We start from the raw sequence: 132416 nt of genomic DNA on the forward strand, positions 1-132416 counted from the left end.
GTTTCAAAAGATTTGCATTGTAATCAAATTGTATATTCGTTAATTCTATTTGTACTATTTTTGTTTTTAATATTCCATATTATGGTTTAGCCTTGTTGTTTAATTTTTTTTTTTTTTTTATTTACTTTTTTCATTATCATTCATAAAGGGTGTCAAAGGATTGATTGATTTAATGAAACAAGATATATTTATTTACATATTTAAGAATTCAAAAAGAAAAAAAAAACGAAAGAGTATATCGTATCCGTGTCTCTCGGTTTTCAAGATACACGTGTAGCATGCAAAACAAACCGAATCGAATAAAAAAAGAGAGAGGAAAAAAAAAACAACATGCACTTCTGGTAGAGCCAAGCCAACACACATACTTGAATATTCCCAGTTTTTGTGTTTTTTTTTTGTATTTTTTTTTTATCATTCTTCTCCTTTAAAGAGTGTGTGGTGTTTGTTTTCAATTTTTTTTTTTGCCGGCCGGCGAATTCATTATTATTGTTATTTATTTTTATTTTTTTTTTGATTTTATTAAAATGTGTAGTGTTGCACGCGAGGCATAGTAAGTAATATAATATAAGTAGAATAAGAAACAAAAAAAAAAGAGAATATAAGAAGAAAAAAGGTATAGTATGCTGCTTGGAAGATTGTTGGAAATATGAATCATTGACCTTTTCATTTTTTTTTGCCGGCATTGTCTCGCATGTCAAGCTTCTGCAGTTAAAATAGCTACACGTTGCCATTATTATTAATTTTTATTATTGTTATTTTACACAAAAGTAAATCGTCGAGTTGTTAGAGGCTATTAAACAATTTATACCTTATCCGGAACAAACCGAATCATTCGATTAATCTTTTGTGATTTATTTGTTCTGGTCTTTTTGTTGTATTCGTTTTTAATTTACAATTCAAATTTGGAGCAAATCGAATGGTTTGAATCTTTGATATACCAGATTAATGCTCGATTTCGACTGGTTTAATGACTTACTGATGAAAGCCGGCATTAGACAGAAAAACGGTTAGCCGCTAGTCCAGAGATGTAAGGATGGCAGTCATTAGAGTATGTTTTGACTGTGTTTGGCATTTAAGTCAGTTGACAGTCACATTGGCCAGCTTACTTGATAAACGAGCTGTCACATTTGGTCGAACCGACAGCGATTTTGATAATGGCCAAGTTCAACGGACACCTTTAGAACATAAGTTCCGAGTTCTTAGACACGAATCAGAGCCTCTATAAGATTCAGAACTTAGTTTGAGTGGCCTACGTTGAATTGGACTAATTTGCGCGCTCAGACGATGGTCTCTCCGGGAAGCTAGATAGTTTTCAAAACAATTTGTTATTTCCATTTCTGACAGCCTTTTATTTGGTCTGTTCAGTAAAACCTAGTCGGCTCAGAAAACCTAGCAAAAAAAAAAAACTGAAGACACTGAGACACTAAAAATGGCGAAGTAGAATTGAAGCGAAGAGGATAGAGAGATATGAAAAGCAGGTATGTGTATAGTTTTGTTTTGTATTTTATTCTTTTTAAAAGAAGATTTTTGATTAAGTAATTTTTTTTTTTTATAAAAATTTATGTTTTCAACAATTATTGTCCAAAGAAAAAAAAATAAATTCAATTTCCTCTTATCTAATAATTTTCTTGTTAAGCTAAAGTGTGTCAAATATATAGGTTTAAATCAATCGCTTGACACAATTTATTTATTAATTTTTGTTTTGTTGTTGTAATTAGAAATGCATTGACAGTATGTAGTAATTAGTGTATATTAATTTATGTAGTTAAGCTCTTTTTAGCAATTCATTGTAATAATTTTGTATATATATATATATATATATATATAAATGTCATTATATAAGTGTTTTGTATACATATATATATATAATTTATATATATATAAAAGATAATGCATATACAATCATTTTTTGAAACCTATTCTATAGCGAATTTAATTATTAAAAAAAAAAATAAATGAAGATTTAATAAAAAAAAAAAAACACACAAAATATAAAATTATATTATATTTTGTTTTTGTCTACTTTCTAGTATATAGATAGATATATATATCAATTTTTTGTTTTTATATTTAATAATTAAATATAAAAAAATGTGTTAAGACATAATTAATAAAAAAAAAATAATATATAAAAAAAAAATTCTTAATAAAAATCGACAGTTATCGGCCTAAAGGAGATTTATCACCTGACCATAGTGTGTGTGTTAAATATTCTAAATTTTTTTTATACATATTCACATATGTACAGATATTATTCATGTATATAATAATAGATAATAGTTTTTTTTTTTTTATTCATATATATAATAATAATTAATAAAGAAGCAATTTTTTGATGAAAACAATATCCCTAAATATCATATTATTTCAATTTGTTATTAATTTTTATCTCTTCTGTTCTTTCCTATCTCATACCCTTTGGTCACAGAATATTTTACCCTTATTTTTTTTTCTTTTTTGTGATATAGAAAAAGAAAAAAAAAACATTTATATTTATAAATATTTACAATTTTTTTTTTGTTAGTATTTTTTTGTTTAAATAAAAATTAAAAATTATCAACATCTTTGTTTCGATCTAAGTTGATTTAAAATTTCCTGACGTTTTCTCAACTGTTCTTTAAGCATTTCTTTCTGATCACTTAAATGTTGTTCCTCACGTGTTAAATTCTCGCATAATTTTGCCGCTTCTCTAAGGATATTTACCTTGGGTGCACGTTCCTTGTCCTTTATACTGGGTATTTGTTTTTTCAAAGCTTCAAAGAGGTTCTTCAATCCGATGCGTCGTTGACGTTCCATATCATTGTGTAAATTACGCTTCTCGATGGTATCGACTTCGTCAACACTGTAATGACGTTTAAGTGATGACGATGATGATGATGATGATACATTTGAGGGTGTAGTACTGTTGTTGTTGTTGTTCTTTTGTTTTTTACCACGATTACGTTTACTTGGTGGCATAAACTCATCAGAATTTGAACCATTTATAATGACACTACCACCACCTCCGGTTCGTATACTACTGCAATTAGCTGCAGCAATACGTTTTCTTGACGACGATGAACTATGATGATGATGATGGTATTTGGATGATGATGACGATGATGATGAAGAATATAAACTACTACTGCTGTAGGGCGTACTTGTTGGTGATGGATTACGAGATGCAGCTAAAGATGAACCAGATTTGATTGGACTTACACTACTATTTGGTGTGTAGGGTAAATCGTAAGAGACACGTCTTCGTGGTGGTATTGTTCTTATGCCACCGGGTGTTTTGACTATACGAGCTGCAGAGAATTTATGAGCGACTTTTGTTTGTAGGGCTCTGCGATCTTTGTCTGATGGATTTGTTGGAAGTTTTTTATCACCAATTGATACAACATCGATTTCTTCATCTGAAATTGAAATAAATAAAAAAAAATAAAATTAATTTAATGCAAATTTCTTGATTGTTTTTGAATAAAATAAAATAAAAAAGTTCCAAATATTAGCATTGTTCAATAAAATTGAATTTTATGAAGCGAAATCTCTGCTGACGCAATATTTCTAGGTATTTCAGAAGCAAACCGATTTTTTTTTTTTCATTTCCAAAAAAAAACTATATTTTAATCTAATCAAGCAAAATATTGAGTAGAACGAGGTCACAGACACAAGTAGTGTGGATTGTTAGGATTACGAAAAGATTAGACGAAACTACATGTAAATGTTCATGTTTAACGATATTTGAACATGGTTTCATATCGAACTTTTTGCTTTATCACAATCAAAGTTCGTGTTTCTTGAGATAAATTATAAATGCAATAAATAAAAGAAGGTACAGGTTTTAACGACTATAGTGTCTAGTTTAATAAGTGGATTTGAAGTTTTTGATATTATTTGGAGCTAGAGACGATTTCTTATCACTGAAATGGATAATTTATGGGTACAGTTCTAGGTTTGAAGGTAGCTCACAACCGATTTCCAAAATAATTCAGGTGGAAGTCTGGAGGAACTTGAAACATTGAACTTATAAAAAAATTCAAGTTTGCAACCGATTGGAAATTGGTTTCCAATTAATTTGAAACTATTTTTTTATTTTTAAGGATTGAACTTTGAAATCGAGTTTAAAGTAATTTTGCCATAAATTGAAACATCAAACATTTATTACAAAATATACAACCGCCTAGAAACTAGTTTGCAACTGTTTTGTAAACTAATTTGCAACAGTTTTCAAACTAGTTTGCAACCATATTGTAACGTATTTCTAATTTTTCACTAGTTTACAACAGCTTTAAAACTAGTTTACAACAGTTTGAAATCTAGTTTGACAGTTTTCAAATTGTTTTTTTTTTTTTTTTTTGCAATTTGATCGGGTTGAATTTCGGGGTAACCGATTTGAAGTTTTAAAATTCATAAGAAACCTGTTTGCAACTATTTCACGTCGTAAGAGGATGAAAATAAAAAAATTTACAGCAATCAATTTGCAATCGATTTAAAACTAATTTGAAACTTCATCGAGTACTGCCCGAATATCGACTAGGAGAAATATTGGAGAAAATATTAAGTAAGAATTTCCCTTAGAATGCTTCCCTTCCTTAATGTTACAGGAAAAGTGAAAAAAGTTTAAAAGTTTCCCTCAAAACTTATATATTATGGGTAATAAATTTTGAAGATTTCCATGGACGAAAAAAAACTTAATTACATAATTTACTGATACAATTCATCTTTTTTAAATTACTTTCTGCATTGCAGATAACAATAATAATCCTCCTCATTGTAATCCAACCCTCTAAATCATCAACATCATCATATTCTCTAAATTGTACTTGAAAGAAAAGTTCAAAAAAAATATTACAATATAGTCTGTGGCTCTGTTTCCTATTCCAATAATCTATCTCCCACATAATAAATTTTCAAGTTTTACTGCAGCTCATCTGCAAAAATAAATAATATCAAAATCATCAAAACAAAACAACCAACGAGCAAAAAAAAAAAAAGAGCAAACATTTTTAATGACAATAATATTGTATAAAAATGTATAACCAAAAAAAAAATAATACAAAATTTCCAACTTCAACTGCTTACAACTACTACCTACTTATTATTGACGGGCGCCAGTTATGGTTGGATATTTGATTTAATAGAAAAAGAAAGAAAAAAAATATTCAAAAAGAAGAATTTTTCTCACTCAGACCCTTGTCGCCAAAAAAAAAAACCCAAAACGAGATTCTGGCTATTATTACTGTTTTTTTGCCCACTTCTTCCAAAAACCACCCACTCTCAACATTTACAATGAATCACTCACCACTTAGGGCAAAACTCAGCACACAAAAATCCATCCCCTTTTTTTGTACTGGGGTTTAAAATCGAGATTGTAGAAATGGAAGTAGTCGTAGTAGTAGTATAATAAGTGCACATAAAAGAAGCTTTCAAGATGCCAAGCCTATTTATCATACCCTAACGAAAGACTACAAGAGACGGAAGTTTCTCATTTTCCATGACAAAATAAAATAAAAATACGTACAAGAATACAAAAACCCCATAAACTCAACTTCTCCAACGACTTTTTTTTTATATACATATATTTATGTAGGTTTATGGCTTGCTATATGTCGCGCCATGCCATTGCCAATAAATATAACAAACTTGGAAGAAGAAGAAAAAATAATAATAAACCTACTACAACAACAATCGACAAACGACAAAGTATTTGCCCAGCAGTTACGTAAAAAAAAATCATTACATGGCGGCGCGGCACACACTATACAAAAACTTGGTGTCGCCTCTTCCATACCACACAGCTTACCGGCCTATAGACTCTTTCTCTATAGACGGCAAACAGCGATTTCTTAAATTGATTTCCGCATAGAAACAGCAGAAAAGTAAAACCCACCAACAGAAGAAACCAAGCAAAAGCGCTATGGTAGTGGCTGTTTGCTGCTGACTGCTGCTTGCTGAGCCTATAAAGAGAACTCGAGCAATGTACACAACATTTTTTTAAGACGTATAACATACAACAGAAACATGTATGAACAGGAATAGTATATTCTATACACCACCGCCGCTGCCGACATTATGGCAGCAGCTATAGAGAGCTGCAAAAGACGCACGACATAGTACGAATTATAGCCCCCAGAGTCAAGAAATAAACTAGCAAGCAAGACAGCCAAAACAGCCATGTGGTGCGCAAAAGTCGCATTGCCGAAAAAGCGCCAAATCATCGGGATACTATAATATAACAATTCAATCCGACCGACCCAACCCCACCAGCCTACCCCTCCTCCTCCTTAAAAAAATCTAATTTTAATCAAAGTTGATATCGTATTCACGCACGTATACTACTTTCTGAGAAGCGCAAACATGAATTTTATTTTGTGAATTGGGCGGCGAACGGAAATTTTTCGTCGTACCACAAAAATATACTCTACAAAATTCTCGAGCGAAGCGAAATAAAATTGAGCGCGTTTTTTGATTCCTCCTAAATTTAGTAAATTTACATTTTTTTCTTCTACTTCGAATATAAAGGCAGCAAAGCCAACAAATATTATATAGCTAGCTAACATTCACCACCCGGTAGTAATGTAGTAGCGCGCTGCAAAATATAAGTTTATACGACGACAAGGAAGCTTATAAATAGACACAACTTGTGTGACGAAAAAAAAAAAAAAGAATAGAGGAGTGTAGCTTTTTTTTTTTTTGAGAAAGTCTATCTCCGGATGTATTTTAAGGGGTGTGGGGTGGTGGAGAGATGTTTAGGGTCTTGACAGTAAGAACCAAAAAAAAAAAAAAAAAATACTACATAACACGTAATGTCAACGTTGATCTGTTCACGCTGCCATGCCGCCGCTTATCAATTCTCAAGAGTGATAGTAAAGCATTTTATTTGTTGTTGTTTTCTCATTCTGTTGCCAACCAATAAAAATTAACCTACTTTCCTGACGCAGATATCTGGCATTCCGTCAAAAAAAAAAAACAAAAAGTTTATTTTTTGTCATCAGCTTCTCTCTAATGACAAATATTGCCTAGCAGCAAATTAATAAAGCTATGACTGAAAAGCCACACATATACATTATGTATGAAAGTTATTGGTTTCTTCTCGTAGAGCTTTGTTTTAATGAATTGATAGTTTTACCCAAAACATAAAGAGGAGTTTTGTCAGAATAGAAAATATTCTCTCATAGCTAAAGAAGCCAATTAAGTTAAGCCTATTAAGTTTTGTGATGGAATAGAAGTGAAGGAATGACATTTTCCACTTCGCTTGACGTTGAAACTTCTTTTGGAACGTCTCAACTTGATTTTTTATTTAAAATCAAAAATGTTTAATGCACATTTTCAGTGGACCCTATGAGGATTTCAGAAAGGTATAAATGATTAGAATGGAGTTAGTACTTTAGCAGAAACGACCTGGCACAATTTCCATGTTTTGATTTTGTCACCAAAATGATGAAAAAATTCTGAAAGAAGATTTACTTTTGGCTCGTCTCGACTTGACTTTTTGTTTAAAATACAAATTTTTTGATGCACGTTGTAAAAGCATTCGCTTAAGAATCAAGAAAAGTATAAATTTTTAAAATCGACCAACTAGTTCAGAAGGGACGTGACAAATTGAGTTCAATTTTTCAACAAAACACCTGAAATCGAAGATTCTTTTGGCTAGTCTCGATACGACAGGTAACCAAAGGGTTCTCTCTCTATTCACCTTAACCACCATCATCCACACGCTTATAGAAGGTACCCATTGGAATTTGACACAATCGGTCAGTCAAAAAAAAAAAAAATTATTTAGCATATTAAGTTTTTTTTTATTAATGAATTCAAAATACCAGTTTTTTTTTTTTTGAACCATTAAAAAAAAAATACCTGTCAATTTTGTTTTAATCATTATAAAATTCAGAGCGTGAATGATAATTATTGAATTTTTGTTGTCAAAGAAGAAAAAAAAAAGGTAAAAAAAAAACTCGATTATAGATCGTGTTGCATGAGCAAGGTGTACAAATACTCGCAGCGCAATCTACTGAAGATCATCGTATAGTATAGTTTAATTGCTATACTTTTTTTTTCAAAAAAAAAAAAAATTGTTTCTTTTTTAAAAAGTTGTTGAATGGGACGACATCGTTTCATGGTCTAATGAAGCACGCTGTGCCACAACATTGTTAGACTAAGTTAACACGATAAAATTTAGTGTATGTGCTATGTGATGATGATGAGAGAGAGACTCTTGAACAACGTGACCATTTTTTTTTTTTTGTTGATATTTATATTTTTTTTTGTTTGATATAAAGGTGGAAAGATATTGAAGAGAACAACGAATGTTAGAAAAAGAAAATATAGAAAAAAAAAAGGAAAGGGGGAAAGCGAAAGTGGTGCATAAAGTTGATGACCTTATAGTTTGTTGTGGCTGAATGTTTTCCGTGTGGGTACCTTATAGTAGAATGTTATTTTTTTTTTTTTTTGTTTCTATGTTCTATCGGCATAGAGATAACATTCTTGAAGAAAAGAATGTGACACTCCTGAGAAAAGAATTTTAGATAAATTATATAAAGACAATATTGATAAATAATTAAAGATAGTTACTAATTGAAAAAATGATAACTATGAAGAAAAAAAAAAGAAACTAAATGAACAACTTATAGTTTTTGTTGAACAGCAAAGTTTTTTACCGCAAAAACCCCCTCGCATCATCAAGATTGAAGTATCAACATTTAGCAGAGATATTAGAATACATTTGAATGTTAAGAAACTTTAAGATGGTACCAAAATTGGTAAACAGAAATAAAGTACAAACAAAGATTCCTTCGTAACGGGTGGGAAACGTGTTCAATTAATATATTGTCTTCCTACTAAATTCTACAATTGTGTAATTTACATACTCTTTCATAATAACAACATTAAAATTTGTTCATTTTTTAAACTGAGCCAAAAAAAAGTGTCAATTTGATTATTTTTGAAGATAGACAGGGTATTTTTACGATAACGGGTGGGACAAAAAAGAAGCAATTTTCAGGCATTTGTTGCAGAATCTCTGTGAACGTTCAATGTTTTCTTCTAATCTTTTTACGAATTAATAAAAAAAGATACTCTTTATAAAAAAAATTAAATCAAATGATTTTCCTCACTGGGAGTTGAAAAACCTGCAGCTGGTGGCATTTGACTGGACTGTGGTCTATCAAATCTTGATATCATAAGAGGAACCATTAATATTGCTTAACATAAATCACATGAACAAATAATAATGCGTTGGTCAAACATTAAATAATAATCTTTAAACAAAAAGAAAAAAGGTCAGATGATATTTCTATAAATACAAAAAAAAAAAAAAAAAAACACTATGATTTTTTTACTGTTATCATAAAACATTATTACGAAACTGAAAAAAAAAATCTAATCTAATCGTTTCCAGCATTATACATATACCTACATTTGTGTATGTCCACACATAAATGCCGATAATTGAAAGAAACTATAAAAAAAAATGATCAGCAGTTCTAAAGAAGAGATTGGTGTATTGGTCAATTGATAAAGACGCTAAAAATTTTTACAATGTTTAATAAGAGACATCAAAGATCTGTGAGTTTGAACCTAAGAAATTATGTACTTTAACTCGTCTCGCCAATTAGATGTGAATGCTTTGGAACAATTTGCTAAGTCAAGGAAGTATATAACTTTGCTCGTTACAATGTCAATTTCCGCTCTGAAGAAATGGCAATATTTCCAAGCAGGCGAAAAGCAATAGGGTTTCAAAATGACATATTTTACTGAAAAAAGCGTTTTGATGGAAATCAGTTTTGTTTTTATAGAAATCATGTATAGCAAAGCAAAATGTGATTTCACCAAATTGTTCATCGGAACTTATTTCTGACTGAATATGAAAGAAAAAAAACATGTAATTTCAATTTCTTATTTTTCCTACGTTTTAAAAATTTTACTGACTACTTTCTGAAGCAAAATAACTTGCCGCCAACAGCAAACACACAAACTATAGGTAAGTTTTTAAGTTATTTTCAATTATAAATAAAAAAAAAACCTCGTGCTAGATAGTTGTTCAAAAGATAAGTACAAAAAACCGATAAGAATTTGTATTGCGTGTAAAATACAAAAATATACACCAAATATTTGCTAAAAAAAGAAAAATCGATTTTAATTTTATTACACTCAGGAAAAAGATTGAACAATTGTTGAAGCTTTAACATAGATTTGTTATAGCGCAAAACAATAATAAAAAAACAAGAAAGAGTGCTTAAAATAATTATACACCTCTTTTAAACAAGTCTGACAGGAATTAAAGAAGAAAAGTGAAACAATAATAAGAAAGAAAAAAAAAAAAATACGCAAAAGAAAACATCTGCGTCGCAGCCAGCCGCCACCGTTACCACAGTAACCGCTGCTGTTGGCTGGGAATTTAAATCGCAATTCGAAATAACCATCAGCAACAGCAGCAGCCAGCAGTACAAAACTGCACCTTTAGTATATAGGTATGATAGCGTTAACGTTACTTTTTTTTGCTATAACAACCTATACCTATGATTATCTCTCGAAAAGACTCAGTCCCGCAGCATGCCTATCTCTACTAGAGACCTAGGCCACATGTACACAAAATAGTGTGTCAAACTAGAGTATTGTCCTTGGTTTGTGTACAACCCACGGTAACAAAACTCAATTCATTCATAAAACACACTGTATACTTCGTGGCACAATGTGATCCAAGTCGGAGAGTAAAGCTAGTATATACTCAAAGACCCACGCCCAAAAGACAAAACCACTGATTTGTCTTTCTTTTTTTTTTTTTTTTTCATTTTTTTGGTCTGTCTATAAACTTGTCTAGAGTTAGGTATGGTATATATGTACATTCTCTTCCTTGCGACTCAGATATAGGTATTTCTGCAAACCTGATATTACTTTTTTCTGTTGTATCTTTTTTTTCTGTAACCAACCAGAGCAACCACGAGAATGGGCTTCTCTCTTGACCGGTTGGGATGCTGGTTTTAGGCTCATGCTTGACGATGATGATGATAAAGGAATGCAACAGAGTCTCACAACGTGTATTTTCAAATTAAAAGATCATTGGTATGTATGGTTTTTTTTTTTTACTAACTTAGTATAAAGAGTATATAAAGTCGCGGTGCGATTCTGGATTATTTTGTGTTGCTATAAAAATGACGTAATATGATTATTCATTGAGTATGTCTACTCTATTCGTGATCGGAATTATTTATGGCCCTTTTATTATAATAGTTTGTGTTGTCTACACCACTTCAGGGGGATTTTTCGTTTTATTTTTTATAGTCTTGATCTTCAATTCATAGAAGTGTTAAAACCAGTTAAGCTACGTTCTTCAGTTCAAAAGAGAAAGAGAGACTTAAAGACGACGACGACGACATCGATGATGAGATATTATGTAGATATACTACAATGTAGGTATAAGGTATAAATTGTTTTTTGTGGAATCTTGAAATGTAAAAACGCGATCGAAAAGTAAAAAAAAAAAAAAAAGTTGTTGCCGAGCGGCATTATTTGTGTGGACTTAATGTGGAAGAAGCAGAAATCCTTAACCGGTTCAAAACTTAAGAGCCACTCACTAGAACAATATTGCGTGGCGGTAAGATAAAAAAAATGTAACAACATTACAAAAAATAAAAGAAAAAGGGGAGAAAAGATTAATTTTATTTTAGCAAGTTGGATTAATAAGCTTACAGTGCAATTTTTTTTTTTTTCTGTACAAGTTCATTTTGGTAGACGACTCCATTCCGACTCTATTCCAGTAACTTTGATGCAAAAAATAAAATTTCAAATTTATTTTGGCAGGTCCTTGTAGAACTAGAGGATCAATTTATAAGGATTTCAACTTTTCTAGATCCCTATTGCCTTTAAATTTAAAATTGAAGCAAGAAGTCTGCTCGAGACGAGCTAGAGCGTTTTTGATTTTGGAAGTTTTTACTTTCCTACTAAGAAAAGTCAGCGTCGCTTATTGGTTAACTGTTGAAAGTTGATTGGAAAGTTGGCAAGATAAATCACCCTAAAGTTCCGTTCCAAAAATGACGTTGACTCAACGTCTAGTCTTCTATATTCTTTCAGGTTTATAGAACTTAAGTTCTAAATTTTTAGATTGTTCAGAACCAAATGTCATTAAACTTTCAGAACTTATGTTCAGGTGGTCTGAGTTGAACCTGGCCAATGTGCATATTGGCATAGATCTTCCAATCGTGTCAACTAGGCTTTAGAATCATCATGTGTCTGGATCTCAAATTAGTAAACATTTAAAGTCATTACTTACTTCAAAAAACTAGCCTTGGCAGTTATTTGCCAGAAAAAAAGCAAATTTCAAAGAGACTCAAGAATGTAATTTTTTTAAATGTGACAACTTAACTACTAAATTATTATAAGTGAAAACACGTTTTCGACCCTTGGCAACAAAAAAATTATCAATTTGGTTATGGTTTGGTTGTCAGTAAAAAAAAAAATATAATATTTTAAATAATTTTTTTATTATATTCAATTGGCAACGCCGCATTACTCATGCTTAATCAGCAGAATGCATTTTTCACACGATATTCTTTGCGGCTTTAGAGTGTCACGGTAGAGCGAAGCTTTCTGCTGGAAGCAAACAGAAAAAAAAAAGATTCTTATGCACTTCCATGTATATACATAAGCATGTGTACAATGTGGAGACATGACTTGGAAGTGCTTGGCATATTTCGCGTATTGCTTCAAGATATTAGCTGACGAAGGCTATAAAAGGGTTAACGAGCGCTCAAATGTATTTCCTCCATGGTCGCGCCGTCGCTACCGCCGCTATACCATTTCTCAAGTCTCAACACTCCTTTCAACCTTGTTTGTTGCTCTCTCAATAATAATATCTAGGGTCACGGAATGGCGCGATCGCATGTGTTTATTTTTTTGAACGAGCTCATCTTTCACGTATTTTTTTTTTTTGCTTGATACGGAAAGTTGAGGAGCCAGTATAGATCATAAAAAAAATGTTTGCAAAGAAGCCAGCCATGAAAATGAGTAAGAAAAAAAATTAAATAAAATACATAAACATACTAAATGAGGTGCCGGTGATGCGGTATGAAAACTTGCAATGTGCATGCAATTTCTCGCGCGCAAATGCAACAATTGTCAATATAGTAAAACGAAAATAAAATACAAAAAAAAAAAATTATAACAAATACAAATAAAAACAAAAACACGAGAGCATGTTTACCCGGCGAAAAATTATTGTGAGCTCAACAATAAATACAAAAAAAAAAAACAAAAAAATGTGACTATACCTACATCTCTTTTTGATTTTTTGTATGATTTATTTTTTTTTATTTTTATCATGTTCTCTCTTGGTTTTTGCTTTTTCAGTTTGATTTTCTCTCAATTTATCATGAATTTTTCGGTTCTGTATGAATTTTTTTTCACACGATTCATAGGTCGCTGCGCTTTTTTTAGACTCTTTTTTTTATTTTTGCACACAGACGACGACGACGACAAGCGCAAAAGACGTTAGACGCCTCTAAAAAGAGCTTGACTTGACGACGATGATGATGCCGACGACGACAACGACTATACGAATACGATACGATATACGATGAAGACACTCTAGAAGATAGCCGCGTAAAAGAATTGCACTCAACCATGTGCACATGCATGCATGCCATGCAGGAGGAGCAACCACCACCAGACAGACAGACATTGCCTCATCCGACGGAAATCGCATGATGGAATATAAATGAGCGGGCCACAAAAGGCCAAGAAGGAAACCGGTCGCATCGAATGTGTTTGCTTTTGCGCTTGCCTGTGTATTATATACGTTATACACCACGCTGCTATGCCGGCCGCTAAAACATTCAACAAGAGGAAGGACCCATTGACAAAAAAAAAAAACACGAAAGAATACAAAAATAAAATATTTCATTACTCATTTTTTTTTTTGGGTTTTTTAATTGCATTAATTATTTGACGATTTGAATTGTCTCTCTTTTGCGTATGTGTAAATTCTGCGAATGCTAACCAATTGAGCCCGAAAAAGTTTAAAAAAAAATGTCATGACCAGGCCATCATCATGTGAACATATTGAAGAAAAAAGAGGAATTTCTTTTTTATGCAGATGCAATGACTTGGTACACTTGGGTACGTAAATTATATATTATTGAACATGTTTTAATTTTATTTGCCAATGCTCTTAATTTAAGTGACAGTTGTGTGAAAGTACAGTCCCAATGCTTCAAGTGGGTATGTGAAAAAAAAACTGATCTGACAAGATGTTAAAAAAAAGGGAAAAAAGAAAGTTTGTGGTTTGAGAAGAAGAAGGGCATCAAGACGACATATTATTGCTTTTAAGCGGCTTTAGACCTTTTCAAAATACTTATATTATTTGATTAAAAATGGAATTTATCCTTCTTCTAAGAAATTTCTCAAAAAGTACTTTGACCCTTGTTTTACATACAAATCAACAAAAAAAAAAAAAAGGCTCTTGAAAAACACATTTTATTTGTTTACATCATTTTTGCAAATGACAACTTGTAATCAAAAAATTCCTTTTTAACGTTTTTATACCTACTATACCAACCAACACCATCATCGTCATCATCGTTGCAAACAGCATTTTGGCTAAATGCCAACTTCAGAGTCCTGTAACATCCCTAATCACAACCCCTCCTTTTTATTCAAAACAACAACAAAATATATATGCTTTTTCTGTTAGTCTTTTCCTGAGATTCCTATCGTCTCATTTGTTTCTCATTCCAAAAGCAAAAAAAAAAAAATATTTGCTATATAGAAAGTAGTAGTAGAGATGGGAAAAGGCGTTGTCAGTGTTGTTTTGTTGTTGTTGTTTTTCTTCTTCTACTTTCAACATACAACACAAAACGACCGACAACACGGTTTTTATGTAAACAGGAAGCTTTAAGCCATTCATATATATTGTACAAAAAAGGCCTGTGCTCATATAAATTCTCATTTAATATAAAAATAATTCCACCTTAATTGATAGTAATCAGCTTGAAATTCCACTTTCAGCTGAGCTGGAACATTATTATATTTATCTTACACAAAAAAATTGCTTTGCCAAAGCAAAAAAAAAAAAAAAAAACAACATCATCATCTTGACAGTCTCCAAACAAGATTTCTAAGTACTCAGACAGTTTATTAGTCATACTCTTACTCAAAAAAAAAGAACGTAAAAAAAGTATTTTGATTTCCCCTCTTTCAAGAATTAAAGAGCTCCATATAGAAATAAAAAAATACTACGTTAGAAAGAACTGTATCTCACATCTTGTCTATTCCAATGAGACACTATGCCTCATCCTGTTGTAGTATCCAGAACCAGATTCCAGCAGAACCTTGGGCGTGGTGTGGTCTGTGGGCCTTTTTTTTGCGTGTTTACCAAAAAAAAAACATAGCAAAACAAAAAAATAAACGAGACGAAGGGGAAAAAAAAACAAACGAAAAAATCAGCGAAAAAAAGCTTTTTAACTCTCCCACTATTATACTGAATTTCAAATGACAACAACGAGAACGACAATGTTGTCGTCGGCTACGACTATACTACCATCATCGTGGCGACCTTGAGAGTAAACATGATTGCTACACGTGTGCTAATAAAAATTCATTGAAACAGGCGTCGGCGGCGCACACAGGTAAATTTTCCCAAATTCATGGCCAAAACTACAAAAAAAAAATTTGCGATTTGTTGTTTTTTTTTAATGCCAAGTTGTTTACAAATAACATAAGCTTAGAACCTGATTGATCGTGCGATGCAAATTGTAACTGTTTAATCAGTAGATGCTTTCAAAGTAGAACATTTTAATTAACGAGTGCAGTAGCAAGGTTGGTTTCTTATAAGAAGTAGTTTGATTTATTTTTTATTTAATTTTTTTTGGCGATTTTAAAAATAATTAACATGGATTCTGTTGCTAGTGGTATGTTAAAAAAAGATAATGACAAAGATAATGCAAAATTTTAAGTCTAAAGTAAATTTTAAAGCTTCTTAAGATAATGTGTTTGAGCAGTAAAAACAAACAAATTTTTTTTCTTTGATAATGAAAAAGTTAAGTTGATTTGCGTTTTTCTGTACTGAAAATAGTGTTGAAAAATAGTTAAATGTTTCCTTTATGGGAAACAATCCTAAAACATTGCGGTTTTTTGCGACTTTTTATAATATTGGCTTCAAAAGGTGTTGGGGACGGTGATTTTTTTTTTTTTTTTTTAATTAGATTTTTCTTTTTTGACACAGGATCGTAATTAACTTTCATTTTTCTTTCAAGAAATAAGCTTTCTGAATTTTTTAAAAGCTGTTCGTCACGTGACATTACAGAAAAAATTAATTTTTTTGGTACCAAAGGTTGAAATATTGAAATTTCGGAGCAAATAGAGAAAAATTTAACGGATTTTGATTTTGCATATATGAACATAGAAGAAGATGGCTGAGTGCCTCCAGAAATAACAACACCTTCTTAAAACAAAATATAAATTGGTTGCAATATGAAATATCGTTTCCATGCTGAGCCCATGGCTTTGTTGGACGGCCTCAAATGGATTTTTCAGACCTAAGCGAACGGTCAAAGAGACGTTAAACAGAAGATTTACGTTCTAACTATAATGCCGAAGAATTAAGCTATGCTGCGCCATGCAACTGCGAGAAAAAGGGAAACTTGTTCATCAAATGTAATGAAAAATATAATATTTTCAACTCCTTCACGTGCTGAAAAATATCAAAAGCTTTGAAAAAATTGACCAGAAAATTATTCCATATACAGCAGAAGAAACACTTTCAATAGTTGTTGAAGGAAAATTAACTTAGTTTCATAATAACCATAAAATTTATTCATTCATTGGACAGCTCGGCGAAGAAGCCCAAGAATCACGAAACAAAGATATAAAGCGTTTCGAGAAAGTTTCCCAAGAAAATTTTCGAGGCAGCAAAATATGGAAGATGTGTTTTATAATCTCTTGGTGTCTTCTGACCCATTAATAAGTGGTTTGAGAAAACTAAATCACAACAAAAACATACTGTTAAAAAAAGAGCCAAGTTCTCCTATGTTGAAATTATGCTGGCACAAAAAGTACTGAGATGTAAAAGTGTGCCAAGTTCTAAAGTTTGGGTTCAAATTCGTATCAATAAAATTTTGATTGTTCTCTTGACAATTTTTCTTTTAATTATCGATTTTTAAAGTTATTTCAAAAATTGCCAAGTAAACAATCAAAATTTTATTGATACGAATTTGAACCCAAACTTTAGAACTTGGCACACTTTTACATCTCAGTACTTTTTGTGCCAGCATAATTTCAACATAGGAGAACTTGGCTCTTTTTTTAACAGTATGTTTTTGTTGTGATTTCATTACTTTTTGCAAGGTATGGCTGTAGAATTGAAAATCTCTAGGTATATTTGATGAAAATTCAGTGAAAATGGGGGCGGTTGCCACGCCCCCTGGCTGAAGTTCTCAAATTTAAAATTTTTTCCTTTGTATAAACTACCAGCTCTACCGTTCTACCAAATTTCAAGATTCTACGATAATCAGAAGTGCTCTATAATATTTGATGAAAATTCAGCGGAAATGGGCGGTTGCCACGCCCCCTGGCTGAAATTCTCAAATTTTAAATTTTTTCCTTTGTATAAACTACCAGTTCTACCGTTCTACCAAATTTTAAGATTCTACGATAATCAGAAGTGCTCTATAATATTTGATGAAAATTCCGCGGAAATGGGCGGATGCCACGCCCCCTGAATTGAAAATCTCAAATTTTCGATTTTTTCCTTTGTATACACCACAAGTCCTATCACCGTGTAAAATTTCAAGTTTCTACGATATCGGGAAGTTCTCCATAATTTTGATGATCTGTCAGTGAGTCAGTGAATCAGTGAGTCAGTGAGTCAGTGAGTCAGTTACGCTTTTTGCTATTTTTGAAGCCCTATATCTCAGAAACTACTCATCGTAGGAGGCTGAAATTTTGTGAGGTGTTTGGTTTTGACCAGCTCAACAAATGTAGCGAGTTTGAAATTTCTAGCATATTTGGTGTGGAAGTTAGAGGGGGGTCGAAAATGGCCTGAGTTGTTTCCTGTAAATAAGGGTGTAGTGCCAAAGTTGCTAGAGAACTTGGCTGGGCACTACCGTGCCCCTTGATCCTAAAACAAAAAATGCGTTTCCCTCTGAAATACTTCAGTTTCTAATAGAACCAGAGATCGAGCAAGCAGACTTATAGTTACAGTTTCACAACTCACAAGTCATTGAATGATGTACACACATACAAACTCACACTCATGTTTATTTATGTATATAGTTGTTATCTATGCCTGCATTATTTATTTATGTATAATAACGACTGTTCAACTGTTTTTTTCAATCTATTGAATGTATAAATATTGTATTATTAAATGTCAAATGAAAGAAACCCTATGGCGTAAAGTAAAAAAAACGACTTTTTTTTTATTTTTTGCTTCTTTTTTGTGAATTTTCGTGTAAATTTACTTAAAAATTTTGAATTTTATGGAAATTATCCTATTTTGATATAATCATGCAATAATAAATTGAATAAAAACAAAAAATAATTTTGGCCATGTTTTTGGGAAAATTTACCTGTGTGCGGCGGCGTCGTCGTCATCATTGTTGTTTGGTAGGATTATTACATTTTTTTTGATATGACAAGTTTTATTCTAAAGCCCGGATAGCAAACACGACTTTGAGAGCAAAAAGGGATAAAAAAACGTATCTCGAAAACCCTAAAACATGGGTTTGCATGGGGAGGGAAAAAAAAAAACTTTCATTTTGAGTGAAAACCAAAAAAGCTACATTTTGTTGGGGAAGATATGAAATATCTCTCTCCTCCTTTTATATATTATTTACTTCAGGATATACCACGTGGATTCAATGCCTCAAAAATGTACGTAGGTAGATAGGTATGTTGGCCTTCAAGCCGTTCGTTGCCATTGATTGAATCTTCTTTTAGCGAAAAAGCTAAAGTGAGTGAAGTTCTTCAACAAAAAAGAACAAAAATAAACAAAAAATAAATACACAGCATGTGGTTAATTAAGCAACAAAAACTTTTTCCAAAGAATTTTGTTTAATGTTTCAATATTTTTTTTTTTTTCTACGAAATTTATATTGAATTGATGGGAAGACACAACTGAAAATACAAAAATTATTAAGAAAATAAACAAAAATAACGAAACAAAGTTGCCATTTTTAAAGGTCTGTTACAAGATACAAAAATAAAGCTCTAAAACACTTGTGTTACTATGATATTTATTTTTCCCACAAACTAAACGTTTGTTATTCTAGTCAGAACAGAAAATTTGACGCCCGGTATTAGGAATCTAAAAATGCAACATTTAATCAAGTCAAGCAAGATGTTTAGCAGATGCAAGTCCAAATATTAAACATTTGTTGTTACTTGTTCACAAACATGATAATGATCTAAAAAAAATTTAAACTTTTTTAGAACAGGGCGGAAATAGTCAAATTTCAAGACAACATTTGGCTTTTTCGACTCCTGTCCTAAAAAATCGGAAAAGTCCAAGCGCTACGCTACCGGATATAATTTTGTTTGTAACAATCTTATCGTTACTTCGAATAAAGTTCAGTAACGTTATCTCTGATTCAGAGGAAGTTGACAAAACAAAACAAAATTTGGCGCCGCACAGTGGTTCACAATGGAACTTTCGCGATTTGTTCTTCAGAAAGGAAATTTCAATAAATACATATCTAGTAGCCCAGATCCAATGTTTAACTCAACAATAATTGTGCTTAGCTCATGGTTCAATGGATATCGTTGATTGTATTTCGAGCGAAGTAAATCTTAATGATATTATCATTACGACAATCGACGTTCTATCTTGAAAAGTACACAAATTTTGAATGCGATTTCTGTACTAGTGGAGTCTTCGGAACATACTTTTTTTTTTCAAAATCCATATTTCAAAGGTACGAATGATGAATTTTTCGTTCCCTTATCAACTGCCATGATTGTGGAAAGTTTAAATGCCCTTTTAGTAAAATAACATTCCAACTATAATTTTAATTAACAAAAAAGAGGACGTTTCCCCCAAAAAAAAACCTATTAAATCATTCTATAACGATGCAAAAAAAAAAAACTTTCGCAAGTTACATAATCCTATTTGCTTAAATTGGGAACTCTGTGAAAAGGATCCACCTTGCTATACCTACACATCTATACAAATTTAAGGAAGAGCTTTTTTTTGGCGCCAATAAAAAATTAAAAAAAAAAACACATTTCTTCCGATTTTGACTTGGCAACAGAGAGTAGAAAAAGGAAAAATTTTTCATTTCCTATACTTTTCCTACTTTTACAACCAAACACTATGTGTGACATCAGACATCGAGAGAGACGTGACATCAGACAATAAATTTCAGTCTATTTCCTTGCCTATTTCTATATTCGTATTTCTTTATGACTTTGGGAAGGTAGGTTTTTTCTGTAGTAAAAATAACAAAAAGTCTCAAATAAAAATAAATTTAAAAAAAATAAAGAAAAACTTGAATGTTAAGCTATCACATTTCACGTTCGTTGCGTGTTAGCTATGTCCTTCTCTAGGGGTAGGTTCAAGCCTCAACAACAAAAAATATATTATAAAATAATACAAAGGGTCTAGTCCAAAGAGATATACTATATAGTTTGCAAAGTGACCAACAATTCTAGGCTTATTGTTTCCAACAGATAACAGAGAGAGAGACAAAATTCAAAAGAAGCCATATAAAAAGCACACCATTACCATTGATGACAACTGTTGGTACCTTGAACCTAGAGCATAGGGAACCATAAATAAAAAAATTAGCCTCTTGCGGTGAAACAACCAAAGCAGGTATTTTCTTCACAACCGCAAAAAGAGATTGCTTTTGTATATATATACACATAATAATAATTCCAGACATCCTTGCATCTAGATTTTTCTTGGGCGCGATACAACCTACTACTCAAAATGTGTTATGTACTCGGTATAATTATGAGAAAATATCTTTGCGCAAGACCCAATCCTGGCGACAGAGAAAAAAAATATTTCATAGCTGTTTGTAGAGAAACGCAACGCACACACCCAGAAAAAAAGAAAAGGTGTTAATTCTTTTGCGGAGAGAATCATCAGTTTCGTCTTCCAGCCAGCCAGCTAGCGGCGTAAGGATTTGTACACTTGTCGTGCCACAAACACACGTGGTACTATTGATTTTTTTGTTTTTATAGTAGTAGTAGTAGTTGTAGATGGAGTAGTCTGGTTTGTACTACACAATATGCGCATAAATGGGATAGGTTCAAGGCCCACTTGTACATTTAGGCGGGAATAGTATGTATATATACACTATTTTGCACTTTTACGATTTTTGTTAGAGAGGACATTGACGTTTTCTAATTGGATAAACACACTAAGCCTTATTAAAAGTATGTATTAAAAAAAAAAAACCTTACCCGAATCAGATGGTGTTTCCAGATTTGGACTTATGTCATCGATTCCATCTTTACTTCTTGTATAGCTATGATCACTATGCTTGATTGGATAAGCTGTATTACTACCAATCACATTCGACGAAGAAAACGACATAGACGAAGAGCAACCACTTCTTTTCGATAACAATGAAGTTGCATCTCCATCAAACGATGATGCATCATCCGATGAATCCCAATCACCCGCCGAACTATTATTTTGTTGTGACGACGATGAATATTGCCGATCAAAGAAACCCTCATCTTCTTCTTTAATACGACAATTCTTATCATATATGCTATCTTTAACAATGACACTTAGTACATCCGCCAGTGAGCCATCTTCAACATGATTGGGTTCGATTTTTGTTGTAATTGTTGTTGTATCTTCCAACTGTTCGCGCAATCTATTAATGGCCATCATTTTGTCAGGATCATTTGAATCCAATAGTGAGATATTATTTGATCCCATGACACATGCAGTCAAATCATATGAATGTTTGAACTCAGTGGCATCGTCGTCGTCTTCTTCTAAACTGTGCGGTGTATCGGGCCGGCCGAATGTGGTGGGCGATGTATATGATGAAGCCATTAAATCGCGATCACGTAAGAATTCCGTTGTCTGTATCACTGGATTTTGTATACTGTTGCTTATTTTAGATTTCTTGTGAATCTGTTGCTGTTGCTGTGTCGTTAGCTGCTGGTTTGTCATCATTGTTGTCGTCGTTGTCGTCGTTGTCGTTTTTCTTGAATTCAATAATAGTGACGTGCCAGGCGGTATTTTTTGCATGCTCTGTTGATTTGTATTTTGTTGTTGTTGTTGTTGAGTCTGTATTTGATGTTGTTGACTTTGACGTGTTATAAGTCTTAAATGATTTTCTGTTTCATCAATGGGTTCTGTTTTAATAACTGTTGCAATCATTTTATGATTATTATTTATAATTGCTGCCATTGGTACTGAATCTGATACATTGCTATCACTTGATGTTGAATTTGATGATCTATTTTCCGGGGAACATTTGCCCGACCACATACAATTATAATTGCGAATTTCTGGTAGTGTTGTATCATCAAAATCTGAATTTTCACTACCGGGAAATTCAATGGGACCACCCGATTCGAGGAGTCTTATATCGTCGCATATCGAGCGCGGTATCGAGCATAAACCTTCGAAGAGTTCTTCTGGATCAGCGCTAATGATACCATAACCCTGACCGAAGGCATCGCTATCGGTCCAATCGGGTTCTAAGAGCGAATTTGATGAGCTAAAAGCGCTTGGATAAAACTGCGTCATTTTGTTTTAGTATTTCTTTTACTTCTGTATCAAAGTTTTTTAATACAATGTTATTTTCTTAGCACTATGGGGCTCTTAAGAAAATTCCAAATTACCGTCTGAAATGAAATGAAGAAAAAAAAAATACAAATTTAGAAGGTCTTTATGGTAAGTAAAATATATAGAGAAGTGTATTTTTATTTAACAACTCTCCCTAGTTACCCATTTGCAGCCCATTTTTGTTACTAACAGAGAAACTCTTAAACATAAATAATTCCAAAGTGAATCATCATACAAAATTTTAATCTAGTTTGCCAAATTATTCGATATGATTTGAATTTGTCGTTATTATTACTTCCAGCTCCGGAAGTAGTAACAACCACCACCATTACCACCAAACCATTGAAAGGGTTCTTTTGTATGTTTTTTTTTTTATTCATAGACCTATAATCCAGAGAACATTAAATTTATCTAATATTTCTGTATACTTTTTTTTATAATTTTTATTATATACCATCTGGCGACAAACCGAATATACGAATATGTAGGTAGTATACGTCATCAAGTCATGCAAATAAACTTTTGCCATAAACTGTTTATATATTGATAAGGTATTTTTTTTTTTTAGGCATTTACTACTTTTTTATTAGCAACATAAACCTTGTCAAGTATGGAAATATTATTTATAATAAAAACGATTGTTATTATGTAAGTCAAGTTTGAAGACAAGACAGTAGCATAGAAATCATAAAAAAAAAAAAGTATGAACTAGATAGGTCATGTAACTTTTTGGTAGGAAAAACCGAGGAACATAATTTTAGTTGCTAAGTGCGTGATTACTTTCAAATAGTTTTCAAATTTTCGTCAAGTTTGCTACACCCAATTTTAAAATATTTACTAAATCAATCAAAGTTTCAAGAAATTGGGACCCAGTCGTAAAAATTATGCCCAAATAGTTAGAACCGTTTTCCTTAAGATCATTTGACTGGTTTCTAGAGTTAAAGAAGGCGTGACAATGGGCGGATATAAGAATATTTTCTATTTTCTTTGGAAGTTTCATCCAGATTGTTTAAGGCTTATCCGGAATGCAGCCAGAAAAGTGGTCGAGAGAGTATTTTTGTAAGTATTTTTTTCGAAATTAAGTTTACTTAATAGCTGTCTGCTGCAAAAAGTTGACGAAAAAAATATTATTTATTTCGTCAACTTGTAGCTGCTAACTTAGTCGCCTCTGAGGGCATTAGAAGTGAATTTTTGTAGTCACGACAAGCTGATAGCAGATTCTACTTGGGTTTGCGGCTAACAACCAACTAAATGAGACTCGTACGGTGTTGAAAAACGTTCAAACTACAAATATGTAGTTCCGACTGCTGTAAATGTGATGACAATTGCCTGCAAATAATTATGCGCCAGATTTTCCAAGACATAGCGTAGTAAGTCAAGCTGTTTCACCTATATTTTGCATTTCTTAAGTAATTTAAGAAGTTATTGCCCTTTATGACTCCAATGGGAATTTTAACTCTTTCCGCCAGTGACTTATAAAGGTCCGATTCTTGCCTGGCAAGTTCATCCGCCTTCTCGATGCCTTTAAAACCACCGACCAGATCGTGAGGCTTCTGCTCAACATTGAGAGCTCATCTGAATCAATTAAGAGAATGTCGTGGCTGAAGGTATGATTGCAAAATCTCTTGCCTCTTAGTTACGGCATGCTTCCTAAATTGCTAACAGTTTTGCTTGCAACACGATAGCAAAAATAGGAAGCCCATTTCGAAATTTTAAGGGATTTCTGAGATACCCTTACCTACTTAACTGGTTTTCCAATTGTTGCAAATTATTCGACAACTGCAGAACGGAAGCAATAGATTCTAGGGGTTACCTAAACAAGCCATTGTTAATCAATATCACATAACAAAACATCTGTTCTCTAAAGAACAGTGTCCATCAGCCTATCCTAAAAATTTTGGTACACCTCCACTTTATCTGATGAGAGATTTAAGAAACATCTGGCAAGGTATGATTGCAAAATCTCTTGTCATTTTCATTCATCATCTAATCCCGCCTAAATGTTTAACTCTGTTTCGAGTATCCAAAATAGAAAACACAAAAAAAAAACCAAATAAGCCGGGTAGTGAAATTCTGTGTTGTGTGCGGTTAAGTTGTTACAAACCATATATAGAAAATGTCATCTATAGGTTTGTTTTTTTTTTTCTAAATGTTAAATCCTATACATGATGAGTCATTTTAAAGAAAACTGTATAATTCTAAGAAACAAATCTTAGTCGTGGATTACTAATAAAAACAGTTTTCAAATGCAATTTTGCACTATTGGCCGAGAGTAGGTATAGGTAATATGATTAAGCAACACTACAATTCGCACGACAGCGTCAAAAAGGCGCCATCTAAAAACCGGCCATATATAAAAATTTCCCATATCTATAAACTACACTATAAGGCAGACTAATAGTATTTTTTTTTTGTTGTATTTTTACTATGCACCAAGCAATACGTCAACTTGTTTTTATTATTATTTTTCTTTCTTATTATTCTCTCTACCTACAACAAAGTAGTAAAAAAAAATCATTGTATTGTAGGTATAGTATCTGTATCTCTATATCTACTTAGAGTAATTAAATTATTATTATTATTTGTATTTCCTTCGTGTTTTTGCCATTTTGTGTGTGCTTTCTTGCTGCTGCATTCCGTCGGTCGTCCGTATTTTGAATGTGTGTGGTTTAATTCACCGGTTGGCTGTTGTTGCCAATCATGGCGCAGCAGCGGCAGCAGCTAGCACATGTCATAGCAAAAAAAAAAAAAAAGTCTGATAATAAAAATTATTAGACACACAGTCAGAGATAACCTAGTTCTAGAGTGCATGTGGAATATACGATAGAATCTCAAAAAAGACTGTAAACGTTGTTGCTTAGCAATAATTTGAGGGGCAAAGTTGCAAAAAAGCAAATCAATATAAGGTAGATAGTCAATATTTCTCAAATGTATCAAATGAGTTATTTGAAAAATGCAACTTAATATTTTTGACTATACAAAAAAATCTAATGCATTCGGTTGTAAACCTAATGCCTGCACACGTAGGTGGTAAAAAGTTGTACAGAGAGAAAGAGAGAGTAAAGTGTTATTTACAAATGAATTTTAATATTATATTTGTTAAATGTGGCGCTTTAATGATTGTTTATTTTAAAAATAGAACTTTGCAATATCTCTAATTCATGTGAAATTTTTAATTAATAAATTTCAAATTGGTTAATGTGTAGAGAAAAATAGTTGTAGTAGACGACTTATAAAAATGCAACGATACCCAAGACCTAAACAACACACCACATCACAGCACAACACACATTTACGAATCACGAGTGTTTTGTTTTTGAATTAGCAGACATGTGTTGTTGTTGAGTGTTTATAAAAAGGCGGAATTCAATGCAATTGCAATATTAGAAATGCAACGTGTAAGGGTTATATCATGTTTATGACGATGATGACGTTGATATTTTTTTGCTGGCGTGTAGGTGATTTTTTTTTGTTTGTATCAAGATGCAAGATGCTGATTATTTAAAATAAATTCAAAAGCAATACAAATTGATAGATATCTTTTGGCTTAAGATATGAATAAGGTACCTCTACAATGTTTTGAAGATTTAGGCGGTTAAATTTTGAATTTCGTCATTTTTATTTTGTGATAAAGGAGTGTTTGACTTTAGGCTTTAAGTGCAACTTAGAAATCAAATTGAGTAGGTAGGTAAGATAGGTAGGTAGAATGGGTTTCAAAGTTTAATGGATGTCTTTTTGGGTAAGTAGGTACATTAAGTACTTGATTATTATGGTACAGCTATTTTTTGAATAAATTAAGATTTAAAGTTGATAGATTTAGAAATAAATATTAAAGCTTTAGTAATATTTTTGTCCCTTTTTACCATATTTAACAATGAATATTGTAAAAGTGCCTTAAATATTCTTATTTAAAATACCTATAATATATTTTAACTCCACACTCACTCTACAAGTTCCTACCAGAAAATGATTTTATTTTTGAGGCGAAAAGTTGTCGTGTTTTATGGATGCATTCAGCAATTTTGCAAATTACTTTACATTTTAGCTATGTTAATTTAAATGAGGATTTAAATATATTCATTTACATGTGCATTAATACATACATCACCAATTCCATTAATGAAAATTTAAAATTCCATTTTTCAAAATTTCAAAGAAAAATTGTATATCTGAAAATTTGTTCAACGCCTTCCTTTTTCCCATTAAACTTTTGAACATAATTCACGTTCACAATTTCCGAAGCAGGAAAACATCCGTAACAAGTCTAATTATAAATGCTTCACTTGCTAAATCGATTAAGGTTGTTTCCTGGCTTATCGATTCTCGACACATAATTAAGTAAAACCGTTTAATTTGAATTTTTTTACTTCATTTCTCTATTTCGAAAATTGTAAAGGGATTTCGTGTAATTTTGAAATGACAAATGATTTTCAGGGGAAATGAAATATTTTCGATTCATTTACCGTGAAATGTTCTTGAGCCTCTCTGGAACTTTTCCGTTTGAAATTAAAGTTCATTTTCACGTTGTTTTAAAAAAGACTTTCGTTTTTGTTAATGATGCGAGTCTAGCAAAGAAAAATGTAAAAAAATGTTAAATATAAGTCAACATAAGTTAACTTTTTTTTAATGGTTCGTCAATGGAATGTAGGAAAGAAAACAGTGGACCGTAGCCCTTCAAGGGTCGTAAAAATGGACATCACGTAAGCATTGAACAAAATCGTTGATTATCGTAAATCATAATAATCACAATTCAAGACTAAAAATGGATATAATTGTTGAATTTTCAAAAATATTTCAAAAATGTTTCCAATACGATTTTTTTCAAAGAAAATTTTTTGGAATGCTTCTAATATAATTTTTTTTTTTTCAATTCCATCTATTTTTGTCTTCGGAACAATTCAACACCCACACGCAATATTTTATTCCTATCTTTGAGTACCAAAATGTCTCCCACTGTGAATAGGAAACACAATGATTTCATAATTCTTCTGAAATAAGTCTTAACTCTTCAAATCATTTCCTGAAACTTTAATTCCCAAAATAAAACAAAATACAAGTTTTTTTTCGCTAGTTTAATCAAGCAAATCTAAATTATAATTTATTCAATTTCTAACAATCTAACCATTCATACTGATCTTCATATCGTATCTGCAGGTCTGCAAAAACACATAAAAAACCTAACTGAAGAGCACCCTTAAACAAAAATAAGAAGACAACTAATTTTGTCCCCTATCCTTTTTTTTTCGAATGAAGTAGGGTACCTAATAAATTCTTAACTGGAAACCACTTCACTCTTGAATCTGATCTTCCATTGAATTCTACCGCGAAAACAGCCAAAGAAAATATAAAAATATACAAAAATTCTTCTTCATTGAAACCTGTCATTTCACATTGGAATATAATTTTAATTTGGAACATGTTCAGACATGTTTAAATTCATTTTTTTTTTTTTTTAATTTTATCGGCCTATTGAATGTATGAAGTATGTATATTTGTTTAAAGTATCTATGGTGTGTATGTCGTCGTTGTCGGGTAGGTATTTATTTAGTTCCACAAATTTTTCAATCTCATTATAATTCAGCAGCAGCTTATATGAAGAATGACGCAAGTGCGTGCCTATCTAACTAAACGGGCTATGCTATTAGATTAGTATGTAGGTATTTCTCATATTAACTTTTTTACATTGATACCTAGAATTTTAACCATTGTATTTATTCTGATTAGGTTCAGACAAATCCATTAAGATTGAGAAAGTGAAATTTTCCAACTTCCACTATAAAATCAGTCAATATATGTAGAATTGATAGAATTATCTGGCAAAAATTCCGAGTTCGACTTTAACTTGCTAAACACTTTAAAAAGTGCATTTTGTTATGAAAAAAAGACTTTTGGGAGCCAAATATCGCATATTCAATGAATTCTTAGGGCAATTCTATGGTAACTCACGTTTCATTCACAAAAATTTCCAACACATAAATAATTTTTTTTTTTTTTCAATTTTAATGTAAATTGATACGAAATTACTATCCATGAATGGAGCATAACTATTATTTTCATAATTAACTAAAAAAATTGTCTTTATTTTTAACATTTGCTTGGGAAAAATAAAAGTTTGATGGTAACTCACGTTACAAAAATCGGACACGAATTTTAAGAGTCCGACAGTATGAAGTTTTTATGTGAAATTAAGAATCTTAATTTGTTTTCAATGAAGATTCCATACATACAAAATTACAAGCTTTTAATATGAGTGACAAAACCAAACACTTTTTCAATATTTCGAGGAAAAATTTTAAAATATTTAGGTAACTCACGTTACATTATTTTGGTAACTCATGTTACCTGCGATTTGTGGTTCCAAAAGTAAAGAAAAGATGCATTTTCACTCAAGTTTTCTTTTAATAGAATAGTGTGTAACGAAGCTTGCTTAAATGTTAACTTATTTTAGCACTCACAATGGGATATTGTCATCGTCACTATTAGACTCATCATATTTTCAGTTTGCTTGTTTTTCCGTCATTTTCATGTGAAATTCTTCTGTTGTTGGCAAGCTTGTGCTATAAAAATGCTTTAAGATTATAAAACTACCTGAATTTTATGTCTATCCATAAGGGAATACAACAAAGAATCTTTTCTTGCAACTTGCATAAAGAGTTGCCGTTTGTAAAAAGTAATTTGCTAATAAAAAAAAAAGTAAAAAAGGCTGCATAATTTGTTCAAAATTCGTGTCCACTTTTTCATGGAATTACCCCTTAGTAAAATTCTAAACAATTCTCAAGAACTTCATTAACATATTTCTGATTAATTAACAAAAAGCCCCAAAACTGCAAATAGAGTGCAGGTATCAGAAGTCTTAGTAATTAAATTATGCATTCTCAGAATAAAAAACAGGAAATTTAGAACTTCTAGCTTCCTAGGCGGAAAAGGTGGTAGCTATTGTGATTCCTTGGAAATAGAAATCTTATCAAGTATAAAAACCAAAACCTATCAACTCAAATAGTATCTTCAATTCCTTAAAGTGTAGATAATTTAAATTTATCTGCATTCTTTCAATTGAAAATGACAAAAAACAAAAACCTTTAAGAAAAAAACAAGGCCCACAATTAAATTGGCAGCGCCCATGAGCCATGACACAAGAGTAGTAGTAGATGGCGTAAGAGGAAAAACATCCCATTAGTACTTTTTTTTTTTCTTCTCTTCTTCAAATCTCACCCCGTCGTCGACCGACTGAAAGACGACGACGCCCGACGCTAGAAGCTCGAGCCATCATTGTTTTATTATTATCCGCCCACTTTATATCGATTCATAGAAAAATTGTGCTGAGTAACTGAATATTTATACCATACCAATGTAGTAGGTATAAGGTACATACAAATATCTTGTATATCTACATTCTGTCTAAAAAAAAAAGGCCTAACACAATAAATTCAAAAAAAAATTATTCTCATTTTTCCCAACTTTCTGGCCTAACATAAGCTTTAGATAGGTTAGGTAGGCGCATAGGTACTTTCTTTCTCATCCCACACGTACTCTCAAAAAGTCTCCTCATAAGAGAACTGAAAATTAAAAAAAAAAAAGTCCGTATATGTACGTAGGTAGGTTAGTTATTGTAAGGTAGGTGAGGTCGAGGTTTTTTATTACTCTTTTTTTTTTTACCGGCAAAATAAAACTACTACGTTTATGTTTAGCGTCAATGCAGCTGCAGTGGTTCTGCGCATAAACCTTTTTCTCTCTCTCTCTCATCGTAGTCATATCATCGTCATAGTCGTCGTATAGTTGTTTTGTTGGGTCGTCGTTTGTATCGTGAAAGTTGTGAAATTTTCTTTCATTGAATCGCGAAATTATAGTAGAATGATGATGAGGCCATTTTTATATATCATCTCTATACTCTACTTTACTCTATACAACAACCCTCTCTGTGAAAAATGGGTGTAGTAGAGAGAATAGAGAAATAGGTATAAGAAAAAGTTGTATAACACGATACAAAGTCTTGACAGACGATAGCCTTTTTGTCATACTTATCAACCGCTTAAAATTTGTTTTTTGTATATGTAGTAAGTACCTAAGAAAGTATAATTCAATTGTCAAGTAGGTACCTACTAGGAGGTACTTGTTAACAATGAAAATATGACATTTTAAGAATTTTTTATTGGTTTAATCATCAATCTTGTGATTTTATCAGAGAATTTAGTGATATTGGAATTCCGTCATAAAAATATAAAAAACCTTGTTTACAGTTTAGTTCTTCGTAATTTGTTTAAAGGATTTTTTTTTTCTCAGGATAATAAAATGATGACATCCTTTATCCCAGTCGTGGAAAGTTACATACACATAATCCACCTGATTACGACTTAGATATAAATGTTATTTTTATTACGCATTTGTAGATAAGTTCGTTCAATGAATTTCAGAAAACAAAGCCCATCTGGAAAAGGTATGGGGCGTTTTACTATGAAAGAAAAGACGTACATTGATGAATGTAGAACACTTTTAGATTTTTTCTCAGGACTAAATACATAATACCTGTGTAACCTTTAGAATATAAAAGCTTTAGATTGTTATGGGTAGATAGGTACATAATATTCATATTGCGTTGTTTCAAACAATTGTTTAGATTTTATTGAATTTTTAAAAATGGGTAGTCCAGTAAATTAAGTTATATTTTGCTGACCTCTTGTTGTTGCGGGCAAGTTTTGACCTCAATTACCAAACTTCTGAAGACCTCAATTATCAAACTTCGGAAAAAAAACCGAAATTTTGGGTTGGCGCAAAATAATTGGGGCTCTGAGTTCAAATCCATCCTATTTTTCACTGCCTCCTGCTAGAAAAAGTACATCTCTGATTTGCATTTCGGACTCTACAACAAAAATTTTTTAAAAGTTTTCAGTCACCAGTGTCCCAGAAATGTTTTTTTTTTTTTTTTTAATTTTTAGACCTGAAGGACTAGCTTCTTAGAAGGTTGCCTACCCTAAAATCTTCAAGTCAATTAGATTTTCTTCAATTTGAACTAATGACCGTTTTTGTAAACCCATCAGTTCTCAAAAGCCTTCTATTCAAATATTATCTTTTTTCGAAATCAAATATTAAGGCTCTTAAAACTTTTGTCGTGAAATTGTGAGAATGCTTATTTTTAGAGCTTGTTCCTTAGACGAGCTTTCTTAGAAGGTCCTTAAATTTCTCGGATTTTTTCCCTGCTAAAACTAGAGCAAAACTAATTTTCAAAAAAAAAAAAATTAAGATCTCAAGAAATTGGCTAAATATTTTGGAAACTATTGAACTTAATCTTTGAGATCTTAGGAACTGGTATTTTAAAAATTATTAAGCTCAATTCTTTAGATCTTAGAAACTGGCGCAATATTTTGGAAACTTTTGAGTTTCTAAGGAAACTGGTTAAATGTTTTGGAAACTATAAAGCTCAATTTTTGAGATCTTAAGAAGCTGGATAAATATTTTGAAAACTATTGAACTAAATCTTTGAGATCTTAAGAAAATTTGTTAAAATTTTGGAAACTATTGAGCTCAATCTTTAAGACCTCAAGAAACTGGTTAAATGTTTTGGAAACTTTTGAGTTAAATCTTTGCGATCTCAAGACTTAATATTTTGGAAACTCAATTTCTCAGATCTCAAGAAACTGTCTTAAAATTTTGAAAAGTTTGAACTCAATGTTTGGGATTTCAAGAAATTAGAAATTTTAAATCTTAAGAAACTGTTTTAAAATTTTGATAACTCACAATTCTTGAGATCTTAAGAAACTGGTGAAATATTTTGGAAACTTTGGAGCTCAATCTTTGAGAACTCTAGAAATTCCCTTTAAAATTTTGAAAACTTTGAGCACAATTTTTGAGATCTTAGAAATTGGTTAAATATTTTTAAAGCTTTTGAGCCCAATTTTCGACATCTCAAGAAACTGTTTTAAATTTTCCAAAACTCAATCTTTGAGATCCCAAAAAACTGACTAAATATTTCGTAAAATTTTGATCGCACAGAGATCAATTCCTCCCTAAAATCACAGCTACCTAATATCAGGATAGACGCCTAAAGTTGCGTACTACTAAATGGCATCGTCATCTTCTTTCAAGTAAATTCATGGAAAAATTGAAATTTTAAAGATTTAATATCCTTGTCTTTAAAAAAATTGTTAGAAAATTAAAAGCTCTTAAGGTTTAAAAAAGATGACTTGCACCCTCCAATCAATCTAAGCTTAGAAATCGATTTTTCAAAAAAATCACAAATTTTCAAAATTGGTCCAATTAGTCAGCCCACTTTATTTAAAATAGAAACAAAAAAGCCATATGGCAACACGCAACCAAAAAAAAAAAACTAAAAACTCTCCTGTCATGTTTTTTTTTTCGTCTGTCTGTCTGTCTGTCTAGTGCCTCACCCAATTTTGTGCAATACTTTATTTTTTTTTTATTTCTTCTATTTTTATTGTCTATCTCTTTCTATCAGTTTACAAACTTGTATTATTATTTCACAAAATTCTGCAACGCGATTATTGTTAGGTCTCGTAGTCGTCGAACGAGGGAGAGCCGGTAAAATTGTAGTGCATTGCACATTGCAGCACGCCTACATGCTCTAAGGAAACGGGCGTAAAAAATACCGCAATTCTAGATCGTGTGTACTAGAGAGCTAGCTGCTAGCTTAGCTTACATACCTACAAACAAAAATTTATTATAAAGAGATTCAAGTCAGTGACACTATTATACTCGTGCACTCACTCGCTAAACACCCAACAGAAAAAAAAATAATACACTAACTTTAACTACATCACACAGAAGAGAAGTGTAGTGGAGAAAAAAACGAAAAAAAGTTGCATTCCAATTCCGCACTTCGGACTTTTGCGCTAACTTTGTTGGTTGTGTGAACGAGAATATAAACGAACAGTGTTTTGCATCATGAGAGCGCGATGATTCACACACAGCAGCATAGATTAAGAGTACCAGCACAGAGCCAGTTTAACGAACAAAAAAAAAAAATAATTATGATTAATTTGTTGCAAAAAAAAAAAAAAAAAGAGAAAAAATTTACGAAAAGCCGGTCGAAAAAAGACAACAAAATTAAACAAAAAAAAAAATGATTTTAGGTACTTACCCAACGGTAATTGATTTAATCCAAGGAAAAATATTTATCACACTTTTTTTTTTAGTATTTATTTTGTTTGTTTAAATTTTTTTTGTTAAAATGTCCTTTATTTTTTTAACAAAATTCAAAAAAAAAATTCTCTCTCTTTCTTTCTCACCAACACAGTTTTTGACACTTTTGCAGTAAAATTCGCGAACTTCTTATAAAAAATATTCTCTTCAAGGGAACAATGATGTTTTTTGTTGCTTCGATTAATCTTTGACTAGCGGCAAAATTTTGTTTTTTATTAGAGCTCGTTTTTAATGTTGTAGTTGTTGTTGTTATTATTTGCTGGTAGTAGTTGTTGTTAAAAGGATGCTGCTGACAATGGTGGTGTTTACAGATTGTTGATGGTATATGCATGACACCACGGATGGACACTTTCTTTTGTTTTATTTTTTTTTTTTCTCTTCTCTGTATTCAACAATATGGAGATGTAATAGAAATAATTGCGGGAGTTTTTTTTTTTTTTTAATTTGTATGTTTGTTTGTTTTACTGTTATAATTTGCGGTTTTTTTTTAAACTTGTGATTTTTTCTCTCTCTTAAATTGCCTTTGAGGGAATTTATTATAAGTTTTCACGTCAGGAAAAATTCAAAAAAAAAAAAAAGGTTTTGGTTATTTTTTTTTGCAAACTGTTATAATTTTTTATAGCGGTTTTGTTGTTGTTTTAAATATATTTTATTTGAAAATATATTTTTATTATTATTTATTTTCCCACAAATATTTTTTTATCTGTCCGAAGAAGTTTTTTTTTTTAAAGAACACATTCAACGGATTTGAATATGGAGAGGAAGAAAAGTCAGAGCGCTTTGAGAAAAAGACGCCTTTACAACCAGCGCGCTAAAGACGAACTATTCGCAGGTTTTCTGTCTGCCCGACCGTTTGGTTGTGAATTTTGTGAATTTTTAGTGCGGTAACTTGGCGGCCGGCACGGCAGCAGCAAACGGCAATATTGTCGTCTAGCACTCAGAGTTTTCACACATACATATAGCTATTGTTTAATCAAACACACACACAGTGTAACAAAACAAATGATGATGGTGGATATGAAACGTGGAAAATTAAATTCCTAAACACAAACACACACATGCATACACACATAAAAGGGGAGATTATTACATTTTGATTCTGGTTTTTCGCTCCTTTTTAACTTTGAGTGAGTTTTTTTTTTCTACTTACTATTCCCTTTTCATCCCTCTGGCATTTTTATGAGACTGTGTGTAGTAGGAAATTTTGTATGCCTGCAGCATACAAATAAAATATATAGGAGAATAGAGGTACAAGATATGTATAAACATAGAAATACCGTGTTTTCATTGAATAGTTTTTTATTTACTTTTGCTTTTTACAAAGTTAAAAAAAAAACAAAAATAATAATATTATTATTATTTGTGTACAACTAGTAACTACGACGACGTACGACAGGGTACACACATGGGGATGATATTTTTTTTTATTGTTATTATTTTTTTTTTATTGCTAAAACAAAAAAATGGGAAATAGCATAGAATTGAGGTATTTTATGTTGGGTGCTATAGTAGCGGCAATTATTATAAAGGTGGTAGATAGATAGAGGTACCTAACCACTATGCTAGTGATAGAATGTCAAACATAGAGCGATGGAGGTAAAGTAAAAAAATCTAACTATCTAATGAGCTAATGACCATTAATGCAATTTAATGCAAATCCTTGGAATTAATTGCGATTTTGTATATGCAATTTGTAGATAAGTATGTATTTGTTAGTTGGTATGCACTTATACTATCTGTTTTTTGTTAATGATTATGAAGGTAATAATGCGAAATTGTAAATTTTTTTTAAAGAAGTGGGGTAAGTTGGTAGGTATTGCCGATTATTATGAAATACCGACTAATTTTTTAATAATCAAGATGGTATAGGTATGTTAACATTTAACAATACCCAGAGAGGTTCTTGATATTTTTGTGATGAAATTTATAACAAATAGGGTAAGTTCGCATTAAGCCGGCTATTTCCAGTGACCAACATTGTTAAAGAAAAAAGCTTAAAAATGAGCAAATTTTTGCCCGAGTTTTTTGATTCAAATAACATTTGAAGATAATAATTTGGCATTAAGTGCAGTTTTAGGTCTTCTATTTTTTTCGAGACGAGATACATTATGGAGAGCTCAAAGCTATACAAGACCAAGTCACCAAACGTGAACTTGTAAATATAAAGAGCTTAAGTTGATACTACATTACTTTTAATTACAACAGCAATCTAATAACTTTATATTTGTATAGTTATCTTAGAAACTTAGGCAGACTTTTTGGCATAGTTCTATACGTTCCTAATAAAGCCTTACGAAGAGTTTGGCGCCAGAATTTGAAAAAAAAAACATTTTTTTTACTTGATCTAGCTCAGCTTATTGCTTTTGATGTATTCTTTTAAGTATGTTACTGTTTCTTTGTGCGAAAACATTTTTTTTTACTCAATAAATATACTAAAATGAATCAAAAACTGCTAAAAAGCAGAGTTAGCAAAAAATAGGTACAATAAGTCTCATTTTGACCAGTTGGTGAATCTACTGTCGGATCACTAGTGTAAAGCAGATAAGTGGGAGAGTTAGGATCCTCTAAAGTCGTATCAATTTTTTTAACATGTTGCTTAGATATTGACTTGAAACTGAAATCTGAGGGTTCAATCTATTATTTTGAATTAAAGATGCACAAAAACGCTTTTCACCAAATAACTTGGTACAAGAAATTAATTTATTGTAGCAAAGTTGTTATAGAACAAAATACTTTTGAGGTCTTCTTTAACTTAACTTTTTTAAGGTTTTTTAGTTTTTTAATGAATGCATAAATGAATGATGAATGGAAGGATGTGGAGAGGTTGCCTTGCAACTTATAAGGCCTATTGTGTTCCAAATTAAAAATTAACTTTTATAGCACTGTTTCCGAATCGAACCCTTTGAGAAATTCGATTGGAGTATTATAAGAGGAGGTGTTTTTTTTTTTTTTAACTACAGAGTGATGTTGTCCAGGTATTTAAAGTACCGATAATTTACAAAAAAAAAAATAATAAATAATTGCTGTTATAAAAAAATGTCATTACTTTTTTGTGTACTTTTTTATATACCAATCTATAAATCTTTTAGATAGATTAATTATAGCGTTTGAAAGTTATATGCGAAGAATTTGATATTTTCGACTCATGACGCGTTCATGATTCGGTTATGTACTTTCGGAAATGTATTCCTTATGAAATATAAAGATCTAATTACACTAGTTTACAAGTTTTTGGTTCTGGGAAAAAGTGTCAATAATTTATGAGAGCTTTTTTACTTTTTTTTCAATATCAAATCATAAGTTACAAACAACAACTCTTTATGCAAGTTGTAAGAAAAGATTTCTTTTTATACACCCTGAAGTCTAGAAATTTAGAGACAAATCAGCTTATATTATAAAAATTAGTATAAGCTGGTAACTACAGAAGAATTCCACATGAACGTGGAGGAAAAACAAACCTACAATAAACAAGATGGATCTAAGAGCGTGTATGACAATATCTTCATGATTACTAATATAATTAACCTTTAAGCTGATTCGTTACACAAAATTCTATTCTAAGATAACTGTGGTAAAAATGCACATATTCTCTTTTACTGTAACATTTATTTTAACAAAATAAATCACAGGTAATATGAGTTACTAAATTAATGGGAGTTACCTGAATATTTCCCATTTTTTTTCTAGAAAGATATTCGTATCTGTCAGAAAGGAAAATTTGAATCATGCTTCGAGGTTTACTGACAGGTAAAACTCTCCGATTCGTATGAAATCGGACATCTTTACTCCACAATAGGGCCGAATCGTAAATATTTAAAAATTAATAAAAAAAAAAAAACGTTATTTAAAGTATGCGAGTATCAGAAAAAAGATCCAGGAAATGATACTTTTGCAAATTTTTATTTATTTTCTTTCCGAATGATTTAGCTTCGATGTTGAACAATTTAAAATAAATGAATGGCTGTAGTTTTAAAAGGTAACACATAAATAAAGTTCTTCTTTTTTCTTTTCTGAGGAAATTCCTTGCACGACAAACCTTGAAATGTTTAACTTTTGATTGATTTTTCTAAAAATACGTTTGCAACAAAGCAATTTGAATAAACAAGTTTTATAAATATTTGTTTACCAACCTGTATTACCAAAATGAGCCCGTTACTATTTTTTGCTGAAAAAAAAAATATGTATTTTTACTGGTTACACACCGTCTCCGTCATCTAAAACATCCAATTTACTACTTTCAAATAATAATTACATATGCTAAAAATGTTAAAAAATCTTCAATGTTCTTATAAGCAAACAATAATTAACCATCTACCTATGTATCTCTAAAACGAAATTTTAATGAATGAACATCCATCAGAAGTGCATGTAAAATAACCTGTAATATTTCAGTGTAGTTTCATTCTATCTAAAAGGCCTAACGTTCCTTCTCGAAATTTTATTTACGATATAAATTCTTACTTTTCACCCTGTTTTGTAGGTTTTTACGTATTCAATTTTTGTTTTTAATTTTGGTATGAAGAGGTTCATACTGACCTAACGCAATAAAGAAAAAGTGTGCAGTTTAAGGTCATGCTTTCGATCAACTTATCCAATAAGAATTCTTTTCATCAATAATTGTTTGTTACCAACTATAGATTTTCTTGTCACTCATTTACAAGATAAACTTCAATGGCAACACTATTCAACATTTCAATAACACTCAAAATTTATCTCACTTCTCACTCAAGAAAAACCCGGCAAGTTTACATTTACAACACAGATCTAAAGATAAATCATAAACAGACACACACACACAATCTCATTCATCTCTTTCTCCTCCAGATTCCTGTATAACAAAAAAATACAAATTTTGTTCTGCTTTAAACCGGAGCATGTCACAGTTGTCTTTTTTGTCATCAATTTTGTATTACATTTCCATCTAATCTTTCTCTTGTAATTGTACAATGTATCGTGTGTTTGCTGTGCTGGCGACATATTTATTTACTTCTCCACCCTCACCTCATACGATACAAATATGATGAGAAAAGCTTTTGAAAAAGAAAAGATAACAAAACAATACAAACCACATTCTCACATTGCCAAAACTACTCTACTCCCAAACACAGATGCAAAAACAAAAATATTCTCATGAGATTTTTATAATAATATATCCACTCACAACAATTCTTTTGCATCTCTCTCTCGCATCAAACAAGGCGTAACTGGCTTGTTGTAAAAACTATTAGGAAAACTTTAGTTGTAAAGGTTGAAACCGCTTTTTAACGAAAGGAAATGATAATTACACTGATTTGAATTGTTTTTCAATTAATTTCAATTAAATCAACAATTGCGACTTTGTGCAATTTAGGTACTACTTTCTACAAATTGCTATTACTATCTCTTTTTTTTTTGTTGCTTTGCATTGTCGATGTCGACTTTTTGAGTAGAAGTTTTTTGTTTGCTTTGCTTTGCGGCTCTTTTGGCTCTCGATCTCTGACAGTGTTAATAGATCAATAAATTTTGCAACTATTCAGGGAATTTTTATTTCGCAAAATGGGACTTTTTTCATAAGTCCGTTAATTTAAAGTTAATCCTTGATGATCCTCCATGAAATTGAATTTGATAAAAGATCAACTGATAATGATAAAAGGAAAAGAATTGCGATTTAAAAGCCGGTGTTTTTTCCTTAATTTTGGGGGATTTTTTTAAAGATTCAAATCTAATGAGCACTACTTGCTCTCATGAAGAAGGTAAACAAACACACATTAGCGCACTCAGATTTTGTCTTAAATTTGTATTGATGTTTTTTTTTTTGTCATACATACATTCATACCCAAAGTTAAAGAGCACTTTTACTTTATTTTTTTTTTGTTTGGTTTTCCTATTCCGTCGAACCAAAGTCGAATGTTTGGCTGGCGCTGATATTTTATTCTTGCAAAATGCGAAAATTAATAATAGACAGAGAGACGTTAAAAGGGGGTGTGTGTGTGTAGGTTGTCGTTGTCGGTTTGTGTTATGGGAATGCTATGGAATTTCTCTCAGACGCAAAAAAAAAAAAAAAACTGAGTTCGCAATATTGAGTTGGTTTGGTTTGGTGTTGTGTGGTTTGTGTTTTGTGTATGCATAAAAAATTTCGCATGTGTAATATGAAAATACGTATTTGAAAAAAAAACCTAGGTATATGCCTAACACGTGTCATCGCTGATATGCCATTATAAAAAGAAAAACCTAACACAAGGAGGTGCCCGGTGGGGTGGGAATTCCTTTTTTCTCAGGTTATTTTTTTTTTCTTTCAATTTTTTCTGTTTTGTTGAGAACTTATGGTGGTGGTGGGTGTTAGGTGTTTGATTTTTGCCAGTGTTGCGCGTTTGATTATTTTTTTGAATCAAATACACGTTTGTATATAAATGATGACAAAACATATAGGAAGTTAAGTTAGCCGCGCAAATTATATTTCTGCAATATAAATGTTTTGCTAGAAATAGAAATCAAAAGTAAATATTGTGGTTTCGTTGTGGGGTTGAAGTGTTATTTATCTTTTCAATACCTAGCACCTACGTACCTATACCTACCTAGACTAGACATTTGACGAATTGAATTAAGCGATTTATAGGGAGGTAGTGTAAGTAGTTAGGTAGGTATTTAATAAAATGTAGAGTAGAGATTTAGGTCGGAAGATGTCCATTAAAGGTTGACATTGTCCTTAATCTTTGGCACATATTATAGGACCAAAATGCAGTACCTACTACCTACCTTTTATAGGTACTACCTACGTATAGAGAGGCTTACAATAATTTTTTAGGCATCATAACACCAAGTTTTATAGATCTTCTGAAACTCTTCAGACGTCAAATTTCTTGATTGACTGACTGTCTGTACGTGACGTGTTGAGAAAAGATGTACCTACGGTTGTTGGGTAGTTGTTCGTCGAAAATGAATGATGTCTTTGACTCTTGAAATACATTCTGAGTCAGGTACTTGAAACGATATATGGGAAATAAGTAGTTTTGAAAACAAACCCAATGGATCTAATATAACGTAACGGTAAATTTGACATAAAAGAGTGAGATTCAAAGAAACAATTTTAAGTTAAGGACTTGCACATTGGAATTTTCGTTGAACGAACAAGTTTCAGGTCCTGGGACGCTGAATGGAAACTGAAACCTAGAACAGTACACTGTTAGGTAGATGGCTGCTTCTTTGAACGATGAATGCAATTCAACGTCCCTACATGTCAAAAAGCTCTCCCAGCAATAGGTCAAATTCTATGAACTTTAATCAGGCGATAAGGCCAAAAGTGAGCGACATTGGCCGCTCAGTAGATTTTGAAAGTTAATATTTTATCCAAATTTAGCCATATTCAATTTTTGTAACAATTTTAATGAAAAATAAAGTTTCTTCTTTTCTCCGTTACATATACAATATCCATAAATACTCTAAGGATAAAAATGGCCTATTTAGTAGAAACATTAAAAATGTCGTTTTTTTTTTTCTCTTTTTTGAATAGTTTTTCTAAAGTGTATTGCAATATTTTAAAAGCATACATATCGATAAGAAATTTAATTATCTACAAAAAAATTACTTAACACAAATTTTCAAATTCGGCTTGTTTTTCAAATTATAGACAAAAACTCAAAAAGTAGTAAAAAGAGCCGAAAATTTTGATCGTTACAAAAAAGGTAATAGCTGTGTAACTTATCCATAGATTTTAAAGAAAAGTACCTTGTACTCTTTGCAAAAGAGTGTACAAGACATGCAAAATTTAAAACTGTAAGGATTCGAAAGATTTTGAACTTTTTTTTTGTCAAAAATTTCCTTTAAAAAATCAATTTTTTTTTTTAAACATCTGGAGTTACCCAGAAAAGTTATTCTAGTGTTTCTTCTTATTTATTCTGCTTTCAGGTGCTTCTTCTTATGTTCAGATTAGTCATTTATTACTCAAGATATAACCCAAATATTAAGTATTCCTAGAAAACAAAAAAAAAACTGTGAAAAAATATAAAAACGTTTTTTTTTACGTTTTCTGTTATAGATCAGCTTAAAATGAATCAATTTCATTTTTAATTACGGGTTTGGAAAGGTCTAAATATTACCCTTTGAATGCAAAATTCAATTATGTATATACAAAGTCGCAAATTATTTTGGGGGATTATTTATTTGGAGAAGTTTATGTTTTGAGAAAAATGACACAAAAAGGTTTTATGACATATGTAGGTATTTTTCCTATAATATAGGAATATTATTCTTTTCACATGGAAGTACTCAAATTTGATAGTGAAGATTTTTGCACAATTTGTATTTTTTTGATAATCTAAAAAAAACATCAACATACTTTTACATATAACCAAAGATTATAGAATATTCTATAATCTTTGATATAACTTAATATTAATATTAAGACTATAAGTTCTTGTTAAAAGGTTCTGGTGAAACTATTTTTGATGACTTACTTTTTTTTTAGAACAAAAATCTAAGGTTGTCTAAAAAATTGTTTTTGTATTAATGACGTACTACTTCAAAAGTGATTTCATTAAAAAAAAAAAAAAACAGTTTATCTAAAAAAAGAATAGAAAATTACCAACATTTATTTTTTTTTGTAGAACTTATGGCTTCCGTTCCAAAGGCCGAAAAAAATTATTACTTTTTAAATGAAAAAAATATATATTTTTACTGTTTTTGAAAAGGTTTTAATTTTTGAAGTTTTTTCAATGGTTTTTTGAAAGCCACAAGTCCGACAAAAAAAAGATAAATCATAAAATGTTGGTTTTTCTTTTATTTTGCATAAGCCTTTTTTTAAATAAAATTTCTTTTGGATTGATACGCTAATAAGATGAAAAAAAAAGTTTAACCCAACTTTCATAATAAATCCTTGGACATTTTGGTTTGTTTTGATAACATTTTTTAGCCTAAGAAACATACATTTTTTAAATGTGGCTTAGCCTTTTGTTAAGTAGATCATATTTATATTAAAAAAAAAACACAAAATGGATTTATAAATAAATTGATTGATAGATATGTAAGTATATTATGTATATAGGTTAATGTGTTATATCTACATTCTACATGTGCAGTACATACATAATGTAAATACATACATATAGAAAAACTTTTACAAAATAAACTTTTGTGTTCTGTTAAGAACTTTTATTAAAAGTATCAGATTATTAATCAAATTCACCCAAACTGAGAGAAAAATAAAACAAAATTTGCGTTAAACTATCATAAATTATGCCACAATGTGTTAAACTTTTTTCCTTAAAGATAAACATTTTCCCTTCTTGATGAAATATTCCTCAACAAGGAAGTTATCATATTTAAAAACGTAAGAGGGCGGCAAGCAGGACATAAATTTATATGAATAGATTGAATTGATTTCATAAAATTTTTCGGTCAAACACAAACCAAAAATCTCTCATACGAAGAAGCAATCTTTGGGGTAGATAACAATCACTTCGTCTTGTCTATAACCAAAGTTGGTAATAGATTTTTGAAAAGAAATATTTGATTTGCAAAAAGAATGGGATGGAAATTACAATATGAAACGAATCTTCTTGTTATCAAACTTTGTAATTGATAGCTTGGGGGATCACATTTCAACAATGGTTCATAGTCTGTTTTAGAAAAACCCATGATTGGTAAAATTAATTTTTTTTTTAAATAAAATTGATTAAAGGTTTTTCCCAGAGGGCTCTATTTACTTTCAAATAATCCAATTCGTTTTATCTTAATCAGTAAACCGCGTTGCGTTTATGCTTCTAGGGTTAAAGTTTGTAATTGATCGGAAAGTTAGTGAAAGATATGATCAACTCCAAGATAGAAAGCGACTGAAAATCAAAACGTGAATGGACTTAGCTACTAGCGATAAATTGAGTTATATTTAAAGAAATCACTTGACACACTTTTTTGTGAGTGAAAAATACATATATATCACGTGAGGTGATAAGTTAATTCTTTTCATGATGAAGAATGAATGGCAACCCTAGTAGCAATATCACGTTATTATGATGTTCATAATTTTTTCTTACGAAAATAACCACCCCATAAACAGTAAAAGGACGAAGACACACAATATACCAATTTTCATTTCGTTGTAGACAAATTTATTAATGCTCTTCCACTCTTCAGAATAATGAGCCATGACGTGATTCAAATTCATTTTTTTTTTCTTATTATTAGATACTTTGATAAGAAAAAGAAGTATAGCCATCATGTTGATGTTGTATCATAAAAATCAAAATATCAACACCAAGGTCATATTTGCCATCAAGTGTTTTCGATTTGGGAATAATACTTGAGTAAATATAGGTACATAAGAGTATATTACACAAAAAAAAAATAAGGACATTTTATTTCAAGGACTCATTTCATAATTTTCTGCAAAAGCCATTCATTTCATATTTCATACATTAAATTCACATAAAATGTCATAGTACAAAATAATTTATTATCGTCTAACTTCATAACATGTATTGTTTTATTGTTTTAATAGTTTCCTTTTTATCGCAATAAAAACTTCATTTTATAGTTCTAAAAAGCCTATAGGGAAGCTATAACTAAATCAAACTGAATTTTCGGAAAGGGGTTGATAAGACATCAATGTGCCTTGTTAGTTTAGAAAAATGCCTTCAAACTTATGGGTTTTCTTCAATGCAAGGACGGGTAACTCATTGTCATCAGTTTTTTCACAAAAGGTGAGTTAAACTTATTTTATGGGCAATCAAATGAAATACATAAATCTCTTCTAAAACCAAATATTCCAAAAGAAGTGGTTCGCCGGTATTCAATCAAATTCATCTAAAATGGAGGGAGTACGTCGCGTCGTACTTTCTTCTTCTCGAGAACACGTATGATAAATGTTCGAACTACAAATTCAAGATTATACTTGGCGTCATATTAATGTGAACTTTTCTTTTAACTAGATATGTCTACTTTTCGAATTGACTCCAATTACTTTGGCCTATAGTTAAAAAAAAAAAACAATAGCAAAAATAGCAATAGAAACATACGTTGGGTCCTACGTCCTGCATTGAGGGAGGAAGATTGTCAGACGTATTTCCAGTTCAAAGTGGAGTTAGGCAAGGCTGCATACTGTTACCAATGGTGTTTTTATTGACATAAAACGGAGGAATTCGATAAATATCCTGACAACAGAGAAGCAGGAATCATCAGGCTGAAAATCAATACTGAAAAAATAAAGATTAATAACTTCGGAATATAGACATCCTCTCAATTAAACATTTCTCAATAGTCGGTAGAGAAATAAGATTTTAAATATCATGAGAGTATTGTCTCTACCGCAAAAGGCAAAAAGCTACATTTGGGCTTTTCTACAACATTTGGAGGAATAACTCTTTCAGCTCAAACATTATAACTATCCAAAACGTTCAAAAAATTTATTGTCTCTAAGCAGATTACATATCAGCTCTGTAATAGGTGTCTTAACAGGACACTGTCTCATAGGTAGACACGCCATAAGACTTGTCGTAATCTCTAACGACTTCTGTAGAAGTTGCCTTGATGAGAAAGAAGAAGAAACAATCCAACATATTCTCTGCTCATGTCCTGCCCTTTCCAGTATAGACGTAAAAAATACTTGGAAAAATATTTCTTAGAAGATACTAGTGAACTAATCAATATTGACATCTTCAACCTTCACCGCTTCATTAAAAGCTCCAACTGGTTTAATTAGTGAGGAATTTCCTTACAAAATCATGGTATCACAACGGACCAATGAATGGTCTAAGTGTGTCAGTCGTTTTCCTAACAGCCATTTCTACCTAACCTAATCTAACTCTTTCAGCTTAAAGACAAAGGTCTGACGGTACCGCTAAAATGTTAAATTCTGGCTGCTATACGAATGCAAGATCTTATAAAGTTACGTCGACTGTCACAAGGAAGCTGCAAACTTTCGTAAAAAGAAGTTTAAGAAATATCTAAAGTATTTTCTGACTTACATAATTTGAAAAACAAGCGATTGAGTTTATTAAGAGCATGACAAGATTAACATCAAAGGGTGAAACGATCTACACAACATTATAAGACCAGAATAGAATCCTGTCATGATGATGAAAGGGTATAGATGGCAGAAGAAACGGATGCGTTGAAGAAAACTTTTTGTAAATTGCTCAATACCGTGGAAAACCCACCATCCGTTAAAGAATAGGACTTGTACGTTAGGGTGTGTCATAGTGCTCAGCTATGGAATTTTCAAATGTTATAGCTTTTAAAAGTTGCATTGCTCATCAAAATTAAATTCTGCGTTCACAATTTTAATTTTTAATAATATCTTTGGCTCGCTCAAAATACAGGAAGAAATCTAAGAATTGCGCCGTTTGGATACAAAAAAAAAAATATATATTAAATATAATTCCCAGAAAAAACTTTTAAGCTTATATTTCTCGAAATTGAACACTTAGTAAAAAAGCTGCGAAATAATATAAACGAAGGGAAAAAAATAATTTTTTCATATAAAATCGTTTTTTTCTTAACAACTTCAACCGATTTGAGTGAGCCAAGGACGTACGATATTATAATTGTTTTTAACATAGGTATTATTAAACTTTAGACCCTAATACAACTTTTGACTACTATTACATTGCAAAATTAGAGTACTTTTTTTAGGCCATACAAAAGTGACACACCCTATTGTACGTTGACGGTCAAAACATTCGCTACCAAAAACACAACTACAAATTGTAAGACCAATAATATCAAGACCTAAATGGAGACTTTCTAGTCAGATGAAACTTGACCTTTGAATTAAGTTGTGTATTTTTCAGATAAAATCTAGGAAGCCACTAATATGATCATGCCCTAACCGCTTCAATGACTACAATTTGAAAGAGAATTATAGCAGATATTAAAGGATTTCATTGTAAGTCTTCAAAGTTTAACCAATCTTCCTTCACTAAGGTAGATGTTAGGTTATGTTTAAGTCGCTGGATGCTGAAACCCAAATCACCTAGAACCTATTAGTCGACTGCGTTACCTCAAGAAATATCGATCACTAGTCGAACTAGAACTACACAATATTTCTAATAAAGAAACAATGAAACTTTTTAAGGCTGAGCTCACTAGATTACACTAGTGTTCTAGTGATCCGGCACCCACGAGAGGTGAAAGTTTAACCGTTCTGACATCTTTTTGAGAGATATTTGAAAGCCTTGAAAAGAAATGGATTTTTGTAGACAAAGAGGCAAGAGCAGTCAACAAATTTAGGAGAGGAGAAACCTCATTTACCGCCGATAGGTTTGCACGAGCAAAGTAAAACTTTGATTTTTTTATTTGTTTGCTCAATACTCAGCTCTTACGTCAGTCTTCAAGAACGAATGCTAAATATTATGTCTATTAGAATAGGGTGAGAGTTACTCCTTTAAAGGCCTTTGAATTCCGAACTCTTGTATTTCCTCCTGAAGACCCCATTAGCCAAGTCATTAAGCTAGTTTCAAGCCCTTTGTAGCAGTTTCGCAATAATGGTTACTTGCCTGAGACGGCAATTGCTGTTGATGCTACATCATCCGCATAGTAGTCCACTGCATAGCAGTTTGTACCACCCCGAAATTTTGTTTGCTCATTCAAAAGGAGTTAGGTGAATATCATAACACTGATTTTTCGCACTCGTGAAATTCACATTTTGCCCGTCATTTTGGATTTTAGTTATTATCAAATATCTCAACTTCTGTTCATCCTAGGTAAAAGACGTAAAAACGTAGAAAATTAAATTTCGCATCTTTTATGTTAAGAACATTTTTTCGATATTCTGAATACTAAAAAAGTTACAAGCCAAAAAAGTAAAAAAAAAAAAACGAAAAAATGGAAAATTTAAAGAATTTATGAAAAACCCTTCCGAGAAAATATTGTTTACCTTAATTCTCTACAACTCTGCTATACAACTTTTTTACTTGCGATATAGGTACTATATTAAGTTAATAATTAAGTTATGCATTCGTACGAAAAAAAAAGTTGAGATAACATTTTTCCATGACATTACGATGGTAGACAATGCCAAAAAAGTGGGTCCCGGAACTCTCCAGAGGGGTTTTTGGAATTAATTTTTTTGGACCAAAATTAACGGTACTAGTCATATACCGATTTTAGTAAAATTGAAATATCTCGAAAACGGCTCCAACGATTTTGTTTAAAAAATTTAAATGTTAGTTTTAAGCTAAAGTCTATCTTCTAATGAAAAAATTTTTGTTTGAAAATCATTATTAACGGTACCAGCCATAGAACCGTTTTTTTTTAAATCCGATTATCTCCGAAAGTGCTTATTCGATTTCATCGAAACTTTTTGTGAAGAAGCATTATAAACCAAAAATAAAATTTCCAAAAAATTAATTTTCGGATTTTTAAAAAAACTTTGAAAATTTGTTTTTGAAAAATCAAATTTTCGAAAACGGGAAATTGAATTTTTTTGAAATTTTGTTTTTAGATGTTCATGTTGATTAGTAATTCCTACAAAATGGCATACCAATTTTATTTTAAAACTTTTTTTCCAAAAAATTATTTATAAAAAATTAGTTTTTTAAAAAACGGCTCTAACGATTTTGAAATTTTATTTTCTGAAAATGCATGTTAATATATCAATCAAAACTGCATACTTGTTTTGAAGGGCAATTTGATTTCAGATTTTATTTTATTTTTTTCCAAATTGCTATATAAAAAGTCTTAAAAATGTAAGCAACTTTAACTATAAGAGCAAGTTCGTGCGACCCAGTCGTGCATTTTATTTTGTATCCAATTTGTGTTACTCAGGTTATAAGGGCTTTTCTATAGAATCAGAATCTAGTCTGGATTTAAATTTAAAAGTATTGTTGCTTAAGAATTTCTTTAAGTAGAACAAGTTTCAGCTGCCTCAAAATTTTAGTGACAGCAATAATTAAAATAAAAGAACAAAACTACTTTTTGGTTATATTTTTGCTAAAAGAATTCGGAATGTTAAAATTCGTGACTTCGATATAACATAACAATTCGTGAGGAACTAATCAACACATTGACTTCATGCTTTATATCGAATAGGATCAATTGTTACAATAAATTTAAATTCCATACTTTCCAAATATGTAAAATCGTATTCCAAAACTAATTATTTCAAAATGAATCACATATTAAAACTGTTGTGTATTTATATCTAAGCTTTTTTTTAGACATACTGAGTGCTTTAGACTGTAGCGTGTCTGTTCATTAATCATTTTAGTGCGTTTTAATCAAAATTAGAGACAGAAGTGCGGCAAATCGACTTTGTCTGATTTTGCCTTCCCCACAAAAAAAAACCATGGGGATATGATGATGATGATTATGGAGAGATACAATATATACAAACTCTCATACCGATAACCCTAACGCTATAAACCACAAAAATTATTTATAGGATACTGACCTTTATTTTTGAAACAACGAAAACGACGACCGACGCGGCGGCATTGCCTGGCCCGGCTTGGCTTGGTTTAGCTTTCTCTCTTCTCCAACTTCTCTTCCTGCCATAAATCGTCGTCACTATTTGCAAGATGTGTTCTCATCGCTTTATAGCCAAAAAAACACACCGAAAATGCTGGGGAAGTGCTTTTTTTTCTTCTCAAATATTCAAGGTCAGGTCATTGAATTCCACGAAAGTGACTTGACTGACTGTAGGTTGTGTTAGGTAGAGTTGGTTGTTTGGGGTATATTGAAAGCTTTTTGGTTCTTTTTCATTGAAACTGCGTCGTACCGTTTTTATTCGTACATTCGGATACAGTATAATACATATCTATGAACTCCCTCTCAAGTGAGAGGGAGTATATATATACATTTTATTATCAGTGTAACGTGTAACGTTTATCTAAAAAGCTTTTTTGGCCCGGCCGGCCGGCTTTGACACACGAAACGATATAGTCTCTTTTGGTTCATGTGTATCTATACTCCACTCGTAGGTTCTATATCTATATTATATTGTTATATTGGCGCATATCAACAATAACATCCCTTGTTTTGGGAATTATTATTTTTTGTAGAAAGAGGAACTAAAATTCTACCGTCTGTGTTTTCGGTTGAATTATGTCCCTAAAATTCAAGGCTAAACCAAGCGAGGGTGGTCTTTGTTTGTTGATGCTACTATCCCAGAAATGAAAAAAAGAGGCAAAAACAAATATAAAACTGGGAGAGTGTTTTACTACGCAAAAAAAAAAAAAGAAAGAAATAACACAATAATATTGCGCATTATGCGTCTGGGAAAATCTAGGTTTTTGAGTAGGGAACATTGTTTACATACCAGCAAAACGACGCAATATCATTAGATACACTTTGGGTATGAGTCTGAAAATGAGATTGCACGTCCCTACTTTTTTAAGGGTTTTGGACCTTTGTATTGATTTTTTTTTCGTTTAATAAGATTACAGTTTTACAGTCAAAGTTTGACGTATAAGTTAAAGGTATCTAATTAATATATATTGCATTACTGCACAGGGGTGTTTAAAACAAAAAGCTGTTAAAAGGTAAATATCATTTGTTATTTATATTTTTTGGTGAAGGCTAGTGATTGCGGGATCATCAACTTTTTTATGAAGAATTTTTTTTATGTCAAACAGACTAGTTCAGGATTAGAATCTAAAAAATTTAATAAAAATTTGTAAAACCACGTCAACGTTACATACACGAACACAATGTATAAGCCCTTAATTTGTGTAAGTGAAGTCAATCAAAAAAAGAAATTTAAATTTAGTTCTGGAGAGTAAAAACATAATTTATGGTTTTAATTGCAGCAATTATTTTCTTCTTGTGAACATTTCGTGACAAAATCAAGAATCAAGAGTTTTTCAAAATATCAATCGTATCATTGCCATATCTTGCGAAATTTTCCTAAACAAATCCATTCAAACAAAAAATGGAACAAATTTAATGAATTTGTGGGCCACCATGGTGTATGCGTAATTATTTTTTTCTATGGAAGAAAAAACTTAAACAGTTGATATAAAAATTCTATCGCTGATAAAGCAGTTTAGGTTAATGATTTCTTGGTTTCTTTATTTTCTAAATGATGTTCATAACAGGTCTTTCAAAATCTTATATGTTAGGTAAAATAATCGCAGAAAGCTTTTAGTACGGGAAGCAAGTATAGTTGAAAATGGTTTATTTTTGGAATAGATTTGAATTTGATATTTCATATAATAAGGCACATTGAGACAAGCATGCAAAAATAGGTCACGATTTTGAAAAATGCGTTTTTGTGATTTTCTCGCATTTTGTTTATCGTAGAATTAGTGGAGTAACTAAGGCTAAAAAATTGGCAATATTAGGGAACCCGGCCGAACAGCTTAGATTTTGATGATCTTTTTTTTTTTCAAACGTCGGTAATTAAAAATACTTCAAAGTCTATAGATTAAAAATTGCCGGTGTTGGCGTTTTGATTTTTTAAATTTAATTGAAGATTTTTGTGAACAAAAAAAAATTTTTTTCAAATATTTTTCTTAAATTTCATAAATTAATTGATGGCAAAAGATTGTCTAGGAAATTCAATTTTCTTAGTAATAGACTTCAAACACAAAAAAAAATATTTGAACACAACGGCAACACCTACAATATTCAAATATACATTTTTAAAAAGCTAGAAGCCTAGTTTAATTAATTGAGTTTAGGGCTTTTGAAATAATGGTAACTGAACTCAGATTTTTGAAAAAAAAAAAAATTATTTAAACAATTATAACATGTCGTTTTATAAACTTTTTCGTACTATAAAATGCATTTATTTTAAAATTTTTTTGGCCGCTTTTATTATGATTTGAAATTATAAAAGGAAATGTCAATATGTTTTACTAAAGTCTTTGAGAAAATTAATTATTTCAATGCAAAAATTCAGTTTTTTATCAAAAAAACCCATTGAAATTAATGTAATTTTTAATTTTTTTTTCAAAAGTGTGATATACCACGTTACCTTTTCTGCTTCGGAATTCAACTGATAATATTAATGGCCAAAAATTTTTGTAAAATAAATTCATATTTTATTAGAAAAAGTTTGGAAAAAAGTCACTTTTAAATTTTTTAATATAATTTTTTTAATTCAGAGTTTGAGGACCATTTTTTCAAAAACTCTTAGTTAAATTTAAGAGATAAGAATGAACTTCTGGCTTTTTAAAAATGTATTTTAAAATATTGTAGGTGTTGCCGTTGTTTTCAAAATATTTTTTTTGTGTTTGAAGTCAGAATGTTAGAAAATTGCATTTATCGCTTAAACGATGGAAGATTGTCCCTTACTCCTTTATATTTTTTTTTTTTCCTTAAATTACCTAGAGAATCTTTAGCTATCACTTGTTTTATGAAATTTAAGCAAAAAAAAAAAAAAATGGTTTTGTTCAAAATTTAATTTTATTTTAAAAAACAATACGGCAACATCGGCAATTTTTAATCTATACTATACTATACTATACTTTGAAGTATTTTTAATTACCTACGTTTGAAAAAAAAAAAAATCATCAAAATCAGAGCTGTTCGGCCGGGTTCCCTAATAATTTGCTTTAGTTACTCTACTAAATAGTTTTTTTTGTTTTGTTTTCTAGAAAAACGTATTCTCTAATTTATTTATAAAATAATTATTTTTTGTAATATTTTGTGTTTGTTTTATCAAAATGATATATTATGTAAAAAAAATAAAAGCTATTCAAAAGCTAAAGTACTATAATTCTGGTATACCACTTCTTAGTTCATTCTTTATTGAGTCTTAAACTGGTATGTTATTTGTGATGTCTTTATTAAATCTTTATTTCTGCCTTCTTTTTTAATTTTTAATTTTCTCTGTCGGACTGCCATACAGTGGTGTCTCTCATGGTTTTGATGTCAAAAATTATTAGCATGGCCATTTATTGACAAAAGAGTACAAAAAAACTGCCAACTTTTTTTTAATTTAAAATGGCAATTAAAAGAACTTTTTTTAAAGAATATATTGGTTAAAAAATTTAGCAAAATTGATATACATATACCTAAGGTAATACAGAGTTGAAGACACAAATAAAGACTTTTTTAAATTATCAAACAATTCTGATATCTTTCCTATCAATTATCATAAAAAATGACTTTTAGTGTTATACAGGGTGTCCGGTAGAAAATGGATAATCCGGATATGGCTGATAGGTGGACTTTTGACTGTTCTGAAACCAAATAGAAAAAGTTTCTATTGCAACCAGTTTAGAAAATATTAGCTTTTTTTCGTTCAGTGTACTTTAAATTGCATCATCTTACGTTTTCTTTAACCACAACCACGAATGAATGAATTTTATAAATTTCTTATTTTTATAATTTTATACAATAATTGGCTCACTACATAAGAAGTTAAAAGTTTTTAAAACTGTTGCATCTTTTCTTTAAAAAAAAATTGAAATTAGTTTTTCGATGCAAAATGTAAAAAAAAATATTTTATGAAAATTTTCAAACACCTGTGGTATAAAAAAAACCCATAGGAACGTAGGTGGCCAACTTTTTTAAAAATATGCGCGTCCAAAGGGGATTGCAGAATGGTAAAAGTTTTTATCAAATCTAGAGTTACTAGCAAGTTATTGGTACCAAGTGCAAAAAAAGCCTATTAATTTAATAAATTATTTTAACTGTAAAATCTTAAGTTTTTCACATTGCTGCCACAAATGCATGGATTCCATCAGTTTTTTTAATCAGTCATATTTGACAATAATTCTTCTTACACATAACTACTAAAAAAAGTGTTATAACCGTTGAACAATGGCTATACAAAAATAATTTAACTTTTTTTTTAATGCAAAGTAGAAAAAAAAAATATTTGTTTGCTAATTCGCTAATAACCAGTTTAAAAGATAAAATAAGAAGTGGCTCACAATATTAACTGTAAATTAAATTGCATCTAACAAATATTGGATGTTTTTCGTAGCCCAATAACATTGGGAATTGAAAAAAAATTCGAAAACATTGCAACATTTTCGATGAGGTTGCATTGGGCCAACTGGACCAAAGATCTCAATTTTTCTTTAAAACGAGATCATTAAGAAGTCAAAACTCAAAACAAGCTGTCCCGATGCACAATTGTATGCCCATGCTTAAACTGAGCAAACAAATACTTTTTTTTCTACTTTGCATTAAAAAAAAGTTAAATTATTTTTTTTATAGCCATTGTTTAACGGTTATAACGCTTTTTTTAGTAGTTATGTGTAAGAAAAATTATTGTAAAATATGACTGATTAAAAAAACTGATGGAATCCATGCATTTGTGGCAGCAATGTGAAAAACTTAAGATTTTACAGTCAAAATAATTTAATAAATTAATAGGCTTTTTTTGGACTTTGGTACCAATAACTTCCTACTTTGCATTAAAAAAAAGTTAAATTATTTTTTTTATAGCCATTGTTTAACGGTTATAACGCTTTTTTTAGTAGTTATGTGTAAGAAAAATTATTGTAAAATATGACTGATTAAAAAAACTGATGGAATCCATGCATTTGTGGCAGCAATGTGAAAAACTTAAGATTTTACAGTCAAAATAATTTAATAAATTAATAGGCTTTTTTTGGACTTTGGTACCAATAACTTCCTAGTAACTCTAGATTTGATAAAAACTTTTACCATTCTGCAATCCCCTTTGGACGCGCATATTTTAAAAAAAGTTGGCCACCTACGTTCCTATGGGTTTTTTTTATACCACAGGTGTTTGAAAATTTTCATAAAATATTTTTTTTTACATTTTGCATCGAAAAACTAATTTCAATTTTTTTTTAAAGAAAAGATGCAACAGTTTTAAAAACTTTTAACTTCTTATGTAGTGAGCCAATTATTGTATAAAATTATAAAAATAAGAAATTTATAAAATTCATTCATTCGTGGTTGTGGTTAAAGAAAACGTAAGATGATGAAATTTAAAGTACACTGAACGAAAAAAAGCTAATATTTTTTAAACTGGTTGCGATAGAACCTTTTTCTATTTGGTTTCGGAACAGTCAAAAGTGCACCTATCAGTCATTTCCGGCTTATCCATTTTCTACCGGACACCCTGTATACATAGTTGCCAACTATGTTAAGTAAAGATGAAAAAAAAAAAAACAGGAAATAATAAAAATCACAATGTTCAACAAAATTGAATATTTTTTTTAATTTTATTTATTTATTTAATTAATTCTATTAGATTTTGATTTTCTAAATTCGAATCCGCATCAATGACGTCACTTTTTTGAAATATATCAACTTCATTGCGTTTTAATCTTAGAAACGTGACAACAGAGATTTTACCATTTTGAATAACAAAAAAAATGAGTTTGTTTAGTGTCTTCGATACAAATATCCTCCAGTGTACCGTATTTCATCTCTATTCCTGTGCGCCCACTTCGTTTTTTATGGCTTAAGTATTCTGAAATCCTTCTTTAAGTAATTCGGTGCTACTTGAGAATTTCTAGCTACAAATTTTTTTCATCTTTATGGTAGTGTTCGAAAACGGTAGCAAAATGAAGCAGCTTTTAAGAGTAATAGTTTTTGGCTTCAACAAGAGAAACTCAAGTTACATTCTTTTAAATCATTTTCTTTAGAACGGGCCTAACTCCAAATACCAATGGAAGCTCTTCTTGAAAATTTGGAATTATTTTACGGTTCCGTAAAAAAAAACATCTAAACTGATACGAGATTTTGTTAGAAACATAAATTAGCGACCACAGATCGTGAAAAAAGGTAGCAAAAAATGGTGCAATAAAAGTGAAAATGACTGCTCATAAATCTCTACTTCCTTATTCACATCACGGATGAATAGTTTGCCCTTCTAACAAATACAAAAAAAAAAAACTCTCATTCATTTCAATTTTGGAGAGATATCACCTTTTTATATGGTGATATATCTCAAAGCACACATCATAAACTTTTAGTTTTATACCTGTCGTACTAATTAAATATCGACCCTTCTTTCAACATTCGCATATCACGATTTGGACTTTTACATAAATCTCGATCCACAAGGCGAATTTTGTTTGTTTGCATTCATTCTTTTTTTTTTAATTTTGTGATCCCGTAAATCATTAGCAATCATCTTGAGGAAAAAAAATTGGCTAGTATTTATCTAACCGTTTTCAAGTGAAATAGTCTTCGAACAACCAAACAAAATTTGATGAAGATGATACACAAAAAAAAGCTGCTATAAAATTAAATTGAAAAGAAAAAAAAAGAATGAACATTTTCGCCAACATTCATCCAGAGATATACAAACGTTCGTCGTGCACCAAACAAATCTCCGAACAAAAAAAAAAAAGATATAAAATTCTTGGAAATTTATTTAATAGCTTTATATTTCTAGGTCAGCGCATATATGAATAGCATGAATGGTATTGGATTCGGAAGGCAGACAGGAAAGCCGCAAAACCGAATTATACAATACGACAAAACGACACGTCGACGACACGACGAGTGAGTACGAGTTTTTTTTTATTTCTATCAAACAACGAAATCCCAAATGAAAAAAAAAAGTAAAAAAAAAACCTATTTGATTGGTTCGGTTGTGCTATACTGATTTTACCTGATAACCCTAATAAAAGTTGAGATACACATTCCACATGAAATCCAATCTGTAAAATCTAAATGTTACCATCAGTAGGTAGAAATGGATTAGTTTTTTTTTTCCTTCTTGAAATGATAAGAAAAAGAGGGCGGGTGACAAGATGAAGATTAATTTTCAATAAACTTTAATTTTTTTAAAGTTTTTTTTTTTATAAAAGAAAGTTTATTTTTATTATCTTTAAATTAGTTTTATTTTGAAAAGATTAAGATTAAGAAAACTTATAAATACAAAATTATGTATGTAATAATTTCAGTGTCTTATCTATGTGATTATTAGTTCTGTATTAAAAGGTTCATGGAACTAGATTAGAGGCGATGTTTATTCTTTAAAACAGTACATTTAGCTGAGATTTGGACATGCTTTAGTTTTTTAAAGATAAAATTTTACCATTTTTGAAACCCGTTTGAGTTTAGACTGAGTTAATTAAAGTTCTTTTCCATACTATTTCTTTATTTTCATAAATCTCTAGTATCACGTTAAACCACAGAAGGAGTTAGGTTAAAAAATCCTTATTTTGAAGAAACTCATGAGCAATATCCATGCATTTGTCCTAAATAGCAGTCTCGGATGAAAGAAAGCGATTCGATGCTTAAATGCTTTTTTACTCCAATTAGACCAGTTATGTCTTAAAAGAACGAGTTGAATGTATTTTCTAAAAATCATGTTTTGAATACTTCTGAGTGGTAAACTTCAGGTTGTCAGCAAATTATTCAAAGCGGAAACACAATAATTCAACTATAACAGAAATTTTGAATAATTAATATAAATCAAGATATAAGATTTTAAAGTGGCTCTTTTTCAGAGAATTCTTTGTTTCATTTCGTGAATATTACTCGAGTTAGGGACTATATTTAAGTAGATAAGTAAGTTTATGATTCGTAGAAAACAATCGAACTTGCGATAACAATTCTGCCCATAATCTCGTAAAGGCCCTAACTACACTCTTCTTACTTTTGAGTTATAGAGGGAAACAGTAAATCTAATATTCACTCCATGTGACATAAGTTTTAAAGTCAAAAATTTCGCAGAGAATGAGGCTGAAGATGCAAATCAATGAATTTTTGAGCAACTTTAGACTATTGTTTTGATACCATATGAATGCAATTTTGAGACTTAAGCCCTAAGTATCAACGAATTAATAAGTGCGCATAAAATGTCTCGTTGTTAAAACAAAACGGCTCTAATTGATGATATTATTTTCTCAAAATGAAAATTAAAAGTAGAAATCCAAATAAAATAAAATAAATTAAAGAAGATAAAGAAATATGAATATAAATTTTAAGCTTTAAAAAAAAATTACAAAAATGGTATAAAACTTAAAACTTTGTTGTTTAAAATGTTTAGTAAAAATGTTTTAATTTTAACACTTGAACAACCCACTTGATGCTTTTTTGAAAGATTGTATAATTTCGTCTCAATAAAGTCTAGCTTTTTACTATTTCTCATCAAATGTTAAAGTTAAATAAAAAAAAAATCCCTTTCAACTCACAAAAGATTCCTTACCTAATTCTCAAGTCACAACATTACATAGCCTTGAGCTATGAGAGCAGGTCTTAGTGCTAAAAATTATAGAAATAAAACAAAACCACAACTAAGCTTATTCCTATCTCAAATATTTTATTGAGCTTATATTATGCTTAAGCAAGCAAAAATAAAGTTTATAATTAACTCAAGGAAACGGTCATTATCATGATCGTGAATGAAAGAAGTTTTTTTTTTAAGAATTTCGCCATACAACCCGATTAGAGTTTTATTACATTGAAAGACCGCAAGTATATTTTTTTTTGTTTTATTGATATGGTTTCAATTTTTAATTCACAAAACAGGTTAAGGGCTAGACCACTTTCAAGGAATAATTGATATCAGATCATAATAAATGAAATTTTTTCATTAGGACTTAATATACCATTCTCATTACGTAAGCTCATGGCTAAATCACCATATCCAATAGAACAATCATCAAACCAAAACATTCGTATACAAAATTAAAAATATTAAAAATGTCATACATACATTAAAAAAAAATTAAAAATGATCATGAAAGATGCGATGATGCCCCAGCCAGGGCGTCTCCATAGCTTTTTTTTCTTGCCGTGCTGTGTCTTATATTAAAAGATTCCATCATATGGTTTAAGCAAGTGTCTTTTTATGTATATTAAATTCTGGTGAATGAATATTTTTTTTTTCTAACCGGCTTTGATAATAAATGTTTGTATGTAAAGTTAAAACTATCGTTAGGCCTAAAATTGGAATTTGCTGACGCGCCTCGAAAAAGCTTGTCTGGTTACATAAACCAAACAAAACAACAACAAAAAAATGGTGAGACATTAAAAGGCCGTTAAAAAAATTGTGACATTGGATTGTTATGACCTTAGACGATTTTTAATAAGAGTCTGTCGTTAAGTTGATTGTTAATCGCAAGAACAAAATTATGTATTTCTCACATGAATCGCTCCTTGAAAGTGTATTGATATTGAAGAACAAATTCAAAAGAATATGTATGTATTTAAACGGATATATGAAATACTGTTGGTTTTCGTCTAGAGTTTTGTTGGATTGTTTTAAAGTAACTATATTCTCTATGGATAACATCAAGACAAATAAGGGAAAAGGGTTTATGGATTTTCGATGAGAACCTAATTATTTCGCAACGTTTTAAATGAGCTTGTCGTTTTTGAAGTGAAAACTTCTTTAGTATCGTAGTGATTTGAAACAAGATGAAACGAAAACGCGATACGAACATTCAACTTGTTACAACTTTTTTGTTTTAATAGATAGATGAATGAAATTTGTACTGTAGATAGGTAGTTAAATAAACTATAATTGTACAAAATTTCAAATAATTTTATATTCACAATTCTGAGATAACGGTACAAAGATGTTCTTTTTCTACACACGTTATATCATATGATTTAGTGCACATATAAATTTGATTTAACTTTAATACTGCTGATGGCATAACCTTTTATTTGATATATTACACATAACGGTACGTGCTCTACAAGTTACACAATCTTAAATTGAAAAAAAAATTGAAAATTACCTCAAAACACCTGTGGAGACATGTCACCAGTGTAAGAGGTACCATCATCCCAGTTTCAAATTTCGACATAGTTGGCTTTAAAAAATCCTTACTTTTTTTTAAGCATGGTAGAAATATGATTGATGCGTCATATAAAAAGTAAAAAGTGAAATAAGCTTTCAGATGATATAAAATTTATCATAGGTTGTCATTAAAAAAATACCTATGTAGATATAATGAGAGAAAAAGATTGATTTTTGTACTTTTTTGATGAAAAAATTGATTGGGTACAAAAATTGCTAGCTCTTTTTGTAGATGTTGTATAGACATGGTCGATATAAATATTTTGAGCTGAAACTTTCTGGTGATATAAAATTTATTATAGGTGGGTGGATTTTAAGGTGATAGAATAAAAAAAGGTAGACTTTTTCGATTTTTTTTTGCATTAAGAAGAAAAAGATTTTTTAAGGTTTCACTTCTACCACGTGTGAATTGGACACATGATTTTTTTTTTTTTTATTTTATTAATTGAATAAGAAAGAAGTTTCAAGAAAAAGATCATTTCTAAAAATGCGAAAAAGATTCAGATTAAAAACGAATCTTTAAGGCGCACCAGAATTGTTAATGTAGGTTTCACACTTTCAATCTATTCAATACCGATTCAAAAATAGAAGTGCCTTCAATTTTACGAATTTTAGATTAGACTTTATTCCAAACTATAGAATTAAATTTCTGCCAATACTTAAGAAGCTTTTCCATGATCTTGAAAACAAAATATGTAGTTAGTGCAACCGGTTGAAGACATTTTTTTCGAAAAGGCTTCACCAGTCATGAGGAAAACATATTACAAAGTTTGGTCGGATTTTAGTTATTAACTTTTTTTTTATTTAAATTTGTTGGGGTTACAATTTCAGAATACAAAATTTTAATTCTCTGTACATAAAAAAATAATACTAAATAATAATAAGTTCATGACTTTTTTCCCAAAAGGGCGTAAAAAGGAAGTTATTATTGAAAAACTGCAGCTGATTTTCTAGTTTTTGAGCCATTACGTGTTAATGTTTATAGAATTAAAAATACCCTGTAAAATGCGACAAACGTACTGGTACCATTCTTACGAAAACGTAGACGTAATTGTAAATGTCAACGCACGCCAAAAATGCGCTCGTGCGTCCTTGATATGAAGAATTAGGAAGCTTAATGTCTGCAATTCTGTTTATGTTGACATTTGTTTCTGTTAAATCAAAAAAGCTTCTGAAATATAATTATTTTTGAACGCATAGTCATGCGATATTCTAAAAATATATATTTATTTTCAAGAATTCATTTTTATAGTTTAAATTGGCACAGTCAAATAGTGTTTTTAAAAGTTTTAAAGTTTATGTTTCTCGGATCATTGAACACGAATCTGAACTTAACCAATAATTTTTTTGTTTACAGCAAATTTGAAAAACCGCTTAAAACAAATTGGAAAACTTCAAATACGTTTTTGTTAAAATCTAAGGATATGAGAATTATGTGTGACACATGACTTTGAGGTCTTTTTTATGCTTGATCCAATGAAATCAAAAGAAATCTCAGCTTCGCTGAAAATCTGGATTTAAGGGAAAAAGAATTTTGCAATTTTTTAAGGTCCGTTAGATAAATATTTTAAAACTTAATACATTTCAAAAAAAAATATAAAATTCGATTAGTCTAAATCCGTTATCGAACATGGTGTCGATTCCTTCTCTAAATTTTGATCAAAAGCGTCAGCCTTCATTTGGCCTCACTTATTTTAGCGATTTTTTTAATATTTGCAGAATTTTCAAGTTCAAATTACCATTTGGCTGGACTTCTAAGAAATATTTACAATTTTTATCAAATAAGCTACTTAATAATGATTTCTTTTGATTTAATGAATACCCTGTAAAACCAGACAGAATTCTGTTTACATTTATATTCGAAAAAACGACGTAATTGTGAACGTCGACGTACGCCAAAAGTGCGCTCGTGCGTCCTTGATTTGAATAGACATGGGAAGCTTAATGTCTGCAATTCTTTTTTTGTTGACATGGGTTAGGTTTTTAATTAAAATTTGTCTTACATTTAAATAAGAGTAAAAGAGAATATCCCTTACTCTGCTGTTCGAAAAAAAAGTTAGAAACATCAAAATTTTAACTTTTTTTTTAAAGAAAATCAAAATTCTTTTTCAAGATAATATTAATTTCTTTACGCATAATCATGCGATATTCTAAAAATATATAATTATTCGCAAGAAACTAAAATAAAAAAAAAAAAAAAGAATTTCTATCGTTAAAAATTTGTATTTAGATAGATTTACGATTTGGCGCATTTTTTCTGTTTCTAAATATTATTATAATTCTACGCAGTTGGTTTTACATTTTCTGTTTTTTGTTTTCTTTTTTTTTTATATATTTTTGGCAAAACGCCTTCTCAAGGTATTTCTACAATTTATAGGTATATGGGTTTTGTATCTTTTATAATTTACATCTGTACAAAACGAAGAAGTATCAAGTAGAAATGAAAGTGTTGGGGCAAAATAGAAAGAATTAAAAAAAATTGACTTGTGTATATTTTTAGAAAACAAAAAGAAGTCTAGCACGCAAGGTGGTCCCGAAAAAGATCATTTTATAAACACACAAGACTTTCGCGTATATAGAACAAGAGTACCTCTATAAGTATGTTTTTGCTACTATTGTATACCTATAAGATTGAGCCATAAAGCTCATGTAAAATATTTAAATCACTCTGGGCCTTTGTTATTTATAGATTCACGGAAGTGATTTATGTGGTTCTTTGAGAGTTTTGTCCTTGAACATGTAAGAATTTGGTTTAATTATGGATTTAATGCGTAAATTTTGATTTCTTGATCTGTTTGTTTTCAATTTTGATTTAATTTTTTTGTTTTTAATTTCTGTTTTGTTTTGTTATGAAATTTTAATGAATATCAAAAAAATGTAATGTAGGTATAACAAGTTGTATTTGCATAAGTGTGTTGTGTATAGATCAAATTTTGCCAACAAGAAAAAAAGAGATTTAAAAATGATAAATCTGGATATTCAAGTCAATAATATGATAACTAAAAAAAAGGCACATACGCACTATAAATTTTCCATTTGTGCAATGACTGGCAATAATTGGTAGTATTTGACTTTTGGCGCCAATATTAGGGAATTATTTAATCAGCTGTGTGCTGAATAATTCAAGTAAATTTTTTCGTCTGAGAAGTGCTGTGCAAAAAGTTTTGTTCATTATTTAATACGTCTTACGGGTTTGCTATAGAAATGGCATCTTTTGTTGGTATTTTTTAATTTTTGTAGGTACAAGTTGTACCTATTATTTTAGATTTTTGGTTTTGGATTCTAAAAATTAGTTGATGTTGAAAAAAAACTCTTAAAGTGGTTAAGAAAATAATTTTTGCTGTTTTTGAAGCGAATAATTTTGTGAAAATTTGGTCAAAACTCCAAAATCGAAGTTATTCCAAATTGAATTTTGAAAACTAAATTTTTTGTAAAGGGAACGGGTCGTTATTCCAAAATTCTGTATTACCAAAATTCTGTATCTGAACAACAATATTCTGTATGAACGCTTTTCGTGCACTTTTTTTCATTATCAAAACAATTTTTCTTTTATCATTTACAGGACTTTGGAAAACAGAATTTTGAAAACCAGAATTTTGAAAACCAGAATTTTGTATTTGCAGAATTTAAGAATACAGAATTTTGAATTTACAGAATTAAAAAAAAAACAGAATTTTGAATTTGCAGAATTTTAAAATATAGAATTTTGGAATACAGAGTTGTGGAATCAGAATTTAGGCACATACAGAATTTCGACCCTAACCCTTATGTAACCCTTTTGTAAAATTAGCATGATGTCACTTTTTTGTACCACCTACAGTTCAAAACTGCATTTCAAAGGTCGAGTTCGATATCATTAAGATCAGTTTTTGCCTTAACACTGATTGATCCTAGTTAGATCAAAAATTACTGTAGATATACTGAACAGATGCTATTGAATTTGCATTTTATTGAGTAAACTGATTACTTTTTTTTGTTGAGGTCGGATTGTAGGGGAAAGAGGCAGTTCAACTTTAATCGTCAATGTCTTTTTGAAACTATTGAAGAACATACACCCATGCAACAAGAGTGCACGTTGGAAGGATGTATGATCTTTAATCCCGCGTATTCCATCGTCGACAAAGACATCTTATGGGTTTATCACTAACTTTCAAGGTTTCAAGCAGAAAGTCCAAGACTTTAGTGAAGAGCAGTGAATCTAGTGATTGGAAACTTTTTGGGACTTTAATAACTTTAAATTCCACTTAGAAAACTATTGCAGCTCGTTTAAGTTTGTCAAACCGCACTCAAAAGCTTTGATAGTTGCTTTACAGAAAATGGCTACATTTAAAAAAATTGTGTTCGATATCGTTTGGTTTTTGGAAACTCAAACTTAAACAACACTAGAATGACAAAGAAAGAAAATTTCAATTGCGAGATAGATTAATTCAAACAAGAAGTCGAAAAATCATCGATAACAATTGCATGAATATCCATAATAAAAATTGATCAGCAGTTGCTGCGAAGGCCATAGCTAGTAACTAAAATACTTCTGGTGTTCAAGATATTTCTTTAGTTGAAATTTCATAACCAAAAGGACGAATTTACTGTGAATATTAATGCTTCGCTTTAGAAAGAACTGTGCTGTTTGTTTGTTCACCTTATAATTTTAGCTGTTGTCAAGAATAACCATGCATTTTAATGAGGAATTTGAAGCCAAAAAAATGATATGTGGTAACTTTAACATTTATAAATGATATAGGTAAGAAAGAAAAGCCCAAATTGTTTGTATTAACTGTAATTGGAGGTCTCACAGCTGTAATGGACCAAGTAAAAAAAAAAATAAAAAATCCAACTCCTCTGCTAAAATCTGCGCCAAGTTTAGCTTTTTTTAGGTCTGTCATTAGTTTGGTCAAAAAGTATTTCGTTTCAAAATGTCACCGAGAAAAACATTCACCATAAGATTTACTTTAGCTCGTTATGTCTCCGTATTAACTTTTTGTGGCTTGGTTCACTTCAGCTCTTAGCCTAATGAACAGACTTATACACAGCACTATGTGCTTAATAAAATATAAATCAATATTAAGGTACCACGTACTGTTACAGTCTTGACGATCTCGCAAAATACTTTTTTACTGTCGCATTTAATTTTGCGCAAATATTTAAACCACAACATTTTGTTCACCTTATTTTTTTTTCTCAATTAATTTTTTTAAGGAAATAAGTTTTAAAAAGATCTTATTTTAACAAATATTATAACAGATGGAATTGACAGCTTTGTCAATTCTACTCTGCTTATGCAATAGTTCTTCAACTGTTATATTGATTTCAAAGAATTTGAACTTTGGAGTTTGGATATACCTAATTTTATATTTCAAACATTTGCCAGGAAACAATAATTAAAATTTATTAATTTTCCATAAATAGATATAACATATGTGTTAAATTTTATATACACCATACCAAAAATTAATATTTGCGCACGAGTGAAATAACATTTGAAAAAGAACATACGCCCTTTAACGTAGGTATATAGGTACTCATAATATGCTAAATAAATGCTCTAAATCGTTACTTAATGGCGATAATTGATATAATTTAAGTTGACGGTCGTTAAGATTTTATTTGAATATTCTTTTACTCAAAAATGTGTAACGTTGCCAGAAACTCATAGTTACCACTTTTAAAGTAGTATTGGGAATTTTGTGGTCACTTTTAGCTTTTTATCATCGGAAAATGGTGTACGAAAACCTAATACAATTTCTAATAAAGTCACTAACCCGTTTTCTAAAAAAATGCAGAATATTGAAAAAAAAAAAGAATTATGAAAAGCCGAATTTTGAAAATCAGATTTTTAAAAAACTGAATTTTGAAAGCAGAATTTTGTAAAGCAGAATTTTGACCTCAACCCGTCTAAAATTTGAGTGGACCGTATTCAGTTTTGAGTAGTTTATATTTTCATATTCTTAAAAAAAAGTATCTGCAGTTGAACTTTTCCCCCACCAAATTTTTTTTTTGTACTTAATTAGTTGGGTTGAAGGTGATAAAAATTGACATTTGACAATAAAGTAATTTGATGATTTTAAGTGATCTCTCCTTTCTTTTCATTTCATTTCAAATTGAAAACTCGTTATTTCATAAGTTACAATAGAAATACTCATGTCAAATAACATTTTATGAGTAAATTGACTTGTTTTTGAGAATTTAGAATAATGGGTGGTCGTGATAATAGAATCCGTTCAATACTTTCTAAGATTTGAAAAATCTACCTACACCTTAATTCATAAAAGAATAAAATTGCACAAAAAAAGTAATTTACAACTCAACAATCCAAAAAAATCATAAAAAAACAAAAACAACAACAATGAAGTCAAGTGCCGGCTAAACTCTTAAATAAACAAGAAAAAAAAAAGAAAAAACAATCAACAACAATATTGTCATATTGCAACTTAATCTTTCAACCATGCACTTGCCTCCCTTAAAAGATGCCTATCATCGAATTCTAAGAATTTCTATTAAAATACAAAAAAAAAAAAAAAAAATATGAAAGTAAAACTGGTATGATTCTTATGGTTCTCGAAGTACCTACAAAAGAGTCAAGGAGAAATTTTTTTTAATGACTTTCCTTTTTTTTATTACTTCCAGTGTCACCATAGTCACCGCCGACTTCTTCGTTTAAAATAATTCTTCCGAATTTGTATCGCTGATAGTTTAGTGATGGCACTTCAAAGATATTCCTCCCTACTGAGATATTTTTTTTTTCTTTAAAATTTGTTTGAGATAAAAATATATTTTTTTTTTCTTCTCAGATTCGGTATGGGTATTTTTTTAGGCTCCTGGAAAGATACTCTTTTATCGGTAAGACATATTCTTTAAAGGGATCATAAATAATAAAGAAATAATCGTTGTAAGAAAAAAAAAAATATCTTTTTTGTTATAATTTTTTTTTTTTGTTGTCTGCAAAGTCGTGAGTTTTGCAAGTTTAAACACAAATTATCACTTAATTTATTATTTTTAAGTTTAGCATATCTTCATCTTTTTTTTTTAAACTTTTTCTTAGCCTGTAGTTCTATTTATGTAGGTTTAGTGCCTATTCCTCACGATTTAGGTATTATTACTTGTAAGATGGGGTTGGCAGAAAAAGAAGATATTTACTTCGAGCATAAAAAGGTGTGAATTAAGTTTCATTATACTATATCTTAATGCGGAACCATTGGTATGAACTGAAGGAAGTGGATTTGTTGCGTGAGTTCTTAGTTTTACTACTTAACGCAATGACGCCACATTCCAAACAAAGAAAAGCAAACATAACGCACGGTTTGTTTTTATGAGTTATTTCGCTCGCATTTTTTTTTTATTGCTTAAAGTTTGGTTTATTGTTTAAAAGTTGCGAAAGGAAATTTTTTGCAAAAAACTATATAAGATGTTATTTCACGAATGTCAAGATGGAAGGGCTATGCGTAAGAGTATAATATAACTATAATATTGCATTTCTGTACATTTTCTTAAACCTGGAAAGTTTTTGTAATAATATTTTACTTCCTTTGATCATAACCCTTTTTGCATATTATTTACATTGCAACTGAAAACTAATATTACATACTTTTGCTTTTATTCTCAATTTTTTTTTTCAAGCTGAAGAAAACATGATTTAAAATTTAATAGAAAAATCTTTTTCTTTTAAATCTCAATACCGTGTTTTTTGTAGAATCAAAACTTAAACATTTTGTTTTTACATTGTTCAGATAAAAAATTGTAATTCATTTCATTTGCAAACGAAACCATTTCAAATCGAAATAAAAAAATTTATAATAGGTTGAAATTGCGTTGTTAAAAAAAAAAAACAATTTTTCTACTTGATTTAACACTTAGTTTTTTCTCTGCGTGCAAAGGTTTTAAAGCGAATCAGAAATTAAATGGCTTTAAATAAAAGAAACATGATTAAGAATACGAATAAATAGATTCATACATATGTACTACACATTTGTTTTTTTTTTTTTTTTTTTTTTTCAAAATCGATAGTCGTTTGAAAAATAAATATTTTTTCGTATTTAAAATATTCCAATTTTTCAAAATAAAAGTTAGTAAACCATTTAAAGTAAATAACACTGGTCTGCAAGGAAATCCTCCTTTAAATAAAACTATACTTTTCTAAAGGATTTTTGTATGCTGATTCCGAATCCGAAGTCAGAATTCATCTAGCACGTCACGTTTTTTTGATATTCCCGTTAGAAAATCTCAAAAACCCATTTTTTTGCTGTTTTCGAAGAAATATTTTGGCATAATGTAATATTTTTCAATTAAAATTGTTACGGTTTATGAAAGAACTTATTTTTCTTTCAAATTCAGTTTCAATCTTCTCAATAACTCTTTTCTTCTCCGAGATATCTTAATTTAAGTAAGTTTAGTAGGTTTGGAATATCTTATCATAAAAAAAACTGATCTCTAAAAACTAATATATCTTTCTCCCTAGAACAAAAATATACTTTTTTAATGGACTTTAGTGTGCTGATTTTGAATCCGAACTCAAAAAATTTCGGTCTGCTCTGGTTTGTGAGATATAGTAGTTTTTATTGAGATTTTCTAAGAAAAAACTTGATTTTGTGATACTTTAATGCGTATATCTTAAAATCCTCACGTGATAGAATTTTTTTGATTTCGGATTCTAACTCAGCACATCAAAAACTACAAGAAAAGTATACTTTTGTTTCTAGAAGAAACAAATATGAAGCTTTACAAGGCAGTTTATCGAATGGTTTATTACAAATAAGATATTTCTAAATAGATAAATAGTATATAAAATTACAAAACACGTAAAAATTTTGTTAAATATATTTTATTATGGTTTTCTTTACAAATTTGACTTTTTAAATGTAATGGGCGTTGATATTTTACATTTTCCTTAATTAAGGTGTTTTTGTTCATGTTGGATTTACTAAAAAGTAAAGGATTTCGATATTTCTGCTTTTTTTATAAATCAGTATTTTAAAATATGAGTAAACATTAATGTAAAAGGACATATTTGGTGTCAATCGATAGGCCATATTACGAGGAATAAGTCCTGCAAATTTGAGCTCAATGCTACAAATAGTTTTAATTTTGCACGAGTTCAAATCAATCTAAAAGGTTGATTTTTTAGAAACTACCCACATTTTTCAAAAATCATTTTTACAAAAATGGTACCTGATAGAATTTTTCTGAAACCAGATTTAGATTCAGGAAAGTCCAATCTTTCATAATATCAAAAAATTATTTGAAGGAGAAAAAAAAAGTTAAATTTTGCAGACCGGTGTAATTAATAGACACATACAGGGTGTCCCAAAAGTTAACGTCGAAACGAAAACGGTAGATAGGGTAGGTGGTGACAGTTATCAGAAAAATAATTAAAAAAAATCGCAGCCATATATTTTGTGAGTTATGGGCATTTGAAAAAAAGTCGAAAAAATGGTCACGTGACGGTTTTTCATGTGCTGTGACTACAAAACTTAATTTTTCTTAGTTTTTTCTTTTGTTGCGCAACCTTGAATAACCCTGCTACCAAATGCATTCAATTTTCAATTTCAATTTTAACACATCTGCATCAGTTTTCAAGCAAATATTACTTTTTTGCCCAACTAAGTACTAAAAAATTTTACATGACTCTAATTCAATAACCGTAGTTTAAAAAAAATGCATAACGATGTTTCGGCATGTTACCTTAAAAGTTGGTGTGTTCAATTTTCTTTTCAAATTGGTATAACATTGTTGAGAATATTTTTCAAATGCCCATAACTCACAAAGTATATGGCTACGATTTGTTTTTATTATTTTTCTGATAACTGTCACCACCTACCCTATCTACCGTTTTCGTTTCGACGTTAACTTTTGGGACACCCTGTATAATCAAATTTTTCCAAAAATTGATTTTTAACGACAAAGCAACATGGCGACATGGCGACATGGCGACAAGGTGACATGGCGACAAGGCGACATGGCGACAAATTCAAAACCAGCAACTTTAAAATAGAAAAAGTATTCAAAAACCCTCTGATTGTGTATAATATATAAAATTAAAAAAAAAATTTTTAACGATTGCTACGTACTGATTAAACGTCTCGAAAAAATTTAAATTATTCTACAATCTTAAACATTTCACTCCTTCCGAAAAATCGTTCCTTATTCCTAAGGATGATTGAACTAAAATATAAGTGTTATGAATTTTAGCAGCTCTTAAATATAAATTGACAGCAGATGTTAGGGTTGTGAGATGAGTTATTTTAATAAACAAAGAATCAAACAACGTGAAATATAAGAAAAATTAAAATCAGAAATGCTGTTAAACCACATTGGTTGAAATGTTTTGCCAAAATGCAACCTTGAAGTCCAATTCCAATTTCTTCATAGTTTATAAACAAAAAAAAAATTATTTTCATAATTTTTCTTTGATTTAAAGCTGAAAAATTTTGTTCAGTGAAATATGTAATAATAATATATGTGATGAATTTTCAATAGATATTAAACTTACTTTATTCGTCCTTGAATTTTTCTTTCTTGGTACATGGAAAAATATACCAAGTCTGAAAAATTTGACATCCTGAAATAAAAAGAAAATTGTTGTTTAATTTTTGAAAAATTTTGAAGTATAAAAAATTAGAAATTGCTGTGTATTTAAAACTGGTGAAATAATAGAGTATCACAACAAAAACATTACTGTTAAAAAAAGAGCCAAGTTCTCTTATATTGAAATTATGCTGGCACAAAAAGTACTGAGATGTAAAAGTGTACCAAGTTCTAAAGTTTGGGTTCAAATTCGTATCAATAAAATTTTGATTGTTCTCTTGACAATTTTTCTTAATTATCGATTTTTAAAGTTATTTCAAATTGCCAAGTAAACAATCAAAATTTTATTGATACGAATTTGAACCCAAACTTTAGAACTTGGTACACTTTTACATCTCAGTACTTTTTGTGCCAGCATAATTTCAATATAAGAGAACTTGGCTCTTTTTTTAACAGTAATGTTTTTGTTGTGATTTCACTACTTTTTGCAAGGTATGGCTGTAGAATATAAAATCTCTATATTTGATGAAAATTCAGTGAAAATGGGTGGTTGCCACGCCCCCTGCCTGAAATTCTCAAACTTTAAATTTTTTCCTTTGTGTAAACTACCAGCTCCACCATTCTACCAAATTTCAAGATTCTACGACAATCAGAAGTGCTCTATAATATTTGATGAAAATTCAGCGGGAATGCCGGTTGCCACGCCCCCTGGCTGAAATTCTCAAATTTAAAATTTTTTCCTTTGTATAAACTACCAGCTCTACCATTCTACCAAATTTCAAGATTCTACGACAATCAGAAGTGCTCTATAATAATTTATGAAAATTCAGCGGAAATGGGCGGTTGCCACGCCCCCTGGCTGAAATTCTCAAGTTTTAAATTTTTTCCTTTGTATGAACTACCAGCTCTACTATTCTACCAAATTTCAAGATTCTACGACAATCAGAAGTGCTCTATAATAATTTATGAAAATTCAGCGGAAATGGGCGGTTGCCACGCCCCCTGGCTGAAATTCTCAAATTTTTAATTTATTCCTTTGTATAAACTACCAGCTCTACCATTCTACCAAATTTCAAGATTCTACGACAATCAGAAGTGCTCTATAATAATTTATGAAAATTCAGCGGAAATGGGCGGTTGCCACGCCCCCTGGCTGAAATTCTCAAGTTTTAAATTTTTTCCTTTGTATTAACTACCAGCTCTACTATTCTACCAAATTTCAAGATTCTACGATAATCAGAAGTGCTCTATAATATATGATGAAAATTCAGCGGAAATGGGCGGATGCCACGCCCCCTGAATTGAAAATCTCAAATTTTCGATTTTTTCCTTTGTATACACCACAAGTCCTATCACCGTGTAAAATTTCAAGTTTCTACGATATCAGGAAGTTCTCCATAATTTTGATGATCTGTCAGTGAGTCAGTTACGGTTTTTGCGATTTTTGAAGCCCTATATCTCAGAAACTACTCATCGTAGGAGGCTGAAATTTTGTGAGGAGTTTGGTTTTTACGAGCTCAACAAATGTAGTGAGTTTGAAATTTCTAGCATCTTTGGTGTGAAAGTTAGAGGGGGGTCGAAAATGGCCTGAGTTGTTTCCTGTAAATAAGGGTGTAGTGCCAAAGTTGCTAGAGAACTTGGCTGGGCACTACCGTGCCCCTTGATAAACTTAAAGAAGTTTCATTTCTAAAAGCAATTTTTCATAAGCTTTAATTAATTACAGTAACGCCTGCTTCATACAAATTAAGTACAGACGGTAATCAACCTGAATTATTTTTTTCTTTGTTGGTCCAAATTATATACCTACATATTTTGTCTTTACTTCGTTTGGCATTGTTTTAGATCACTTTTGTCTGCTTTAGATTTTTTTCTCAAGCTTTTAAAAAAATAGAAAAAGTTTCAATATAATTTTTGGACCCCACCTACAGACATGTCATCAATCATAAACTGTCTTGTCTATGTCTAGACTTAAAGTTTAGACTCATTTGCCACTGATCGTCAAAAAAAAAGTCTTTTTCTTTCTAGACTACAAAAAAAAAATTAAAATATAGAAATTAAACATTCAAAATTTAAATTGGTACAAAAAAAAAGAGAAATAAGAAAGAAACGCAGACAAAATCTGCCAGTTTCAACGAACTCAACGAACTGCTGACAAATTACAGACCATCTCGTTTCCCTCGCCCAATCGCATGATGACGTCTGACATTTGAGTGATATATCATTATGCTATATGGAAACGATTAGTAAAAATAAATACTTTAATTATCTTCCAATCCCATCGCATTTTTTACAAAACTTTTTTTGGCACGAAAAACGATTATCATCTATGTTCAAGTCAAATTCAATTATATGAATGAATGAGATATTCTTCTTTCCCTAGTGTCTAGTCATTTTGAAGACTCTATGGATTCTTTTCAAACAAAACTTATATCAATGTAGATTAAAAAGTTACATTGAAGGTTAATAAATTACAAAATTTATATTATTTTTATTTTATTATATCAGAAAAATAAGTGTAGATTGGACCAACAGGAATTATTTTTGATTTGGTCGGAAACTTTTCAGAAAACCCACGTATTTAAATCAGCCACATCTCTACACCTGATACAAACATATTAATGATCAAATTAAATTAATTGATATTATCACGGTAATTTAAAAAAAAAAATAAAATAAGCAATTCGTAAGCAATTTAAACTTTGTGTCTCAATCGAATTGAAAAAAAAAACAAAAACAAGGAAACATCTATTTATCAGGTATCTAGCACTCTTTAAACGTGTTAATCGTGATTTTTGATCAAATGATAAAGCTTGTTTATGAAAACTGGGCAATGTTTATGTCTTAACATTGGAATACCTGTCGAAAATTGTTCATGGAAATTATTACAATTCTCTATTAAATAATGTAATCTTATGTATGATAAAATTAATAAAATCCAAGCTAAGACGTCAAATCACTTTAAATATTAAATATATATGAAGATTTTCAAGATGGAGAAGACCGACAGTGTGAACATAAGGTGGTCTTAAATATTAAGCAATTGATCTTTTCAATTGAAACAGAAACTGTTCATTGGTCAAAAAGGTTATCGTCTTTTTACCACTATTATTTTGTATTTATCCTTCAAATCTCATCCAGAGACATTTTTCCAAAAAGAAACAAAAATCACCTTCCTTTTTGAACGCTAAGCATACATTTCTGAATGAAAGCAAAAATCTTGTCCAATTTATAAGAATAACCCTTATTTCCTGTGGTTAGTATTTGATATTGACACAAGAACAAGCAAAGCGTTCCGCATTATTGTATATTTTTGTGTTTGAAGAAGAAAGAAAAAAAAATTGTTAAAAAGTAAATTAAATCAAAATTTATCAACAAGAAAAAAAAAAACTAAAAATTCAAACAAAAAATTGATAACAGTTTACGTGTTGATGTTTTATCTCGGGTTCAATTTTTTTGTTTGTTAATAAAAAAAAAAGTCAAAGTGTAAGGGAGTGTGAAGCAAAAACGGACATTTGCTTAAAAAATAATAATTTTACTAGTTTTTTTTTTTAATTCTAAGAAATTTTGAGGCATCTATAAGTTATTGATAAAATTAAACAAAGTCAGATGTATTTACATACAAAAAAATTTTGCACGTAGTGATTTTATTAAGAAAACTAAAAAACACAAGGAAACAGCTCGTACTTCCTCCTATTAAATTAAGTTAATCAGTTCCAAAAAATTTGTACTATCTATTCCTTCGCTTCAAATGCACCTATTAAAAAAATTATAAAAATGTTGGCTTTATGCACTGATTTACTGAAGGCAGTGCTTTTTGTTCAGTTCATTTATAATTTCACGCAGCAGTTTGTACCACCCCAAATTTTGTTTGCTCATTCGAAAGAGAATTGGATGAATATCAGATCAGAACACTGATTTTTCACGCTCGTAAAATTCCCCTTTTTGCAGCCATCTTGGATTTTCGATATTCTGAATGTTAAAAAAGTTACAAGCCAAAAAATTAAAAAAAAAAAAAACAAAAAATTGCACGTCTTAAATAGCGATACAAAAAAATGGTAAAGCTGAAATGTAGAGAATTTTAAGGAAGGTTTTTTCATAATTTTTGATAAAAAATGCTCATAACTTAATTTTTTTTTTGTATTTCTTTGATTTTTTGGCTTAGATAACTTTTTTAATATGTATTCAGAATATCGAAAAAGTGTTCTTAACATAAAAGACGTGAAATTTAATTGTCTACGTTTTTTGAATAACCAATTTTTACCTAGGATGACCAAAAGAGATATTTAGTAAAAAAAAAAGCCAAGATGGCGCCCAAAAGGTGAATTTCACGATTGCGAATAATCAGTGTTATGAAATGATATTGACCCAATTCTCCAATTCCGATAAATGCACTGTACTATAATTTGTGTTATGCACTTTATTCTCCAGAACAAAATTGATAAACTGCATGGAAGCGCATCTTCTTGTCGAAACCCTGCTTATTCTGTTTTAGTCGGGCGAGATATTTTCCAGATGCACCTTTTTAATGCTTATTGTAAATGTAAAGCGACACATCTGGATCAGTTTTTCCAGGACCCCGAGTTCCGAGTTCTTAAGGTACACTAAAACGTTCACCTTCGGATTTCTTCTTCTTTTTAGCTCATAGCTTCTTTTCGTTGAATATTCCAGCTCTGAATTTAGCCCCAACAAGTTAACGTTTCAAGCACAAATTGTGAATGCAAAATGTAATGCAAAATCGAATTTTCCAAAGTGGTAATCTGATGCTGTTCTAGAGGGTGAAAAAATCCTCTTTGATGGATTCTTCAGCATCGTCTGTTGGATTGTGTTCACAATCAAAGCTTTTGTTTTGAAAAATTGGTTTGATAAGGATCAGAGGAGGCGATCACTTATAGGCTTGAGTTTCATGACTAGAGTGGAATTCAGAAACGATAACATTGGAATACCTGTCGAAAATTGGAAATTATTACAATTCTCTATTAAATGTAATCTTGTATAATAAAATTTATAAGACGTAAGTATAAAGACGTCAAATCACTTTAAATATTAAATATTAGTCGTTACTCAAGTAAAATGTTTACTCAATAAAACATACCCTCTTACGTTTGGCCCACTTCAGCTACTCGTTATGTTAGGGTTTCTTTACTTTAAGGTTATGAATTCCAACTGAGGAAATTTTGAAGTAAATGCTTGGGCAAACAATCAGAAAATTCATTTCCGAATTGTGCTTGAGAAAAAATTTTACTTGGGTAACGACTCTGAATTCCGCTTTAAGCCGTTATCAATATCAAAGTTTCTTAGCTGGGCCTTATTGCACCAACCACTTTGCATTTTGCATTTTGCAACTTTGCAAAATAATACTTTTCTGCAAAGTAAAAGTGCAAAGTGTTTCACCAAAAATTAAAAGTTGCCCACTTTGCACTTTGCAATTTTGGATGTTTTTTTTTTTGCAAAGTAAAAAGTGCGGGCGTTGCACCAACTAAAAGTGGAACTTTGCGTAATTTGAAAATTTGCAAAGTAAAGCTGTAAATAGTTTCAACTTCTTTTCGTTGTTAAAAAAGGTTGAAATCTTCTTTTTTACTTAAACAATGATCTTTTTGTTTGGTGCAAAGAAATCAAAGAATTCTTTGCAAATTTGCAAAACTTTGCGTTTTTCAGAAAAGTACTTTGTGGTTTGCAAATTTGTGGTTGGTGCAACAAAATTTGCAAATAAGGAATTTTTGTTTTACTTAAAAAAAAAAAAAATAATTTCCTCTTTGCAAATTGGAGTTTGGTGCAACAGAATTTTTAAAATTTAAGTGCAAAGTTGGAAAATGCAAAGTGGTTGGTGCAATAGGGGCCTCATCCATCGAACGAATCTCATGAATTCAGTTATACCTATCTTATCTTAGGTTTCTAATAGAAATTCATTTTTAATACTTAAGTTTTTAACATATTTTTTTTACCCGCATGACAAAAAAAAAACATAACCAACGCGTACCATTACTCCATACTCCATATTGTACTACCTATAAAAAAACGTACGTGCCCTCTGGAGTTGGTTGTTTTTTTTTTTTTGTTTTGTTTATTTTTATTTAAATTATTTTCCATGTAAGCCTCTTACACAAAAAAATATTTTCGATAAGAAAAAGAGTGCACTAAACTGTGGCTCACGATCATTTATTTCTTTTTTTTTTACTTCCATCATTCATATAGAACAAGAAAGGTATATCAAATAAAAAAAATTATCTGTTGATCCACGTCAGATTCTTCATCATATCATATCTTTTCTAACTATACTCTACTCAGGTAAACGAAAGTGAAATAAATAAAAAAAAAAACAAATATTTTTAGACCTATGTGTCACCTTGGTAAATATTGGTTTGTCGAATTATACGAGTTTATATGTAAGAAAAAAAAAAATAACAAAAAGATTAAAAAAGCCACTCACCTCCTAGAGTATATTTATATGATTGTATGGAATGGAAAACTCCCGGCTAGCAAAGCAAGCCGGATTTTTGATAAAAGAAATCAAACGAATGACATAAGGTGACAAGTGAAAATCAGTTTTTTAAATTTATATAAGAAGAACTACCACCATGAATCTTGTAGCCCGGTAGAAAGGTTCTTGATACAGGGTTCAACATAATCTTAGTCGTAGATAAGAGCAATCATATTTTATGATAATAATTTTGTGGTTAGATTTTCATCAGTTGGCTAGACTTAAGCTTTTTTAAAGTTGACTTCATGAATTGCTTTTTTTTTAACCAGAAGCATTATTTTATTTGTTTTATTGTTTAGCGTAATTTTATCTTGTTTAATAGGAAAGATATGTATAGAAATCTATCTAATACTGTAAGGAAGCTTAAAGCATAAATAATGTCAACTTATTATTATTATCAATAATTGAAAATACATACATAAAAAAAATAAGATGCACGACTGCGTCGCACGTACTTGCTCTTATGTTAAAAGTAGCTTGGAATTTTTTCAAAAATTAAATAATAAATATTAGTAATATGAAATCAACTTTAAAGTTACAAAAATATCTCCTTAAAATATTGTTTTGAGTTTTGACTTCCAAACGAAGCATGCCATTTCATTTCTTGTATAGCAAAGAATTTTGAGAAATTTTTTTTTTGGAAATCGTTATAGCTGTTTTTTTTTTTAAATCAAAAATTCCGAAAAAATGACATTCTAATAAAACGGAAAATTGATCGACACATAAAAACAAAGTTTTAATAAAATTCATTAATCCGTTTTCAAAAAATTGATTTTTCAAAATAAATTTTTGAAAATCCTAAATTTATTTTTTTGGAAAATTTGGTCCTAAAAATAAAATAATGGTTAGAATAAAGCTTTGCTAACAGAAAAAGGCAGACAATGCTGAGGGTTGTCTGTCTGGTCCGTAAGAAAAGAGACCCTTAACCCTTTCGAACCCAAGCTATGAAAATCAATATTAAAAAATGTTTTTTTAGTATTATCGTATCAAAACATCACAACTAAGAAATATGAATAGCAAAAAGTTATTTTCCAAAATAATAAATAGCAAAACTAATGTGTTACTCTTATGTTGCATGTAAGTAACATGCACTGCCTATGACCACCAAAAAAAGTCGGACAACTGAGAAAATAATTTTTTATGGAACAATAATATATGCTACTTCTTCTAAGCCAAAAAGCAAAACACTTTCTGGATTAACTTTTTTTATATCTTTTTTTCAAAATTATGACCATATATAAAAAAAAAAATTTGTTTGCAAAAAAAAAAGAAAAAATGTGAAATTCAGTTCCTTTTTCGATAAAAAATAAATTAAAGGTATGATATTTGACTAAATTTTTTAATAATCCAGTAACTAGGCATCATTATCTTTCAATTGAGCCATCGAAACCTAAAAAAATATTTAATGTAATATTTTTTACGAATTTTTAAAAATATGTTACATTAGAGTAACGCTGGGTCCGAAAGGGTTAAGTGTAGAAACATCAGCCCTTTTAACATCACGTAGTTTTATGTGATCGTCTAAAACCTTCCGTCAACAATCGAATTTGTCCGTCACAGTCGGCTATCGATCATATATTCACATAACCGAAGATCTTGGAAAAAAAACCAAGAGCATCAATTCGGTCCCCATTACCTATTAATCCTATTAATCGTATCAATGTACAGTATCAACAGAGACTAGCTCTAAAAAGTAATGTCAAGTTTTGGTATCCTTGTCAAGCTAATCCGTCTATAAGGGATGACGGTTAATATGCATGTTGCTCCGTCGGGGTTTTGCAATGACCTCTTATGACCTTTGATGTCAAAAAATGTTATTTTGACAAAGACAAATTCTTTGACGCCAGGTACAGTTAAAGACATCAAATTCGGAATCGCTAAAGAATTTAAGTTTGGAGCGTTCCTCTATAAAACAGATTGTCATGCTGTTAACTGAGCTTTTGCTCTCTACGACCCACACGAGCCGAGAAATTAATTTTTTTTTAAAAAGTTCCAAATGCCCAACGAAAAACATGAGACAAATCCTCTTATAACAAGAAACAACCCCTCTCACTGAGAACTATTATTCGACTTATAAACAAGGGAAATTTTTTTTTAATTTTCTTACCGAATGATGCTTTCTTAAAATTATAATAACTCGGCTCGTGTGGGTCGTAGAGAGCTAATTTTGTAGATAATTTAAAGGGCTACAACAGTATTTTATTTTGTTAGCAAATACTTGCACTGTTTATAAAATAATAAGGCAAAAGTTTGCTAAACAAAAAAAAGGTCTTTGACTTAATATAACTTATTTTTTATTTGTTTCAACAAAAATAATGTGCACCAAATCGATAGAAAATGTTGTAACGAACAATTAATAGCTTTATTTTTTGTCGTAGGACACTCTGAAGCCGAGTTATTCCCAAAAAACGATATTTTTGGGTGTTTTCGCACCGGTTTTGCATGCGTTCATTTATCAGTTGCTCGGCCATCTTTGGTGATAAAGAGCTGATTTTTTCTGTAAAATGCAGGACATGAATAGGGCTACAAAATAAATTAGAAAAATGTCAATCATGATATAAGCTTTTTTCGAAATAATGACAAAAATGTGTTTTTTAACAGCAAGAATTTGACTTTAAATGGCTGCCATTTTGTATTTACTCACTCAAATACAATGAAATTACATACAACGATAGAAAATATTATAAGGAAGAGAATGTATGTTTATTTTTTGGTCTACGACAATCTGGAGCAAAGATATTAGCTTAGAAGTAAAATATCCCAAAAAATGCATTTTTGTGAATAACTCCGCTAAAAAGAATGATCAGGTGGTGAGAAATTGGGTTTAAGCCTTTTAAATATACCCCCATCGATCCATGAAATAAAAACTGACAGTGCCTCTCTGCGCAAGGTTAGGCCCTTTTTTCCGACGCTTTGACTGGAGTATTAGAGGTATTGAGTAATGCGTTTTTTGTTCCAGATTATTTGAGCGCCTTTATTGTAGTAATTCCAATGCGGCAAAAATGGTGTAGGGAATGATTTGCCATAATGTGTAAATAATTTCTTTATGCTGAGCTTACGACAACTTAATTTTCAACTGGAATTATTTCAAAGTCTAAAAAAATTTAAAATATTAGTCTCTATCTTGAAGGGAACCATTTCTTCCGCTAACTTCTTAATTCTTTCACAAAAAAAAACTCTTAAATTCGTTTCATATTATACCTACCTGTTTTTTTATCATATGAAGAATGCATAAATTGGTCTTAAGTCATACAATGGAATTTACCTCCGTTATAATATTGAAATGTTAGCTTATCTCATTTTTATAACACAAAAATTTTTTTTCTACAACGCAACGCACAATTTTTAATTGCGTTATAAAAAAAAAATTGCACGAGTTATTTAATTTTTTAAGTTCTCCCGAAATAGCGGGTAATTTACGATATCAAAATTTTATCAGACATTTTAGTCAGATTGTTGAAACGCAAAGGCCGCTCAAATGCTTCCGTAAACACAAGTGCGCGAAAAGTAAAGTAGATAATAAGAAAAAAAAAGGAATGATAACAATACATAACTTTAAAACATCTGTGTGGTATGATCGTGTATAATGGCCATGAAAGCTAGTCATTAATTTACTACGAACTTAATTTTTTTGCAAAAATAATAATAATAAAAATAAATAATAATAATAACAAATAAATATTTACGCTGATAAGAATGATAACACTTAAGTGTTAATTTTTTTTTATTGGCGCTCAGGTAAATCAATTACCAACACTTACAAAAATCTTCTATGAATGTGTGGTAATTATTTCAAAGAACACAAAAAATAATTGCTGACACAGTTTCAAATATTGGCGAAATAGCAAATATCCAAGTCTGCTGACGAAAGCAATATTTTTAAACTTCAACTAAACTGTACCTTAAATTTCTTGGTAAAATTTCATGAATGCAAGTCATTCATGGTAAAAATCGCAACAATATAACATTCACTTTTATGAATGAATCCACACCGAAGGCAATTTAAGACTCTAACGATGCATTTTATGAGAACATATTAGTCGCGAATAAAAATTCAACTGGTTATTTCTGGCTACATTGTGAATTTGTCAAGAAATTCATTGCGATATGATTGTGTATGACGATACATCTTGTTTCGCCAAATACTTGCAAAACGGAAGACAATTTTGAAGCAAAAAAAAAAAAGTATTTATTAGATTTTAATGATATTTTTTCCGCTTTTGGCATTTTGAGAGACAGCTGCAGTGTGACATGCTTCAAACATTTGAAAAATTAATTCGCTACGTAGTCAATCCTTTTATCTGGCACACTTTGTTAAGTGCCATTATTGATAAAGCTTAGACTTAAACAGTCAAAACAAACAAAATAACAACATAGTAGAAAATTGTAGTAAAACGTAAATGCATTTCTTGATCATAAAATAAATCTTTTATTTATTTTTTTTTCTAATACTACGTGCACGTGCATAGGTAAGTACTTCAGTTTAATAAATTGTAAATATTATCAGTTTGTTTTCGAGATTGCTACTTAAGAGAAAGGTTTTCTATTTATATTAAAGGAATGTTTAGACTATCTAATGATATCTTAAAAATTTGAAAACAAAAACTGTTACTATCAAGAATATTTTGACCTATTTTGTATTTGTTCTTTAAGTGCAAATAAAGTAAAAAAGTGATTTAAAGTCTGGAGATTAGACTTTGAAACAAAATTTCTTAAACTTGCAGTTTTTTTTTGTTTTAATCCAAAGAGCATAATCATTATTTAATTTAAAAAGGTTATCATTGAAAAATTACAAATACCTATAAAAATTTGAGTAACTATGGAAGATATTTCTTATGATTAATAAAATTATTTATCAACTAATTTATTGTTATGGTTTTATAATAAAATATAAAAAATTGTTTCTATGCACCCAGCCAATCCAAAAATGTGAAAGCATTTAAAAATATAATTTGGACCTTGTAGATTTTATGTTGCTTTCTGGAATATGTAATGTATGCAAAATATATTGCACGAAACATGTTTAGAAAGTAAGTGCACTGGAGACCTTTCGATTAGAAATAAGCCCAAGAAATCGTAAAATGTCCGCACCGAAAAAAAAATTGATAATAACAGCTATCAAATTAACATTTTTCAGTGACAAAAGTCGTCCAACAATTAAAATATCAATTTTGATATTTTATCATATCATTTTGACATTTTTTTATTTCAGGTGGGATAGTGAAAATTTCACTTTGACAATTAAAATATCAATGTTGACTAGATTTTACGTTTTAGTTTATTAAAATGAAACCTATTTCTTTCCTTTTCATTTTTATTATTTTTATTATTTTAAGAATTTTCTTTCTTTTTTCAAAACATTACTGAAAGGGAATATTCTTTACAAAATAATGGTGATATTATTTTTTCTATTAAAGGTGATATAATTGTTTTGTTATTTTCTCCCAAACTATGTGAAGTAAAATCTTAGTGCCGATCAAATTTTCTCAGTAAATCATACATTTTACTTCGAAAAAACACAAAGCGCCTTAAAATTAGTACACATTAAGAATTTTTTATTTAATATTTTTCAATAATTTGGAATGAGAAATTGATATGAAAAAATGATAATAAAATATCAAAACAAATTTCCAAAATGTGACATTTAAATATCATCCTGATAATAAAAATGTTGTTTAAACATTTTAAATATCATAAAACACATTTTATAGAGCATTTTTGGCTGATATTTAAAAAACGTTAATTTGATATTTAAAAAATGTTAAATTGATATTGGTTTTTTTTCGGTGCGTACATTCTACTGTCTAGTGCACTATTTACAGCATTAACTGTTATAGAGATGTGAAATCAAAATCAAATTTATATCTCTTGGAAAAATCATTAAGGTTTCTATTACCAGTCCCTGTTTCAAGTTCAAGTTAAAAAATTCCTCCGTCCGTGCGCCTCTTGTGTGTCCATCTGTAAATCGAAAACAGCATATTTTTTGGCATCATTTCAAAGATCAAAAACATTTTTTTTTTGTTTAGGTGCATCTTTTGATGAAAATTTTTTTCATTACCAACAGTTTAATTGAATGATTTTCTTAATTACCTACTGCATTCATCCAAACGACTTTTTCAATTTCAATTCATTTAAAAAAAACTTTTTGGATTTTTGAATATTTTTTATTTTTTTGAACAATCAATTTATCTAAAGTAGGACAGTTAATTTTTTTGAAATGTTGGTTTAAAGGATGAATTAACAACACTGCCCCAAAGATAAAAAAATTTCCAGACCGTTGTTAATCATTTCTTTCTAAATGGAGAGTGCTGATTTCGATTTCTAGCAGCTCTAATTTTATTTATAAAATTTGTTTTTGTATTTTTATTTTACTAACTGAACCGAAATACATTAAATTCAAAATAAATTTTTAAAGCAAAGCTTTAAAAAATTGAATGCAATATAAAAATCTAAAAAAAAAATAGTATGAAATTACGGCCAGAATGATAAATAATGAAAATATCTTAAAAATTAAAGCTCCTAGATAGAAAAAAGTGTATTTTTTAGGCTCATTGAATTCAAGTACATTATAGGTTTGATAAACATTTTTCTGTAAAATGTTAACAAACAGTTGATATAAGCATATCTTTAAAATAAGTACCTATGGAATTACCCCCAAAATGTGAAAAACGTAAATATTAAAAATGAAAAAAATTGAGCTTCTAGAAAGAAATGAGAATGATTTTTAGACTTACTGATCCCAAATAGGTAATTTTCTGGAAAATTTTAATAAACGCTCAAAATAAGGAAAACTTTAAAAATTAGTATGAACATGCACCCAAATGTGGAAAATTAAATATTTTAAAAACTAGAGCTACTAGAAAGAAACCAATATGATTTTTGGGCTTACTGAACATAAAATTTGATATAAATTTACTTGGACAGTTTTAAAAAGTTAAAAATTGTTGGCCAGTGTAATTACCACACAAAACATGTATTTGTAGGTAGGTACCAACTATAAATTTTGTTTTTAACAAATTACTTTTGTAATTTATATAAAATGTTTTGAAAGCTTAAGCTTAGCTTTAGCTCGTGTTTTTTTTTAATTTTCTCAGACAATCCCATAATTTTGATATGTGTCTCTCTTTTCAATTATTAGGATCATTTAATACCTATAGCTCCACCAAGCTGTTTAACTGATCTGCAAGGAAATCCTCCTTTAAATAAAACTATACTTTTCTAAAGGATTTTTGTATGCTGATTCCGAATCCGAAGTCCGAATTGACCTAGCACGTTACGTTTTTTAGATATTCCCGTTAGAATATCTCAAAAACCCATTTTTTTTGCTGTTTTTGAAGAAATATTTTGACATAATGTAATCTTTTTCAATTAAAATTTTTATGGTTTATGAAAGAACTTATTTTTTTCTTTCAAATACAGTTTCAATCTTCACAATATCTCTTTTCTTCTCAGAGATATCTTAATTTAAGTAAGCTTAGTTAGTTTGGCATATCTTACCATAAAGAAACTGATCTCTAAATATTAATAAATCATTCTCCTTAGAACAAAAGTATACTTTCCTAATGGACTTTAGTGTGCTGATTTTGTATCCGAGCTCAAAAAAATTCGGTTAAATCTAGTTTTTGAGACATAGTGATTTTTTGGGAATTTCTAAAAAAAAACTTGATACTTTAATGCGAATATCTCAAAATTCTGACGTGATAGAATTTTTTTGACTTCGAATTCTAACTCAGCACATCAAAAACTATATAGAAAAGTATACTTTTGTTTTTAGGAGAAACAAATCTGAAGCTTAACAAGGCAGTTTGTTACAAATAAGAAATTTCTAAATAGAAAAATGGTATATAAAATTACAAAACACGTAAAAATTTTGTTTAATGTATTTTATTATGGTTTATTTTACATATTTGACTTTTTAACTATAATGGGCATTGATATTTTACATTTTCCTTAATTAAGGTGCTTTTGTTCATGTAGGATTTACTAAAAAGTGAAGGCTTTCGAAGGATTTTTTGTCAATCAGTATTTTAAAAAATGAGTAAACATTAATGTAAAAGAACATATTTGGTGTTAATCAATAGGTAATTTTATGAAGAATAAGTCCTCTAAATTTGAGCTTAATGCGATAAATATTTTCAATTTTATACAAGTTCAAATGAATCTAAAAGGGTGATTTTTTAGAAACTACCCACATTTTTCAAAAATCATTTTTACAAAAATGTTACCTGATAGAATTTTTCTGAAACCAGATTTAGATTAAGGAAAGTCTAATCTTTCATAATATTAAAAAGTTAGTTGAAGGAGAAAAAAAAAAGTTAAATTTTGCAGACCAGTGATAATTATTAAATTTCCCTATAATTCCAGAAATTCTATTTTAAAAGATGTAAATCGCAAACTCAAAAAATGAGAACAGCAAGATCTTTCGATAAACATATTCATGATGACTAATAGGTACTAATTCCATTGTAAAGCCTAATACTTTCTAATTAAATTTTTGTTGTTGTACTTTTTATCGCACATCATTAGAAATTTCCAATTCACCCTTCACACATGTTCAATTTTTTAATATTTTAATCGCATTATGAATTGTATAAAATATAAGGTCTAACAATATTTTTGATTTCTATACTTCGCTCTCACTCAATTAAAGAAAACCAATCCGTTATTATATTTTAGCAATTCATACCCCAATTTTATTTCTGTGTTAGGGTTAGATTTCTTAGAAAAATACTAATCGCAAAAATTAAACATTACACTTGCTTTCACAAGAATTCCATATAAATAAATAGTGTTAAAAAAAGGCGCTCCTTATCATTACAGTGTTTAGGGCGCTAAGGTATAGACAGGTACCTTGCTAGCAACTTGTTCAATGTTAAGAAGTCTCATTTTATTACTAACCATTTATTTTTGTTGTTGTTTCATTCATATAGCAGCAGACAAGCCTTTTTAAAATAAAATTCATGACTTAATAATGAAGACAGAGAATTGAAATAGTTAAAAATTAAATACCACTGGTATAGGTAAGTATCTATAAATGTATCTATCAACTACATACTTATCTGCCTACCTTCATATCTGGCGTATATAACAAGTTTAAAATACATGTTACCTGCTTAGCGACAGGAGTACAAATTTTAACTTATCAAACAAAAAATGTCTAATCAGATGATTCGATTGACTTGAGTACACACACTTTTCTGGGGTACTTAAACTTAACACGCATGATAGATAAACTGACGGACGGCGAGAAGTTATATATAAACTGACTGTGCACATACCGATTTATTAGTTTACCTATTTTAAAAAAATAGTGTGAGGGGTAGAGTTGCAATTTCGAAAATTAAGTTTGTATTGTTCTTTTTATCAAATAAAGCGAAATAAGATATTACAATGCTGAACTATTGTAGGAAACATTTGGCTGTTGCAGTAACTTTTGTAAGAATTATCTAATAATATAAAAAAATTGTGAGGCAAGATTCCAAAAATCGAATCGAGCGAAAAGTTGTTTACGTCTCGAAAACACTTCGTATTTTCAGTTAGTAATCAACAACTCTTTTCTCACTTAAATTTTGGTAAAAAAACAAAAAACCAGTTTAGCGAAAAATGCTAATTCTATTCGGGTGAAACTTGAAATAGCTTTTTAAACTCTGGGCGAACAAAAATATTTCGGATGGAAAATACCTACGTGAAACGAAAGCTCGTAATAGACAAGAAGGTCTATAAAAGCTAGACCAGCAGAAGAATTCAAACTACCTACTCCCCTTCTTTTCAACATCAACAAGTATCCTGTTTATCAATGATTAATTGACATACACCAAGTCTCTATCCCCGATTCTAGCCGACTTCACAAGGAATTTAAAGGCCGTAGGTCATGTGGAGTGGACCTATGCCTTCTTCAGCAAAAAGATGATCTACGAAAAAGCTTAAATCTTAAAAAAAAAAAAAAATAGAAAAATCTTCCAAACCCACTGATAGTTTAAAATCTTTATTCTTTATCATAAGTAAGTTCTTATTGGAACTGAGCAGACTAGAATAAGAATATTTAACCAGGTCTTTTTCGGAGTTATGCTCAGACTTTTTTACCTCATTACATGTTCCATCAGGTAATTTTACAACAGCAATTTGTTGTTTTTAAGTGGATTATAGCATCAAAAGTAGGTACAACCGATATGGTTTTTTGACCTAATACATACTAATTAACCGATTATTATTAATATTTTTTACTGAAAAAATCGGTGAAATGACAAAGTGGTTAGTATAACAAATTTATCATTAATCAGTAGGGTATCGAACAAAATTCTAATCTTTGTGAAGAGGCCGATACGAGCAAAACCAATGAAATCGAGTAACTTACTGTATCTATTCGCAACAAATCATAGCGGTGTAAGAGAAAGGTATAAACAATCTGGAAATCAAGATCGGGCCATGGTTTTTAGGGGAAAACGTAACAACAGCAAATATTCTATTCTACTAAGGAAAAAACACAATAATTGCAGACATTCCTCTGAACAAAAATTTTTCTTTTTTTAATTTTTTTCAGAAACTTCTTTTTCATACAAATAAAAAAATGAACATTTTAAAAGGTTGGAATTGTTTAAAGACTCAACTTGATGACAACTTTTCAAATCTAAGAACATTTGATTTCTCTCACTTCAGCGACATCAAAATGTGATCTTATTGTAAAAAGATAAATTGCACTAAATCGACGAATAAGTTTCATTATAAAATCAATTTGGTATTTGGTCATAGTTTCTTTTATTTTGATTCAAGTTTTTTGAAAGAAAAAAGGCTTAGAACTTAGATAATCCAGCAAACTGCAATTAGATAGTGATAATCTTTACAGGAGCGATGTTCTTCTTTACTTAAAAAAAAACAAGAATGATAAAACTATTTTTTTTTTTTTCATTTACCATTTTTTTTTTTTTCAGAGCAAAGTTAGTTATTCAGGATTTATTCCTCTTAATGACTGAAATAACTGCTTGCATCGACATGTACCTACTGTGAAATTGGCAAACGATTATATATAGCAGTTTTCAAGTGCACAAAAATACTTATAAATAAAATGCAAGACTGGGTGGCACGAACTTGCTCTTAGGGTTAAAGTTGCTTAAATTTTTAAGACTTTTTATTTAGAAATTTGGAAAAAAAATAAAATTCGTTTTTTAAAAAAATAAAATAAAATCTGAAATCAAATTGCCCTCAAGTATGCAGTTTTGATTGATATATTAAGATGCATTTTTTTAAATAATTTTTTTAGGAAAAAAGTTTTAAAATAAAACTGGTATGCCAATTTGTAGAAATCACTAATCAACACTTAAAAACAAAATTTCAAAAAAATTCAATGTCCCTTTTTCGAAAATTTGATTTTTCAAAAAAAAGATTTTCAAAATTTTTCGTATAAATCGAATAAGTAGTTTCGGAGATAATCGGATTTGATACCTATGGCAGGTACCGTTATTAATGATTTTCAAAAAAAAAATTTTTCATTAGAAGATAGACCTTAGCTTAAAACTAACATTTGAATTTTTTAAACAAAATTGTTAGAGCCGTTTTTGAGATATTTCAATTTCGCCGTTATTTTTGGTCCAACAAAGTTAATTCCAAAAACCCCTCTGGAGAGTCGCCAAATAACGCTACATACCAAGTTTGACATCAATCGGTCCATCCGTTTAGGCTGTAGCTTCGTATACAGACAGACAGACAGACGGACTTCCGGGACCCACTTTTTTAGCATTCTCTATAATTGTAATGTCATGGAAAAATGTTATCTCAACTTTTTTTTTCTGTACGAATGCATAACTTGATATATGTAATAGTACCTATATCGCAAGTAAAAAAGGTCACTGTGGTGTATGCGGACTTTTTTTTTAGATGAATAAAAAATAATGCTTCTATCATTTTTAAACTAAGGGTAGGATAGCAAAAATAAAACTTGGGGTATCCTGAGCTAACCTTGGGCAAACAAACCAGGCAGCTTTGAAAAAAATTAGCATTTGGTGGTCCCAACTTCATATAGCTCAGACCGGTAAAAATTGTATGTTGTCCAATAAATTAAAGTGTAATTTTCTAATGAAGCTTTATAATTTGGTTGATTTCTAACTGCAATGCATAGTGAAAAGCATGGAATAGTGATTTTCATTTTCATTAAAAATTACATTTTAAGTTTAACTTCCTCAAAATGAGGAAAATTTATTGGAATATTTTAGTTTATTTTATTGATTGGAGTTTCTAACCTTCACCCTACCATGTCCTTGATAATCTATGGGTTTACAACGGTAAACAACGGACTGAATTTTTAAGAACTGGTTACCCAAAACAAATGTACCGTTATCTGTTAGCTAAAAATAACACTTGTTCCTGCACTGTAAAAAGTGTTTCGCGTTATCTTCAAGAGGCTCAAATTTACGCCCAAGCTTTTTTTTTTCTTAAAGCATGTTATTTAAAAAAATATTTTAAACATTTTTGTACCAACATCCAACATCCTACACATACCACTGATAAATTAAAAAACAAAAGGCAACATTACTTCCGCGACTATTATAAAAGTGCGTGAGCGTTTATGTAAGCTACTTATTTTATTTATTTTTGTTTCTTAAATTTTCCTCATGTGCGAGAACGTCAATGTCACACGCATGAATTATTAATTAGACAGCACGTATAATAAGAAAATGCTAAAAATGTACCTGTTGTCTTAAAATTTATTTCTGCAAAGACCTCTCCTCTGGTTTTAGTAATCATCTAATTTCTAATACATAGCTAGGCTTCGACGCAAAAAATCATTCCAACAATTTTTCAATTAATTTTTTTTTTGTCAAATATAAATAAAACAGAAGAAGACGAAAGAAAAAAAAAAACAGCTGAATGCTAATGAGGAAATAGTAGACATTAAAACAAACGAGTTGATAATTTTTGATTTTTTTACATACACAAACATTATACATTAGGGTGGGTCAAAAAAATCGAGATTCTTTTTTTTGAATTGGTACTCCGAAAAATCGATTGCTAGACCCCTATAGAATATACACACCAAATATGAGCTCTTTATATTAATGGGAAGGTCCTCCGCTTTGCAATTTTCCCTTTTTACATCAAGCTTCTACTAAAAAAAAATAATTTTTTTATTAATTGACTTTTTAGCAAATTTCTTTTCATATTCTTGTAGGAATTTAAACGCTCTACAAAAAAGGCCTTATACACTTTTTTCGTTTATCTAACCGTTGAATAGATATTTGAGGTCCAAAAATCGAGAAAATCTGTAAAAATTCATTTTTTGTTCTTAATTTTGTAACAAATTGAAAAATTATAATGATCAAACGCGCAGGACATATTCTTGTTGGAAATTGATTGCTCCACAAAAAAGGTCTTGTTAACTTTTTTCATTAATCTAACCATTCTAAAGATATTCGAGTCCAAAGTTAAAAAAAAATATTAAAACATTTTATATTTTTAAAAAATTTCTAATTCACTGAAACTTTATTATTTTAAAATTAGCAAGATATATTCTTGTAGGGGCTCAAACGTTCTACAAAAAATTCTTTGGAATGAAATTGATTGCTTTAACCGTTTAGAAGATATTCGTATCCAAACCAATGCTCACTGATTTCAATAGTTTTCTTATGACCCGTATGCATTGCGATTTGGATACGAATATCTTCTAAACGGTTAAAGCAATCAATTTCATTCCAAGGAATTTTTTGTAGAACGTTTAAGCCCCTACAAGAATATATCTTGCTAATTTGAAAATAATAAAGTTTCAGTGATTTAGAAATTTTTTAAAAATATAAAATGTTTTAATATTTTTTTTTAACTTTGGACTCGAATATCTTTAGAATGGTTAGATAAATGAAAAAAGTTAACAAGACCTTTTTTGTGGAGCAATCAATTTCCAACAAGAATATGTCCTGCGCGTTTGATCATTATAATTTTTCAATTTGTTACAAAATTAAGAACAAAAAATGAATTTTTACAGATTTTCTCGATTTTTGGACCTCAAATATCTATTCAACGGTTAGATAAACGAAAAAAGTGTATGAGGCCTTTTTTATAGAGCGTTCAATTTCCTACAAGAATATGAAAAGAAATTTGCTAAAAAGTCAATTAATAAAAAAATTATTTTTTTTTAGTAGAAGCTTGATGTAAAAATGGAAAATTGCAAAGCGGAGGACCTTCCCATTAATATAAAGAGCTCATATTTGGTGTGTATATTCAAGAGGGGTCTAGCAATCGATTTTTCGGAGTACCAAATCAAAAAAAAAATTTTCGATTTTTTTGACCCACCCTATTATACATATTTTAATCTTACAATTTTTATTGAGCACTCGCACAATAATTATTATCAAACAAAAATTAAATGTACAACGCAGGTTTTCAATTAATAACTTGTCAATGTCAGTCATGGTTCATAGAGCGCGGGATATCTTATATTCATAATCTAAAAAGGCTTAATAGATTAGAAAGGAAACACCCATTTTATAGAATTCAACATAGTTTTTTGAGAGTCTTTTTGTATAATGAAGAAAGGGAACATATGTATACAAATTTGGAATTCAAGTTTAATTATTATTATGAGCTTGATGAATAGAAGCTTTTTTGATTCTATTAAATAATAATCTTGTAAAGATCCAGTTTAGAGAAGATCAATTCTTTTAATATTCTTTTGTGACAAAAATTTGTTTAAAACTCGACGACCTTGAACAAACAATCATATTTTCAATTAGTAACGAGTTTACAATTTAACCAGAATTAGCAAAACTTGTTATTGATTACAAGATTTAAAATGACAATGGTTTTTGATATTTCGAACTTCGAAGCTAAGTAAATTCAGATAAAAAGTATATTCCAATTAATACTGTTTTTAATTAAGAACTTTGATTACCTATATCTTAACCAGGTAAAGTAAAGCTCATAGGTCTTCGCCACATAGAATCAAGTGCTTATCTTTCTGCCAGACAATATTATCTTATGGTCGAATTGATTTATCGCTTGGCGCCAAACGATCTTCTTTAAAATAAATTGATATTTGTACCCGAAAGGGGTAAATGAAATCATCAATTAATTTTAAAAACTCCAATATTTTTTTTAGTAAAACTGAAGAAAAATAAGAAAATAAAACTACAGTGCAGTGGGTCAAAGGTCAAATGTCAAATATTGCCATATGGTAGGGGTAAAGTGATTTAAGATTTTTTGTTTGTTTGTGATTTTTTGTATGGCTTTGTATTTGTATTCTGTTATATAAACTCGGCTCGAAACTCACAAAAAATAAGTGTTTATAATGAGGAGATGTACGCAAAACAATCCATTAAAAAACTGTCACGCAAAAAAATCGATTTCATGATAATTTTCTGACTTAAAAGCCTGAACTATGTGATTTTCGAAAATGGTACGAAATGTGATTTTCGAAAATAGTCAGAAAACATATTTTTTTTATTGTTTTAGTAAGTAATTTAATGAGTGAAAAATTTAATGAAAAAAAAAAAAAAAAAAAAAGCAAAAATTTGTCTAAATTTTTGATATGTACTTTTTCTGCGAAAACTAAAATTATTACGAACAGAAAAATTTTGCATTGAAAAGTTAAGTTCCAGATTTTTTACATCTTAATTTGAAATGAGTCAGAGTGATTATGAATTTACTCTACAAAATATGCCGTCATATATTTATCTATTATTGCATTATTAAAAGTGCAAATTTACACTTAGTCACTAAAATATGGTGATTAATAACTAAACTATACGCACTTCAATATCATATCAAATGCATTTTTTGTTTACAACAAAAACTATTACACTGTAATAGTGTGTAAGTAGAAACTTGATGGTGACTTGTTGCTATGAAATTAAGATTTTCGAATGAAATCTTTTTATCTTTTCTACTTAAAAGCTATAAGTCAATAAATATTTTGAAAGTTTCATAAAATTCTGTTAAAATGTATAGAAAAAATAAAAACAATAAAACAAGCTTTAAAAGCTCCATAGATTTTATTAAATTCAGTTCCGAATTTTAAACTTAAGAATTTTATTTTAGGAAATGAGGTAAGTACTTAGTACATATTAATAAAATATCGTCGAATGAATTTTTTAAGGACAGGTATTTCTTAAATCTATCGCCAATAGATTAGAGTGGAAAAAGACAATCTGCCCATATGTCAGATGTCACTTTTTAAGTGTTTTCCACTATATTCAAGATCATTTTAGTCGAGTATTTTTTGAAAACAAAAAATTGTCTTCTATTGACCTAAATATTTAGTTAAATGTCTTGATTTAATGTAACAAATCGAATGGAATTCTAAGTTACAAAAATAAAAGGCGGAAATAAATACTTGAAAAAAAAAAAACAGTCTGGTTCTATTTTATAGATTCAAATACAAAAACGATATTCTTTTTTATATTTACATGTATTAAAACTAAATTTGTCAATTTTTCTTTGGTTCATATGAAATTTAAACGATATTTATTTATGAAATCCTCAAATAAGCCCAAGAGAATTTGATAGTGATTAGAACTAAATCATTTACATCAGCTTTAAAAATATAGTGTTTTATTTCATCTCAAAAGTTCGTTCCCCCGAACAGAAAATCTGTTTGATGAATAAATCTGTAAATTTGCAGATTTAGTTCAGATATATTAAGCTTCAATATAAGCTCCATAGTTATAAAAAAGCGGTAAATTTTCTATAAAACCGCTTTTCTAAATTGATCTTTCTAACACGTTCGAAACGTCGACAAATATTTGAAATTTAATAAAGACCTTAAGCCAGCTTAGGATTCAATATTTTAAGAAAAAGGTCACGAAGATAGAAATTTTTGTATTTTTAGTTTCTTTGAAGACTTAGATGGAGATTTTAAATGTATTCTTGAATTTTCTGTAAAGTGATCCGTTGTTGAGTTATTGATAGTAAAAAAGAAGAATATGGTTTTTGGTTTAATGACTGATATTGCAATCTAAAAAAAATCGTAGAACAGTCAAACAAAATGAAAGTTGAAGCTTAACCCTTTTTTGCGAATTTGGTTTATACTTTTTCTTGTCGCTAGAACTTTTTTCGGTCTCACTATTTTATGGAGAATCATATATGAAATTGATGTAGAATTTTCCGAGGAATTCGAATATTGTATTCACAATTCCAAAAAAATGTATTTTCAACCTTATAAAGACACTTTTTTGTGTCCACTTTTTTTTTTTGCCCTGCCAAATTCGCACCCATGTGCCGACAGAGGGTTAATAAATAACCTTTAAAAAAATAATAATAATCATTTTATCAGAAAAAAAAATATTTTGTATGTACTAAGATCGTAAGATTTCACATGATTTTTGTTTTCATCATGATAGGATACCTAATTGTTCACTGAGATAGTTTTTCAAAAATTGTCGAGCTATTTTATATGCAGGATCAATGTGAAAATTTCGGACAATTTTGTAATTTTTATGTATTTAAGTAAAATCAAATTATAAAAGAAAAAAAAATTACCAAGAATTTTACTTATTTTTATGACCATAAGAAGAAATTCATCTTAAATTAAGCTGATTTCCACTTAATTTAAGACTGAAGACATCATGACAAAAAAACATGCAAAAATCCGCTTGTTTTAAGGTGGTCTTTTTCTCCGTGAACCAAAACTAATACAAGAAATTTTTCAAATGCGTATTTTATTGAAATGAAAATTGAACAATTCTTGGCAATATTGCGGAATATTTATTAAAATTGGGCAAATTTTTAGATCATTGGAGATTGTTTGATTAAATAATTTCCTATATCTAAAAACTAGGTGTTCCAGAGTAATGTTTTGAGGGTAAGAGTTCAATCATGTGAACTGCACTGTGTTCCATTTCATTTAATTTTTGTCATATATCTTGTTACCAACTTAGTAAATGTTCTTGCATCAGACATGGACTATGAACCATTATTGCTTCCTTAGATTTTATTTTTTTTTTTGTCTGGATCACGCGAAAATTTACGGTCAATTGGAAATAAGCCAAAGTGACAATTTTCTTTCTAAAGCTCATTCGAAAATGGAAATCAATAAACAACAAAAAAAAAAAAATTCCCATTAGTGTCACTGAACTTAAAAAAAAAAATAAGGAAACTATAATTTTTCACCATTTGACTGAAGAAGAAGATTTCCCAAAATGACAGCAGTGGCGACACCGATAACGACGATACGACGCACGAGCCTGTCAAAAATTAGAATTTTCAAGTGGTGCTAAAAAGTAATCATCACAATGCGTACCTAAGCTATGTTGGCAAGAGTATAAACAAAGAAATGTACATTTTTTTCTTAAGATACCAGGCTGTGTGTCACGCACGCAAATAGATATTCCACGAATCATTTAAAGATCATACCGAGAGAGAGAGATGATTCAAGGTCGAAGTATTGTTACTTCATAAAGTACTTTTTGATGGGGCTAAGATTTGTGTACATATTTGTTTTTTGTTGTTGTTCAAACCAAACAATAAATTCACCGCAATAAGTTTTGGTAACTATGCAAAATATTAGCTGAAAGGTGTTATGAGCTTTAAATAAACAAGAGTTTTTATATATGTATTTTTTTTTAAGATAAAATTATTTAATAGGAAAACATTAAAAAAAAAATGTGTCTAGATTTATAACTTGGTAGGTGGTATTCGTTTATAATATTTTTTTTTATGGAACATTGTGTTGCATAAAAAATTTCATTTGAATTTATGACCATGTAGTTGAAACCTATAAAAAAAATCTTATTTTCGACATCTGTTAAATGTTAAACTTAGATTTATGTTTAAAATCTATTGAATATATTTTATAGTTTCTAGTTAGTAAGCTGAAATAGTTGTGGAAAAACTTCCTACTCACTAAATAGCCTTGAAAGAAATATGTAGGTTGGAAGGATCATAAAATAGAATTGAACATTAATTTTAATCATTTTATTGAAAGACTTATTGGACAAGAAAATGTTGTAATCGTTATGATGCATTAGTTGTCATTTCGACACTCTTTGTTAGACCATAATCTAAAAAATTTTAATATCGTCTGATTTTTTTTCAAACTCAAAGTCTAAATTGACTGGTTTGAACTTGTAAAATTGATAATATACTATGCGTAACTAATTCAGATAACAAAGAACCTTGCTGTAGGCAAAATATGTATAGTGTTGTTAATCGGGGAGTTCGCAAACACTTTTGTTAAGAACTATTCATAGGCGATAAATAAGTATTTTATAAGTGCGACCATTGCCTTATTTGTCGAATTAAAATATTTAATTTTGAAACAACAATTATTTTGTTTGTTTTTGATAAGAACAAATTGAATTAGTAAAAAAAATAATCAGTATGAAAAGGATGATTTCGCAGAAAGACAATGTCTATAAAATGTCGATGTAAATTAATTAAGGATTAAGTTGTCAAACATTTTTTAACGATTTAAAATAAACTAAATGTTGAGACTTAAAAAAAAATTTAGATTTTTTTTATTTCAATATTTCAATTTTTTTTGTTGAAAAATCGATTTTTTGAAAACGGACAAGTGAATTCTTTTGATAATTTCTTTTATGTGTCAATTAATATTTTATTTTTAATGACATACCAAATTTTTTCGTGATTTTCGGAAATTATTAATTTATAAAATAAAAAACTGTTTAAAAAAAAACGACTATAACGATTTTCATTTTTTTTTTTACATATCATTTCATATCATTTTCACTAAGAAAACCTTTTGAAATCGGTTTGACCTTTTAACGAAATAATTAATTTGATTTTTTGTTTAGGAAAAAATTTTTAGAAATTTTGGCTTAGATCGAGGCCTTTAAAAACAAAAATTATACGTTAAGAATTTTCAAAATAAAAAAAAAATAGTAGAAATTATGAATCTACTAAATTTTAAGAGAATTAAGATAAATTTAAAAAAAAATCAAGAATGATATTTTCCAAAATGTTTCTTAGTTTTCAAATAACGGCTAAAATTCACTCTTTTCCGATGTTCTTTTTTTTTCACTTCAAGACGTTGAAAAATGAAACAGTTCAAAGAAAAATATATTTGCAATAGCTTTAAAAACTTAAGAGTTTTAAGTCAAGACGGACAAAAATATTTCGGGTGAAAAAAAAAATAGAAATTTGAACCAAAATTTTAATGGAATTGACACAAGGTTAACTTTGAACCTTTTTAAATCATGTTTTTATTTAATTGATCTTACGAAGTCAGAGAATGTAATTAAAATAAAATTTTTTGTGAACAAAACCAGTTTTTAATTTTTTTGTCTTTACAACATTGCATTTAAAATTTGAAATAATAAGATGGGGAGATAAAGGAAAATCACTTATTTGTACTTTTTTACCTTAGTCTTCAAGGAAAAATAAGACAAAAAACATTCCTGTTAATGAATATCCTGGTGTACCCCAAAATTTTCGTCTAATTTGATTGTACTAAAATTACGTTAGAAGTTTTAAAGAAATCATTACAAATTTTGTCAAGTTTTTTTTTAACATTTTGTTCAAAATATGTAGATAATAAAAATGCTTTCCTTGAATTGATCCTAGAACATTTTGTTATGATGGAATTCATTATACAAATTTTGATAAAAAATATTTGTTCAAAAAATTCAGAATTGTATTTATTTATATTAGGTACTAGCCAATTTTTCATTACCTGGATAAACCCTAGTTAAGGCTTATTTCCAAGAATATTTTTTTTGTTATGCTGACATTATTCTTCTGACTGTCGATTGAAAAATCGGTACTAAAAAAATCACCAAAATTGGAGTTACACTTTGTTTGAGTTAGATGTGAAATCCTAGATTGATTAGTGTTGTCCTCGCTGAAAAACAGTGAATGCACAAGAAAAGATATTTATATTTCCTACAACTTTGATTGAGTAACTCATTCAATCAATCAATCGCGTTTTTCAAAATGGCGAATTTCGCCAGGGGTGGCATCCCGAAAACCAGTACTTAAGCTTTTCTAATACCCTTCCTTCAGATTTGAAAAAAATCAGCCTTCCTATATTTCGTTCCACGAAATGCCAGTTTTGTTACTAACTTTTCTGTACAAAAACTATAGTTTTCAGATCAATAATTTTCGACTAATATATCGCATAATTTTCAAAAACATACCAAATTGGAAATTTGATGGTCTATAACTTTTACTGTCTAAAAAGTTATGTAACTATTACCGGGAATGATAAAAACATAAACAAATTAAAACAACATAACCTCAAAACTATTGCCCGTCCAAAAAAATAATGTATCACAAAAGAAAGATAATTAAATTTCCAAGAACTTTGGTCTGATAACCATTTCTCTAGGACCAATAGTTTTGGAGATATAGAGCGATTCGCGTTTTCCAAAATAGCGGATTCCACCAGGGGGTGGCGATGGCGTCCCGAAAACCAGGACTTGAGATTTTCTAATACCCTTCCTTGAGATTTGAAAAAAATCAGTCTTCCTATATTTCGTTCCACAAAATGCCTGTTTTTTTACAAACTTTCCTGTACTATGTTATGATTGTTTTATTATGTACCATTAATTTTCTTGTTAAAATCGAATTTTGCTAAATGCGTGTCGGCCAATGATTTTGAATTGTTTTACATTTATTGAAAATATCGTTATTAAAAAATCGTAAATGTGTCGTGGTAAACGCACAAAAAAAAATTTGCATTAATCGTTTAACATAGAGTGTAAGTATTATATCTTTCTATAAATATCACCAAAAATTACAGCTTCCAAAGTTAGTGTCTGTCCAGTTCAGTAGTTGCAGTAGGTCAAAGATAATTTTGGATGACTCGGTTTAAAATGTGTTGGCATGCACGGAATAAAAATAAGTTCAGTTCAGATTGTGGTTGTGCAGTAGACATCAGTCTTTCGACATCTGGCGTTTGATTTGATACAGCAAAACGTCATCCATAAAGTGAAACGAATTCGAAAAAAAAGAAGAAGCAATTAAATGCATCAGGGGTCTTTTTTTCGTCTTTTTTCGAATTGCAATAAATTGGGGTGAAACACATTTTTAGAGAAGAGACAATAAGAAAAACGATCAATTTGAAATATTTATCTAAAAACTAAAACCATCTTGATTATTATGCAGGTCGTCCAAGTGGCGACCGGCGGCTACACGGTGGCGTCGTCGGCATAGTCAGTCGCTATGCGTATAGTTTAGTAGCATATTCTACCCATTGGATTGACTTATTTTATATAAAATAATGTTCTTTTTCGTAGCGAAAAGATATTTCTTTTCGCTTTATTTTTTTTTTTTATTTTTATTTATTTTAATTTATGTATACATACCTCAGAACACATTGTGTATATTTTTGAAAAATAGATTACTTCCATGGGGTCTGAAATAAAATAATAAAAACGAGGTGTTAATTGGGGTGAAATTAAAAATTTGAGCATGTAAGTTTTGGCGATTAATCATCAGACTTAAGTTAAAAAATGAAAGTACATTTGGAAATGTGAGGCCAGCCGTTACGGCATATCTACCTAATAGACTATATTCAGAATCAAGGAAGTATTTTTTTTTAAGTTTTTTGTTGATATAAAAAGAATGTATAAAAGAACAGCATATTGCTTTGTCTTCTATTCTTATACGAGTGTTTTATATTTATAGATTTATTTATTTTTAATATTTTTGGGTTTATAACAAATAGTTTTCTTTTCTCTGGAGTTTTTTTTAAATCTATTAAAAATACCAAGTTAATCGTAATTTGTGTCTGAAGAAAAGGGTTTTAGAATAACTCACACCCAAAACACTTTATTAGCTTAGGACATTATATTATGATGTATATTATACTTCAAGCATTTCTTTTGGTTGGGATCTTCAAAGTTGAGGTCCTCCGTCTTAGGGAAAATATAAGTGGAGAGTAATTGTTTATATTTAAAATATAAATATCCACATAAGTGATGAGTAGCAGCTGGACATTGGTAAATGTTAAGCCGCAATTTTGTTTTATTCACTTTACTCTATGAGGACAGTAACACACCTGTTCATAGAGGAGTAAGATATTCTGCTGCATTAATTTCGATTACAACTTAATTTTATAAAGCTTATCCACCAAAACAAATTTTGAAATGAGAATTGAACACGCCAACTTTTCTAGTATGCATTTTTTTTACACTGAAGTCCATTGAATCAGGGTCATGTAAAAATATTGATTACTTGGTTGGGCAAATAAGTGATATTTTTTCATATCTGATGCAGGTGTGTTTAAGTTTAAAAAAAATGCAATTAGGAGTGGTGTTATTCAAGGTCCAATAACAAAAAAAAAAATTGAGAAAAATTAAGATATTTAATTACGGCATTTGAAATACCGTCACAGGGTAACCATTTAAACAAAAATTTTTTTCCGAATTATAACAAACAATGCATGGCCACGACTTTTTAATTATTTTTTTTTTTCTAATAACAGGGTGCTGTGAAATAACGCCGAGCGAAATAACGCCGAATTTGAACATTCGCCCTTATTTCACAATGATAAAGTGAAATTACGCCGATTCGGCGTTATTTCACTTTTTCAGTGAACCAAATCCTGCTAAGTGTAGCTTAGGAAAAATTTCTATGTAACCACTGCAGTCAGTTTGGTATTGAAATGCCATATTTGTGGCACAGGGACAAAAGGCACAGGGAATAACAGCCACTATTTATTTGTGGAGCTTACGTCCCGCTTGAGTGAGACATAAGTTCCAAATTAAATGTGGGGCTTATGTCCAACTCAGGTTGTTAAAATAAAAATTCGCGCGAATTTTTATTTTCACACCTCAAAATTGATTCTCCCGTGGGCAAAATTTTTTTCCGCTTCGCGTTTGGGTTCCAAAAATTAAATAGATTCTCATGTTAGAAATTTTTTTCCGCTTTGCTTTCCACCAATTAAAACAGGTGGGATCTATTTGTTTCTTATCATTATCTTATTCAAAGTTTCTTTTGCATTTATAAATATAACAAAAGTTATAATTGTTCATTATATTTTTATATTTCGAAAAGTGTGGGGCTTATGTCCCACTTAAATGAAAAATATATGGAGCTTTTGTCCCACTCAAGTGGGATATAATTCTTAAATTAAATGTCAACCCACTTAAGTGGAACATAGCTCCCATAAATAAAAAGTGGGTGCTATATCCCTGGGCCTTTTGTCCCTGCGCCATGTTTTTGTACATTCTTGAGACTTATCTGTTAATGAATAAATAAGAGGCACATAAGACAAAAAACTTTTTTGGAACCTATACCTCGATTGGATGGACATAAGTCCCAAATTGGTATTGGGGCCTTTCTGCCTTAATAAATTAGGGCCTTATCTTCTTCTTCTTCCTTTTTCTCGGCGCTGTTATGATCTCGATGTCGAGGGGATCATAACTATCCCACGTAACTGCTTCACACTAGTGATCCGCCTGTGGGGTTCGCCGGGTTGACCTCAGAAATCGGCGGCCAGCCTCCCGGTTTTGTATTGTTCCATTTCTAAGGCCAACTGAATGCTGGTGGTTTTGCATTTGCTTGTACCAGGAGTTTTTAGGCCTACCTTTCTTTCTATTTCGTTTTAGGGCCTTATATGCCTTTGAAAATAAAAAAGGTTAGCATTTTAATATACGGGTTAACTTAAGTCTACTTCTATTCTCACTTTTCTAGCATTCGGCCTTATTTCTCACTTGGGACTCGGCGTTATTTCACTTTGATAAAGCGCAATAAGGCCGAATGTTGAAATTCGGCGTTATTTCGCTTTTGTAAAGTGAAATAACGCCGAATTTTGGAATTCGGCGTTATTTCGCTCGATTTCACGGCACCTAATAACAGCCATTGTTTTATTAAGACGTATTGTTAAAAAAAAAAAATGGTTTTTTTTTACAATTTCTTTAAAATATTTTCTTTTAATTAGTAAACAAAAGTTCAGGGATACCATTTTTTAATTATTGAATATATTTAATCGCCATGGGCGGGACTTCTTTATAATGTTTTTTTTTTTCTGTTAAATACATAATTGTATAAAATTTGCAAACTTACTAATACCAACAATTACATTTAAAAACACATTCTATTCTGCAAAGTAAAGATTCTAACTAAATTATTTTTGAAATAAGATAGGGTCCTTTTAATTAATGGGTTGAAAAAAGAGCCACGATTTCCAAACAAATTATGTGCATTGTTCAAAAAGAAGGCATAACTAAAAGACCCAGGATCCTAGTGGTTCTCCAACATATTCCTTATAAAAGCAGTGACCAACAAAATTCTTGTCAAGACTAAACATTTTAGAGTTCATCTAAGTTTCCGAATTTGTTTTTCATTTTTTGAAGATGTAGTATTTTAACAATACATAGGTACTTTAAAGTAGAGATGCCGCGAACATTCGGCCACTTTTCGGTATTCGGCCTATTCGGCCTATTTTTCTGGTATTCGGTATTCAGCCGAAAAGTTTAACTATTCGGCCGAATACCGAATACTTTATGGAAAAGAAAAAAGACAAATTACACTGGTCAACAAGGTTTTTGTTACAGAAACCAGGGTATACTTTTCTATAGGTTTTTAGTGTACTGAGCTCGAATCTGAAGTCAAAAAAGTTCTATCACATCACGTTTTTGAGATATTACCGTTAGAAAATCGAAAATGCCTCTTTTTACCAGTTTTCGAGGTTATTTTTAAGCGTTAGTTAATTTTTTTTTCGAAGAAGAAAAGAGATATTAAAAAGATTTAAACGGGTTAAGAGGGACAAAACTTAGTTTTTTTAGAAACCGTTACAAATTTAATTTAAAAAAAATTAACAAACGCTGAGAAATTACCTCGAAAACTGGTAAAAAGCGGCATTTTCGATTTTCTAACGGTAATATCTCAAAAACGTGATGCGATAGAATTTTTTTGACTTCGGACACGAGCTCAGCACACCAAAAACCTATAGAAAAGTATATCTTGGTTTCTGTAACAAAAAAAAAGTTTGATTTTGTTGACCAGTGTTATTACATATACACAGAAAAAAATATGACCCGCTAAAAACTAACAGATTGCCATATTGTTTAACCGTCCATACATTTCATAAGGAAATCTTATTAAAATCAACGATTAATAAGGTTTTTTTAAGGAGATTTCTTATTATTTTTATAGAGAAAATCTTATTAAAATTTGACTGAAAAGTTGATTTTTTTTTGCAACTTAGCACTAGAACAAAAATCGCGATCAATATTTTCATGGCAGGTTGGTTCAGGTGGTAAGGTGGGCGACTAATGATTTGAAGTCTCCAGTTCGATTCCCAGCCTGGTCATGTTTTTTTTTATTTTTTTGCAGATTTTAAAACTATAAGGAAAACGTGATTGTTTTAATAAGGTTTCCTTCTTGGATGAAAACCATAGAGAAATCTTATTGTTTTTGTTCTATTTTATGTGGTCTATTTTTCTCTGTGTACCAAAATGTGTGTTTTATTAAAAAGTTGTAATTTTAGTACCTACTTATAATCTACTGAGTAGTGAATGAAAACTATTTGTTCCACATTTGTTGGTAGTAAACGATTACGTTTATCTTCTTAGACTATTCCTCCTTCGGAAAATAGTCTTTCACTGTAAACACTTGTCCCAGAAGACGAAAGGTGGACTTTAGCAAATGTTGTCAAAATTGGAAATTTTGTAGTATGTGTTAACCACCGCTTGTATGGGTCCGCCGTTCGATCTTGGCGAACAGTCTTCATATATAATTCGATTTCAGATGTCTACCTTTGCAGTAGTAGGTAGTGTGTTCAGACATTTATCTTAAAAGTAGTTCAGTTATTCATCGTTACAATACGATGTTGTTGGGATTTTTTAAGCCACATCTTTTCTTGAAATTACCAACGTTTTTTTCTGAGTGTCCGTGGCCGAATATTCGGCGGCCGCATATTCGGTATTCCGCCGAGGAGCGTGGCCGAATATTCGGTATTCGGCCAAATCAATGTTCGCGGCATCTCTACTTTAAAGTATTGTTGAAAAAAAAAAAACGTTATTTTAATATCTGTTCTCCGAGTAGGTACCTACCTATAAATATGAAGACAATAAACCTTCATCCATATATCTAAGAATTTCATTCAAATTCAGACCAGCATTATTGGTTTGACCAATTTTCCCACACTCCGCTAAGGACATTTTTTAAAAACTATGTTTCACTTCTTAAAAACCCTCTTGTTTATTTTTTTCTTGAATTATTTTTAGTTCTTAAATTCCTAGAATACCAAAAATGATAGTTTTTAAAAATAAATCCCTATAGATCAGCAGGAGTTGTATACTCTAATCAATCAAGTGACAATTTTCCTTTTCATTAACTAATCTACGCAATAAATTCCATTCGTCTACTTTTGTATTAAAATCAATTTTTAAATGTCACGATTAAAAAATGTAAGAGTTGTATTTTTAACGTCCATTCACCTTATATTTGCGTTATTGTCAATCAGAAAATATAAAAGACGTAATATTTCAAACTCACTATATTTTACTTACCTACACAAATTCCTTCAAACATTTTTCTTTATTTTTTCCCTCGATTGCATTGTTTATTTTGTTTTTTCAGTTTTGAGTTTTTTTTTTCAAACCAAAAAATAATATGTACCTCTGTAAAATTGTGTAAACTGAGCTAACAAATTGCAAACCAAACTTATCAATAGATGATCCTATTTCACACTTATTTATCAGCAAAAAAAAACAACAAAACGTTTATACACAAAAATAACAAAGTCCCTACAGTACAGTATGGGTATCTAAATTCTACATACCTTTAAGGTAAGATTTTCATACATCATTAGTTTGCATTTATATTTAAAAACAAAAAAAACAAAAAAATACTGAAAATTTTTACTGAAAACCATAGTCAGGTAAGAAAAACCAAAAATAAAAAAAATGAAAATCGTATATGTTTGCAATTTTGTATTTTTACCTTTGTAAGCGGCTTTTGTGCAAGCTGTAAACGGAAACTACTACAGACAAAACAAAAAACTCTTTTTGCATACGTAAATCTCCTTAAGCGGTATACAAAAACCAAGAAACAAAAACAAAACAAAAAAAAAAACATCAAAAAGTATCTACAATTTTACACTAATAATAATGAGGACCTCTGCAAAATGTTGTTAAGGGAACATCTGCCAAGCTGATCCTTAAACAGCGCATGCTCTTTTGTTTTTATCAAAAAAAAAAAAAAAAATACAAAAAAAAAATTGAAGAAGATACGGGTTCTTCTTGCTCTGCGTGTTTTTAATATACTTTGTATCTTTTCTCAACCAACTGCGATATTAAAAAGGATAGCTTCTACGCACGAAAGAAAACGATTTAACTTTAAGGTAGGTAGGTATTTCCTTATTTTTCTGAATCAACACAACAACTTGTTGCTCTCAAATATTAGGTTCTTTTTAAAGTAAAGGAATTTGTATATACACATCTTGTTTACCCCATTAACTTCAAATATATGTATGTCTTTAAGTATATCGTCTGAAGAATGAAATTAGGGAACGGAAGACGTTTTATTATGCGTATATGTAATACACAAAAAAAAAAACGAAATTAGGACAGAGGTACCCTTTTAAAATAGAAGTGAGCCTAAGGATATTATTCTACACTTGTTAGCTAAATGTAAACAGAATTCCCCCTCTTGTGAATATTTTGAACCATTTTAACATAATTTTAGATGAATAACATAAATATTTGCCTATATGAACATCGCTTAAGGCTGGGCCTATGAATGAATGAATTAATATGTTTTTCATTAAAATTAATTTATTCGGATTTTTTTTTTTTATTATTGTTTAGTTAAAATAGTCGTTTAAAATAGAAACGATAATAAACAATATTGTGCGACTACCTAAAGTGAATTTCTTTGATTGGGTAATTCTTGAATCTGTCAATTTTGTGTTCCTTCCGAGGAAAAAAAGATCAATCGTCATTCAATATTTTCTTTTTTTAACTTTTTTATCCAATCTGCACATAAATTGAAAGGCTATTTTGGTTATCTTAAAAATAAAAAACCAGCAATGACAGATATAATTTGTTAGTACAAAATTAACAATAATCTCTGAGTTTGTGGATGAAAGTGATGTCATTTGTCAATTTAATCGCTTTGTGCATCAAACAAATCAATATCTGAGGAATATCCATTTTTTTGTCGAATGACCATGAACTTTTCTTAAATTTTTTGTTTTTATTGCACGTTATTGAAATTTGAAAATGTCTTTTTGATTTTTTTTTAGTTTAAGCTTAAATACACTTCGAGTCACTTGAAAAGAAACAATGATTTTTCTTAAAATTTCATTTGTAGTAATTTAATGTTTTATGACCAAGCTGAAAATTTGCTGTGCAAGTATGCACAGATCAACAGATATTGAAATGATTTAAAGGAGTCAAAATTAGGGGGAATGGTAAATACTTACAATATTACATTAAGGCTTTACTAATGATAATGATGATAACACTGGTCAATAAAATTCAACTTTTTTTTGCCACTAGAACCAGAATATACTTTTCTGGAGGTTTTTTGAAGTGCTGAACTTGAATCTGAAGTCAGAAAAATTTGATTGGCATCCGTTTTTGAAATATTACCGTTATAAAATACCAAAAAACGTTATTTTGGACGTTTTAGAGGCTGTATTTCTATGAGAGGTAATTCAGAACAAACTAATTTGTAACAGTGCTTATGAGAAAGAACTGTTTAAATCTTTCCGATAGTTATTTTAATGCCTGAGATATCTTGAGCCAAAAAACAAACTTAACTTAATGTAAAGTTTAAGTCACTGGTCAAAATGATTTTTCCAGAGGCTCATAGAATTTTTCTGATTTCATATTTGAGCTCAGAATCTCAAAAACTATCAGAAAAATATATCTTGGTTCTTGTGGCAGAAAAAAATTTTAATTTGGCTGACTAGTACTTTTTTTTTTTTTTTTGAGCCAAAGACTTACTTAAAAGGGTGTGTCACTTTTGTATGGCCGAAAAAGTACCCAAATTTTGCAATGTAATAGTGGTCAAAAGTTTTATTTGGGGTTAAGGTTTAATAACACTGGTTAACAAAATTAAACTTTTTTTTTTTTGTTGCCGAAACAAAAATATACTTTTCTGAAGGTTTTCGGTGTGCTGAACTCGAATCTGAAGTTTTTGAAATATAACCGTTAGAAAATGCAGTACTTCGGACCTTATTCTTTTATATAAGGAAAATTTTTTGAGCATATTTAGTAACGGTTTTCATAAGTACTATTTACCACCTTTTTAAATCTGTTTAAATCTTTCCGATGCCTTTTTTACTGCCCGAGATATCCTAAGTTGTTTTGTATTTTTATAAATTTTATAACGTCATTATCTTCTTTATGATATATGAAGCCAAACCCACTTACTTCAGTTTGAGATATCTCGGGCAATATAAAAGATATTGCAAAGATTTAAGCAGGTGTCGAAAGATGGAAAACAGTTCCTATAGAAACCGTTACTAAATATGCTCAAACAATTTTTTTAATACAAAAGAATAAGGTCCGAAGAATTCAAAAAAACGTATTTTTGCATTTTCTAACGGTAATATCTCAAAAACGGGAGCTGATTAGTTGTTTCTGACTTCGGATTCGAGTTCAGCACACCAAAAACCTTCAGAAAAGTATATTTTGTTTCGGCAACAAAACCCTTGTAAACCAGTGTAATATGTAAACAAAATTTATAATATCGTTCGTCTTTGGCTCGCTCAAATCGGTTGAAGTTGTTAGGAAAAAAACGGTTTTATATGAAAAAATGATTTTTTTTCGGGATCGGGTCAAAATTCTGGCTTTAAAATTCTGCTTTTCAAAATTCTGCTTTTTTAAAGAAAATTCTGTTTTTTAAAATTCTGCTTTTCAAAATTCTGATTTTTAAAATTCTGCTTTTCAAAATTCTGCCAGCATTATACTTGAACAAAAAATTCTGCCAATTCTGTTTTTTTTTTTTTATAGCATAATATGCGCTGACTAAAGAAAAATACACCTCATTAATGTAATTCAACATTGGTACTTTCCTAAATTTTTTTGTTTTAGTGTCGCAACTTTCTGACTTTCTTTGAAATAAAATCTATGTTTAACTTATTGGAACCGATGTTGTTTGATACAAAATATTTATTTGATAAATTATTTTCGGAAATGTATTAAAAACCTTTTCTTAATATTTTCAAATTTATTCATTTATAAAACAAAAATTAATTTGCTTTCAAAGAATGACAAATTATGAAGGTAAGTAATCAAGTAATCATGTAATCAATTTTAATAAGCAGAAAATTTTTCAAGAAGATGATTTTACAAATTTTTGCAAAAAATTAAAAAAGGGTTTGGAAAATGTTAAAAAGCACGCGCTTTTTAACTTTTCCAAACCCTTTTTTAATTTTTTGCAGAATTTTGAAAAACAGAATTTTGAAAAGCAGAATTTTGAAAGCAGAATTTTGTAAAGCAGAATTTTGAAAGCAGAATTTTGCAAAGCAGAATTTTGACCCCGGCAGAATTTTGACCCCAACCCTTTTTTTTCTTCGCATATTATTTCGCAGCTTCTTTACTATTCAATTCCAACAAATATAAGCTTAAAAGTTTTTTCTTATAAAGATGCAAATATATTTAATATATTTGTTTTTGTATTCAAACGGTGCAATTAAAAAAAAAACATATATTTAAAAAATCTCTAAAAATTCAAATTTCTTCGATTTCTTCCTATATTTTGAGCGAGCCGAAGATATTAATTAAAATGAAAAATGTAAACGCAGGATTTATTTTTGATAAGTAATGCAACTTTTAAAAACTATTACATTTGAAAATTCCATATTTTAGCATTTTGACACACCCTATTACTTAATCTTAAGATAATCTCGGGTAATAAAAGAGATATCGGAAAGATTAAAAGAGTTTTTGGAAGAAGGAAAAGACCGTTAGAAATTTCTGTGTAATGAATTACCTCACATTAAAAAATAACCTTGAAAACATTCAAAATGACGTTTTTTGCCATTTTATAACGGAGGCCAATCAAAATTTTCTGATTTTATATTCAAGTTCAGCACCCCAAAAACCTTCAGAAAAGTACTATATTTTGTAATCGTGTAATCGTTTATATAATCTTAATTTCAATTTTCTTTGTAATTGTTTCAGAACAAGCCAATTTCTGTTAAAGTCTAGAAAATTTCTAAAACAAGGGTTCCGCTCAAAAAATGCACAAAGTTTTTTTTAAATAAAAAAAAAAAATCAAATTCGAACATTTCTTTTTGATTGCATTGGAATTTTATTTTATTTCAAAAAATGCATCGTTTTGACAGCAAATCATTTTTTTTTTTTAGGTTTGAAACGCTCATTACTACGATTCGACAGTAAAATAAAAAAAAATGATTCTAGTCACTTTTACCCTCTTTTTTTTTATTAAAAAACTATGAAAACATTGTTATTTTTTTTTTCTTCATCTTGTAATTCAATTCCCAGGACATTACATACACTTTCAATGGTATAGGATTTATGATAAGTGGTAACATCATTGTTATACCAAAAAACCAACCTATGCATGCGTCCAGTAAAATTCCCTCCGTAATATCTGGAGGAATATTCACCCTAATCATATTTCAAACACTTAATTAAAATCGATTCAATACCCATCTGACTGATGGTTTACTACAACTTCCCTAAACCCGGATAAATAGAAGTATTCGAAATCGATTATGAAATCATTTTTTTCTTTTCTGGTTCCTTCCTAGTTTTCATTGTTTGTTCCCATATCAGGGTATTTTTTTGCTTGTATCAAAAAATAATAAAAAAAAAAAAATAATAACATAACCTTGAGGATAAAGAGGGTGATCTTATAAAAATGTTTTGTGTATATCAGATGATATAGTTTGGGGCGTGCAAAATATTTTTAGTCACATAATTTATTGCATGGACTATTAATTGGTTTGAAGGATTTAAGGCAGGGGCTGATGGAATTTTGTTTTTGGTCCATATCTCTTATTTGTTCGTTATGTATAAGTTTCATCGAAAGAGAATTCTTGAGGATTTATGGATCTTATTACTTTATTACAATATGCTCGTGGCTCCTATTTGGTTGTGTATTGTTGTCGTCTGCTAATAAAAAAAAATAAATCAAATAAAAAAACTTTTAGACAAGCTACACAACATCAGAGGAATGTGAAAGGGTTTCTTTTTACAATTATTATATTATCAAATCGGTTTTCTGAATAACAACAAAGAAAAAAAAATATAGAACTTTCGAATAACAACTTCTTGGGAAAATAGTTTATCAATCATATTCGATAGCAGCAAAGCATAATACCTTTGACACATTGAAGGCATTGAAGTGGCTAATGACTTCTAAACTACATATCTTTTTCTGCCGAGTTTTATCAATTTCCCCCTATTATATTCATAATGCATTTTAAAAATATTCTAAAGAGATACGGGAAGTGCAGAAGGCCGCTTTTGATGCATGAAAACAGTTCGGTTCTGTTGATTAGACTTGTTTACAAAAAAAAAAAAAGCTTCAATAAATCTTTAAGAGAATTATGAAACTAGAAAAAAAAAGTCCTTTTCTGGAGTCGGAAGTCTTTGACAAAAAAAAAAAATTGTAAGACAAAATTGTAAACCGAATTTGGAATTCCCCAGTGAAATTGGTCATTAAAGAAAAATGCTTGGGTGTGCCGTTCCATGTTAACCGCATTGTATTGTGTAGTTACCCACGGGCGGCAGCATGTGGTTGGTAATCAATCAACTCATGTGTGTGCAACACTACTATATTCCTGTTCAACAACATTTAAGTGAAAATTGAAAATTATGTTGCTAAGCGGGAAAGAAAGAAAGAAAATGCCGATACAAAATAATGTCCCTATAAGTATATGTGCGGGTAATTAGGAGACCATCATCATGTAGGGAAATCCTAGAAAAAAAAATCCTAATCCAACTTGAATATAGCAGATGTCCTGAGTTTAAGTAGTTTTTTTTTTTTTTGCATAGAATGTTGTTTCTTTTTTTTGCCTACAAGCTAAGTAGTTTGTTATGAGAGGAAGAGTCATTCAGGTGAAAAAATAATTTACGTCATCATAAAGAATATTCTGGTAAAGTTTAAAGAAGATGAGGGCATTTATGTTTTTGTTTATTGTGGGAAATTACATGTAAATAAAATGAGATACAAAAACATGTATTATTGTTACGCGACACGGGGATTAAATGACGTATTATTGCAATGAAATTATAATAGAAAAAAAATACATCAATTGAAGACTTAGCAGGAATTAGGCTTCCAGTCACATGATGAGATTGCTCAATTCCACCAGAACGAAAAACCACAAAAAAGGACGAACCTAAGAAGTATCAGGTCGAGATTTTGTTATAAACAAAACCTAATTTTGTGTTATGAAGAAATAGTAAGTTTGACATTTTCTTACGATTTTCTCATAACTGTTCTGACAGTAATCAACAAGCGGGCATCATATTTTGTAACACTTTCTAAATTTTGTGGTCAAGAAAAATTATTCTTTTATTATAATTTGAGCCCGTTTGTTCCGAGTTTTTTTTTTTTTTTTGTAAATGCATCAAATTTCTTCATCTATTCCATCATAACTTCAATCGTTGGAAGCGTCTTGCTCGTTCGCTGATTATGATATTATAATAGATTAGACTTTCCTGAATCTAGATCTGGTTTCAGAAAAATTCTATCCATTTACCATTTTTGTAAAAATAATTTTTGAAAAATGTGGGTAGTTTCTAAAAAATCACCCTTTTAGATTCATTTGAACTTGTATAAAATTAAAACTATTTGTCGCGTTGAGCTAAAATTTGGAGGACTTATTTCTCATAATATGACCTATCGATTGACACCAAATATGTAATTTTACATAAATCTTTACTCAAATTTTAAAATACTGCTTGACAAAAGAAGCAGAAATATCGAAATCCTTCACTTTTTAGTAAATCCTACATGAACAAAAACACCTTAATTAAGGAAAATGTAAAATATCAACACCTATTATATTTCAAAAGTCAAATATGTAAAGAAAACCATAATAAAATACATTAAACAAAATTTGTACGTATTTTGTAATTTTATATACTATTTTTCTATTTTTCTATTTAGAAATATCTTATTTGTAATTAACCATTCGCCAAACTGCCTTGTAAAGCTTCAGATTTGTTTTTCCTAGGATCAAAAGTATACTTTTTTAATAGTTTTTGATTTGCAGAGTTAGAATCCGAAGTCAAAAAAATTCTATCACGTCAGAATTTTGAGATATTCGCATAAAAGTATCACAAAATCAAGTTTTTTTTTTTGAAAATCTCAAAAAACTACTATATCTCAAAAATCATAGCTGACCGGAATTTTTTGAGTTCGGATTCAAAATCAGCATACTAAAGTCCATTAGAAAAGTATACTTTTGTTCTAGGGAGAATGATATGTATATAAATTTTTAGAGATCAGTTTCTTTATGGCAAGATATGCCAAAACTGCTAAGCTTACTTAAACTAAGATATCTCGGAGAAGAAAAGAGATATTGAGAAGATTGAAACTGAATTTGAAAGAAAAAAATAAGTTCTTTCATACACCGTTACAATTTTAATGGAAAAAGATTACATTATGTCAAAATATTTCTCCGAAAACAGCAAAAAAATGGGCTTTTGAGATTTTCTAACGAGAATATCTAAAAAACGTGACTTGCTAGGTCATTTCTGATTTCGGATTCGGAATCAGCATACAAAAATCTTTTAGAAAAGTATAGTTTTATGTAAAGGAGGATTTCCTTGCAGACCAGTGTTATAGGATATGTGAAGTTACTTTTAAATAAACATGTTCCACTAAATGTTTAAATTTTTGTATAACAAAATCTAATACTGTTGTGGTTAAAAAAAAAACATATGATTCATTGTGGGGATTCTAAAAATTTGGTATAAATTCAGTTTACAATTTTAAAATTGCGCATATACAATATAGTAATAAATATGGCATTTTAAAACTCAAAACTTTCCTACAATAGGTACATTCATATTTTAAAGGAATTTTATTTGTTCAAAAGTGACAAACGTTGAAATTAGATATCATTGATTAAATCAAGTTGTTGGAATGTTTCGCAGAAAATATTTTGTTTAAGGGTAAAACCCCAATGTTACGACTGTTGAAAAACTTCCTAGCTAAAAATTAATATTTGCTTAAAAAAAAACATGTGAATTAAGAGCACGTTTAAATAACAATTTTATTTATTGATCTGCTTGCAAATTGCTTAAACCAGACAGACTTCCGTGTGTATTTAGTAAAATTCTTCTATTCTTGTTCTCAAACGAAAATTGCGATTGTGATATGAGATTCACAAAGTCGAAACCAAAAACAACACAGTTGGAATAAGCAATATTCGTATTTTTAATTTCACATAATTTATGCTTCATTTTATTCCTAAAAGTGTCCTGAAAAGCCTAATTTTGTCATCTGGTGTTTGTGAACGATGCTTACTGCCTACTTTCTATCGTATTGAAGAATTTGTTCTTACCAAATCGAAGTCTAAATTTCGAACAAAATCAAAACCTAATCAATCATTTTCATGATTTTTTTTTTTTTTCAAAATTCAATAAGTTCCATTGTTGCTCATAAGTTTGTTTTGTTAATCACGACAATATAACTAATTAGTCATGAAACCTTAAATTTTTTCTTCTTCCTTTTATACAAATTGAAGACTAATTTTACAAATTTAATTTGACAAAAAGTCAAAGCTCTATTGAGCACTTAAAAAATGAAAATTAAACCCATCCAATGATACCTACTTTAGAATCTTGTGACAGAATCTCACGATAGTTAAAATAAAATCACATATAGAAAATTTAACAATAAGCCCAATTGGGTTCAGTAGCCCAATTTATTGAGCTTCTTAAAAGAAATCATTCAAATCATAATAATATACTAGACAATGTCAAATTGATTTCTATGAAATTTTGTTTGTTGTTTGCCGACCGACTCAACTTTGCTTGAAGACATTATTAAGTGTTTATGTTTGAATAGATACATCAATCTAGGTATCACAAATATATACATATATTTTGATTAGAACGGAGATGAATCAAATTATACTTTGTCATATGTTCAGAATGATTTTATTTGTTAAATGAACTTCAAACAGATTTATTTTTTTTTACGGAATCAACTTTTTTTTGGCAATTTAACCTAATCTTTAAATACAGATGTCCTTCAAAGTAAGAGTGTATGGAACATTTTGTAACAAAAATAATATGTATGAATTAAATATTTAGAATGTTAAGCATAGTAATTCCTCCACCTTAACAAATTGCATGATTTTAGTAAAGGAGATGGGGCAAAATTATATGGGACTTGGGCCATGAGCGTACATTAATGAGACTAGTCTCGAATTGAAGCTGGAGCTTAGTATATTCAATATATGAAGTTTTTTTTTAAATCGAAAGTCAGGGTCCTGAGATATAGGGCTCCAAAGTTCGTTCTGATAACCATTTTCTGTCCCTTTTATATGCAAATATCATTAGAACTGTAAGAGCAATATGTATGTTTTTGATGTCAAATGAAAGGTTGTTTTTGTGCCTTTTCAACAATATATAACACATATTACACATAAAAAAGAAACGGCGAAAAAATAAAGAAAAAGTAAAATATTAATGAAAAAGAGAGTAATCCTGAACAAGTTTAAGGTTGACATGAAAAAACGACAAAAACTAAGGATGAGGCTTTGTTCCTGAAAGCCTCTGCAATAATAATCCGCTTTTACCAAAATCGGATTAGATATTTTTTCGAGATATCCCCATAAAAGGGTTTTTTTTTGTTAAAAATTCATACCAAAGCAAGGCGCGAGTACGATAACTTAGGCGCCGAGCATTGACAAAACGGCTATTTTTAGAGGTGTTCAATACAAATATTTTTTCTCACGGGAGGGGGGGGGGTCAATGTCCCTCCCTTTAGGCGGGAGGGGCAATTTTCAAAAGAAATACTTGAAATCATAAAAAAATTATTAAAAAACAACGGCAACACTTACTAAAAATACATTGGATACTATTTTTGTCAAGTTTTTCAATGAGAAATTGATTGATGAGTAAATTGTCTCAATAATTTCCTAATCAAACACTGAAAACCATATCTTCTTATGCTTTCTAGTTTTTGAGAAAATTGTAAAATAAGAAAACTTTTTTCAAATCCTTCAGTGGATTAAGTTTTTGGGGACTATTCTCTGCACCATCAGGGCTCTCCTGCGGTGAGCGTACAATGGGAATCTAGTTTTTTTTTTTTTTTAAGAACAAAGCTCTTTACTGACTCTATGTATGAATATCGATCTTTTCTGATTTTTGATAATGGTAAACAGCCAAGAAAATAAAAATCTGATTAAGAAATTAGTTTTTCTATTTTTCATTTTTCTCAAAAACTAGAAGCAAGGCATAAGAAGATATGGTTTTCAGTGTTTGATTAGGAAATTAATGAGACAATTTACTCATCAATCAATTTCTCATTGAAAAACTTGACAAAAATAGTATCCAATGTATTATTTTAATCTTATTTTTCCCAAATGTTGATTTTGAAATCGATTACCTATTTCAAAAACGATTGATTGAAATGTCTTGATTTAAAAATTAAAATCAAGTGTATAACTCTAGCTTTTGAAAAAAGTATCATTGATAACTGTAAGTGTTGCCGTTGTTTTTTAATAATTTTTTTATGATTTCAAGTATTTCTTTTGAAAATTGCCCCTCCCGCCTAAAGGGAGGGACATTGACCCCCCCCTCCCGTAAGAAAAAATATTTGTATTGAACACCTCTAAAAATAGCCGTTTTGTCAATGCTCGGCGCCTAAGTTATCGTACTCGCGCCTTGCTTTGGTATGAATTTTTAACAAAAAAAAACCCTTTTATGGGGATATCTCGAAAAAATATCTAATCCGATTTTGGTAAAAGCGGATTATTATTGCAGAGGCTTTCAGGAACAAAGCCTCATCCTTAGTTTTTGTCGTTTTTTCATGTCAACCTTAAACTTGTTCAGGATTACTCTCTTTTTCATTAATATTTTACTTTTTCTTTATTTTTTCGCCGTTTCTTTTTTATGTGTAATATGTGTTATATATTGTTGAAAAGGCACAAAAACAACCTTTCATTTGACATCAAAAACATACATATTGCTCTTATAGTTCTAATGATATTTGCATATAAAAGGGACAGAAAATGGTTATCAGAACGAACTTTGGAGCCTTATACACTCCGCTTCAACTGAATAAGCACACAAATTTTCAAAGGTATTTTTTCCATTTTTTCCTAAGATTGAGCTTTCATGTATTATTTGATGATGTTTACAGTTAGTCTGCGATGTTGAGAAACCAAATCAGAAAGAATAATTCTCAAAGTACCGCTATTTTTTTTCTTGTTCTCTTACAAAGCGTCCCATATGGAAAAATGCAGTTTTTTTTTGCGTCAACTGAATAGACACACGGTCTTTCAAGGTCAATATCTTCGTTGTTTATGAGAGTTTTGAGGTGTTTGGCATACCAAATCAGAGGTTGAAATGTTCTCAGTGAGATTTTGTCATTTAATTAAAATTAAAAAAAAAGTAGTAGATTAAAAGCTTTGAATACTGTCGACAGAGCTAAAATTAATTTGTTAACGGAACAAGTACTGACCGGGTCTGCTATAGCTACCAAAATTGATCGGAGTTTTAGTGTGTTGCCTATTCGTACCTCAAAAATAAAAGTTCGTACAGGAAAAATATGAATTGAGGTAAAAAACGGCAAAAATAGCAGTTAATCGACGAGAAATTTTGAGATCTGCCTCCAATTCATTTGACTCTGGGGCAAAAATCAAACAAAAAGCTGGTGTTTCTGCAAGTGTTTCAACACTCCGCAGAGTAATTAACAGCACAGATCATTTTAACCCATTAAAAGTCCAAAAGAAACCACCTTTAAACAAGAAAAAAAAAAGGTATTCGCTTAGAATTTTCTAGACTCCATATGATCTGGAAAAATGAGTGACGCAAAGTTGTTTTTTTTCGTTTGAAAAAGGTCAATTTTGATGGATTCATAATTGAAGTCATCGGGGCTATCAAAATTGACCTTTTTCAAACGAAAAAAAACCACTTTGAGTCACTCATTTTTCCAGCTCATATGGAGTCTAGAAAATTCTAAACGAATACCTTTTTGTTGCTTATTTAAAGGTGGTTTCTTTTGGACTTTTAATGGGTTAAAATGATCTGTGCTGTTAATTACTCTGCGGAGTGTTGAAACACTTGCAGAAACACCAGCTTTTTGTTTGATTTTTGCCCCAGAGTCAAATGAATTGGAGGCAGATCTCAAAATTTCTCGTCGATTAACTGCTATTTTTGCCGTTTTTTACCTCAATTCATATTTTTCCTGTACGAACTTTTATTTTTGAGGTACGAATAGGCAACACACTAAAACTCCGATCAATTTTGGTAGCTATAGCAGACCCGGTCAGTACTTGTTCCGTTAACAAATTAATTTTAGCTCTGTCGACAGTATTCAAAGCTTTTAATCTACTACTTTTTTTTTAATTTTAATTAAATGACAAAATCTCACTGAGAACATTTCAACCTTTGATTTGGTATGCCAAACACCTCAAAACTCTCATAAACAACGAAGATATTGACCTTGAAAGACCGTGTGTCTATTCAGTTGACGCAAAAAAAAACTGCATTTTTCCATATGGGACGCTTTGTAAGAGAACACGAAAAAAAATAGCGGTACTTTGAGAATTATTCTTTCTGATTTGGTTTCTCAACATCGCAGACTAACTGTAAACATCATCAAATAATACATGAAAGCTCAATCTTAGGAAAAAATGGAAAAATACCTTTGAAAATTTGTGTGCTTATTCAGTTGAAGCGGAGTGTATCTCAGGACCCTGACTTTCGATTTAAAAAAAAACTTCATATATTGAATATACTAAGCTCCAGCTTCAATTCGAGACTAGTCTCATTAATGTACGCTCATGGCCCAAAAACGCCCCATCTCCTTTCTGAAATTACTTCTGAGACTACGCAATTGTGCTAAAAAAGAGGTTGTCTATAAAGCCGGTTTACGGACGATGATTTTACGTGATAACGTCGTAAGAGAACAGGTTGTGTGCTTTTGAAGCGTTTATTTATTTCAAACAATCATAATTTACAAGAAAAAGTTTAAAAAAAATTACCTTTTTTCATTTCTCATTATATTAATTTGTTTTATTTTAAAAGCTTACAAAAAAAATTATACCATTAAAAAGCCAAATATTTCTTCTAAGGAATGAAACATTTTTTTAAATTTTTGCAATGCGCAAAAATTTATTAAAATAATTTATTAAAAGCAATAATTTCTTATGAAATAATTGAAAAAATCACTTCCATCACCCAAAAATCCATTTTTTTGATATATCAATCTATAATAAATTTTATACCAACTGAAAGCTTATGTATTGTTTCAGCTCAAAATATATATAAAGATCATGTCTATTAGACATCTACAAAAAGAACTAGAATTTTTTGAACTCGATCAATTTTCATCAAAAAAGGCAAAAAAACATATAATTTTATCTTCTCACGCTATTTGATCAATTTTTTCAATGGCAACTTATAAAAAATTTTATATCATGTGTAAGCTCATTATTTTACCTTTCCAATGACGTTTCAATCTTATTTCTGCGATGCCTAGAAAAAAATTTAGAATTTTTTAAAGCCAACCATGTCGAAATTCCAAACTGAGATTACGGTACTTCCCACACTGGTGGCTGTTCATGATCAACAGATCTCCACAGGTGTTTTGAGGTATTTCGCAAGTTTTTTAATTTAACATTGTTTAGCTTGTACTGAATGTATAGTTATGTGTGATATATCAAATGAAAGGTAATATCATCAGGATGTTTAATAAAGTTCAATCAAATTTGTATTTGATTTGGATCAAAAGATATAATCTGTTAAAAAATAGAACTTAATTTTCCTGTTATCTCAAAATTGTGTTTAAGAAATTGATTGAAATTTTGCACAAATATAGTCCTGTTATCTATCTAAAATATAAATTTCATTTATTGATCTGTTGAAGAAAATAAGATGAAAATAAAAAAACAGTTAAAAACGGTCAACTTGGGACAAAAAACTTGTTTTTCCTGTTATTCGGTCAAAAATACCAATTTTATATTTTTTTATTATCTTTCGAATGACGTTTTTAAAATTGTCAAAAAAAATTTACCCTACCTGTAATCACTTATTCGTCAAAGGTCTACGTCATGTTTTAGTTTTAGAAAACCATTTATAACTTGGTTTTGAAATTTTTTAGAATTTTTTTCAATACCATTATCAGTCTTGTAATAAATTTATCTATCGATTAAAAAAAATTCAACTCTTTACATTGTTGTGTTTAGAAAATAGCCAATTTTTTGCAATTTTGTTTCACCCTTATTTACCCTATTAAAAGACGGATTTTTTTTAAATCCGTCAAATGTATTCAACTTTAGGTTATTATCTTTCAAATAAGCTATAAAAGATTTTTGTATCTCTAATAGTTTATTTTTAATTTCGAATTGAAATTTTTGCCGCACTGTAAAAGTGCGAGAGTGGAACGTTAGAAAATGGCGTCACTTTTTTGTGGTGGTGGATTTATAAGACGTTATCACGTCAAAAAAAAAATTTAAGAACATTGAAAAATCGTGAAGCGAGTTTTTTGAAAGGCATATTGCTTTCAGAGGCAAAATGTTTTTAAAATGTGTATCCATAAGTAGGTATGATGCGTTAAAAATTAAAAAAAGCAAATATTAAGAGTCAAATAAAAAGCAAATAATTTTTCACTTCAATCGTACATATATTTAAAAAGTAAGTGTTTCAAACGTTTTGTCCTAAATCTTATCCACCTACCTGTAGAGTAGAGTTGTTTGGAATAGTGATTTGAATTCTATTTAATCATCCTGCAAAGACATTCTCAGGATTCATAAAGTACAGTCAGTTTAAGAAATCAATACGTATAAATACCAATATGAATAGATTAGGTTTGTGGGGTTTCGTTCTTGTGAAAAAATTTATCATAAAAACTCTTAGAATTTGATGAATAATACTCTGCCCACCTAAAAATTTAGGTTTTTCTTTCAGAAAATCAAAATAGTCCCTTGTACATTCAAATAAATTCTTGCTAAATGATGAATGATCTCATGTGAAGAATTTATTTAAGGTAAATTAAATCGAACACTCGAAATTTAGTTTAATATTTGAAACAAAATTCTTGAAAATGCCATAATTAGGTCTCCAGCAAATCTCTCATATATGTTTGGCAAAAAACACTAATACTGGTTAATAAATTCCTTTTTTTTGTCTGCATTAAAAGTAATATAGACTCGTGTTTTTAATTATTTCCGATGAGGCCGTAATAAAAATGTTTTTCTTTCAAAACGACCTTTATTGTAAGAAAAGAAGACGTAGTTTGTATTTAAAATTAACTCTTTCCCAACTAGAAATCTTATCCACGCAAAAATTCTCTAAGTCACCTTTTTTGCTAGTGACCTAATACCATTTTATTAGACCTGACTAAAAACAAAAAATTTACCTACTCATATAATTTTTCACACAATTTACACATACCCATAAAATAATATTATCAACGAAGACATCCTGAATTTCTTACAAAAATAAAATGAACTTGTTGAACTCATTAATATATCAGGAACTCTTTATTATTATCATTAATCATTTTTTCTATTTCTAATTTTAATTATGAATTTTAAATAAAACGGATACGATCAGCACCACAAGCTGAGAATAATTCTATTTTTCTCTTTATTTTCTTTTTCTTTTAATTTAGTATTTTCTTAACTCAAAATTTACAACTTGCTTGTAACATTTATCATTAAATTTATTCGTTTAGACAAAATAGATGTCATTTCTTGATCAATTTACATTCACTTTAGAATCAATAATTTGGTATCTTCTACTTTATTCGATGGTTTCTTGTGTTTTTTTCATTTTATTTTGTTTTTTTTAAATTGATTTGTCTAGTAGGTATCGTTTTTTTGAAGAACACACATGAGGAGAAGATCGAATAAGCAGCTCATTTAAATAAAATTGACCCCCTCATGGCGAGATTTGTTTTTCCTATAATGAATCGGACAAAATGTGTAAATGTGTTATTCTGTGCGTGTGACTATTATGGATTTTGAAAAAAAAAAAAAAAAAAATTTCAAAATCATTTTGAAACCAGGATACTCTAATAGCATTTCTCAAGGAAAGAGAAAAAGCAACAGTGCAGTTGTTTAGGATAGATCCATTTTAAATTATAAATTTATTAAATGAGTGTTAGTAAAGAGACGTTGGTTGTACCGATTGGTTACGAGGATTTTAAAAATAAAAGTAACAAAAAAATCAATTTGAAGTTAAAAAAAAAACCGAACATTTTCAGCATTAAAAATATTTTGCATAGAATAAAAATGTTTTTGCAAATAAAAAATGTTTCAATAGAAAATGTGTGCAATGTGCATTAAATGATTTTTTTTAATACTTGTCGAATTTGTATGATCCTGAACTTTGCAGACAATTTGTCTGCTGAGGTTTGGACAACTCCCAAAGTCGCAAAACTCGTCTGATTTTAAAAAATTAAACGGCTATCGCTTTGTTAAATCAAAATCTTAGGACAATATTTTTGTTTTTATTTTTTTCTATTTATCTTAACAAAAAAGTTATGGCAAAAAAACGCAAAAAAACACAAAAAAATTAATTTAAAAACTGTAGTAATGGATCCATTTTCAAAAGATAAATGCTAAACGAACAAGAACTTTTGATATTGAAACGAATAAAACCTATTATCGTTGACAACTAATTGATAATTGTGCCCATGCATAATTATGAAAGTTAACTAATTCATTTTTTGCATGGTTTTAAGAAAAACTAACTTAATATATAATTTTATTCAAACGATTTAATAGAATTCCTTTTTTTCTAAACAATTGAAGGAATAATAAAAAAGTCTACTTACTGCAATTTCGCTTTCAATTGAAGTTTAACACTTAACCTATTATTATTTTTATGCTATTCTTAATCGTTTTTTTTTAGCAGCGACATAGTCCACTTTCATAATTAAGAGCACAATTATCAATTTGGTTGATAACTATAAATGCTTTCAATCTCAATTTCTTTAAAACATAGTAGTCCAGTAAAATTAGCAAAATATATCTGCTTATATAGCTAAGGAGAATTGTATCGTTTTATTTTAAAGAGTACCTCTTGTGGATTCTAATCTAAAACCACAAAGTTCGAACAAAGTAACCATCTGCGTGGTCCGCCATTTTAGGCCAATCTATTCAATTGATAAATTGACAACCTCGGGGACATATCTAAACCAAAAATTGTGTTTAATTTGTTACTACATTTTCACTATAGGTACCTCACCTTAAAACTTGTTGGCGGTATTTAGTATTAACCATGTTTTAAATAAAAAAAAAAGGTATTCCTACAAAGATTATTATGACTCGATTGTTTGCGATACAATTTTTTTAAACCTTTTTGTGTCTAAAACGAAAATTTTTTCAACTTTTACATACCACCTTAAAAACAATTAGAAAACGTAATTTTTTAATATAACGTTGATATCTCGTTATAAAAAACTTCAGGCTATCTTTTTTCAACAAACAAACTAAGTTAATTAAAGTTGCCTTCCTTAATTCTTCTTCGTTTTCAATAACAAAATTAATTATTTCGGACTCATTTAAATGAGAAGGAGTCACCAATTGCTTATTTTTCTCACTTCCGGCACTCCAAAAAAAAAAAACACAGGTACAAGTTTCCTTAACATCATTATTACTTTATCGTCCTCTACACGACCGCTTGACCGAGCTGAATTTTAGTAAAAGGGTTGTACAAAAATCAATAAAAAATAAAATACTTTAAAAATTAAAAAAAAATCGATTAAAAAAAATATTTATTGCAACTTAAAAAAATTTCCATTAAAAAAAAATTTTTTTTTTTTTTTGAAACTGAAAATATTTGCATTAAAAAAAAATCATTTATTGCAACTAAAAATATTTTGCATTGAAAAAATTTTATTGCAACTAAAAAATATTTTTTTTAATATTCGTCGAATTTCTTACAATTTAGACTATTTGGCAATACATTAGGTTCAATGTCAAAATAGTCAAAATTGAAAGAAATTCGACGAATATTAAAAAAAAAATATTTAATGCAACACTTTGTATTGAACTTTTTTTTTCAATGCAGAAATTTTTGTATTTGCAATAGGTACAATTTTTTTAATGCAAAATATTTTTTACCTGCAGTAAAAATTTTATTTTCAATGCAAAAAAATTTTAATGCAATTTTTTATTTCATTTTTTTTTTTTTTCATTTTAAATTAATTTTTTTTTTTTTTTTCAATTGATATTTTTACAACTGTGTTAAAATCTTACACTTTCCAATGCAACTAATCAAGTGATCTTGACTGTATATCTAATATCGTTGTAACATTATCTCCCGCCGCCGCCGATACACATGTTATCGGTTTATTTTTTTTTTTTTTTAATGTTCTTATCCTACCTTTTTTTAGAGAAAAAGGTCATTTTATGCACTTCGTCTATAGTATTCTACTATGCCATTGAGGCACTTCAGGTGTAATGAATGTGTGAGAAAAAAAACTGTCTTCAGTGTTTATTTTCGATACGCGATTTTGCTTTCGTTTACAAAAAAGATATAGAAATACCGCATACATGTCTCAAGTATTATCAATTCTTTTTAAAAATAAAACTGTCTTTGTTGCTAGGTATTTTCTAGTATTTTTTTTTTTTCTTGTGAATTATTTGACTGAGAAATATTAGAACAAATTAAGATTGTTAAGAGTCAATCAATAGAAACGGGAAATAGTCACTTGTAGTATAGGCGTATACAATAGTGAGTTTATCTGCAAATTTTCGTTTGATCGTATTTTTGCTGAGTTGACACCTTAGTGTTTAGTAGATTATACTTCCTGCATTCAAGATAAAAAATCTTTGAAAATATTATAAGAAGCCTATCTGGATCGCTTGTTCTTTTTATTATTTTTTTTTTAAACGATATGATACGATATTTCATTGCCTGTAGCTGTAAAGGATTTAGTTTCTAAGGGTTAATTGTGTTCAAACTACATAAAAAGATTGTAATGTAGAAATCCTTTTGATTTTTTTTAGCTGAGAAATATGATCTAAGCGAAAAGGAAAATAAGTTCAGATAACGCCAGTAGATATTGATCTAGTGGGCATATTTAACGACAGCCATATCTTGTTGAAAATCCTCCAGACTCCAGAGAAAGTGGAGGATGCGAGTTACTTTCCAGCAAGAAGGTTGATGTGTCCGTTCAAGGAAATGATCTACTTGGAAACAGGACAAGTTATTTTTACATTTTTTCTGACTTATCTAACGCTTTACATTTGGTCTGACTAAACACAACTAACACGCTCTAGCGTGTCTTTTAAAAAAACACCCTGTATATTCTGTGTAAATACAACTCACTGAAAACATACATCGCGTAATTTGTATCTGACTGGTTAATGTAATGTAACACTTTAAAATCTATAAAAATTTTATAATGAACCATATAAACATTGTTTTGGATTGTAAAAAAATTTTATGTTAGCCCTTTAAAGTTCTTTAGATTTTCTTTTAAGCGGTAAGTCATTAAAAAATTATTAATGAATAAAAGTGTATATTTTATGCTCCATTATTCAGTGTCCGCCTGCATGTAAAAAAAAAAACTGTACTCGTATGTTGCAATAAAGATATTTTCATTTTTCAAATTGGTCCCATATAAAAGTACGAAGCGACAGCAACGATGGGATCAATTAAGATAACGATTTAATTATTTAATTAAAAAGTTAATATCTCAAAAAGAAGACATGCAATGATGCTTCTGCAGAACGAATATAAGGGTTGTCACATTAAGTGTCATCTTTAGTTGTAGTTCAAATTATGTTCTTCACTAACTAAATTACCATTAAAAATATCACATAATTTATTGAAATGGAGTTAAAACAAAAAATTTTAAATGAGGAATAAAAAAAATTTTGATATTTAGATCGTAGGCAAATACCTACATAACATACGTGTACTCACGTCACAATTGTATAATATTGTATATTTGTATCTTTATTGCCTATACTTTATAAGCACAACTTGTCATAATATTTACCATCAAACTGCTGCAGACCCCTAGCAACACTATTTTAAACAGCTAGCTAGCTGAAAAAAAATAACAACCAGATCTCCTGAGTTGGTAAATATTGATCTAACCCACAATAATACGAACTAATGCCTACAAAACACACATAACGTACGTTTCCATTTTTTTGTTTTAATTTTTAAAATAAAGATTTTTGTTTAGTCGCACTAAGTTGCTCAAGACATGTATTTTTTATAAAAAAAAAACAAAATTTTTAAACTAGCTATTTTCCGATTGAAATTTTTTTGAAAAACAAAGTTATGACTGGATTTGCAGATTTTGGATTGATGGAGATAATCCAATCCATTTTTAATTATGAACCAATTTTTGGAAATCACACAGATAGTCCATTGAAATGTTACAAAAATTTGACCGAACCTTGCATTTTGGGTAGGACAAGATTTTTTTGTTTTGATCTGTAGGGGAGGTTAATGTGAGTATACAATCCAGTTTTCGGGGTTGAAAGCCCCCCCCATTTGGCCGCCATCTTGGAAAAAGGGGTGTTAACCAGTGCTGCCATTTCGAAATTTAAAAAAACATGATAAAAAACATGATTTCAGTTCAAAAAACATGATTTATAAAAAAAAGCAAAATTTGAAAGAAAATGAACAACCACATCGTGACTAGGGGGGAATAAAACAAATTATTTCGAGTTCATTTTAGAAAATAGTAAAAAGTATCAGAGGTATAACTACACAGGGTACTTTTTGCAAAAATTTTTAAAGTGAAAATTATCAAACTCATTTTATGATGGAGAATTCTTAGATCTTAGCTTCAAAACGTTTATAGTTTTTTTTCGGAAAAAATTGCCCTTTGAAGGAAAAAATAATTATTTGCTTTTGTAATTTACCCACTTTTTTTTCAAAAGGTGGCCATTGTAATTATAACTTAAATTACAAAAATTGCGGGAATAAAACTTGAAAACATAAATCAGTTTATAATTTGTACTTATTCAAGGTTAATTTCATATATACATACTTCATGTAGGTATTGAATGACTTATTGGGCCCTATCGTGAATCTCGAGGGGAATTTTGTTTCCCTCGGAATATTTTTTTCCTCGGAATTTTTTGTGCGATCCGGAATCTCCCTCGGAATTTATTTCCACGGAGCAAAAAATAGTAAGAAATGATATCTAAATTCCCCTGGAAAATTGATTGCCGATACCAATAAATTCCGAAGGAAACTTTTTATGATCATTTTCGCTCCCATATTTAAAACATGGGAAACATTTCGAGGGAAATTTTTATTCATGATAACCCCCATTAAAAATAACAGTTCATCTAGTGAAAAATATTGTTGGTTTACAAAAAGATTATAAAGATTTTTCTCTTGGATTAAAAAAAAACATAATTTTGGACACGAAAACATTAAAACATGATTTTAGTTCAAAAAACATGAAAATCATGCTAAATCATGATTTCTGGCAGCCCTGGTGTTAACTGTTTCTTATCGATATCTTGCGAACCGTAAGTCCCACAAAAAAAATGTCTGAAGGAATTTTGTAGATAATTTATTTCTCTACAATTTTGATTAAGGTACTTTTTTCTGTAAAATTGAAAATAAGAAAGATATACTTGAAAATAAATGTACATTTTCAAGAAAAAATTCTTTGAAAGGCCATAGCTTTTTTTCTACAACTTTTAGTGAAAAAATACTCATGACAGTTTTTAAAGATCATTTAATTTCCAACAATTTTATGTGCTCATTTTGCAGATTTCGTTTATATAAAGCTGCTGCAATGGTTTTACAAAAAAAAGGTAACAAATTATTTTCGTACTTTTATATGTTTATTTTATTTTTTTTACTTCAATACAGACTGATTCAAAAAGATATGTAGGTTTGGTTGAAACAAGAAAAAAATCAAAGTACGGGGGGTCCATTCCATACCGTTTAGTGAGGAGGGCAATTTTCAAAAAAAAAATGTCTTACTTTTGAAAAAAAATTTACTAAAAATCAACGGTTACACCCATTTTAACGTGTTATATTTTTTTGTTAAGCCGAAAACCTTTTCTTTTATATTATTTTTAATTAAACCTGTTTTATGGAATAGCTTTTCAAAAAAATAATTTTCAAAATAAAAACTTTGAAAAAAAATACGAAAAAAATATTTTGAACTAATTTTTTTCAAAATTTTATATAATTAAGCACTAATTAAGTTTTCAAAATTTATTGCTGTAATGTGTTTTCAAACAAAAACAGAAAACCGGATGCAAAAAAGTCTTGTCGTTTTCGAGAAATTAACCTTTCCCCATCAATTTATCGACAGTGCCAGAATCGCCGGTACTTGTTCCTTAATTCTAATTTGTTTAGATCTTTAAACATATTTTTGTATTGGCATTTAAAATAAAATGCAGAAAATTGTTAAAGCATTTTTTTTAAATGAAATTTTTCAATCAATTAAAAAAAAAATAATTTGATAAGTTGTTCTTATTTTATCGACACATGAAAACAAAATTTCAAAAAAATGCATTGTGAAAAAAAAATTATGAAATGAGTTTAGTAGTCTACGAAAAAGTCAGAAATCAAGAAAACAGTGCTAACAGTACCGCTAATAATGTTTCAAAAAATACGTTTTTTTTTTATTTAAAAAGTACGACATTATTTGCGCCACTGAACTTTTTTATCAGAACAGAATCGTTGAAGCGGTTTTAGAGAAAAATAGGCATTTCCATATTGTTAACATAGTAGTTACCGTTAGTTTTGATTAAAAAAAGTACTGCCTCTATATAAATTTTAAGAAATTTGGTTGATGTTGGAAAAGAGCAAAATTTTGTTAAACGAAAAAAAAAATGTTATTTGATTTTTTTGAGAAAAACTAAATGTTTTATTGCAATTGCTTTGAATATTACGCCTGCAAAGTTTAATAAAAATCGTTAGAGCAGTTTTCGAGTTATTTGGTCTTAATGGACAAATTTGTATGGGAGGAACACTTTCTAAGTGAGATATACAAAAAAAAAAAAAAAACAAAAAAAAAAAACAACTTTCTGAATTCTATAAAAATCATCTGTACCAAATTTGACGAAAATTCGTCTACGCGTTGGCTGTGGAAATGTGTACAGATGGACACACGGACAAAATTGCGAGACCAGCGATGCCAACTGAGGCATAATTATGCCTTTTAGGCATAATTAGCTAAGGCATTGAGGCTTATTTTTTGCCAAAAAGGCATAATTTTTTTCATTCCATTCCTGTTTTTATTTTAAAAGTTTCTTATAATTTTTTAAACATTTTGATAAATAAAAATACCAAAAATTATAATATTATAACAATATCTTTTAAATAAAGGTTATTCGACATTTTATTTACAGAATTTCTTTTTACCATTTATAACTTGGTAATGTTAAATTTTTCGGAGAATTTCTTCCTCACTAATCAATTTTATTAGAATTCTGAATCTAAAACAAAAAAAAAAAAAAATTGTTGCTATAAAAGGTCCAAAACGCTTGCAAATAGGCAAATTCCTTATTGGTGAACAAAATTGGTCATTAATTTTTTCCAATAATGTAAAGCAATAAATTAATTCCCTTGAAGAAAATAAGTTGCCGTTTCGTGACAAATAAGTAGCCGTACCGTAATGTATAAATCAATCAAATAAACATTTCGTTTTGTGTTCTTACACTTTTTATATATAATTTTTCGAACATAAACTAAGTAATCTAAATTGAGGCATAATTTAATTGAATAGGCATCATTTTTTCTCGAGTGAGGCATAATTTTGACTGAATGGGTTGGCAACGCTGTGCGAGACCCACTTTTTTCGGAATTCTCCATCATCGTAATGCTGGTTTTGGTTAAAACCTAACTAAAAATCAACACTTGTCCTTACGAACTGCCTTGGTTTTATTTTCCCCCTTTTTAAAAGAACTTCAAATACGAAAATCATGAAAGCATATTGGAGTCCTTTTGAAGAAATCTGCCCTGATTTCGACGAAATTAAAGATTTTTTAAAAGTTATACATATCTGGAAGACCATTAGGCCCATAGAGATGATTTAAGGCTCGAATTAGGTTCGTTCTTGCAAAAAAAAATTTAGTTTTTAAGAGCTTAAGACTGAAAAAAGTCGAGTACGAAAACGTAAGATGTTTATTGAGCCATAATTTTAAGCAAGATCAGAGCTACCGGATTTGACGCACGGTTTCCTCTTCAGAATCGACCAAGGTATCCAATGAATAAATGGGTAATCTAGAAATCCAGTCATAATATTTTACCAAGACGTGGGATACAAGTCATTCCCTTCTTACGGATTACCTATTATAAGTAAGTTTTTATCTATCAATTCCTCCTTTAATTTGTATCACTGATAATGAATCTATTAAACACCTTTTCAACAAAAACAAACAATTTTTTTTTATAAGTTGACTTCCTCAAAGGAAATCTCTTCTTAAACATATCCACAAGCATTCTACCAGAATTAACCCCAAAAAGGGCACCATCCAGAAGAAGAACATTTTGTTGTGTGTTTCCAAGTGTTTATAAGAAACAAAAAAGGGAGTGTTATTATTTATGGCATTTCAGGTGGGTTCCTTGTCGTCGGCGGCGGCAGTTTCCTTTTATTAAAAAAAGGGATTTGATTAATTTGACCACATTTAGAAGTTAAAAAGGTATTTTGAAAAATTTATTGACATTGGGAGCCTACAGAAGCAATCATGTTGGCACTTGTCAAGGTAACAATATTTCAATTAGATTTGAGTTGTTGTTTTCTGTTTTTTTTTTATTTTGTTTTGTGTTTTTTTTTTTGTTGATAAAGATGGAGAGAAAAATGTTATATTCTCTGTTGCAATGTCAACAACCATTTAAAAAAATAAACAAAGGGAGGGAAATATTTTTTGAAAAAAAAAAAAAAAAAAATTTTATTCATATTGTAGGTGCAAAAGTATGTATAATTATTGAGAGTCTTAATTTATCAACGTCAAGATGTTTTATTGATTCATATTGAACGTTTTCTTTCTATCTAGGTCATGTGTTTTAAGTGCACAGGTATTTCAATGTCTATTTGGTTGGGTACCTGGGTGACATGATCTGGGAAGGTTTTTAACATTATTTAATGAAATAAAAAGTCTTAAAATCAATCAATATGTTTTTAAAGAACGTCATCACACACATGTTTTCTTATTTATGAGGTGGTTTTTTAGGTATAAATGTGCCAAGTTTTGCACTTGTTAATTCGATCTTTAAAACTTGATCAAATATGATTTAAGGGTAGTACATTTTCGTTGTGGTTTGGGACTTTTTTCAAAAAAATGTATACAGCAATATTTAGTTTTTTAGATTTTAATATAGGTACAGTGCCGGTAAAAAGAATACAATTTTATACATACAAAAACTTAAGAAAAAACTTTTTACTGATGCACATTCATGTTATTATTTTATGTAAGGAAAATTGTTTCAACATAAATCCTAACAAGTTTCTTTCTTTCGAAACCTGTTTAAATCTTTCCGATATCTTTTTGTACTGATTTTAATGGTAATATTTCAAAACCGGGAACAACCTTCACCAAAGGTTATTTTTGTTTCAGCAATAAAACTCTTGTAAACTAGTGTGATATTGGTTTTATTTTACTGAATTTACTATATTAAAAAAAAAAAACATTTTTTTACTAACGACTCTCTCAAAAACTCTATTAGGTTTCGAGTAGTATGTATGTAATACCTACTTTTGAATATAATTTAAGTTTATTTTTTTTCTGAGATTTTTCAATTATTTCTTATTTTAAAATTATCATCCTCACTCTTAGAATTTACGAACAAGCCATTTCCAATAAGTTTATCTAAAAACTGTTCTCACGGTGTAACCACTACCTATACATACATAGCTGGTTAAGTAACAGAAAAGTCAACTTAGAGGGGCCGAATTTATTATTAACTCTGGAAAAACTATTTCGGAATGAATTGGCTTTAGGTACATCAATCTTATGGCTAAGATATTAATTTAAAAGCAGTTCATTCCTTTGAAATAAAATTAAAAATAATTAAAACCATCCTTCTCGTTTTTTAACTCATGTGACACGTATAAAATTTCAACCTATTTTTTTTTTTTTTTAAGGACTTAACGGAGTTTCTTCTTGGGTTTTCATGCGATCTAGGTTCAGGTCAGGCACTTTTCATTAATTTTTCTACAGTTCAAAGACCACGCTTACTTGCAGGGAAATATTTAATTTAAATGCTGATAAGGAATATCAACCAAACGATTAACTAAGAAGGCCATAGATAAAATTGTTTTCCCGGAAAATTAATGGGTAGTGTCCAGACAAGTTTTCTAGCAACATCAGCACTAGAGCCTTATTTACAGGAAACAACTCAGGCCATTTTCGATCACCCTCTAAGATGCCAGAAATTTCAAATTCGTTCCATTTGTTAACTTAGTGAAAAATAATCTTCTCAGAAAGGAGCCAAATATGTATCTGGTAAAAAAAAGCACTGAGAGCAATGAAATATTCAGGTGCACCCAGTTCTATGATTTGTTTTTAAATTTTAAATTTTTACTGGGCAAGTGTTTAGAGACAAATTTTAAAATTGGTAATTACAACAACAATCATATTTGACATTTCTCATGAATATCTGTTCCAGAAAGCGTCAATTAACAGGAACCTAGTATAATTAAAAACAGAAAATCCTCACTGAACATTAAAGATCTGCGCATGTTGTCATAGTACCAAATGACAGAAATGACAAAAAAAAATTATGAAAGAGTGATAAGAGAAGGACTTGAATGCAAATGAGACTCGGAGTTTCTATATGTGCACTGGAGTACTTTTCTGTTCGGAACAGTCCAGAAGAATCTCGCTGAACACACATCATATAAAAGTTACATACTAGATAAGTTACGTTACATTACGGAAGAACTAAACTCCTGCTCAAAATTAACGCACACTTTTTTCTTCTTTAGCTATACCCCTGCATCTTATTTAAAATGACTTTAAAATTATTTGTTGTTTTTTTTTTTTGTTTGCTTATTGTTTAGCAAGTCAGAAAAATGCTAAACTGAAACAGTATTATCAACCAAAAAAAAGATGAACCAAATTTAGCAATTCAAGGTCTGAAAACTGATATTAAATTAATTTTTGTTTTTTAAGAAAAAAAATATTAAAAAATGGAAGCGCGTGACAGTTCTTTCCAATAATTTTATTCAATACTTGGCATTGTCTCCTCTAGCGCATATGATAATTTGGAGTTGTCTATTCATTCCACAAATTAAATTTTGAAGGTTTTTTTTTACTGCAGTTTTCCGTTGATCAAGAATGTTTAGAGGTGGATTTCGGCCGCAAATGCATTTTTTTCAACATCTCCTAGACATGTTCTATTGAATTGAAATCCGAATATCTGTGTGGTCATTTCAAAGCTGGCATATTTTAACCTTGAAGATATTCTCAAACCAATCTAGCATGCATTATCGTGCATCAGACTGAACTGTGGACCAAATCTAGGGCAATCACCCCTGTTCGATGCTGTTCGAGGATATCAGTCAAGTATCTTTGGGTACTTAAAGTAGGTCTAGGAGACCTCACTAACTCCGTAGGTGTTGTAAAGCAGAGTTTACTCCAATACAATTTATGACTCATCTCTAAAAGGTTCGCGGGTTGGAAGATAGACTTCAGCATACCGCTCCAAATCTTCCCCACAAACATTTTATTCCATACATTCAATTTAAGCTAACTCCTGTCTTATTTGAGAAAATAACCACGATACTGTGAGATAAAGTAATAGTAGGACTTTTTTGTAAAATAAATATGACGTGCGTTAAATTTGAGCAGGAGTGTATAATGTCTTTTTCCTTCACTGTGGAGTATACTCCGGGTTTACCCTTTTTCCTGAAGTAATGTACATTTCATTACTTCAACAAACAAAACGAGATTAGATTTTGATTTTTGAACTGCGTGT

The 132416-nt window shown here is 29.7% G+C and overlaps 1 protein-coding gene across 2 annotated transcripts; it reads right to left on the bottom strand.

The window, feature by feature from the left end:
* Positions 1 to 2440: 2440 nt before the first annotated feature.
* LOC129912315 (myc protein) lies at positions 2441 to 98786 on the bottom strand. 2 transcript variants are annotated; one of them, XM_055990525.1, is made up of 4 exons: positions 98733 to 98786; positions 69976 to 70044; positions 21382 to 22788; positions 2441 to 3395 (listed from the first exon to the last, which is right to left on the bottom strand). In XM_055990525.1, exons 3-4 carry the CDS (start codon positions 22688 to 22690, stop codon positions 2557 to 2559), a joined length of 2148 nt encoding a protein of 715 aa, XP_055846500.1. In that variant the 5' UTR covers positions 22691 to 22788; positions 69976 to 70044; positions 98733 to 98786; the 3' UTR covers positions 2441 to 2556. The 2 variants fall into 2 exon arrangements, with proteins under 2 accessions (XP_055846500.1, XP_055846499.1); XM_055990524.1 differs by lacking the exons at positions 69976 to 70044; positions 98733 to 98786 and adding an exon at positions 33822 to 34841.
* Between the last annotated feature and the right edge of the window lie 33630 nt (positions 98787 to 132416).

This window comes from Episyrphus balteatus, chromosome 2, assembly GCF_945859705.1.
Source record: "Episyrphus balteatus chromosome 2, idEpiBalt1.1, whole genome shotgun sequence".
Classification (NCBI taxonomy): Eukaryota; Metazoa; Arthropoda; class Insecta; order Diptera; family Syrphidae; genus Episyrphus; species Episyrphus balteatus.

Bases quoted from the DNA above. Each gene is read 5' to 3' on its own strand.
- LOC129912315 (XM_055990525.1), bottom strand. From the start codon at position 22,690: ATGACGCAGTTTTATCCAAGCGCTTTTAGCTCATCAAATTCGCTCTTA. The intron at 3,396-21,381 runs GTAAGGTTTTTT...TTTCAATTTCAG, and splicing joins GGAAACACCATCTGATTCGG to ATGAAGAAATCGATGTTGTA.